The sequence below is a fragment of the Ammospiza caudacuta genome, chromosome 1 (assembly GCF_027887145.1).
Source record: "Ammospiza caudacuta isolate bAmmCau1 chromosome 1, bAmmCau1.pri, whole genome shotgun sequence".
NCBI classification, from domain to species: domain Eukaryota; kingdom Metazoa; phylum Chordata; class Aves; order Passeriformes; family Passerellidae; genus Ammospiza; species Ammospiza caudacuta.
The window spans coordinates 37,009,688-37,153,866 of NC_080593.1; the positions used below are offsets into that span (position 1 = coordinate 37,009,688).

The 144,179-nt window shown below is 39.7% G+C and overlaps 1 protein-coding gene across 3 annotated transcripts; it reads right to left on the minus strand.

The window, feature by feature from the left end:
* Positions 1 to 47,556: 47,556 nt before the first annotated feature.
* SATB1 (SATB homeobox 1) lies at positions 47,557 to 120,530 on the minus strand. Of its 3 annotated transcripts, none has more exons than XM_058805945.1 (12): positions 120,451 to 120,530; positions 117,375 to 117,610; positions 113,419 to 113,595; positions 112,498 to 112,624; positions 111,647 to 111,770; positions 93,793 to 93,904; positions 91,018 to 91,472; positions 82,396 to 82,608; positions 74,002 to 74,157; positions 52,323 to 52,526; positions 51,735 to 51,830; positions 47,557 to 49,242 (listed from the first exon to the last, which is right to left on the minus strand). In XM_058805945.1, exons 2-12 carry the CDS (start codon positions 117,583 to 117,585, stop codon positions 48,757 to 48,759), a joined length of 2,361 nt encoding a protein of 786 aa, XP_058661928.1. In that variant the 5' UTR covers positions 117,586 to 117,610; positions 120,451 to 120,530; the 3' UTR covers positions 47,557 to 48,756. The 3 variants fall into 3 exon arrangements, with proteins under 3 accessions (XP_058661928.1, XP_058661923.1, XP_058661934.1); XM_058805940.1 differs by lacking the exon at positions 120,451 to 120,530 and adding an exon at positions 120,125 to 120,187; XM_058805951.1 differs by lacking the exons at positions 51,735 to 51,830; positions 120,451 to 120,530 and adding an exon at positions 120,125 to 120,187.
* Between the last annotated feature and the right edge of the window lie 23,649 nt (positions 120,531 to 144,179).

The following is a 144,179-nucleotide window of genomic DNA, read 5'->3' on the forward strand; positions in this document are numbered from 1 at the left end:
AAGCATCAGTTAGTGTGAATTTATGTCATGTCAATGGGTTTGTTTCAGTTGGCAACTAGAGAGCATAAGACCCAGAATTTACTCATAAGAGTATGATCAGCTTGGATAATACAATAAATATCTATAAGGAAAAAGCATGTTATTTGAATAACATTTAGAAAGTATTCAGGTGAGTAGCTCCTCTAATAAATGGAAGACACGATCTTCATATTTAAATCATGCATATTATTTTATTGTTCAATCTACTATTAATGCCATCTGTGAGTATCTCTTAAACCTGCTTTTCTTCCTTGTATACACTGATCATTGAATAAAAACCAGAAGATAATACAGCACAATATCACCTAATAATCTAACCCCCATCCCTGAAAGGAAATTGTCAAATCTCCTATTTGGTACTTGGCTATTTATGTTAATATGTTACCTGAACTCTAAGTAGATTTGTGTGTCTATTGCACTGAAGACATGACAAAGATTTATAAAGCTTCATCACAATAGGTAGAACTCTCTGAGAATATTGACAGTGACTAATGCTGCCTATGTGTCCACAGCAGCACTCTATACCTTACCCATTTTCTACAGAGAACAATCATATTACTACCGATTAGTTCTTTCTGTCCATAAATGAAAACCCCCCTTGCCTATTGATTCACTTAGTTCAGTCATTTATGATACACTTAAGTAGATATATTCTACTTAAAAAAGGTTGGGATATTTTCTTCTGGTCAAAGATGGGGTTGGAGAATTGAGTTTGTAATACTGAGACATTTCACATCTCTAATAAAAACTGCATAGTGTTTAGTGGCTTATGGAAAGTGTTTTGGGGTTTTGATCTCTGAGTAGCTCAGCACATGTAGATCTGGCCAGAAGAAAAACAAAGGAACACATCTTCTTTTATTCTACTGCACACTCTCTGCCAAAAATATGTAATTTATTGTGGCAGATCCTTGGTGTGGATGAACAGATAAGGAGAAGGAAAAGAAGGATGTAGGAGCATGAACGCAAAGGGAGAAAGAATGGTAGGAGAGAAAATACATGAGGAAAAAAAGAAATCTGACACATGGTGAGAAGAAGAAAAAAATTCAGAAGATACCTTTTTAGTGGATAGTGGTGTATGTAGGCTTCTTTAAAGCCTGTGGTGTGCCATCTAAAAATATTAAATATCTCACAGTCTGCATGAGTCACAGGAATTATTTTTCTTACCTAGACATTGTTTACACAATTACGGTTCCTACAGATTTCTGAGAACTACAGTGGGATTTTCTAATATGTGGGATTTTCTAATAATTTTCTAATAAAATTCTGGGTCTATTTTCTAAGGAATAACTGAGAACTTCACTGAGTACATGTAGTGGGGCAGCAGAGTAGTTTAGAGGAAGAATATGATTTCATTTTACAGAGTGCCTAGCATGATATAGCTGATGAGCAATTGCCAATTGCTACCTTCTTGCTCATTCTGGCTCAGTGTGGAACCCAGATGAGTACTTGTTAAGTGGTCAAAACAACAACAAATGATAGTTTTCAATCATCAGGAAAACTCTATAAATAAGTGAAGTTTGGAGGCCCTTCCACAGCTAAAAGATAGCCAGCAGCTATGTTGTGACCTTTCAAATCATTTCTCTTGGGATGTCTGATGGGCCTAACACACGTCCCAGGGGAATAAAATCTCTCTACCAACCTTTGTCTACTTCTACTTAAGAGAGAAAGCTGGACTTGAAACAATGTCAGAAGTAAAGGTCAGTGCTTTATTTACATGAGCTTTGTATGCTAGAATTCTACCCTCTGTTTTCTCTTCCCTTCCCCAGAGATCTCTGCTTAAGTCATTCCATTCCTTAAACTACTTCTTAGTGACAATTCTTCTTCATCCACAAGCCAAGGCTAAAGTAATTCTTGTCTTTTAAGACATATTTGGGCAGTAATAGGCTAAATAATGACACATTTTGTCCCAGAATCTGTGTGCTTCTCCTCTGCTCTATGAGGTTTTCCTAGTTTACACTAGATACCACAGAATAAAATATGTATTTGCTGCTAGGAACAGGAGCAAAATCAACATCTGAGAGAAAGAACAGTTGAGTTTTTAATTTTTCAGGGAAGAGTTGCAAACAGTTCTGTCTTTCTAAGTATTGTGAAATCCCCAGTAGAAAAGGTGTGTATTACAAGAACATCTAATAGACTTGAAAAACTCAGTATTCCTTCTGGAACAGCCTCTATTTTCAACCATATCTGCTTTTTTTCTCTCTAGTTGGTAGACAGGGGAACTTATTTAACAAAGATGGGGTTTCATCCAGTGACTCCTTATATCAGTGAGGATCTGATATCACTGCCTTCAATGGGAGCTATGTGTAGCTCCTGAATTGCTATCATTTTCCAACTAGTGAAGACACTTGAGCATCTGGTGCTGTTCTAGCAAGCTTCTTACACAGCTTTGGTGAGAATTTTGAAGCTGACATAGAAAAAAATTTCCAGGGCGCACAAGCTCTTTGTATCTTCTCTTCATTTTAGAAACACTCCTGACATGCTTGTGATACTGTTTGAATATGAAAAAAATAGTAGAGAAAGCTAAACTGAGCATTGTAAAACATTCTGGGTGAGCGTTTGCTTGAGTTTAAAAATGAACTTGCTTCTCTGTGCTTATACAATTTTTTAGCACTTTGGAAGAACTGAGATATGTGATTGCTCTTGGAATGAGGCATTCAATCCCCCTCCACCAGACTCTAGAGGCGATACGGGTCTGCGTTGTGAAGACACAGCTATGCTGAAGGCAATACTGGCACGGGCCTCCCAGGGCTTTTTCTTCCTGAATTTTGGCAGACAGCTTCTCTGTCCCCTGCTGTAATGACTAATTTCTTTCTTGTGGGCAGGGGAATATGGGTGACAATCTAGCCATGTAGCTGAATGATGCCTTAAGTAAGGTTGGGTTGCCCAGGAAAAATATACTCAACTTATACGAGTCTAATCCTATTTGTCTGTACTTTCCCTTTGGAAATAGTTCTCACTTTTTTTTTTTTCTATAAAATAATATATTTACTTTTCCATTAAAAAAATATTTTTACTTTTTCTTGTTAAGCCATTGATGTAAAACAGGAAAAAAATGCCATGTGATTTGTGTGGAAACACACACAACCAGAATTTGAACATCCAGTCTCAAATATTCACAGTAAATACCTGTGCTCTCACTGTACAGTAAAAGCCTCCTCTTATTCTGCAATATGAGAGTCACATTTAGAAAAAAGCAGTCTGCTCACGTATGTGCCATTAGTAGAAAGACTGGCAAATAAATTATCTACTGTGAATTACGCACTAATACAAGTGCCTATGTGATGTGTGCCAGTGTGAATTCATTTACACATGTCGAGGCATATGTATGCATATGAACATAAGAGTATCTCCTTCCTCTTTACCTCTTTTTCATATTGGTACGGCAAGCGTAACAACTGCCATGTTACTTCTCAGACAGCAAGTCCCATCTTCTGTGGCAGGCCTGGGTATACTTGCTTTTTTCCTCTCTTTTTAATCATTCCAGTGAAGAGGCTCTCTCCTTGATATCCACTTCCAAAACTCCCACTCACTGACTTCAGAACAAACCCAGCCTTGCTTGTACGTGTGCGCGTGTTGAACAAGCCCTCATAAAGTGCCTATCACATCATTATTTTGTTTAAACATTTTTATTTCTCCAGAGAATTTAAAATACACAAACATGTGATTCCATGAGGAAATGATCCAAAAGAGATTATAAATACAGCTATAAATGTCAAAGTTCTCAAAACATTTCACTGGCTCTATCTTCAGAAGAGACTGTTTACAGAGAAAACCCACGTCAGTGTGTTTTATTATCGTTATTGTGTGTTAAATGTTACAAATGCAATCTGTTTGCCTTACACGTAAACCACAGTCTCCAAATATCTTTAAGGATCACTTCTAATAGTCGTACTTAGAGGCAGGAGTATAATTTAGTAGGATATTAAGCAATCACTCCACTGGAGGAAAGGTTTTTGGGTTTCATACAACTCTCATCAGAGGCACCTATTTTCACATCCCCAGAAATGAGTATTTTGCGGTGGATCACCACTCTGGGTTCCATGATTGTGAGGTATTGGAACACAGAAAGCTCAAAATACAAACCTTTCAAAATTTGAGTTCTTGCAGGTTTGGAACCAAGCCATTTTCGTTTATTAAGAAGAACCATCAAAGACTCCTTTTTTTTTTTTTATGTAATTTTAAATTTATTGCTGTATCTCTCTTCAAAGTGATGCCTAAGAGACCCTTTCTACAAAAAGTTCACACTCCTTTCCTTTTTCAATAGTAGTGGCTATCTCCAAGAATGAATGAGCCTAACTTAAGAATGAAGCAAACAAGCACCCATCTCTTGTAAAATACAATATGACTAAATTTGACAGCATAAGTTTAAAATCCACAGCATGGAATGAATTCTAATAGAGAGGAGTGGAGCAGCACATATCTGAAATTTGCCACAGATAGTTAACTTGTTAGGAAATATGTTAAGACTGAAAGATCTTTTTCTTTGGTCTACTTGAATGTTGATCACAGCTGTTGGCTGCAATTATGGAAAACAAAGTAATATTTAAATTTCAAAATTTCTTTTTAAAGGCTGCATAGGAATGTTGGACGTAATTTCCCCATAGTCACAGGAACCTCTGGGAGACATTTTGTCTGGGGAGTGGTCACAGAACGCCCATTTTGTGTATCACAGCCTGCAACGTCTTTTCCTGCATTCTCTACACTTATTTAAAGGCAACATCCACAAAAATGTAATGTGTCACAAAGGGGGATCAGGAGAGGACAGGGATATCACCAGTACACTAGTCAGCTGTGAGTGCATTTCTTAAAAGATGTACTTCTGGAAAAAGCTATTTCTTACTACCTGTAAAGAAAATTCCTCCCAATTCCACAACAATCTTACATAGGGAAAAAAATTCCTTCCAGACTGCAGACCAAATTCAAATTCCAAGTTATGTAAATAGTAAATTATGTAAATACAGGCTTCTATGTCCTTTGTCTTCTTAGTGTTGTTGTCCTTCACCTTTCTTTTAACAAGAAGCAGAAAGGAATTGAAGCACACAGTATTTCAAAATGCTTAATTCCAATACTGTCTCGAATGAGACTGGTGCCATCTGACCCTTTAATTCCATCAATAGCAAAGAGTAAAGTTTTGCTCTTAAGAATTCATCCTGAGGATGCCCTAAACTATAAGGGGCTCAGAGAAGAATAAACAGAATATGAGAAAAATCTGACCTCAGCCCCCTCTGAATCTGGGGTTCTACAGGAACAGTGCATAAAAGGGAAAAAATCTGACAGTTTAACAGGGCCAGATAATTTGCCCTTTATTTTTAGTGGCAAAATTTATTTATTGGCTGTGGCTCACTGGCTCTATAGTCCAGGATTAGAGGTTTATCTTCTGAAAGTGGAATGTTTAATTCTAGTTTTGATTTTACCCCAAAACAAAGTCTCTGTAATTCTGGTTTTATGATTTATTGGCTGCAGTTTTCCTGAGATGAAAGTAGGAGTTCAGCAATCTGTTCTTGGAAATCCAGCATTTTGCAAGGATTCTCTGTCAGCAAACATGTGATAAGAAAAGACATTTTCTTGAGTTTCAGGCCAGTGGCTTATTCACAAGATATTTTCCTCTTTGAAAACAGGTCTTCGCTCTTACTGTGTTGCTCTATTGATCAAGCTGTTTTGAGAGAGAGTGAGAGCTCAGAAAAGGAAGTTTCTTTTTTACCACATTAAATCCAGTGAATTTTCCTGAGCCAGACATGATTATGCCGCAAATGGAAAGGGTTTTACCCTAAGTATCTTGTAAGCTTTTCTGGATGCTCCTGCAACACACAGGGAAAGGAATCAGCTAAGCTACCAGAGACTAACAACTTTGCAGAACAACTCCCTGTGGCAGAGGGAATGAACACATTGCCTCCTGACACATCTTTACCCACATCAATGAATATTTTGTGTCTGTACTGGAAAGGGAAGTAGGGAAAATGCTTGGATCTTGCCAAGCCTGAAGTGCAGAGTGTATGTGAAATACACAACCTTCAGAGCAATCCCAGTGCTGTCGCAGCCTGTGCTGCATGCATACATAGGCACATTTATTCCCACAGCACTCAACAGTAAGTGCCTACCCTTCAGTGGGGCAAGAAGGAGCCTGGAAAGTTTTGCCTTTCTCCATTTTTCCAAAGGAAATGACTATGTAAAGGATTTTCAAATCCTTGAGGCCATCCATAGAAAATAGATCAAAATACAGAATTTTTCTTTAGAAATGTTGTGCACAGCAAGGGTGAAAGAACATGGATCTGTCCTCAGCTTCTTTTGGAATTCCACAAATTCTTCTGGGCTGTCTGGAGCTGAGAACTTTCAATAGATCTTTTCATTGTTCTGGTTTAAGGAATTATTTGATAGCTAGCTTGTGAGTGAAATCATAGTTGTGATTGATGGCCTCCAACAGAGGTGCATGACATTCTAGTTACAAAAAAACAACGAACATTCAAAGAGTGACATTGCAAACTAAATCTAATTTCCCACTGTACTGTTTAGTAACTCTGATATATAGTACTAGCAAAAATTTACCTTGTAATAGAGGAAATTCAGAAGATTTTGATGCTTACAGAAGCCAGAGGCCCATTATCAAAACCTACTTGGTCTTCAAAATTATAATAGAAGTATATCAAGAATGGGATGCTTTTATGAGACAGACTGGTCATTTTGCCCTCTGGTCTGGAAACACTAAACCACTTTCCACACTGGACCACAATAAAAATTCCAGAGAAATGCTGAAAGAAAGGAGTGGAGGGATAATCTTTTCTTTCATTCACAATCCCTGGAATAACTAAGACTAAAACTAATTTTTCTCCATTCAAAATTAGGTGTTCCATTTTCCCACACCACATTTCATCAACCAAAGATTTTTAGAAAAAATTTGTTTCTCCAGATGCCCAGGATGGAAGAAATAGGACACAATTAAATGCTCTTGATTATGTGTTGTTCTGCTTCAGTTTGCAATCCTGAACAGATTATTCCATTTGCTGTACTTCAACTTTCACTCTTGTGAAAATTGGAAAGAAGAGTTGTTTACAACACTCATTTCCCTACCTTCCATTCATGTCTAAAACAGTGACAAAAACATAATGGATCACTTTGCTCATTGAATAAACAACCCACAAATGCAACTTTATAAGGTACATTCCCAGGAAACAGATCTATAAACCTGGTAAAATGCACCAAGACCCCATCAGGGATGTTTGAACTAAATCTTAATTTGTCATTCATGAACACTTCACATGCCCCTCTAAATGAGTTATGCACTGCATCATCGCCGGGAAATATAACAGACTGTGCATTGGAGATACCAAAAAGGGCTTGTGGGAGTGTTTTATTGAGCATTGCACAGGTGTTAACAATAGAGTGGGTAACACAGATCAAAGGATTGTGCAGAACCCACTTGGTAAGTTATAAACTGCTCTTCATCTGTCTTGTCTGGTAATCAATTGCATGTCCCCTCTGGCTCCTCTGTCCACCCTGTGGTGACACCTTAGTGGAATAGAGGTGAGTAGTAGTGAAATCACTGCTAACTTCATGCTACAGTCCCAGACAGTTTTCATGACAACTTAGAGCAAGTTTCAGGCTGATATAAATTGTCATGGTAGCAGGTCTGGTAAAAAAACTCAGAGTCTTCTCTAAACCAAACTAAATGTCTCACTTTTATCAGGCCTTCTGCATGGTGGAGGTGGCATGGTGCCAGAAGACAGCCCAAATGGACAACATCTCAACATGATGGTGAGACTGTATACTCAAGTATCTGAAGGACTTCTCAGTAATGCAAACCAGCTTAGATAGAGCAGTAAGGAGGAAGTCCCTCAGTTCAGGATTGCTTCCAAGCCTCCAGAGAACACACTGCAAAAAAGCTGGACAGCAGTACGTTAGTTTTCAAACATGGACATTTCTTTGTAACACGTACTGATCAATGCAAGGATGGAGATTTGAGGTTACTAGGTTATTGACATGACACCATAGTTCGCTAACAACTGTACATCCACCTTCTCAATCTTCCCTCCCTCTTTTTCTGTCCATGCTGCAGCTGTATTATCTATCCTGGTTATCAAATGACCATGTGAAAGACCAAAAGACTGAGGTCATAGTGTCTAGCCCACTAAGTTGTGTTAGAACTCTAATTTAATCTGCTCTGTTTTTTCTTTTTTTATTTTCTTTTTCTTTTTTTTTTTTTTCATTTTGTAGGCTCTGTCACCCATTTTCTGTATGCTTGAGAACATTGCTTCAGATCAGTAGTCATGGTGGCAAGTGCTGGGCAGTGGGCTGAAACAATTTTATCTTGATGTGTTAAATTAAAAGTGTACTACAAATGGCAGTGACAAGGTTTCAGTATTGGCAGTCTTTCTGAAAAAAAGGATGCTAAAATTGTCTGCCCACTGGGCCCAGAAGTTGTCACTGTACTGACTGTGCTACAGAGGCACTTGTGTTTTTTGAGACCCAAGAAACAGATGGAGGCAGAAACACTGATTTTCATGTCTACATTCTGTTAACATCTTCTCAGCTTAAAGTTCGCTTCACGTCCTTGAGCCTTCCAAATAGCACAGTAATGAATATGGAAGAAAAGTGCATGTTTTTGACTCAGCATCAACAGAGTACAACTCAGTACTCTGTGAAAAGAAGAGTACAGTGAGAGAGCCCTCCTCCTGAAGGTTATTATTTCTGTCTGCAGAGCAGAGTCACATAGCAGGCACGTCATCTAGCATGCTAGGCTTTGTGCTGACAAACATTAGGGGCAATTCTTACTCTGAAGACCTTACAAACAACTTGGAAATTTTTTCTTGTTTAATAAATGAGCAACAGAGGCAAGCAATAATTGGGTAACTGCATCCTATTCCAGTGCCCAGCCACTGGAATTGTCTCTTTCTCATAGCTCCCACTGGTAGAAAATATTGCTTGGTTGCTGACTTAAAGTATCCGAGCAGGGAAGCAAGGTGCTTCAACCAGGAAAGTGCAACCTAACCAACTAACACACAAGGCAAGAAAATGAACACACTGTATCCAGGAACTTGCATTTTGAAGTTTTGAAAGTGGATTTTTTTTCTCAGTCTATTAATTTGTTCTTCCAATCAGGCAGTTCCACAAAGGCGCAGCTCCCCAGGCACAGACCCTGCTAGCAAACCTGCATCTGCAGAAGGTCCCTCCTTATGCTATATGCAAATCCTTCTGGAAGCTGGGAATCATTTGACTTATGAGGTTCCTGTCTCCTATACCCAAGCCATTCATCTAATTTACATGTATTCAGCTGCTTGTTTGTTTGCTTAGCATGCTAAGTATCAGTTTTTAGAGAGATTCACCGTCTATGTATGCTCTTTACAGGATGTGCTCATGTGTTACACAAAGGCTATTTTGCTCTTTACCTCCTGCTGACTCCCTGGAGAGGAATGTGAGGTCTCCTATGCACCATGTGAAGACTTATTTCCATGCATTTGTGATATCGTGTGCTTCTTTTCCATCCTTGCTGTTGGGGTCGCCCTCTTCTTGTATGGTTTTCTTTTACTTATTTTTTTGGCAAATGAGATGTTGACATTGTTCTGTATTCCTTCTGTTCACCAAAGAATACACATTATAAGCAGTACATACACCATAAGGATGAGCAGGTCAGAGAATTGTCTTTCACATTGCTAGGAGTCACTGAAAGAACAGCTTCAAAAATCCTTCCAGGGAAAACTGGTCTCCAGCCACAGCCGTGGTAAAATCTTTGATGACATAAAGTTTAAAACTCAAGTTAATTCAAATAGAAAGTTGCCCTTAAAAAAAGTACCCACCAACAAGGGGGAAATTAAAGAAAAGAGAGTTTCCTCTTTTTTCCCCCCTAAAGAATATAATTTAAATTTTCAAACATGGTGTTTGAAGAACATCTATTTGTATTCAGTACCTTGAAAAAGACGACTAGACTTTCAGAGATGATGACTCAACTTTGCACTGATGATAACGGGGTTTGGATCAGGCCCTCTGTTTGTAGATGCCTTGTAGGTAAACAGAAACTTTAACATCTATTGCTTGTAATCCTCTCATACACGTAGAGAACAAAATTCACCATGTGAAGTAAAGAAGGAATAAAATAAACATACAGGTCATGCTTGCCAACAAAAGCAAACAGCAGGCCCTCCAAAGCAGCCTAAAAACCTGCCTGTGAACAGTTCTGGAGTCTCAGTGCTGTTTTAACATAACAAACCCCTTCTGGGACTACCATGGTAATTGCTGCAAGAAAAATCATTTTCATCTGGTAGCTAACTATGCTGTATTTCAAACCAGTGCCTCGATTATCCTTAAATACCTTTGACCCCAGGGAAATTTAAATTTAACCTTTCGTAACATTGCATTTGCCAGTTCCAAATTACCCTTGCCATTATTTTTAGTTATATGTTTGATAGACTGTGTGACCTCATGTAGATAAGATATAATTGAGACTGGTCAAAAGTAAATGATTGTTTCACAAGCTGTTCTGGAAACTGATCAACGTGTCAATGTCATGTCTTGCAGAGCTGATTGACCAAATGAAAAAAAAGAAGAAGAACAAGGAAGATTTAAATCTGTCTGCTTTAGTAGGACTTCATTCCAGCCTGTACTCCATACTTCTCCCTATTTACAGCTGCAGATAACATCTGGCTGACTAGAGAGGTACAAAAGTCTTTCTCTTGTGGAAAACTTACTCCATATATTGAACCACAGCATATTCAGAAAGAAACTATCTATTCACACTCCCTTGAGATCCAGAGGAGAGAAACGGATGGTTCACATGGGATCTCTCTAGCTACTGAGCAGCATCTCTGCTGTAATGTTGTCCACAGGGCAAATGCTATTTTTCATGATAATAGTAAAGTATAAACACCAGGCTAAGTTCAGTAGCACTCATACTGAGGGCGGTGAGAACTGGGAGAAAAAGGCCTATAGCTTATGAAAGCTTGGAGAAAAAGGTAAGAGTTGTGTAAAAAGATTCTGGAATTAGTATGAATCTCCATTTGCCCTTCAGCTGTCCTCCCTTTTCTATTAAAGCTTTGGGGGAAAAATGACAATAGTTCATCTATTTTATTAACATCTTTTCTTCCCAGGAGAATTAGATGGGTGCAGACAGCAAGGATAGAGGGGATTATTTTAGGATAGTACCTAGGGTATTAATTATATACCTGGGGTATAATTAGGGTACAGCTTAGAATCCTGGGACAATTATAAGAAATGAAAACCAAGGCTGAATGTTTGAAAAAAATCTTTCTCTCTGTACTAATCTATAGAATTGTTGCCCAAGAGAAATTTTTATTATTTTGCATAAATAAAAAAGTGATGGGCAATAAATTGGGAAATATATACCTTATAAATGTCTTAACTTTCAAAACAGGCTTCTCGTTTTAAATTCCAGATGAACCACATCTCTTGGTATCCTCTGATTTTCTCTTGAGTCTTGTTTAAATCAGAAACATAAGATAATGGATTGAGGTTTAAGAGTTGTTCATGTGCCTGAAATCCAGAATAATTTACTTTTCCATGCATCCTTTCTGCAATCATCCCTTAAAACTATTCAGGAGCTTGTGGGCTCTGATCTGCCCCTGGGTGTGAGCAGGTGAAGCACGGACAAAACCATTATGTGAAATGTCCTTTTAAAGGCCATGGGGCTTTGTTCTGTGCCACTGGAACTGACTAAAACTGGATAATTTGTGTACTTTTTCCTCTGGGGGTACCTGGTAGTGCACACCGCTTCCTTTTAACTGAGTTTCTTGAGGACAGAGAAAAACAAAGATTGAAAATCACAGCTGGTATTTTGAACTGCAGGAGTGTGTCCCTCTTTTTCTCTCCTTCTTTGCAGGAAGATAATTGCTGTCATCTTTCTAGGAGAAAGTGCCCTTACAATTGACTCTTGGGAGTTTTATAACATGTCTTAAAATGGTTTGTTTATTATTTTGGGTTTTCCTGTTGTTACTCCTCTCTCTCCACTGATTTGTTTTAGAGAAACTAAGTGTACTATACATAAACAGCTAGAGCAAAAACTACTTGTTTTTTTATTCCATATTTTTACATAGGTTTTTAATGACTTTCAATCAGACACAATCTGTAGTCATAATAAAACAGTGGATGTTTATTATTATTGCTATTACATTATTATCATTATTATTATAGTCTATGCTATTATTATTGAATTGTAAACTTGAACTCTGTGGTGCATTTTTACAATTTTCTGTGATTTGCAAGTGTTTGGGGGGCTCATTTACATAAAACAAAGAACTGATGGAGTTTTCATGCTTCCTACAGTGAATTTTACTTTGTAGATTTCTTTTACAAGACTAATGTCACTCGTATTTGATTACCTTAGTAATTTGCTTTGCCTCTAGTTGGTCACAATTTTAATTTAAGGAAAGGATTCAGTGTCTCAGAGACACTGGCAGATCCTGCCAGTGAATCCCACTGCCTGTGGGAAGTGCTGATTGATATTCAGAGCTTTAACACTTCCCATTTTGCGGAAGGAGGAGCTTCATCACAGACATTCTAGCTCTTTGGGCCCTATTTTTCACTTTTTTACATCCCAACCACGTGTCTCGTGCCGTGCCACAGCTACAGCACTGAATTCCTCATCAGAGAGCTCTCTGAAATCAGGATAATACTTCCGCAGCCTCAGCAGTTACTGTGTCCTCCAGGAGGTAAAAAAAATCACTTGGGGGGGATTGACAGGACCTGCATCCTCCTTGTTCTATGCTGTTTAACTTGGAGCAACAAAAGCCCCCAACTTTTCTTGAAGAGAGGGCATTTGTTTAGGGTTCTACATCTTGCTGTGCTCTCAGACAAGCACTGGTTAGTGAATAGGCAGGTTTCAAACCCGTCTGGGCAACTATGCTGGTTACTGCATGAAGGACAGCAATCGTTTCTGCTGTGGTCCCATGTCAGGGGTGGCTCTGAAGGGTTTCCAGGCACACTCACACATCTGTAGGGGACAGCAAGTCACAAGGCACACAGGTAGGACCCATAGCTGTGCAAAGGCAAAGCTCTTCTACGTGTGAACCACATGGCCCTGTTCTTTTATTTCTGGGTGACAGATAGCCCTGTTTAGAGGTAGGCATTCGGTCAAGGGGGTGTTTGAATGCCTGAGATGGTTTGACCTGTGATTTTGCCCCCATCTCAATGAAGGTTGTCATTCCTAATTTGTCCTCACTTCCTTTAAATACCAGCTCCTTCTCTCTGTGTCCTTTTCAATGGGGTGAAGTGTATGTGCTTCAATCATGTTCAATCAACCAGCCATTGCTTCACCTAAAACCTTGCTGCTGATCTGAGCAGAGAGTGCAGAATGCAGTGCACAGACTCTGCTTTTTCCTCCAGCACCACAGAGAGACACGTTAGAAATGTCTCCTTCATGCTCACGTTTTCAGCAACTTCTTCCAGCCAGCTAAAGACATAATCTCATGTCTCCTTTTGGATGTGGCTGACATGAATCATGGTGAATTTCTGATAATCTCATTGTTTTTTTCCCTCAAGAAAGAAATTGATGTGTTTTATCTGCTTTTGGCAAAAACAAGCAAACAAACAAACAGCTACAGTGGAAAGGTGGGGCCCAAGGCCGCAGCACAGCAGCAGTTTCTGGCAAAGATCTTCAGAAAAAGCCACAAGGTCCCAGGGGTGGGAGAGCTCTTTCACTGTTTCGTGGAGACTTGAAAAGGAAAGGAAAATGGGTTTATTCTCCAGACAGGTTATTTCTATTAAAGCTCACAGCGGAGGCAAGAGGGGACGCTGTGAAAAGTTTGGACACCTTCACTCCCCCTGAGGCTCCTAGAGGAGTCTCATCACCACAGCCTGATGCCACATCCTGGAAGCCTCGGGGAGCAGGGAAGCAAAGGAAGCCCTGAAGTTCAGCTAGAGTGAGTTAAAGCAGCACTGTGAAGAGTCATTTCAGCGTGACAAAGGCCTGGTGGACGATGTGCTGGCAGCGCAGGGCTCCCAGAGAGTTGTGTGGCAGACCTGGCAGTGAGAGTAACAGGTAGCAAGGAAGGTGAGCAAGAGTAGTGGAGGAGAGCATTGGGACTGGGAGTGGTGGTGCTAGACTTTGGCTAGGGTGGTGCAGCCTGACGCCCAGAGAGGCAATAGCTGTGGAAATGCTGCACCTCCATGAGGGTAATGGCTGGAGGAGGAAAGAAGTAACTTGTCACCAATGCTGTCACTCATGCTTGCTGAGGGAAGGCTTGGACTGTGGTCAGCATGCTCTGGAGGCTGGTAGTTAGCCATTACTAATATGTTCTTTTTTTTTTATTCTTCTTTTTTTTTTTCTTTCTCCCTTTTTCAATATATACTCTGCCATTTAAATTCCATGCACTTAACTCATGGCATGTGAGGGGGAAATAAAGAGTGTCCCATGTGCACCCAAAGCCATGGGTTTTCTGAGATTTCTGAACTTGGAGTTTATGCCAGGGTTTAAACATTGCAGGAAGGATTCCCTAGAGGCCCCTCACGACTGCCAAAAAAGCATCCTGGCAGATGGGTTGCAACTCCATGACTTGATGCAAGGTGTGGGAGGAGAAGCCTGCATGGCTTGTCACAGCCCCAGAGCCTCCCAGCACTCACCCTGCCCTTCAGCAGCAGCCCCTGAGCTGCTGGCCAAGCTGCATGCCCTGTCACAGCCCCAGAGCCTCCCAGCACTCACCCTGCCCTTCAGCAGCAGCCCCTGAGCTGCTGGCCCACCCTGCCCGGCAAGGGAGGCGCTCCCAGAGAAACTCTCCTGGCAGGTGGCTATTGATCCCACCAAGTGTGGCTGTAAACAATCCCTTACTGCATGGTCTGTAAGCAGGATGAAGTTGAGATTTATTGAAGTTCCCCTCCTCAAGAGCCAAGGGTATTTATCTGAATTCAGCGGGTCCCCATTTGCCTGGCGACAGGACTGTGCAGATGCTCAATCACTGCCTTTCTTATTTTTGCATCAGCAGACACTTTTCTTCTTGAAGACTAGAAGGGTAAAGCCCTCTGAAACAAAAACCTATGTCAGAGGTTAAAAAAGCCCAAAACACTAATTAAAATAAATAACTAGGGACACAGTGAGACTGTCTGCCCACAAGGCAGGTTCTTGCAAGCTGTATTTTTCAACATTCCGGAAAATAACCACTGAAAATTTTGCTTTCTTTTTTAGCAAGCGTCTACTTGCAAAGTCCTTTCAGTAGCATGAGAGTTTCTCTTAAACATTTAACACATCGCTGTTTGCAAAAAGGCACTGAATATTTTCTTAGCATGTTCTAAATTATTTGAAGGTTTTGGCTAAAATAACAAATTAGTGCTCACCTTAGCCAAACCCACAAATATTTGTACAATTAAACAGCAAGCTTTGTAGTCAGGGCAGGAAAAGCATTCCCTTGTATTTTGTGGCGCCAAGCAGATTTTTTTTGTCCCACTAGATTAAGTTAGATTAACCAATCAGATAAAATGAGCAACACCAAAATGTATTAAACAATAAATTAAAGCCTACTTTTTTAGGAATGCCTAATTCATTAGCTTTGACATTTGGAAAGCCTGAAGTGCTGTGATGGAGATAAGGTCTTATCTGGGAATTATACCTATCAGGTTTAGAGGATTAGAGAGGGCAACTCGACTATGATGGTGGGTCAAAACCAAGTGAACAGAAAGCAAACAAGGTGGCATGCTACCTTCAACATTTCTGGGAGAAATGTGGCCTTTTTAGGTATTATGTAAGGTATTGTTATGTAAGTGACCTGCTGTCAGTCTTCCTGCCTCCTGTCCATCGTAGGCAGCTGGGAAGAAGGTAGAGGTGAGAATAAAACTGTGTGAAAAAAGAAAGGGGTGAGATGAACTATTTCCTTGACCCAGAGCAGACTCAAAAAATGCTCCGAAGTTGAGGGCACTGTGCCAGCAGAAAGACTTCAGGAGAAAATTGATGTGCCAAGAAGTGCCTGGTTGGGAGACAGTTTTCTGTGTGAGGAAGTGTCCTGTGTGAGGAGCCTCTGCTGCAGGTACAGGGCAGGCTGTGTGCAGATCCTGCCTACCCAGGCCTGCAGGACACCCCTTTGGCAAAGACCCTTCTGGCTGGAGTAGCACAGTGGTGGGATTTAGGCAGTGTGTCACTGCCCACATAATTTACTATTTCCTGTGATGACTGAGAGGTAGTAAAGGGGGTCACTGACCATCCGAAATGAATGTGCTATTTTATGTAGGATGCATCATCTTTTTATTGATAGGTATAACTCGTTCAGTCTCTCTGTAATTCACTAGGGACAAGTGAAGGCCAAATACTTCAAAAGTAGTTTTAAAGAGATGTACATAGCTGATGGGAAGGGCATAACCCCTCCCCTCCAACACCATTCCTCCCTTAAAAGAAACACTTCTGTTTTGTGGAAAGTGTTGACATACTAGAAACTATTCCATTGATTTAATACAGAATTTCAGCCTTTCTGTTTCCAGGGATATTTTCATAAAGACATGGTCTTTATTGCTTGAGAGATCATCTGCTCCTGCTGCTTATTCATCACTTGCAGCCATATAACACACAGTCCTCTGTGACATCATAATCATCTCCAGAGCAACTAATTATGATGCCACAATCACAGGAGTGACTTCAAGTGAGGAATAAGCAGCAGGAGCAAATGAACTTGCTAAGTAACAAATAGTCTGTTTTCAGGCAAATGTCCCTAGTAATAAAATAGGATGAGGGGGGGAACCTACAGAAAACATGACACATGGCCAGAAAGGTTCATAAATACACCATTTAGCAAAGTTTTTCACAAACGCCTCTGATGTCACATGCTGTAACTAGCTTCTCTGGGCCAAAATCTGAAAAACTGGAATAACTCCAAGGATTTGAGTTACTAGTACTGGTAAACAAACAAAATGCACCAGATTACTTCAGATTTGCCCCAGTGCAACTGGACCTACTACAGAAATAGAATTAAAGTGACATGGCAAGAGGCTTTTACATTCAGATCAGACAAAAGGAATTGATAATTCTGAAGTAACAGTGTCATTAAACTGATTTAGTTGGAATTTGGCTTTGTAGAGTCAATGATTATGCATACACAAGCATGAAGGGGAAATCATTCTTTCACCTGTGCTAAAAAGCTACCACAGGCTTGAATGACGGCCCTGCAACCCTAGCAGGAAAATAGCAAGGCAAACCTCAGTTTTTCTGGTAAATCTGCTTGGTTTCAAATAAAGTGGGAAAAAAAGATACTTTGGAATCTAAAGAGTGGGTGAAGAAGTAGTGCAGTTACTGCTGTTTCTTGGTTGTTTTTTTTTTTTTTTTTTTTTTTTTTTGGTTGTTTTTTTTTTTTTTTTAATTTACAGGAAGTATACTCTATATTGAACAACACCAGATGTCCTAGGAGTGAATGCAGGGTCATAATTCATTCTCAAGGCTCTGCGGCTGTTCATAAACTGCTCAGGCGCTGTCTGACATCAGCAGAGTCCTGCAAGTGAATTACGGCCCCCTATCCACACTGGGGCCATACATTACTGCATGCAACGGGCAGCCAAGACACTGTTGGCTCATGTCACCAACTGGTTTGCAGGCTGACGGGTAGGGAAAGAAAATATTTTATTCATCAGAAGTATATTTCCTAAACACATTTTGTTGGGACACGTTCTGAAACAAAGGTTGGTGTTGCAGCATTGGCTGCATTGACTTGAGGACTTGCTGTTAGAGTAGAAGGAACTTTGAGGACCATGTGAAACCTCCAGGAGAACATGATGTCTGAATTTCATTCATTTCTGCCTGTGCAACGCCATGAGAATAGGAAAAGACATTAGTGCCTACAAAATGGTCTGGGGAACAGGTGTTGCAGCTGATGGCAGGTTAAAATAGACCTGGAGGCTCCAAGAAATAGCCATTTCCCAACTACTAGAGAATAGCCCAGATGGTTGATATTCTGATATCAGTGAATCTTTAATACTATCTCATAAAGATTTAAAATGCAGTTCAATTTCAGCACAATTATAAGCCCACATCTTACAGTCATACCAAAAACTCCCTTAATACAATATGGCTGTTTGCACTAAAAGCAACTTAAGCCAAGGATCACTAGCAAATAATTTGTTTTAAACTAAGTTCCTCTAAAAAAGTCTTTCTCAGATGTAGTCTCTTCATTCTCAGCATTTTTCTTTTGGGATTTAAGTAACCCACGATCCCTTCTCATTTTACTATATACCTAAAATGGTACACAGTGCAAGAAAATTTGGCCAGAATTCTTTGCTTAAAAGGAATATTTTTGTTATTTTAGAATTCTTAATAACTAGAGAAAACCTCCCCCACCACCCCAAAAAAGTCTTTAATACCTATCCTGTCCCTAAGTCTCATTGCCACATCTCCCATAATTATCAACCCCCAGAGGCTGATTTTGAAGCCATCTATCTGTAACAGACACAGCTGAAAGGAGTGGGAGAGCAGTGACTCAGCACTACAGACTTTAGTTCAATTTGCTTTCTCTTTATTTCCACATCACCATTAAGAATTTAGCCAGAAAGGTTAAAATGAGGAACATGGCATGAATCAGGGCAAAGTGAAGACTGTAAAGAAATTAATGATTTTTTGTTGCTGTTGTTTCCTCATTTTGCTGGGGTTTTTATTTTGCTACCCATTGAGGAAGGACTGGGCTAGAAAAGTCTACCTTTTAGGTCAATCTATTAATATAGGCCAGGTAGTTGCTGGGAATAAATAAGGGAAATCCTGTGACAGCTTTTATCAACACATTGGAGAGTTATATTTTAACTACTTCTTTGTTTTCAGCACAAAGGAGCTGGTTGTTAGGCATCAAATTTGGAAGAGGAAAGAAATAGTTATGCTAATGTCATTCATGGTCAGATGATACAAAGTCAAAAGAAGTTGCAAATCTGAGTGAAGATAGAAAAATTACAATAGGCTATAGAGAGGCTAGAATCGTTGGCAAAAACAGCATAAAGGGATTCAGTGTGGGGAAAAACAGTAGCTCAGATAGAACAATAGAGGCAAGTGATCCAGAACACTGAAATTCAATGCAAAGCCAAAATATGGAAAGCAATTGCTCTGTAAAAAAGGAAATGTTGTTACTGGGCAGTAATTAGATATGGGTTTGAATTGCAAATAAATCAGCCAAACGAATAAACAATGAAAAAAGGACAAGGGCAAGATCAGGCTGTAGATGTCAAAGTGCAACATGAGCAGAGACAGTGGCTCTTAAAAACTGAGTTGGGTCTTCCTTTCTGAATGTCACACTAGCAAAGTAAAAAAAAAAAAAAAAAACAAAACAAAACAAAACAAAACCAAAAAACCAAACCCAGTAAGTCATTAACTTCTTTCATTCTTTTGTGAGGGACTTCAGATTTGTTTTATCTGTTGTCCTCCAACGCCTCATAATCAATGAGGGACTATTCACTCTGATTTGAAAAATGCTCTTGCCCAAAATAAGTCAAATAGAGCCAAATTCGTTCAACCAACCCAAGGCCTGGCTGTCCCCATCCTTGTGCAAGAGTTGAGTGTACTTCCAGGTAGCTATTAAATATGTTATTAAATAGCCTCTCTGCTGATATCCCCATATCAAACCATTACTGTGGGTTTTTTTCTGACTTGAAGAAATACACTAGTCTCAAACCAGTCATCTGCATGTTAAGCTGTATTTAGAACAAATCATTTTAAAGCAAAACAACAACAGAAACAACAAAAGAGCCGTGCTGATTTTTTTCTAGATTTTTAACAAAATGTTTGATGTTGTAGAGATTTCCAAACAATTAATGCAAAATTGGGGATTGTTTTTCCCATGATTTATTTACCATCTATAGAGAACTCAGCTGTGGTGATGCTGCTGCTATTGCTACTTTTCCCTCTGCATTTAGAGTTGAAAACTGGTAAGCTCTTTGTTGGGGCACATTTCCATGAATTAAAGTGTGCTGGAACTGCAAGGTTCAAGCTGCAGCAGTGTGGAACAGTTGTTTGAACAAACAAATGCAGCAGAGGTTGGCTTGGGGGCTTTTTGATTCTTTCTCTCCCTGACACATTGCGGAGCCTTGGGAAGGCCTGAAGAGTCATGCTTTGAACTGTGACTTGCTTTTGTGGTAAGGGAGGTAGCACTTTACCACGCCAGAACAGGCAGATCTGTGTATCCAAGGGCTGCTCCTTGTGGCCGCTGCTCTCCCTGTCTGCTCAGCACTCCCCCACTTGCAGTTAAAGAGCTCATCCTCAGAGCTTGTTTCCTCTCGTAAGGCTTCGAGCTCTGCTCCAGGAAACTGAAGCAGTGAACTCGTGACATGATCCATTTGTGTCTAAAAAATGCAAAACAAACAAAGCAAGGAAAGTAGCCAATTTTATTGGAGAACTATGGGCTTGCTGTAAAAAAAGGCGCTTTTCCACAGAAGAAAAAAATGACCAGGTTGCAAGAGATGCAAGGAATAACTTCCAGGATGCCCTGAATTCTGTGTAGCTTGATAGAAAGAGAGTTGGGCCAGGAATGATGCATTTAAAATGAGAGCTTTAGTAGTGGGGAATATTTTCACATTACATCTTTGCTGAACTACTGTAATTTTGCCCCAGTACATCTGTCTCAGTGATGGAGGGAGAGAGGAAGGAAGGAAGTGTCGGAAGGAAGTGTCGGAAGTGTCGGAAGTGTCGGAAGGAAGGAAGTGTCGGAAGGAAGGAAGGAAGTGTCGGAAGGAAGTGTCGGAAGGAAGTGTCGGAAGGAAGTGTCGGAAGGAAGTGTCGGAAGGAAGGAAGGAAGGAAGGAAGGAAGGAAGGAAGGAAGGAAGGAAGGAAGTGTCGGAAGGAAGTGTCGGAAGGAAGGAAGGAAGGAAGGAAGGAAGGAAGGAAGGAAGGAAGGAAGGAAGTGTCGGAAGGAAGGAAGTGTCGGAAGGAAGTGTCGGAAGGAAGTGTCGGAAGGAAGTGTCGGAAGGAAGGAAGGAAGTGTCGGAAGGAAGGAAGGAAGGAAGGAAGGAAGTGTCGGAAGGAAGGAAGTGTCGGAAGGAAGTGTCGGAAGGAAGTGTCGGAAGGAAGGAAGGAAGGAAGGAAGGAAGGAAGGAAGGAAGGAAGGAAGGAAGTGTCGGAAGGAAGGAAGGAAGGAAGTGTCGGAAGGAAGGAAGGAAGGAAGGAAGTGTCGGAAGGAAGGAAGTGTCGGAAGGAAGGAAGGAAGGAAGGAAGGAAGGAAGGAAGGAAGGAAGGAAGTGTCGGAAGGAAGTGTCGGAAGGAAGGAAGGAAGGAAGTGTCGGAAGGAAGGAAGGAAGGAAGGAAGGAAGGAAGGAAGGAAGGAAGTGTCGGAAGGAAGGAAGTGTCGGAAGGAAGGAAGGAAGGAAGGAAGGAAGGAAGGAAGGAAGGAAGGAAGGAAGGAAGTGTCGGAAGTGTCGGAAGGAAGGAAGTGTCGGAAGGAAGGAAGGAAGTGTCAGAAGGAAGTGTCGGAAGGAAGTGTCGGAAGGAAGTGTCGGAAGTGTCGGAAGTGTCGGAAGTGTCGGAAGTGTCGGAAGGAAGGAAGGAAGGAAGGAAGGAAGGAAGGAAGGAAGGAAGGAAGGAAGTGTCGGAAGGAAGGAAGTGTTGGAAGGAAGTGTCGGAAGGAAGGAAGGAAGTGTCGGAAGGAAGGAAGTGTCGGAAGGAAGTGTCGGGAGGAAGGAAGTGTCGGAAGGAAGGAAGGAAGTGTCAGAAGGAAGTGTCGGAAGGAAGTGTCGGGAGGAAGGAAGTGTCGGAAGGAAGGAAGTGTCGGAAGGAAGGAAGTGTCGGAAGGAAGTGTCGGAAGGAAGTATCGGAAGGAAGGAAGTGTCGGAAGGAAGTGTCGGAAGGAAGGAAGGAAGGAAGGAAGGAAGGAAGGAAGGAAGGAAGGAAGGAAGGAAGTGTCGGAAGGAAGTGTCGGAAGGAAGTGTCGGAAGGAAGTGTCGGAAGGAAGGAAGGAAGGAAGGAAGGAAGGAAGGAAGGAAGGAAGTGTCGGAAGGAAGTGTCGGAAGGAAGGAAGGAAGTGTCGGAAGGAAGGAAGTGTCGGAAGGAAGGAAGTGTCGGAAGGAAGTGTCGGAAGGAAGTGTCGGAAGGAAGTGTCGGAAGGAAGGAAGGAAGGAAGGAAGGAAGGAAGGAAGGAAGGAAGGAAGGAAGGAAGGAAGGAAGGAAGGAAGGAAGGAAAAGGGTGGTCCATGGCAACCATTGCTGACTCTTCAACCTCACCTCCAGCAGGTTTTCTTGGGCCACTTAAAACAGAAAATCTTTGTCCTGGCTTAATAGACCTCTTTGATTCCTGGTTTCCTTGCAAAATTATTTGTATGGAGCTGCAAATGTTGAGCTGTTTTCACTGGGCTTTCCTTTGAAAAGGCAAGCCTCAAAAGGCAGGTGTAGCCACTGGGCACCAGCTGCTGTGTGCTTGCTCCAGCCAGAGTCAGGCCTTCCCTGGCCACATGCTGGATAAGCACCTAAATCACCAGATTTAGTCCACCATACACTTCACTGGTCCCCCAAGGAGAACCATTTGATTAGTTGGTTTCTCTCTAAATAATAGAGGGAAGCAGTGCAGAGATTTGTGACAGAACTCAGGGAGAAGGAGGATATTTTGTTTGTCTGTGCTTTCCTCAGCTAGAAAACCATTTTCATTTTTTTCAACCACTGCTTCTAAGAATCCTATTTCCCTTGTCTCTTGTTTTAATACCGTAGGGCTGCTTTTAATGGTGACAATGTAGCCAGAGTTAGATCTAATAACAGTGTTCATATAGAGACTCCTAGATGCAGCATCACATAAATAAACTAGACTGGGTATTCCACAAAATTGTAAAAATGAAATAAGGAAGGTGTGAAGTTAGAGGGGTGATTTATATGTGGAAAACTAGTGCCAAGAATATTGTTATGGGCCTGGCTCCTAGAGGCAAGATTTGTTAGCAGAATCTGTCTCTAAATATTTATGTTCAGCTAAATAATTGCTAAATAATTCCAGTTCTCAGCTGGAAATTCAGGATCAGGCCTAGCTCGAATGGGTGGCTGAGTAGGGTGGTATATTGGTGTTTTATACAGCAGTACTCTTACTCTGTGACCCTTGTAACTTTCAGGATATAATTAATCTTTTATAAAGCGCTCTTCATGGCCTGTCATTGGAACACTTCTTTTAGAAGTATTTCTTTAAAATAAATGAAGCACTTAAAAGCAATATATTTGGTATTATTTGTTTGGGAATTAGTGAAGAAAGTTGTGCTTTTCTGCTCTGCTTGTGTACTCTGCTTTGCATGAACTCTATTTTTGTCAGTTAACAACTTTGTGTGTGAGAGCGAGATTATGCTATTACTGTCATTATTTAGGCTTCCACAGCTTAGGGACAAGATTTTTTTTAATGTTCTTTTTACCATGTTGGCTAATACTTACTGCGCTCAAGATTAATGGTGGGCTCCCTGTAAGGAGTTTTTTATGGAGAGACTCTAGAAGAAATTACCTCTTATGAACATACAGGGAAGAGAGAGCCTCATCACTCAATGCAGCTGGGAGACAGACATCTACAGTACAATATTCTTCTATTTTTCTCATCTCAGAGCAGTGTTATAGTGATGTGGCAAAGGGGACTATTTTGAGTTTATGATCATGAAACAAAGAAACATTTTAAAGGGACCTTGTCAAGATTGGGAATTTTGATAGTGGTACAGGTCCTCGGGTGGACTGGCTTTTGGTTACCTCTGTCCTCTCTCCTAGACCATCCCTTCATGCCCACAAGACCCATTTGGTAAATCTGTTGAAGTAATTCAATGTTGGTGTTTATAAAATACCCTGATCAGAGCAAGAGGAAGAAGAATTGCTTCTGGGCTGTTAGCACAGGACTGCCATGACCTGGGCAGGAGCAGTGGACATTGCAGGCTCTCCTAAACTTGTGATTTGTGATCTGAGAGCTGGGGATACCAAATTGGGTGCTCTTGATGTCCATGGATCAATGGTTTACTGCTTTCAAAAAATGAGCCCTTATCCTCAGAAATGGTAAAATGGTGTTGATATCCCTTGTTGATCAGATGCTAGAAAGTAGGTACAGTTTTCCAAATAGCAACTGGGAGATTTGTCCAGGCTTTCACATGCTTTGATCTGTAACTCCCTGACACTACCACATTTCTGGACAAGCCTAGCATGAGTTGTCAGAGTATAATCAAAATCTTTCCTTGTCTTCCTATCTCTAAAATCCCTTTTCTAAAATTCTGAAACTCCCTCCCCACAAGGAGGGGGAAAAAGTTCTGTGATATGAGCAAAAGACTGGGGGAAAAATGCACCCTAAAAATTTAAGACTCTTAATCTTCTGGACTCTAAGACATTATTGGATTTATGGAAGATGCATATCACTTGCATGTACGAAGCATCACCTATCTTCTGAACCTGATATATTTTGAATATTTATGCAGAAACAGCTCCTTTATGCATTTTCAAATGCTCCTGATCTAGTTTAATCAATTAAAACAACATTAAATGCATTTGAATATCTCAGCTCTTTCTCTTATCAATATAATTCTCAAATGTTTTCTTTTCAGAGCCCAAGGTGATGAAAAATAGATTCATTTACTCTATTACTTCTTATAATTGTGGCTCCAAGAATTTTTCCCCCTAATTTTGAAGCCACAAGAAGACTTTATGTGGCTCTAAAACTGCTGTTGGTTTTCATACCACAATACTCAAGGGCATATCTCTCCTTCAGGCTGCTATTGTTTGCAATCTGGAGATAAAGGCACACTTGATAAAACTCTTTTAATGATGTTAATATTAATACTTTGGTGGAATACTTTATCCTCTAGTAATAGCTTTAAAGAGTTTGTTGAGATTTTGTCATCTCATACATTTTAATAGAAAATTAGGTTTGTGATTAACAAGAAAAATATATCTACCTGTTACTTTATTTTACTTACAGTGTCATATAACTGCTGCCAGTGGAATAATGTATACCTTGCACCATATGTAGCTCAGCACTTGTGGTGAATACTTGATGCTTCAGACAGCAAGCAAGGTGCAAACTAGCTCTGAGCATTACCATAGGCCATGCTGCTCACTGTCTGTCCCTTGGGAATCCCTGCATGGACAAAAGGGCAGGCTGTGAAGCTGCCTTTTCTGATGGAGGGAAAGCTCCCAGTTTCATAGGGAACACAGCTGCCCCCCTTCTCCCTTTGCAGGGGGAAGGTCATTCTGTGATCTGTGAGCCAGCAGCTCTTCTACGCTCTGGAGCTGAGCCAGGGACTTGTAGCTTGTCCCTCTCCGCTCCTTTGGGAGGTTTTTATGCTTGAGGATGTAGGAACAGTGGCCTGAGAGCACTGAATTGCTGGGCAGTGGTGAGGAGGAAAGAGGAGTCCCCATCAGCAGGGAGCTTTGTCAGCTGGAAACACTACCAGGAACAGTGCTGGTGATTGCTGTTGCTGAAGTTGTGCAGTGCCACCCTTGGAAGAAAACTCAGGTTAGCCCCAGGGTAGGGAGATCTTGCACTGGCTTCATCTTCTGAAGACCTTAGAGTGCAGTGCATGGAGCAGAGAGTGGCATCTGGATCACTGCAGTCTGGGGCTGCTCAGTGCTTAGGGCAGGCCTTTACTGCTGCATTCTCTGTACTGAGAGCCATGAGGTGCACTTTGCTGCTCCTTTGGCTCCCATTTCTAACCTGCTTTAGGTGTATTTGTCATGCATCTCCTGAGCCTCAGCCAAATGAGCCATCCTCTGGGCTTCAGGTCAGGCAGACACAGTAGGTAGTCAGGTAGACACCAGGCTTTGGAGGTAGAATACTGATCCCATTAGCTATTGAATCTGCATCCAGTTCTCCAGCAAGGATACAAGCAGACTGAAGTGAAGGCTTCAATAAAGGCACCTAAGTCCCTACATGAGAAGTCCTCCTATGGGTTATAGCATTGCTCACTATTGGGGTCCTTAAAAAAGATGGAAGCAGTCCTGCTGAAGGGAAATCTTTTCTGGTCAATGTTTTCCAGTGCTACTGCTACCCAACAGGAGGGAGGCAGAATTTGCTGAACAGGCCAGATTTACTCACGTGCAGGAGAGTAGGGGATCCACCCCTGGGCCCCTGGGCAGTGCTGCTCTGCCCAGCACGGGGCTGCAGCAAAGCCACGTGAGAGAGATCACTATCCTTGCACAGGTCAATTGCTTTGCTTGCTATTGCATTCCCAGCTGCATAATTTATTGTGGCTGCCACGTGAGGGATGGTGAAGACAGCCAGAATGAAGTGCTGTGCCAGTAACAGCCTTGGTAAATTAAGTAGTGATGGGCCTGAGCAGTAAGATTTTGATATGGATCTGAATTTTGAGCAGCTCGAGTTCAAGGGAGCTGGGATCCTGGTTTTGGGCTCTGTCCCATTTAGAATTACAGCAAATGAACCCATCACCATTTTGAACCCAATGTTTCACACTGTGATAGTGGCTGTGGGAGCACTTGATCAGCTGCTGTCAGTCAGAGCAATAAATTGGCCAGCTTTGTTTCAGCTGATGAAATGCTACAGAAAAAAGTGCAGACTTTAAATGTCCTCTGGTCTTTTTTTTCCTCAGGCCAAAAAACAGAAGATATTTGCAATAATATAAATAAGAATGAATTCCCCAGATTCCCTTGTCTTTCAAGCTGGTAAAACAATAATCTTCTCTTCTTGCAATGCTCATCAGAGCTCGATTCTTTGTGTCACAGCCAAGTATAGCAAAGCCACTGCAAATCACAGAAAATAAACATTCTCTTCTTGCTTGTCAATTGAGGTTATCTTAACCTGATTTTGGCTGAATGACACTTTGCAGGGCCTCATTACGTGGCTCAACTATTTCTTCACCTGAAGGAACTTGCTTACTCCAGAAAAAATTTCTCAGAAAGGAAGAATTTTTCATCCCTTACATATGGAAGGATTTAATCTTGATACTAGACAGCATGCAGGATTCATGCTTCATAATGAGTTTCCACTGTGAATCAGGATGAGACTTTAAACCTGTTAGGGGTGGTGTAATGTGGTGATGGAAGATAATCTTGCTTGGAATTCCCTAGAAAGTCTTAATGACTGTTGGGCAAACCAACAGGATTGACTGTGCTGAAAGTTCAGCCAGCTCAGTCTGCACCAGTCTGGGTTTGGGCTGTTTTGCATGTATTTGTTCATCTCCCAGGTACATTGTCCAGTGTGTAACTTTTGGGGAATGCTTAAGTGATATGTTTAGCCTGGGAATAAAGCTTCAATGCAAAATTCAGTGAATGTTAGTTACCTTGCAGGAGCTGCAGAAAAAGTCTGTCAGGGAATGTAGCGTGACAGGAACGCTTCAACTTGCATTAAGAAAATTCAATATCGGCCACATAATAGCCTTCTTCTATTTACTGAGAAGCTGGACTATTATTTGCACTAAGCTTGTCAATCTCAAATATTAACAATGTCCTTGACCTGTGTTAGAAGTCCTACAGTTATGAACATGAGTAGTACTAATACAGAACTAGAAAAAAAGAGTGATTTATTGCTGAATGCCCAGTATTCGTGACAGTAACTGTTTCCTTTCTCCTTCTGCTGCCACAGGACTAATGAACAGTATTTTCTAGACATCTAGGGAAATTATGTATCAATTCATTCATTGTTTGATTTTGCTGTTTTACATGTAATTGTTATTCCCAGGGTTTCACTCTTCTTTTGAAATTTTTTCTTTCTTTTCAATTTTCTTCCATCATCATTTCTCTTCCAGATAGTTCACATTGCCCAGTGTAACCTTGCTATCAAAGATAATGGACTTTCTGAAAGACTCCTTAAGTCCCTTCTTCTGTGAGTAATCCTAATTGCCTAAACAGCCCATATGGCTTCAATGAGATTACTTGTTTAACTAATAGTTTCTCTCTCTTGCCTTACTGTCTCTTTCAATCCATCTGGTAATCCAAGGTTATAACTGGTCACAAATACTAGGTTAATTTGCTTTTGCATCTCAAAAAGAAAAACAAACATTGCACAAATGGTTATTCCTTGCTCTCCTTGTAAGGCTGTCATGCTTTGACTTCAAAAAATCAATGAAAATTCTAATTCTAATGAAAAGCTCTCGCAAAATTTGGAAACATTTTCATCTTCTTGGCTCTTCTGACTAGTATCTCTAAACTCCAGTTTTTCTATTACAAGTCTACTGGACTTACCTCATGCATATGCATGACAGTAAGTCTGACAGTATCAGGCTACAAATATGATTTAGTAAACATTGTTATTCTGAGGAGAGCATTTCTGTTTTGACAATACCATCATGTATTGTGGTCCTTCACTGTCCTACAGTGCCTTTTAAGCAGTCCCCTTTTTCTAGTCTCAGGAGAACTTTTCAAGTGTGATGAGGTGATAATCTGTAATAGGATTTCTGCCTACAGAGTACTCACAGGGTTTTGAAGCTAAGAACTTTAACTAAAGGTATTAAGCATTCTTGAAGGAAGCATGCCCAAAGAAAGAGTAATCTCAATTCTGATGTACAACAATAGATCACCAACTTAAAGGCTAACTGATGAGTGCAGATGTTCAGAGATCATGGCTAATTACATCACAAGCTGGCAACCACTGGATTCTAAGTACCATATGTTGTTTCTCAAAAATAAGTGATGCTTCTCCTATCCAAGAGGCTGCCACCACTGTCAAGAAGCTAATAAAAGAGTTTGGGGTCTCAGTGGATCTGCATTGGAGCCAATGATGTGACTTTGCAGATGCCACTTTGCAGATGCAGTCCAATGTTTGTGTGTCCAAGGCCTAGACAGCGCTCCAGGCACAAGTGTGAGAGTTGCCGTCTGCTCCTCTTGAGAACAATCTTGCTTGCTAGCATTAGATGGGAAATTTGATGGTAACATGCTGAAACTTTATTACAGCAAATATTTTACCAATGTGCTGCTTGTTCTGTGAATCATATCAAACCTTGGAAGAGTTTTATCTGTTTGTTCCCTAATACACAAATGTTCATGTAAGTCTTCCTCCCGCAGCAGCAGGGAATGGATCTGCTCTGCTGGGCTCTGAACTCTTAGCTGTGCCTGTCTGCAGGCAGGAGCTGCTTCTCTGTGTGGTCTAAAAGAGCTGTACCTGTCCCTCCGCATGACCATGGCTCATGTGGCAGCTAAGGCCAAAATCCTGTCCACTCCAGGGGAGGGGTGTCCCCAGGTACAAGGGTGGATTGTCTCGGCCATGGATTTGGGCAGGCTGGGCCGGTGGAGAGTCTGAGCTGGAGCTCAGAGCTGGCAGGACAGTGTAGGTATGTCCATGTTTACTGAGTTTTCTTTTCCTTCAGGGAATCTTGGAATGAACTCCTAGAGACCTATGCAAACAGAGGCTTGTGGGTATTAGCTGTGAAGGAAAGAAAACATTCCACAGTACTTTTACGTTAAATTTTTCAAGTAGCCCAGTTGTAATGCTCTGTATTCTGAGAGAATATCCATACAAGGAAAACTGCACATTTAGCATAAAACAGTGATAATTTTTGCTGTTGGTTGGATGTTCTGCTTATCCATACTCACCTATTTTGCCTCTTATATCAAAAGCTGATCGGAGAAATTAACACCTAGGAACTGTAGTGAAAAATACACGGAGAAAAAGGAGGAGTGAATGCTGACGTCTCTGGAGTTTCAGTTCCTAAATACAAGACCTCATATTCTGTTTCATTACAGTAAATGGCAACTTGACCAGCAACTTGGGGAATACAGCCATTATGAAAGACAATGTTGAGCATCCATTTTTAAAAATTCATTTTGTGTAGGTTTTATGGTACATTACTTTATCTGGATTTCAAGTGTGTCATCTGTCCTATAAAAGGAAACACTTTCTTTGAAATAGATCTACATGGAGAATAAAATTAGGGGGTTTGGCCAACACCAGATATTGTAGCAGTAATTATAATTAAGGTAGGAGAAGTTCTAAAAGGGCGACACAGAAAATCGCCATAATAAATACAGTTATGAAACAACATGGAATTTAGTGCTTAAAAAGGAAACACTTTATAAATTAGGACAGTGGTTTCTAGCACATAGCACCTTACATAGTGATTGATATCAAAGAAATCTTCATTTGGAGTGAGAGATGCCTCATCATGTGTGCTGGAGCACTTGCTACACTTGCACCTTTCTGAAATTGCCTATAACCATGACACTTACTATCCTGCTGTTTACTCACATTTAAGATTAAGAAATTATTCATTGTTTAATACAGCATGTAATGCCTCCCCTAGAAAACACCTCCTCTGTGCAAACATACCATGTATTTATTATGAATGAAACTCATTAATAAGTAGTGCAATCAATATTTGAGCTCCTGCAAATATCAAATGCTGGGGTTGCCTTTTGGCTGCTATTCGTCTTAATGTCAGGATTTGGAGAACAGGTTGTACTTCAGCAGAGGTATCAATTTCCATAAGTCAGAATCAGAAGTCGTGTCACCTGTTTCGCCATTTATCTACTAAATCATTCATCTGTCTCCAACACATGTGAACACCCGCTGCAGTCACTACTAATGGCTGCAGTACTTGCTCACTTTTGCAGTTTTCCCCACCATGCCAAAGGAATGTTTATGCCGGAGTCAGGAAGATCTTTTTTATCTTAGTTCCCATTCAACCACTTTCTACTCAAATATTTTACCTCATTCTTAACCAGACTCTCCTTGCCTTACATACTTTATCACATGGAAGGCACTTCAGTCTAGTCTAACTCCAAAAAGCTTCGAAAAGTTGAAGATGTAAGTAGAACTGATCAAAATTTTCATCATAAACCTCTGTGTATTCTTCTGTTGGCTGTTTTTCTTGCTTTACTTTTCTATTATGAACTCAGTTCACGGGGAGGGGCTTATACATCCCGACAAATTCAGACCTGATGAAAAGCAGGGCTTTAATGTGAGAGGTGGGTGAAATGAGTGTGACTAAATGACTAAATCTGTAGGAACTGAGAAATGATCCCACTAGCTCAGCTATCTGCAAGGTGTAAGATTTAGCAGAAGTAGAGGAGGACTGCCTTTAGACCAGCTCAAGCCCCCTCTGAGTGTGGCTGGAGGTCTCATAGAGAAGCAGCTCTGGGGGTCCTCAGACTGTACCTGGTGTTTGAGGGTCACTGCAGAGATTTTGGTGCTGGACACATGTCCTGGACTGTAGGACAAGCAGCTCCTCTGTGGGCAGCCCCCTGCCTTCCCCATCCTCTGTCCCTGCCTCACCCTGCAGAGGGACTGGCTCATTGCCCTGCTCTGCCACTGCCCCCTGCAAGAGCCCACTCCAATGGAATCGCCACAAAGACCTCGAGTGCTGCCTCCAAAGGCATTTGCTGCACTCTTTTTTCCCCCAGTGTAGCCTTTCATGAAGAAATACTCGTCTAAATAAATAAGCTGTACACTTTGCAGAATGTTTCCCAAGTATAGCTCTCTTTATTATGGTCAGGACAAAAATGACTGAATTCATTGCAAAATTAATTCAGCTGTTCTTCGTGCATTTCTTGTGACAGGCCTTTGGATTTTGAGTGATGTCCTTTTGGGACACTAGAAGATTCCTTTTTGTAATATCTTCTTAATTTTTTTAAGCTCAGCTCTCTTTTCTTGAGCATGAAATTACACATAGTCATTCTTTTTTTGTTCTTTACCCTTACACAAATTCTTTTAAAATGCCTATTCTACATGTCTTTTTTTCTGAGACAAGAAAACCCACTGCAGCAACCTTATTCTGCATAAAGCAGGGCTGAAGTCATCCTAGTATTTGATAGGGCTGATCTGTTCAGTATATTTATTTTATTCAGTTTATGAGCAATATATTACCTGACCTATTCACATACAGACATCTAGGCTCAGGCTTCATAGCCTCACTACAAGTAAATATATAATACAGTAAAAACTGAGAATGTAGCAAAATCAAGAGTGTAAGCTGAGTTCATAATGTCTAGCTGAACTCACTGGTTCCATAAAGACAGATATGCCAAACCATCACAGCAATATACATGCAATTTAATTCTGTTACACAGATATTTTGAATTGTCATTGTGATACCTTCTAAATTGAAACTTTACTTTTATTATGGGGCTGTTAAGCAGCAAAATACCTGTGTTTGTATAGCAAATACAGGTACAGATTTCCTGCCTCATTTTCTACTGTAGATTTAAAAACCTTCCCTCCTCCTTACTTTTCAAAATTTTTTCTTTCTTTAGGTATGTAAGAACCACATTTGCACAGCAGTCCAATACAGCCAGTGTAAATCAGTGTCATTCCCAAACAAGCAGAGCTACACTGATTTACACCAGCTGAGGCACCAGCTGAAGATGGTCGTAAATTTTGTGGTGGTTTTTGACTTCGGACTTCCTCCTTTTTCAAGGATATGTGTGATGAGTGCTACTCCTTTTCAGAAGCTGTGTGGGTTTGTGTTATGTGCTACTCCTAAAGGTGTTTTTAACTGTCCTTGATTGTTCTTCTACTAAGTCAGCAGTTAAGCATAGCTCTGAAGAGACAGTTTCCTTACTGTGACTCTGGTTTTCCATGCTCCCCTTTTTCTGACTATTGACATCCTTAATGCATGACATTTTAATCGAATGAATACTACTTCAAGCGGTACATAACTGAACTTAAATTTTAAGGAACAATATTCTCCTCTCCAAAACATCACTGAAAGCTTATACACAGGAAAAAAAAGAGAACAGTTATCTGCTGAACTGTATCAGCGTCCTCTGATATAGCCATCTTTAAAGCACTCCTTTGGGTAATAGTACTAATTAAATCCTGCAATGCTTATTCAGTCTTCTGTCCATAAAAACTCCCACTGATGGGATCTGAGAGTCCTCTGAAAAGCAGGGCTAACTTTATTTACGTGTATAGATATGGATTCAAATGCCTAACATTGCACAGTCTGTTGGAAAATGTTGGCCTCCATGCTCAAGGAACACAGGATAAGAGACTTTAGAGATGGAATGGCAATTAGAGTTTTTCTCAGCCTCCCACCAATATAAAGATGCACAGAAAGCTACAGTGTATTTCTTTCCTTCAAGGAAAAAAAAAGGAATCATTGAAAAGATTGAAAAGAAAGTCAATACACTGCTTACACTGAGTTTATGGGACATGAGTTCAAGGTAATGCACAATTACAAGAACTATTTGAACTATTAGTACATACTCATTTGTTACAAAACATTTGTAACTGTTCTGTGAGAAAAGCTTTACACAAAGCCATCAATTCCAAAGAGTACTTTGTTAAGAAAATGTTTTGATGAAACAAAACCACATAAAAAATTAACTATACAGTAATGTGAGCTGGTCCTATAATTCCTTAAAATTTTGTCATGGTTGAATGGCACATGACATAATGATGACTTCTCCACTAGATGAGTTGGATGTCAGATATTCTGTGGAGATTTCTGAGGTGTAAGCAGTATAGATCTTTTCCTCCCTGAATTAGATCTTATTGGGAAGGGTTTTGTGATCCACCTGGATCTTTCCAGGTTTTGGGGGTGAGTCCTATATTCTACATTGCTATCCACATGCCGGGCCATTGTGAATGTAAACATCTCTGAAATGTCTTGGGAATTATATTTGCCCTTGCCAGACCTAAGCACATCTGGTTTTTAAAAGTCTAATGGAAAATCAGTGGTACTGTCTCCTAAGACAGATTTTCAAAGCTGCCTGTTTACATTTCCATGATTTGGGTTTCTAAGTCCTGAATGTTAAGCATCTAAATCCCTTTGGCTTTGCAAAGCCAAGAGGACTGAAGAGAAATGGGGATGGTGTCTGTATAGCACTTGGAAGAATATCAGGTAGTTTATTTTTGCCTGTTCATCCAGCTGCTCAGCCATTTCCCATCCTAATAAGTCTAAGTAGGCAACCTTCTGTTTCCCTAAGGAGTCTAGATTGCCTGTAGCTACGTGGATTGGTCTCTAATAGATAAAATATCTTCTATGCACAGGAGGTCAGGCTGGTTCATTGACATTTGCTCGGGGAGGGGAATTTTCCACCTCTGTCCATCTCCTCAGCTGTTTTGCAAATCATTTCTTTCCCTTCTGCAAAGGCTGTGGGTCCCCTGTGCCAGACCTCAGACCCCCACCACTCACAGTGGTGTCCCTCCTCTCCGTGGGTGTGTGGAGCTGTCCTGCTCTGGGATGCAGGAACTCTGCACTTGGGCATGGGATTGGGGTCATGCAGCTCAGGCATTGCCCTGGAAAGCTGCTTGGCATGCAGTGTGCCTGCTCTGCTTGGCAGCCTGGTGTTTTGTGGTTAATCAGCACGTGCTGGAGCACAGGCAGCACAGTTTAGAGTGGAATTGACCCCCAAATCTCCCTTTCTGGAAAAAAGCAAGGGTCAGATTTAAGTAAATCTCACGACTGAGGCAGCTCTCTTCAGTCTTCCTCCTGCCTCTGGGTGGCCCCTAGCATGGCAAAGGCCAGCTTCACAAAAGGAAAGGTAAGACCAGGTGGGGATGCCCCTGCCACACAGCCCCTATGGCCATGTCACCCCTGGGCACAGCTCCTCTGGGATAGCCAGGCTGGCAAGGCCTCAGGATCAACCACACTCACCCCTTGGCTTGCCACAGCTCCTCCTGTGGGGACAGACAGTGATCATCTGATGTCAGCTATATCAGTTTGATGCTAATATTTCCAGGAATTGATGCTTTTACAAATCAGTCATGAAGTACAATTTTAAACTGATTTTAACAACCAGAGCACACTGCCATGAGGAAATGACAGCAAATTTTTTGACATCAATATTTAAATGAATAGGAAAGAGAAAGATACTGTACCTGCTGCTGAGTATTGTGTTTTAAAGAAAATGAGGTATTTTGCATTTTCTCTTTTCTATTTTTTCTTTCCTTAGAGGTAGAAGATCAATTTTTCTGGCTGGACACAACACAGGAGAGAAACTCTCAGGCCTGTAATTCCCTTGAACAGGCAGTGAGCTTGCAAAGCAATTATGGGCTTCTGTGCATTAGGATAAATAACCTCGCTGAACTACAGTGTTGTTACATACAGATCCAAAGTATATCCTACAGCAATTTCTGCTGTGCTTTGGTCTAGCTTGAACCTGCTAAAGTCTAACTCAATATATGACTTTCTCATCAGCTTAGCAACAAGTAGACATATTTACAAAATTTCCAAACAACTAAAGCACTTCTTGCTCTTCCTCACTCCTAAGGCACAGGGAAGCTCAGTGGTGATGTTTTTTCCTGAAAGGGTGGTCCAAGGAGGTGCTGTTTTAATATGATATGTTCTGCTGAGCACACAGAAGGAGCTGGACTTGTGTGTCTGGGAATGATGGGAGACCAGCCATAGCAAAGCAAGAGTATATGAAAGAATTCCTTTTCCTGGTGAGATTTTGAAGGAATTTCAGGATAACAAAACCTGTCTGTATTTCTGGGAAGATGCCTTGATTGCGTGTGATTGACTAAAAGTCTGCTTGGATCTTGGTGATAGGTGGGTTCCCAGATGTCATATCCTTTACCTGAGCATCTATTATGACATTGCTTTTGTTCCCTGACACAAAAATAGATGTGTTATTATCCTCTGTCAGGCTTTTGGAGAATCTCAGTGGTAGAAGTAAGAGAAAGGATGACTTACTGTGTTTCAGTAGTCTTCATGGGCTCCTGGCCTCTAGAGAGTAAGAAAAAGGAAACAGAAGCGTTAAAGAAAGTAGAAATAGGGAACAACAGAGTTCTCCTTTGTGAGCAGCTTTTTTCCCAGGATGAGTCTCCAGCTGGGGCTGCTGAGGTGTGTGGGAATCCTGCTGCCACACCAAGGTGCTTCATCTGAGCCCTTATCCACTTACCATCATTAAAGAAACCACAATCTTTTAAATGAGACACGACTTTGCCATTACTTTCTGGTTATGTTCCAAATGAGCAATCATATTTCACACAGGTTGCACACTCTTCAGGGAGAGTTTCTGATCTATACTTAGGATACTCACTATTAATAATGGGGACCTTTGCTGCGATAGGTGACAGCTCATTAACATTCTTCCCAGGACCTTCTATGCTTAGATGTTATGTAGATAATGCTGTCTTCTGGTACAAGTGCTCAGAAATAAAACTCTATCATAATCGGCAAATTAGCTGCAGAATAATAAGCTTCATTACAGCTAGCCAGCCACTCCAGCCTTCTGCTTTTATCAATGAATTAAAAGCTCTTCATCTGCAGTTATTACTGTAACATGACACGGCAGCAATGCTGAACACTGAGAAGGCGATTTTGCTGCGATAAGCATGGTCCCCCACAGACTGTGGTTCCATAGCTTGCTTCCCTAGCCATGGGTTTGTTCTCCATAATCAAAGATTTCATTTAAAAATAAGAGTGCATTACATCCAGCACGCCTGTAAAGGCAGCTTTTAAAATAGTCCTCCAGTGTAGGACAGCGTCAGGATGTCAGTCTGAGTCTGCAGGCAGACAGGAAATTATTAAGCCTAATTCAGTCGCTGCAATTCTCCATGTATTTTGTGCAGGGAACGATAGCAAAGTGCTCAGGTCTCTGCACAAAGAGTAACCATAGTGGTTAATGTTTAGAAAATCTCTAATTTTTCTCCGAACTTCTGGATTTCCCAGTTGCTCTTCATGGAATGTGGGGTCTTCACTATTGCTGGTGTTGTTTTTGGAGTTATTTGTATTTGTTCTAGGAAAGGATTGTAAGTTTCAATCCTTCTCCTTTCTGAGATTTACAGATTTTCATGTCAAAACTTTCTGGGATAAGTTTGCCATGGTGTTTGCTAGAATCATACATCTTGAAAAAGTTTTTAAAAAAATAATTTAAAAATAGCTGTCAGCTCAAATTTTGATTAGGAATCCCTTTTGATTTCAGTATAAGAAGACTTACATCTGCCAGGTACCTAACTACAACTTTGCTAATTTTGAAAGGAATTTTCTTCTTCTCCAGCTTTTGCAATAGCCAAAACCTGTCTTTTCTGGGTGGGAAGTCCCTTGAATGGTAGTCACCAGACACAAAGACATGTGGGAGTACTGGCAGAGTAGAAGTCTTGCGTGCTTGATATCAAGCCTGAGAAACCCTATTTGAAGCAAAAAGTCTGCAGAAATTTCTACTACATTTGTCCTATTTTTTCCTGCATTTTTCCTGCTAATGCAATAGAAGGAATAAGACATTCCAGCTCTTAAGGCTGGAAACTGCTGTGAGGAATGGTAAGAGAAGGTAAGCCTAGAAGAAGACAGGAGAGATGTTATGTAAAGGCTGGAATACAGTCACCCTCTTCCCACTGAAATATTTTGCAGGTGTAAAAAAAAATAAATTGCTAAGCAGTGTAACAATACATTAAGGAAGTGGGCATGCAACATCTTTTTCTGAGGAGCAATTTCACTTAAAAACCTCATTCTCCATACTATCTCCAATAAATCTAATAACAATTTTTTTTTCTGTTAATTTTCTCCCCCTTTTCCCTTAAATCCTTCTGAAAGTGTTTTTGCATGGTACAGTATCTGGGACACTGGAAGCAGCCTGTATTGGTTGAGTACAACTTAGTACTCCCTGCTGGCACAAATCAAGGGTTAACACAAAGGTGCAAATGAATGTAGATGCTCTTTAGGCTGTGTTGCAGTTCCAGTTTCAGAAAAGTTATGTGTACTCAAACATCATGAATTTAAAACTGTGAAAAAGCCATCCCTCCAATATCTAGAAAGTCCTCCTTCTTTTTGGGGAGTTTCTAGCCCTTAAGCTTCTTTCTGCAAGGATAATCATATGCATTGAGTACACCCTATGGAGTCAAGAACTTGGAATATTTTTACAAAGACCCTAAATCATTTTTAAAATTAAAAACCTAGAAAAAAAACTCAGCCCACGTATCAGTGGCTTTTGAATGCTTTAGATATGACCACACAGTTCACTATCTGGAAAATAATTGCTGCTTTTTATTTTTTTTAAACTGAGAGTTGTATTTCTAAAAGAATGCTTTTGCTGAATTTTATTTTGTCTGTGTGAGAAAAACATCATCTTCAATGAAAATCTTCAGGTGCCATGCAAGAATGCTCAGAGAAAATAATTTTTTTGAGTTAGTATGACTTTCTGTGCATGTATTTTGAAATACTAGTACAAAATCAAATACGATTTTAAATTTCTCTCATACTTGCCATGAGAAAACAGATTTTTCTAATAAAGCAATCATTTTTCCACTGGCTTTGTATTTGGGTTTTTTTTGTTTTCTTTTCAGAAGAAAACATATGGGGTTTTGTCGTGGTTTGTTTCGTTTTAATCAGATTTAATAATGATTAATACTTGACATGACTTTTACTGGGTCTTTATTGGCACGTGCCACAGTTAGCAGATATATTAGGCATTGGCTCCAGAAATAACCAATCCAATCCAGGTAACATTAGCCTTTGCAGGTGCTGATGGAAGACCGGACAGGAAACGCTTTGCTCCTCAGACAGCTCGGCTGCTCATTGCCAAGGAGCTGCTGCAGAGGGGGCCTGGCACTGCCAAGTAGCCAAACTTCTCCTCGGCTGAATCAGAAACGCTGCAGAAATGCCAGCATTTGTGGGCTCCCAGGTTTTTGGTGGCCGTCCTGGTCACCGATACCCCTGCTGGGTGAGAGCCAGCTGTTTTCATGTGGGCCATGGCAATGGTTTTCCAAGAGCTGGTCCATCCAAGAGGCAGGTGATGTGTACTGAATTAACTCCTTCAAGGAATTTTTATTCAACTCCGTAGGAGCTGAGTGTTGGTTTGATTTCTGCTGCATGTTTGTCTCTGTGTAAAGATGAGGCAGGACTATTTCTGCGCCAGGGAGAGGCCCATCATTGCAGGAGACAAGAGAACAAACATTCTCACAGTATAATCAATCTTATAGACCAGATGGATACAGTAATTAGAGCAAAAACAATTTTGCCAAGAATATTAACATTTCAACAGTTTATCAGAAAGGGGGTGTTGACACCGGTCAATAATTTTCTGATTATTGCAAAAACATCTTAAGTTGTTGACTATTTTGTGCAAAATAGGACAGACTAATTTTGGCCTCCTGACCTTGTTTACAGCGATGGGAGGTAGCATTGCCACCAAAATCTTTTTTTAAAACAAACAAACAAATAAACATGTGTTTTCCCGTGGTTTGAAGGTATTGTAGGCCATAAAGATGTATAGGGTTTCCAAAGACCATATTTATTTATATTTTACTCTGTCTCATGATACTTGGGTGCATGTTGCAAAAAATTAAACAACTGTTGTCAACAGTTAGCACAAGTCAAGCCTACCCATTCCTCCCCCTCTTCCCATACGTGGATGAGATAAACATCATGTGTATGGACCCAAAAGAAAGAACAATAATAAAAAAGAACTTAAAAGAATCCAAGTCCATCGAACTTTAAAACACTTCCTTCACTGGGGAAGAAATAGCTTCTATTTGTTTCTTTTTTTCTGTCTGAGTATGAAACTAGCAAGTCTGTGCAAGACATGAGAGGAAATACTGGAATAACATTAGTATAGATGAGGGGTAAGACATTTTACTGATATTAGTGTGTATTTCTGTTTTCTGTCTTTTATTTCTTTTTTTTTTCTATCCTTTTTTTATTGTTTCTCCTACTTTTTCACTATCAAGGAAATCCTTCCCTCTCACATGTTTTCTGCCCTGTGCTGTTCCTCACATGCTGTTCTCTTGGGGCACTTTCAGTGGTGGGCCATGGACACCCTGCTACACAGACGCAGCAAACTCATTGCTCTGTGCTGAAGCTGCCTCTCATCTGCCTGCTGGAAGGGACACCTCTTGTGGGGCATCAAGGTGCCTTGATGTAACAGCTGATTACACAGCTGGATAGAAGATTACAAAAACATCAGCACAAATCCTCAGAAACAATTTCCTGACCCTACAGCCAGCCCTGTAACTCACTTTGAGGTACTGTGAAAGGACTGGGTATGTGGATATGAATTCATTTTGTCTCTTGCTTTCCCTTAATAAATCACATGAACCAGGCTCTGGAAGAACCCAGGAAGAAGAAATCAGCAGAAGGAGGGAATTTCCTCGATGTCAGGAATGCCCTCCTGCCTACCCTGCCAGACGCCAGTGCTGAAGGAGTGGATAAAAGACCACATGTCCAGGCAGAAAGCTGCAGTTATAGCTGCTTGACTTGCATGTGGCACATAACTTCTTACTATCAGCAGTAACACTTTGCAGCTATAGCTTTATATCCCTCAGCTCTGGCAGTACAGATGGTTTGATACTGATGACCAGTGTTTACAGCAAAACCAAGGAGATGTGGGGTAGTATGGCCTTAAATTAACCATTTTTATCCCCAATCTCAGTGCTCTGTTACTATAAGGACAGGAATAGCTTTCCTGTTTTGCCTTGTGCCTCTCACTAATTTTCTGGCTGGGTACAAGGTAGAAAAATATCGCAGGTACCCTGATCTGCATCATGATCATGGCATTTCACCTCCTTTGTTACAGCAACAGTGAATGAAGCTTTTATACTATGATGCCTAGAAAACAAGGTAGTTTTCCCCTTGCCCCAGCAAAATAGCCAGAGACCATCAGGAGAGCAGCTCAGCAGCTGCAGTAGAAAAGGGGCAGCTGCTACTCAGAGCTCTTGCAGCTGCTCCGTGTTAGACCCTGTGGGTTAAAAGTCTGGACTTGAAAGTCCTTGTGAAAAGAATTGTCCCATCTACTGGCTGGCTGGCAGAGGTTGTGATCAACAGCTGACATATTGATTAAAGAGGAGAGACAACGGGTAAGCAGATAAACTTTTATTTCCAAAAATAATAGCAAGTGAAATTGAAGCTAAATCACTGGAAATATGCCCCTTTGAATCTTTAAAGGTCAGGAGTGTGGCTCAAAGGTCAAGTAATCAAGGAAGTGGGAGGGTAATAAATGCCCTTAAGGGCCTGAAACAGCCTGAGTTTTGGCCTTCAAGGTTTGTGCAAAGCATCTCCCAAAAGGAGGTGGAAAGGAGGAGGGCAATGTGAAGCCAAGCCCTAGGGCAGGCGGTGGCAGATGCTGCACGCTGGAGCAGCGCTCCGTGGGACATGATGCCAGCCCAAGGGTCTGCCTGCACAGAAATGATACGTTGGATTAGGCGTTTCACTCTGGCTTCAGGAATGAGCTGCATCAAATGTGAAATGCAATCACATTGCTTTGATCTGCCTTCACACTGCGCTCTTTCTGTCCAACAGCGTTTGCAAGCGGTGTCAGGCTCATGGGCTGCGTGGTGCCCTGGGGAAGCGCCCCCAGCAGTGGCCATCCCATCACCCAGACTGTGTTCCAGAAAACCCAGTGAGAACTGGAGGAGGAGTCCTGGAATCAAACCAGTACATTCCTGTGATTCTTCTCCTGGCCATCCTGTAGCGCATCCTTATGTCACCATCATATTTTCTGAAAAATCCCTTCGCCAGGATTTCTTCTCCTGGGAAGCTGAGAAGCCTCAGAGAAAAATGAAAACAATAATTATCTGAGCCACTTCTCCTGTGTTTTGCTGCTTTCAAATGTGGTTTGGACATTGTTTACCAGCTGGTCATTTGATTGGTTTCATGTGAATTGTTTTGACCTAATGACCAGTCATGGTCCAGCTGTGTTGAGACTCTAGAGAGTCACGAGATTTTCACTAGTATCTTGATGAGCCTTCTGTGAGTATCCTTTCACTATTCTTTAGTATAGTTTTAGTATGGCATAATAATATAATATAATATAATATAATATAATATAATATAATATAATATAATATAATATAATATAATATAATATAATATAATATAATATAATATAATATAATATAATATAATATAATCTTTAGCCTTCTAAGAACATGGAGTCATATTCATCATTTCCTCCGCACGACAGGGGACCCTGAAAACTCCACATCCTTAAAAAGCTTGGGAGTGATGGCCTATCAGGCCTATGTAAATACATAAATTTTTGTTTTTCTTTTTTAATCCTGTATGAACCTTTCCGCAGGGCTTTTGAGGAAGAGAAAGGAACAGGTCAGCTAAACCTGAATAGAAGTGGGTTGTGCAGAGCGAAGACTGAAAGAATGGTGGTAAAAAGTGATAAAAAATGGCCCAGTTTTGTAGGCAAATGGAGTCAAAGGACTCCTACTTTACTCCTGCTGCAGCTGGAACACAGTTGTGAACAGCAATTCTATTGGTACCATGGCAATGACCAAAATTATTTGGGTATAAATTTTCATTGCTGGCATGCGTGGGAGGGAATGTTTTGTAAATATGAGGCAACCTACTCCTCAATGAAATTATTCAAATCAGTTTTTAAAAAATCTGGTTATGAAGAATATAGGGAATAAAGTACACAAACTGCAGCTAGCATACCTGACCAAGAAGATAGGAAATTTCAGCCCACTCCAATTTGTCACACTTGTGGTTATGGAGGACTCAAAGCAACTGGCTGCATGCTCAACACTGTCCATATGGATGCCATCACTGTGTTGCCAGCTGTCCAGTAAAAGAGTGGAAAACAGTCCCTGGCCTCTCCAAAAGAAGGTCAGATCAACCCTTTGTTTTCACAATTTCTTTGCATTTTTTAAAAGCCATTTGTACTTTTTTGGTATGAAGGGGCATGTATAGCAGTGAGTTCGGCAGTTGGACGTGCAGAAAAATGCTCCCTTTTACTGATTTTTAATCCTGCTAGTTGATGATTTCAAACATCCCCTCTAGCTATGTTACAAGAAATTTCGAATTTTCTTTCTGCATTCACCTTCCATGCATCACTTATGGTTGTGCAGCAAGCTGGGTTGCCTTTTTACAAGCCTCTTCTATTCAATCTTTCCTCTGAAACAACTCAGTGCTCAATCTTTCCCCATTTTCACAGGATATCCAATATCTGAACCACAAAGTGGTCCTCACTTATTTTTTCTTTTGGCTAACTTGGATTTCCTTTAATTTAAACTAGTCTTATAGTTCTCCAGCCATCTCTAGGCATGATTGCCCCCAATAAGATTTTATCTAGATATTTCTTCTCACTCCCTTTTCATAATTTTCTCTCTCCTTTACTCTTCTTCCAGCTGATATTAAATCCTTATTAGGCTGGGGATATAGCATTTTTTCTACTAAGGCAAGCCAACAACAACACCTCAACTTATTTAACCACGCAAGCTGCTATGCTGATAATGATAAAGAATCACTTCTCTTTCCCTTGTGAAAAGACAGCCCAGTTTACCTTTCCCTGCCCTGGTTTGCTGTAAGGTAAGTTTTTTTAAAATTGCTTTTCCCAGGTGAAAATGTTGACTGCAGGTAAAACGCCATGGTTGATGATGGGAGAGTGAAGATGAGTGAAGCTGTTTTTGGGCATGCCACATTCAGGGGAACCCCCGGAGATGGGGCACACATGAGGGACAAATAACTGAGGCAGTGCTGCTCATTTTCAGGACAGGGTCCTGCTTTAGTGTAGATGTGGAATGGTAACAAGGTTTGTACTGCAAAGAATGTTTATTTTGTAATGCAAATAACAAAACAGGGTGCCCTTTGTTTCAAATTCTGTTCTAGCAGAAGATCTTCTGCAAATATAGTAGGATTTTACATGAACTGATGTTTTGAGACAACTACAGCAGTAAGAAATCTCTCTCTGAAACCTCTCGGGGCATTTGACTTGCTCTAAATTTCTGACCTGTGTGTGCTTTATACATCTCTGTACCCACAAAAGTAATGTTTTTTCTATTTTCTTGCTCTATGATGAACATCTGAGCTATACAACACATTTGCTGTGGCACATCTTGTCTGAGGAGAAGGAGCACTGTGGGACACAGCTCCAAAAAGTAGGTTTGAGGCTGCAAGCACACTGTTTGTGTTTGGATGTGATCCTGGAAGAAAATGAGAGGGTTTACAGCCTAGATGTTACTTTAGCACATTTCTAGGTAAGCAAGTAACCTAGAAAGAGAGTCCCAGCTGCAACTGCCATGCTAACATGTCAGCAGCTGGCAAAAAGAATCCTGCATATCTTGCGCACAGGGATGGTACCAGAGGACAAACTAGGGGACCTCTTTAGCCATGGACAGCTGAGAAGATTTTGTATTAAACTAGATATTGCCTGACAGAGTAAGTCCCTCAATTGGAGAAAATTGTGCATTTTCCATGGAGTTTTGATAGCACTCTGTAGTATTTTGAGTTTTGCCACAGCATGCCTTGCAAAAAAGCTCGATCGCCCATGCAGGGGTAGCTATTGTGACCTGATTCTTTCATCTTTCTCTGGCATCTTCCTTCTTTCTCCCCTGTGGAATGCACACCTCCTTGCCCCCTCTGCTCCAGAAGTAACCTGTCTCCTGGCAGTTTGCTCCGGGTGTCACTGTCTTCCCAATGCCAGTGGCTTTTTCAAGCAGCTCTGCAGGGCTCACGGCATGAATGGTGACGACAAAGGGTAGGTGACATCAGACACATGCAGTCCTTGCTGCCTCATATTAAACTGTGGCACATATACCTGAGTAATGGCCTATAACCAGGAGAGATGACATTTGGCCAAGATGACCTGGATCAGGAAGAGTGCCTGGGTCAGGCCAAAATGAAACAATGCAGATTGAGATAGTGGGAGGGCTGCCAGGAGCAGAGCGGCAGGAAGGCTCCCGTATGAACCTGAAAGCAAACAAACTCACTGCCAAGTAGCACTACTCCTGCTCCAAGGAGGATCACTTATTGCAGTTTGAATTATTAGCTCATTTGTTGTAGTAAAAGAGTGTGTGGACACAAGGCACTGTGAGGAGACCAACCTAAATTACCTCTGTGTGCAAAAAAAGGCCTGGGAGTATATTTATATCCCTGCTTTGCTGTGGGACTGTTATTCAAAGCACAATATAAATCATTATGTAAAAATCAAAATACCTTTGGTCTCCGCAATGTACCTGACTTCAAAGCACAAGTTCAATAAGTTAAGCAGAATTGGTAATACTTGATGTTCTAGCACAGCCTCTACAATATCTCATTTATACTGCTCTTAACATATGGAGCATTCGCTTTGGCAAATGAACTTAGTAATATTTGGTGCTTTCCCAGCACACAGTCAAAGCATTGACTTTGTAAATCATTGCAACAAATCACCAGTTTGGAGGAACTTTTTGCTTTCTTCATTTGCTGAACCTTCCCAACTAAAAGAAACAAGTGAGTGTAATAATTTATACATGGACAGTTTTTCCTGGGTCATCTTACCAATTTAGGTAGTTATACAAAACACGAATCTAAACCCCTGCATTGTAGGTAGTGAGTATTTATAATTATAAGCAACTCGTGGATGTGACTGGGGCTTGAGACTATCCCCAGGCCATGGACCTCTTGGAATCTGGGGCCTATTTGGGTTTTTTTCAGGGTGGAAAAACACACACTGGGGATTCTAGAATATACATGTAAATCTTGTCAGTTAAATACAGAATAACGGGAATCATCAGAGAGTAAAAATGCTCCACTTCTTATGGTAAACACCATAACATAAAACATGGTATATACTTAACTTCAGTTTTATAGCAAAAACTAAGTTCTGCCATCCCCTCCCAGTACTCAATTCACTCTTTTTTAGGCATTTGGCTTTCTTTGCAGCTTAAAATCTATTCCTAGTAATATTCCTTCCCCGTTCTTCCCTAAGTATACATGTAGTATATAATACTACATATTATATATATATGTATATATGAGTATATAATAGTCATTTCATACATTTAGAGAAGTTCTACTCAGTGAGTTTTACTAACAACTTCCCAACTAATAGTGGTTTTATGTCTCAATTTTTGTGCTTCATTACAGAATTCCAGTCTGATATCTTAATCTTTGCTGAAGTGGAAAAGTGTGTTTGTTCATTTGGGGTCTTTTTTGTTTGGTTTTTGGGGTTTTTTTTGGTATGTTTCCACCAGGTGGTAAAAAAAAAGAACTTAAGGAACAGAAAAGGACATAAGGTAATGTTCTAGGCAGACTAACTGGTCCATGAGTCAAGGTGGCATATGCTTGCTGTAGCTGAATACCTAACAGTTCAAATCTCTTGCATTCACAGAAAGCTGGAATCCTTAATGCCCATATCACCTTTGAAAACACTGCCAAAGATTTAACAAAAATGCTTTTGGTCACATAGGCCAAGTTAAAAGACTGTACTTGCAGCCCACCCACTGGGACACAAAAAGGCAATGATTTGAACTCCTGTGCAGGTAATGTGTGACTACAGAGGCTGAACCATTTGGAAGATAACCTCAGCTACAGTAGGAGAAAGAACAACGAAGATAATGGAAAAGAAACAGCTATAATAACCATCTGCAAGCACACACGGCCTCTACTTCAGCACCCATAAAACTTAAAATGATAAAAGAAAAGGAAATTGCTTGCAAAACAGCAAAGACTAAACATCTCTTCTTACACTTTTGTAGGGTTGCCCTCTTTCAGGTATTTGGAGTGCTGTGTGTACTGGCGTTTATTGTGGAAACAAGTACATTCAAGTCTTTTCTTCACTCCCCCTTCTGCCTTGTATCTGCACACATTGTTAGGGACAGAGTGTACCCAAGGGTGCCAGCAGCATTGTCCTGCCCACCAAATCAGCTTGCAGTGCCTGAGCCATGTACCCTGCCCCTCAGCTGTGTACAGGGGTCAGTCCTAGCTCCATCTGCATGACTGTGCACAGCAACAATGCCATTGAAATAAGGGAAGAAATCCAATCACGATCACAGTCACTTCCCCAGACTAGGCTTATTTTTGCCTTTTAGTGACCAGCATAGCTTTGGGCTATCGATAGTTTTATAGCTACTACAAGTCCCTTAAGCGAGAGCATAGTTTTACTGCCTTTTTATTGGAATGCAATGCCAAATCACATAGATGTGTCCCTCCTAAGGCTTATTTCCCTTCCAGAGTGGTACTAAGGCTTTTTCTTTCAACTGGACTGGATCCCAAACCCAAAGCATGGTGTAGCCCCAGACAGTCCTGGAAGAAGCCAAGAGGTGCCACAGCTGAGAGCCGCTCAATGGACCCACAAAGGACATTGAGACCAAGGACAGCCTGCAGCAGTTTTAAATTTCCCTATGAACTTAATAGAACTAAACAAAGACTTTTGCTAAAAGCCAATAGTCCCTTTGAAATTCATGTTGAGTTTTGTAAACTTTTAGTCATTTCAGGAAGACTGAGCTGAATCCCCATCCCGAGTCCCACTGCATGTAAGTTATTTCTCTCCTAGGAGAACAGTGTGTGCTTCATAACTTGTAGCTGCAGACTGGTCTCTAGCCTAGACATGAGCCTTGCATAAATTCAGAGGTCACCAATTGTTATGGCTTTATCAAGAACCTTATTAGTGATCATTAAAAATAATCTTGCTTAGAAGGAGACTGCTATGGGCAAAGCCCATCTTTCCTATTTATTTTATGACTATTAATGTTTTTTTTAATGTTTATACATTAGTGCAAGGAACAGTGTTAGCATAATTCTAGTGTAAAATAAAACCAGCTGTATCCATTATAAGTGCATTACTGCCAGGAACTGTAAATATGTTTATGCCTGATAGCCTTCTGACTCAATAATATCCTGCTATCTCTGTTGGGCAGGCAAGTTTTTAAACCAAGAAAAGACAGGTTATGATTTTCATAACCAAACTGTGTTTCTTTTTGAAGTATGTTATCTAAATTCAAATTTTAAGAAGGTCATTAAAAAAATCTGCCTGTGATTTTAAAGGAGAACAAAGTGGTGGCAAGAAGGTATGATGTGCACTAAGAACAAGTTATTCCTCCCAGATATACACATACACAGACAAACCCTGCCATATCATACCATACAAACAATTTTAATTGTGTAGTTACAGTCAATAACCACTCCTAGTCAGAACATTTCTGCATAAAGAAAATTGTGATACACTTATAAAAACAGCCAGCTGTAACAAAATAACTGGTGTTTTCATAGCAATAAACTCATAAAAAAGAAATACACCTTTATACAGAAAATTTATACAGCTGTAGCTTTAAAATTGATTGTAAACCAAAGGAAGACACATTGCAAACATCAATTATTTTCACATTAATTGCATAATTTTCTAAGGTGATCTATTAGTTTTATTTACCTAAGCTTATTTGCATGATAGTAAAAATTGCATACAACAATAAGAGTGAAGCTTATAGTATGAATTGCTTGGATAACATAGAGCACTTTTTATAGGCAACTGTGTAAAGCACATTTTCTCTATTTAAAACTTTTAAGACACTTTGTTTTACTGCCCATCAAAATACATTTATAAATAGAAAAAAAAATCAGTATGGTAACAAGAGAAGCAATATTACATTTAACGGAAACTTCCAAAAAAATTAATTACAACATGATGCTGCAGGATCTACAAATAAATAATGAGGACTAAATCGTGTTTCACATTTTCTTTTTCATTTTCTCTAAAACCATGTAACAATGAGAATGGAAAAAAAAATACAGTGACCTTTATTTCCAAAAGAAAACAAATCTGAATTACGGCAGTGCCATATAATACAAGGCATTTGTTGGCATATGTTATCTTTAAACTGCATTCCACAGTCTATAGTTCTTTTGTAACATACAATAGAACAAGAGTAACAAACTCTTTTTATTTTATTTTTTTAAATAAATGTGATTTTTCAAAGATCAAGTGTGGAGTGCTACAGTAATAATTAAAAAACAAGAACAAAACAGAAACGAAAAAACAGTAAATCACAAAAGTTGTAATGCTTGTCTGAAGGCTCCAGAATCAAAATCACTGGTATCATGCTTATTGGGTACACTCACAGTGTATCCAGTGAACACAAATTAATATCAAACAATCCTCAACGCTTCATCTGTTGCTGCGAAGCAGTTTGTAAAATAGAGTAAAACATCTAGTGCAGTCTGCATTATCCTTTTTTTCAACTTTTGTGCAAGTTTTGGAAGATTCATTGGCCAAACAATGAATAATAAGGGTTTTTGACACAACGCAAGATGGAATTTTCATTTCATTAGTAAATACCAGCGGCACTGTTGAAAGAAAATAATACTTTTAGATCAGTCTTTCAATTCAGCATTAATCTCTGTGTTCCCTTCTACTGATAACTCTTCTTCTAGTTTAACTGAAAAAAGCGTGTTTGCATTTTTGTCTTGGATGCTGTCTTCTAAATCCTTGAGCAGCTCTTCTTCCTTGTATTCTGCAACATCCACCTCCAAACCAGAATTGTCCTTCAGCTTCCCATGGTGCTTGAGATAATATCGCTGGTTCTGAAAGAACTTGATAATGGTGTACTTGGGCAGGTCAAGCTGAGCGGAGAGAGTCTGGATTGCTTCTTCATCTGGATACAGGCCTACATCTTGTATGAAACTCTGTAGGATCCCTAGGGCCTCCACAGAAATCTTTGTTCGCGGTCGGGGTTTCTGACGATTTTCATCCTCAGATTCAGCTGGTGATGCTACTGTCGGTTGCCTTGGGGGTAGTCTGGGACCTGGCTGTTGTTGCTGTTGCTGCTGCTGTTGTTGCTGTTGCTGCTGCTGCTGCTGCTGCAAGACAAAGAACAGCATTTTTTTGTACATGTATTCTTGCTCCTATTTTGTTCCAGAGAAAATCCTGAGGAGGGAGCGGGGGGAAGAAATTGCAGAGCTACAAACAAAGGCTTAGTAAGTTTAAAAAAAAGGAAGGGAAAAAAAGAAAGAACAAAAAGAACACCGTAGTTTTGCCAGACCGAAAGCACTGATGATACAACATCGGTGCGGTTTAGCTGACAAATTTTAATGAACATGCTCCATGAGTCAAGTGCAGACAAGACAAAATGCTAAATGACATAGTACAGGATTAACTTGACCAGCTTAGCCAGAACTGTAGCAAGGGCAAAGTGAGAAAAGTGCCAGATGAGGGCAAACGTGCCGGAGCTCTGCCAGCAACGGCAGCTGCTGCCCAAAAACAAGGGCTGCAACTCTCTAGCAATAGCTAGACAAACGGGCTGGGTAGTCAGGGGGAAGGAGAGCGTTTTATCTCTTTGAGTACAGAAATATCTCACTGCTGATCTGACCTCAGCATGCACTGAAGTCTCGTCAAACTTGCAAACATTACAACAGAAAATGCTGGCTGGAAGTGCCTAACGTGGCGCTGACAAACCCAGCCTCGGCAAGGACAAAGGGATCTGGAGGTAGGAAATCTGTGTTTCCCCTTCTGGATCTGACCTCTCCTGCCTGCAGTCTCTGAGCTGGCCTGCACTGCCTGTATCCCAACAAATAAACAGGGAATAGACCTATTTACCTGCCTCTGTGTTTGTGCTGGGGATTATTTAGTTAATATTTATAAAGCACTAAGATGCAAAGCTCTAAATAAGTTGCACTATTATTATTAGACGGGAACATGCTGCATTCCAAAAACTCAGGCAATGAAAATGAGCCAATATGCACATCAGAAGAATAAGATAAAGCAAATCATGATGTAAATAATTAACAAGAGCTTAAAATGAAGTTTTGCAAGCATGGATTCAGAAACATTCTTAAAAGGTGAGGCACTGAGCCCTGGGGATAGAAATGTTTTTCTCATCTACCACCAGAGTACAGTACACTATAAGATCATGTTTAAAATCAAAAGCAATTTTATCAGCTACTGTTTGTGTTGACAATTCTTTTGCTGCACAGCACAGGAAGCACTGGTTAGTAAGATATTTTGGATCAGCGAATTTCTTGTCATATGATACAAACTACCAGTTATTATTAAAAAACAACCACAGCAAAACAAGCAGTAGCTATCACTGCATTTTATTTCCCTTTGAGAGTCTCCCTTCAACAAGTTTTGTCTTTTGGTAGTGGCTTCCAGGCTTCTAAGTAGCAGTTCTTTGAGACCCTAAGAAGCACAAAATGCTGTACAAATGGTATAAATACTGGAGGGATTATAATTCTGTCCACTTCATAGGGGCTCTTGTGGTTGTGGAGACTTTGCACATACATCCACAACGGGTTTAGAAGCCACTGCTTTAAGTGATCTTCATATTTTAAGATCTGACATGAATGCCCTGGAATTGGGGCTCCTTCCTCATCCCTGCTCAGGTCTTTGCATGTTTTATGGTCTGTGAGCAGTCCCATTCAAGGCTCCTGTCCTGAAGAGATTCAAGACTACTCCCAGTATATTAAATTCTTATAAGACTGGAGGCTTTGTATATACAGTTTGAAAACTTGTGTCTGAGCTACATATTTATGCATATACAACAATTACCATGTAGAACAGCAGAGACAAAGCTCAGGCCCAATCTCCCAATCCTTACTCTTACAAGTCATATTAAGAGATTACAATGCAACTGCTTATGTGAATAATATTTATGAGATCAAACACACAACTTTTATCAACAAGGCAAGAAAATCTAACTAAGTGGCATAGTGGTTGAATGTTTATATTGTGCATAAGCTTCTCCTTTTATCCCCTTAAGAAGCAATTTTATTAAAAACAATGTATATTTTCAAACAAGTGCTGTTTTATTACTTAATATAGATCTTTCTCTCTCTTTTTGCTAAATCAAACAGCAAGTTTCCAGGCTTTCACAATTATTTTAGTACTTGATATCCTAAGGGATTGTCTTATTCAGTTTGCTTTATCTTTAATATACACTCGTGTTGTTTCTGGCTGCGAGATAACTCTATCCTTCCTAGCTTTGTAAATATTTTTCTGTGTAGGTAATACAAGTGATACACAGGGTCTCAGCTGAGGCTGGAAAAGCGTGGGGTAATATCTGCCCTTTAAGAAGGAGCAGTTACAAGGTTGACCTCAGGCCTTGTGTGAGAAGTGATTAAAGAGTCCCCAGCTCAGAGAGGCAGCAGTCCCCACTGACAACCTGGGCTACACAGCCGAGCACAACAGCCAGCTCCGCTCCCGGCTGGCAGCACCTGTGCCAGCAAAAAAGGGTGTGTGCAGCTCCAGCTCGGGCTGCCCTGAAGCAGAGGGCAGCAGCTCTTCCAAGCCTCATGGTGTGGGTCTTGCATCCCCTCCTCTCTCTCCCTGACATGGTGCCCTTGTGCCAGCTCACCTGCGGAGCAGCACCCAGCCAAGGTCCAGCGGTCAACAGGCCTGGTAGGAAAGCGCCTCTATGCTCTCCTTTCCCAAGGGTGGTGGGAGAGGGGCTCTGAAGGAAAAACAAACAAATATTGACTCACCCCAGTCTCAACTGGGGTTAAAGTGGGATGAGAAATCCCCTTCCCTTCACTCCTAACCAGGAGGAGCTGCCACTGCTGAGGGTTCTTGCTTGGTTTTCGATCAGCAGCACAACAAGGTCCTCCCGGTCTGCTGGAAGGAAGGCCCTTGACCGGTGCTGCCTTTCGGCCCTGGTGCCTGTCCAGGCAGGCACAGCCAGCACGGGGCCGAGCTCGCCCTGCCCGCACACAGCTGCCTGTGCACTGCCACCACACACGTTAGCAAACACCAGCGAACCGCAACAACAGCTCTGGGTGGTCGCACGGTCTCCTTTGAACCGTGCTGGTGGATGGCAGCGCACTCTTATCTTGCACCGGGAGACCTGTGCTCAGCCTGACCAGGAGGGAAGAAACACTAATTTCCTTTGCTCCGTTTAAAGCTTTATTTACTTAGCGCTCTGTGGGATTGGCCAAGGTAAACTAACCTGAATCTGTTCTGCTGGCACATGGATAATGTGGGAAGGCCTGTCACCATGGTGATGAACTGCATTGCTTTCTTGTTCATAAATGGCATCGCGTTCAGGCTGAGGAAGACTGAGGAACCTTCGGATCATGGAGAGATTCTCCCAGAGGGTCCTGTTTTCTGGTGATGGATCTTCTTTCCAACGTAACAGCTCACAGAGCCACCCCTTGAAGACAAAACCAGCAAAACATTAGGTATTTTTTCATCACATTGCAAGGGGCAAAATGAGGGTGAAATGCGTACTTTAGAGGTGCTGCATTCTCTCATCCTCTCACCTGATCAAAAGGGCTTTCACTGCACAGGCTGGGCTTAAAGCAAACACCAATGCACTGAGAGGCTGCCCAGCCATTTCACAGACCCTTACCAACCATAGGCATTTTGGAAAGCATCTTCCCCTTGGTCTCACACCACAGTGCTGCTATTTGTTTGCTTGACTGGAGGGCTGCCTAACGTAAACCACAGCAGTAGAGGAACTCCCTATCATCTCTTCAAAAGACATCTATGACTAGATGCAGTCAAGCGATAATTTCTTAATTTTTGCTACAAGAAGAGGTTTCTCTGCAGGTGAATTTATTTCAAGTGATACAGAACTGTTTCCAGATTGTCCTCATAGACCCAGAAAAAAATCAGTCTCTCAGTTTTACGTACAGGATTACTAGCGGTTGGGCGGAAGGAAGATGAGCTCTAGCTTCTGATACTCCCTTTATACATTTCCCCATCAAGGACAGAAAGGTGCCTATGAGTCTTTGGGGTACATAATATGAAGTCAGCTACATAATCCCCTGCAAGAACTGAAGCAGTTGCTAGTTTGCTTCTGAAAGAGACACAGGAGTTATCACAAAAATTTAATGTTTCTTTACATCTTCTTAAAATTTAATTGAGGATTTTTTTCTCAACTGTGCACTGGTAGTTCTAAAAGAGGAATGCAAACCCTCTAGCTAGGACAGTGTACATCAGCAGAAATTTTCTAGTATATTAAAATTTAGGAACAAAATATTACATGTATAAAACATGCATATTTCCTTTATTTTAGCTTCAAGGATCTGTTTTCAAAAATAGGTCCATGCAGCTTTATTTCTTAATGGTGTAGGAAAGATAATGTGACATTTTATTGAAACAACAAATAATATAAATGTACAGAAGCTTTTAGGTCCTTTTTATACATACCAGTAGTGGATTAATGGTTTATCCAGAATGGTTTACAAACACATACAATAGACTCATAGATATGATATAGATATGTATTTTCTTGAAGATACTCATATCTTTAGCTAATAGTTAATAAATGCAGTGTAAAAATATTCCCACAACAGGAAGACTCAAAGTAAACAAATAATGTTAATGCATTCATATTGTATATGAAAATATTTAGTGAGGTGTGTATAAAAATTGGAAGTATATTTGCTTGGATATAAGGGAAAAACTGAACAAATGACACAGAAGAAAATGCCCCCAAGAAACTATCAAAATGACAAATGTTATAGAGATGGTGGTAGCAGAGCTGAAAAAGCAAAAATTTAAATGGGGCCAAAATCTGCCAGGTGCTCATGAGGTGTGCGAGGGAAGGAGCAGAGACAGGGGAGAGTAGAGGCAGCAAAGGGCTCCCTTACACCCTAGGGATGCAGCACACCCCATTCCTTGACTAAGTGGGGATGCTGGGTATTGCCCCAGGGTTTAGCAAGACGACTGGGAAATGTGGCCAAATGCCTTCACACAGAGCACAGACACTCAGCCTGTCCTGGCTGGAATTGTATGGCATGTTTTCAAAACAGTAGCAAGGGTCTCTGGAATCTCACTGGAATGTATTAGCAGGGCGAGCTCTCCCTGCCCCTAACAAAAACAGCATGTTGCTCATGGCTCTCTGCTCACCTTGCATCCACGGGGATACTGAGTGCTGGGTTATGCTCAGCAGCAGTATTCCTTTATTGCAGTAAGTTAAAAGTGGTGCACTCAGAAAGCAGAGGCAGCTTCTTGGGGACGGAGGAGAGATCACGATGAAGATAAACCAATCTTGATCTTTTAACAGAAGAGCAGTTACAAAATTCTAAATTAAGGAACCCCAAAGCCACAAAACATCCCATGCCAAAGAGTAAACACTGTCCTTTGGTTGTCTGGAATCTGCGCTGCTTTACACTGAAACTGTTGGCTTTCTCTCTAAAGTGGTGAAACAAAGAGCAGAGCTGTCTATCATGACAGTCTGGTGGAATTAAAAAAAAAAAGACAACTCATCTCCATCTATGACACCTCTCCAAGGCATACACACAGGCTAGAAAAGAAGTCCACCATGCATTTAGAAGATGCAGATGTTTTGTCTGCTGACCACAGGAATCACAGCGTTTGTTTTTCTTAAAAATGAAGTAGAAACCCTTTATAATTAAAAAATATCCAGTAGAAAAAATAATTCCTAGGTAATAACATTTTCTGTTGATGAAACAGATTTCACAACAGTTTTTGATAACTAATGAAAACCTTCTGTCCTTACTGTCTTTTCTGTTTCTGTATTTACTAGGTCAGACCTTATTTTTATTAACTACTGATAGCTAACATTGTATTTCCAACAGTTTTCTCTCAATTTTTGCACTGAAATAATACTTCTAATGCCTTATCTAAAATTACTTGATGAATTGTAACCTGAAACATGTCTCTGCTAGCCTTTCAGGGATTTTGAGATAATGAAGACAGATACTTCTGACAGGGTACACAGAAAAGATTACTGTTCTACCAAAATGTCTCTATTCCACTTGGCACATTTTTAAAGAAGTAGACGCACTCTGATGAAACATTTGATGGAAAACATGGAAACAAACAACTGAATTCTTTTACAATTGCAAGGATAGAAAAAAATTTTTGGTCTTTATGGTTTATTTCTGCACATATTTATGAAAGCTGATCTCACCAATGTTCTCAGATGAGATAGTGGATGGACAGCAAGAGAGGCTATAGGGGCTGAGTTTGTTAAGAGAGTATGAACTTTATCCCAATATGCTTCCTTTTGGTTCAAGACAATAATTAAAGATAGAAGTATTTAATTTAGTTTCCAGTTCAGTCTTCTGTACATGAAATAAAGGTCATTCATAAAAGTCACCTACATGAGAAAGTACGAAATGTTTTTTACAAAATTTTGGAAAAAAAATAATCCAGACTTTTCTAATGGTTAATTTAAGTTCTGTAAAATTTATAAGTTTTGTTTCCATTTGATCTAAAAAAGGTATGAAGTGCTGCAGATAATGCAGCTGAACTTAAAAGTGAATGTAACAGGGCTGGTTTTTCTCCTTTAATACTTTTTTAAGTCTAGAGCAATTTCTGCCTACTTTCCTTTTTTTCTTGTCTTTATAGTTTTACAGGAAGTGGAAATGACCACAAAATAATAAGGAAATATTTATAAATCAGATTAGATCACAACCAGTTTATACAGCATATAGAGTACATTGTTAAGAAAACAGCATTAAAATAATGAAGTTGATGCATTTATGCAGAAAGGCAAACCCCCCAAAAACTCTGCAATGACATTGGGAACAACCTTGATTTTAAAACAGTAAATTTGCCAGGCAACATTACACTGAATATAAAGAGAGTACAAAGCAAAATATAAACATTAGCCACATGTAAATATGTTTGGAGAACTTTCAGGATGTTACTACTTTTCAAACTGACAAAGTTTAATTTGACACCTTCTGTTCTAAAACCTTTGTTTCTATTCAAAATCACGCCTTTAGCTGCTATCAATCACTATGCTCTCCCTATTACTTAAAATACTGGCATGGGCCCTGGATAAGCTGAAAATGCCATGCAGATGAATTCTGAGATAATATGTTCAAACCTGTTATATACAACACAAATCCTGTAAAGTTATGTATTGTAAACCTACATTTATTGGGAACTAAAAGTCTTAAATCCATCTGCTACAAAGAAAATACTGTTATGCACTTTCAAGTAACCAAGTACCATCTGCAAAGGTCTTGCTACAGTAAGCAAGAAAATGGTGAAAAAAAAAAAGATGCTAAACCTAAGATATTTAAAATAAATAAGAGTCTTCTGTCTGGTTTTCTGATAGGGATTTAGTAAAGAAACACAAGACATTAGAGGGAAAAAAACCTGTGAAAGCCGAACTGCCAAACTTGCAGGAAAAGCGCAAAGAGGATAACTGCCAAAACTTAGGTTCTGCAATACCCATGAGCATGCTTATTTTAAAGAAACCATCTACACATTTTATCCATATATCCAAATTCTATTCTTTTCAGTTAGACCTCTGCTGTGCTTAAATAAAATCTGCTCTTTCACACAGAGTTTCTAATAAAATATTCTTCCATTCTTTATTATTGAAAGGAAAAAGAAATCTATACCTAAGGTGTAAATATCTAGCCTAATTACATCAACTAAGGATAGCATTGCAATAATGAAGAATGTTCTTTGGCCAAAGCCTTCCAGATCAGCAACAAACAGGTCTAGTCTGAAAAGGGAAGACTACAAGGTGAAGCAATTGAACTTGTTTGGTTAATTTGTTACATTGATAATAATTTGCCAAATGATGAATATTTCTTACAGAATAACAATGACTTAAGCATTTCTTAGAAAGGGTTTAGCTTAAATCTAGTAAGGGAAAACATTTTAGAGGATAAATGCTAAGACATGATCAGGTTTTTTTGGTTATAGTATATTTAAGATTATTTTGTATCATTCTCTGGGGCATATAGTATAATAAAAATATATGGTGCTAAAATAAATCAATCTAAATAGGGAGGTATTTGATACCAACATTTTAGCAGAAAGTGTGAATTGCATTTCAGCATCTACCGTGAACAAAGACTAAATACATAATCCATTAAACAGTACTTCTAACTAAAAAAAAATATTGAGTATTGTAGACTAAACTAAAGTAGGCATTTTGAATGAGCACATTTTCAGCAACTAACTAGAAAGCTAGCAATTTATCATTCAACAAATAATTTTCTACTTTTAAAAGAATCTGTAAGTGTTACTTATGCTAATGAAGACTGTTTTTAATCTGCCCACAAACATGCTAATAGAGGGCAATTTTTATTATTTACAATGCTGAAGGCACTCCAGTTTATAGAACGCAGATATGAAATTACACTTGGTAAAATGGGCTCTTAATTGTCTGAGCAATCCAAATCCTTCACCTCTAACAGGAAAGCTTACAGACAAAACAAAGGAAAAGAACTCAGGGACTAAACTTTAAATATTGACTTTTTCCCCTTCAAAAGCCATCCAACTTGCTTTACAATCTCATTATTGTTCCAAACGGCTGCACTCATCTTAGATACTTCTATTTCTTTACTCAACAGACTCCACATGTACAAGGGAAGAAAAAGGGTCAACACAACCACTACCATATATGCATATAGTATCAGTCTTTAGTATTAAACTTGTAAGCTGCACATTGCACAGAAAGGTTGCTTTTGGAAAAGTCATAATACTTTGAGTGAGATACATAATGGTAGCAAAGGAGTACTGAAAGCATTTTAAATTATTTACTAGGTTAAAAGGGTGAAATGGTACTTTAAATACATCAAATTTCATCATCTGGGCCATTTTTTGGTGGCAAAGTGGTATTGATCTTTCCAAATGCTTAAAATTAACTATTTCCAGAAGGTCATTATTTGATTAAAGGCATTAAAGTTGAGGGCAAGAAATGATGCACTTTGTCTTCTTTCCCATTCAAATAATAGTGTAATTTAATCAGAACTATCCCTTCATGTCCTGTAATAAAAATGTTTGTCTTAAGATATTGTTCTTTACCTAACATATTAACCTTTAAATGTTATGAAGTTCTTAAGAATAATCTCTGCTTAGAGAAGATTCTTCCATAATGCAATGAAAGGATCTCCAGCATTTAAATTGATAAGGCCAAATTTCCCCTACACATTGATTGGAAAATGCATTAAACCCTTCAATTGAGATTTCTCACAGTGTTGAACAGAATCAAAAATTCAGGGAGTTCTGAATCAGTAAACTCATGCATATGGCATTGAGAAGCAAAAATAAGCAAATGTCAATTCAGCACAAACAAATATGACCAATAAATAACAATGGACACTGCTTATTTTCTCTGTGAAATGCTGTTTGTGCTATATTTACATTATCTGAAAAAACAAAACAGGGAACACCCACTGCAGGGTAAGAACAGAACATTTAATTCAAAATTCATTTTCATGCTAAGATCCCTTAAATCTGACTTCTTTCTGTATGAAATACCTGTGGGTTCAGACGTGGGAACAAGCCTACATGACAAGAGCAGTCTTTTTTACCCTTAGATGTTATTCCGGAATTTCCTGCTGCAGGAAAATTTGTTCTGACTGCAGGTTTATCTTTCCTAAAATACATAAAGTGCCCCAGCTACCTCCTATGCAAAGCTGAATAGACTTAAGTGCTTCACAGAAGAACTGAAGTCTATTAAAAGAAAAGCCACTGGGTATTTTTATAAAGAGTGGGAAAACTAATAACCTATCAGAGTTAGCAATTTTTGATACTGACCAAAACATTTGTTAGAGTTCATTTTAACTAACTTTTCAGGAAATTTTAAGCACTGATTTCCTTCTGTGAGGCATATAGTTTTGACTAATTTTAAAAACGGCAGTGAATATTCAATACTTTGGGATTTTCCTATTTTTCTAACAAAATTGTGCATCTTGAACTTAGGAAGCAAAAGTTTATTTTCAGCTGGTTACAGAAGATGAGCAGAGATACCAGAATATGAATTCTCTTCTTGGTATGTGGCCTAAAGTGATAATAAACGTACCCAGAACAATGGTTGCACCAGTATTTTATTTACACTAATCAGCCTTAAATTCCAGGCTTTGCCTTTGAGCATTGTCCTAAATCAGAGAAAGTTTGAAACCTGAATCTGTCCTTTATCTCCAGATATTCCTGGTTCATCTATTTTACTGGCTTTCATTACTAGAATGTTGAAAAGGGAAGCCAGATGTGGATTTTAAGTAAATCTCTATCTGCCATCATCATAGATGAGATTTGAAACTGAAAACCCCACAACCTCATACAGCTTTTCAGAAGAAAGGTAAACTTCACTGGCAGAAAAAAACTTCCTTTGAAAAATACTGAGACAGATTATGCCATTCCTTAACTTTCTTATCCAGCCTATTATTCAGCTACACCATCTGTCTGCATGGTACCTCCACCTTTTGTCTGTGTGGTTAAAAACAAATGACCAAATACCTAGCAGTGGTACAAAAATTTTCAGTGAAGTTTTAGGGGAAAAGGTTTCCTAGTGTCTCTTCATCCCTCTGCCTTTTCCTCTCCCTAGCTGCAGCATTTCAAAGTTAAATACATATTTCTATTCTTGTAAACATCCAAACAAATAAATAGGAAAGGAAAACTTGCTAAAGCAACCTCTAAAAATCAATGACAAGCATCCAACAAGTACAGAAGCAAAATGACGCGGAGAGCTGTTGCACTGCTCCCACAGCCTTGTCTGTCTTACCACATCTCTGTTTCTACACAGAGCCATGGTGAGTGGCCAAAGGCCAGTGCTCGCAAAAAACTACCTAGATTAAGGTCTGAGGCTGTATCAAAACTGGCCCGTGCGTCCCCTGTGCATGAGCACTGCAGACACCACCAGTTCATGGACAGAAAAAACCTGACCTGTAACTCTAAATCTGACTGAAAACATAAGTATCGTTACTTTTTAGTTGAGTACTGAGGAAATTCAATAATCTAAATGAAGAGCTTCTCCCAAGCTTGGCTTCTTTGCTCTCAGCTTCCTTCACCTTTTCTTTCTCCTGTTCAAAAGTATCTTTTTTACAGCATTGCCTTCAATTACCTAGCAATGATAGATATGTACAAGCCCTCATCAAAACCACAATGTATATAACTTTGAAAATCTTATATAAAATGCAACTACATTCATATGCAAAAAGAGAAAAAAGTAATAGATGCAAATATAATGGGCGCAGCTTTACTCTGCCTTTCTGTCCTCCAGATCCTTCCTCTTTCACACACACCTGAGTCAATTGGAATTGTAACTGTGAGAGAACATCTGACAAAAATGGACTTAACAATAATAAAAATAACACAGAAAGAAAAAACACCTGCTAATTATTAAATAAGCCAGTCTTAGTCTGGTACATTGCTTTTTATAGTACAGTCATATAAAATGGGTCAATGGGTTTCACAGAGGGTGACTGATAGTATTTATCAGCCCTTTATCTTTTATTTAAGCAGAAAGAAGTACTGATCTCACTGCAATATCAATGTGTCCCCTGAAAGTAAATACAACCCTAAATTCAACCACGACCCTTAACAGCCCACATTTATTTTTTCTTAAACATGCAATCAATTTTGTATGGCAGCTACATCTACAGTTTAGTTAGAAAAGAGTCTTTAATAGAAAGCGCCTGGCAATTTAAAAAATCTTTTTTACTACTATCAATTTACAGTGAACAGCAAATGTTTATTATTACATTGCTTAAAGAGATTTAACATTTGCTTTGGGTGAAAAGACCTCCAGTAAAAGAGCCATTGGGACAAGTGTCACTTTTGTAATTACTTATATGTTAACCCATCATGTTGTTATATATATATATTTTTAAAAATATTATAATTTCCCAGATGGAGCAATTTAATTTCATGGCTTCTTGTCACATGTTTTTTTCTTTCCAGAATTCATTTTGGATCAGGGGAAGATCTACCACACATTGAGGAATCACAGGCTCACAGATATTTGGACTTCATTGTAAATGCAGTTCAGCTGACAAGATATTCCAACAAGTGACATCATTCCAAAACATACACAGCTCAAATCCATTCTCAGACATCCCTTAAAATTTTCACAGCCTAACTAAAAGCTTTCATATAGACTTGAATTAGACATTTAAATATCCTGAGAAAATGTCTCATCTCTTGCAGTTAAGCTGGATTCTGTGGCTCTCAGTTTCACAGTGAAGAACACTTAATGCCTCGATAAAGCCAAGGGTGAGGGGAGTCTTAAGAAAATTGAAAAGAAACTTTTCTCTGACTTTCCTCCAGATTTTGTTAACCACAGAAACAGTCAGAAAATTAATAATGTTCATTATCTCAAAGCAGTTAAAAAAAAAATCTTTAAAATCTACACCTGTGAGAGTTCGATGCCTCCCAGCAAATGAGACAGGAGCAGCCAGAAGCACGTATCTCGCCCATGGAAAAAAAAAGGCAGTGAAATCCTCAGAAAGCTAAAATACCCTTACTCGGAGCACAATTGCTTGCGGCAGAAACTTAAAATAATAGGAAAGCTGGATCAAAAGGGAAGCTGGAGAGATCAGGTTTCTCTCTCCTGGGTGGGAACCAACACAAGAGTGCTTCCAGGTAGTTTGCTGTCAGGATGAGGTCAAGAACAGCCACGAGGGAAAAGTTCCTAGAAAGAGCAGCTCTTAGTGTTACAATTTTTCTAACTGGCCAAGAAGAGTGCCAGCCCAGCTGAGTCCCAGTCCCAGCTGCGTTTCCAGACAGCAGTTTCAGCAGTACCTTGTGCCCTTAAGTCAGAGACTGCAGGGAGCAGCACGTGTCTTCCTGCCCTGAGCCCTCCCATCCTGTTCCTCAGGTGAAAAAGATCAATCCTTTTAGGCTCTCTCTTTATATAAAATAAGAGTAGCAAATGATTTACTGGAAGTGAAGCAAACTGGCTCCCTCAAAGCAAAAAATATAAAGAAACTAATTCAACCCTGTCATAGTTCTTTGGGGTTTTTTTAATATGTGGTCTTACATAAAGAGTGGAAACTTCCTTTATCAGTAGAGCTTTCTCTTGCATGCTATAGGTACTAAAGATGCTAAGCAGCAGACTCAGCAAAATAACCAGTCACGTGAATAAACTCAAAGATGTTAACTGATATGTGTGCTATTCTTGATAAGTTGGGGTCCAAAACTTCAGGGAATTCTGCTAAGGACTTCTCAGTCCAAATATCTTTGCTTTACACAGATTCTGAAAACTATATTTACATGCTTCTAAAATTCCATCCTGAAGTAAGGGAACATAACACTGCATAGGAATAAAAATGAGATGCCCCCCGAATAACAATGTGCTTTCAGATAGAATCTGGCAGATTTGAAATTAGATAAATATTTGCAAATTGGAAATTTCCCCACTTAGCTAGCTGCACGCCTGCTCTAGCCTATTCAATAGATGCCAACAGTTTGGGCTAACACATAACCAAAAAATCTGAAGTTTGACTTAGAGGTTAAATTTGAAGAAAATAAAAAAAAATTGATGCAATGAGAAATTATTAGGAACAGCAAAATAAAAATTGATCTGGAACAAAATATCATCTCCTTTCTCACCTTGCACCTAGAAATCCTGCAACATTCTTTCAGGTGTAATGTGTTTTGAATTGCACAGTTTAGGGGAGAAAACACCCATCTGTTATTTCTTACTCCTGCCTTTGCCCAGCAGCCCTTCACCTGATTTGTAATTGGTCACTCCTGTAAGAAATTACTTCTCAGACTCTTACTGTATATTTGTGCTTGCACAAGATGCCTTTATTTGTTGCAGTTACATATTTAGCAGCTCGGTTTTTCAGCAGGAATTCTACCCTGTCATTTCCTGTTTAGTTACGGGTTGAGCTCGCTTTTGTTTTCCGTGCTGTTTACTTGGTACCCTGCTTCCCCCACAGCCGGGAACCACGGGCTGCTCGCTGACTCCTCAGCCTCCTCCTCGCCTCTGCCACCACAGCTTTGTTTGCTTTTATGCCCCTTGTTAACTCTCATACAGCTCACTCAAACTTTCCCCCTTTTTGTTAATAGTTAAAACACTGATATACTCAATCTTCAAAAACCTCATGAATCAGTGATCTGCTCACAGAAGGCACAAGAGAAATCAAGAGTATGGTTCTTTTCCTGGCTAAATCTGTGTCACCATGCAGAGAATGGGAACAATGCTTCATCCTAAAAGCCAGCAGTGCTGGTGACCAGTCCAGCAAAGGCCAAAGGCATGGAGTGCCCACACTGTGCCCCACACACAAAGGAATATGTGTACAAAATCATGGTATGTGGGAGGATGTGCCTAGGGTGAGATTCCAGCAGGCAGGGGACAGGGGTAGGACAGGATAAAGAGGCAGATGGAGCAAGAGCAGGTGGTGAGGGTGTTTAAGGGACAGGAAGGGGTGGGAAAAGTCCAAGGAGAACTAAGAGAAGAGCCATACTGAGAGGAATAAGAGAAGATGATGAGATAAAATCAAAACAGAAGGTGAGGGTATAGAATGCAGGAAGAGAGATTAAGAAAATCCATCCTGCCAGAAACAGCACCTCTTGTCAGGCAGACAGCAGGTGCTGCCTGGGGAAGAGCTGATTCACACATCTGGAGTGTAGGAACCAGAACACCTCTACCTAAGAGAGAAAAACTAAAAATAAAAGACTCAGAGGAGGTGGCAGAGGGTGCCATACTTTCTTCTTTTGGCAATCCAGTGCTTTCCAACTGCATGATATTTTTTGAACAGCTTTCTAGAGAAATGAGTGCTGTATTTCCAGATCTTTGCAAGAATCTTGACAGTTCATTTCAACATTGCCTCGTCCAATATGAGCCCTTCCTGTCCTCCTCTTCATCTTACTTCAGACTTATTTTTCTGATATCTGCACCCACAGCACTTCCAGGGATTTGGCTGCTCCTCCAGAATAAGATTTTCACTCTTTTTGGGGCCTGCATGGATCCTGGGGGAGTCACTAATGGAGATGGCACTGCCATGCAGTGAGGGACACTGATGGCACACCTGCACAGACCAACTCAGCTCTGGGAAACCAGTAATGCAGTCAGAAATGCAGCCAGCAGCTGCTGCCCAACTGGTATGAGCATGAGCCCTGCAGCAGCCAGGGGGGCCATCTACATAGCCAAATCTTCTGCTACAAACTGCATCTTTCAAAACCTGTCCTGTTCACTTTCTTGTGACTGACTTCAAACACTGAGTCGTAGCTCCCTGGCTTTTGTACTCTCAATATTGCCACTGCATCAGAAATCACTGCCAATGGATAAAACCTCTTAGTAAAGCTATTTTTTTTTTTTTTTACCTCCCCTGGGAGCCTTATTACAGATTAGATTTGATGAATTTCTATCCCATGTACTGCTCCACTCCTCCCGCCTGACAATACCTGGAACAGCTTTCGGAGAATCTGCTTAGTTCCATTCTGCACACTTACATTTTTTTTTCCTTGCTGCAAAATTTGTTTTAGAGTCTTATAATTAAAACTTTCTATCAAAATAGCATAGATTTTTTTCTCTGTGTAGGAAAACTAGCCAACTGTGATCTACTACAGAGTAGATAGTTTAAAAAACACTACCTTACCAAGTACTGATGGCTGTTTAATTAGGGAAGGCTGAACAATTTACCTGAAAAAATGAATTTGTGAAAAAAAGCAAAACAATTTACAGAAATTTCTAGTCTGCTAAAAAGTGTTTTCATAAGATAATATTTAATTTTTCATTATCTGTTTTCAAAAGAAATATGGGAATATTTTAATAAAAATACTGATTAATTTTCCATTTCCAAAAATTTCTAAAGACTTTGGGGATTCTTTTTTAAAAAGAATCTTTTCCCCAAAGGAAGAGGTACAGGGAAGGGTTAGCAAGGAGACAAAATCCATGTTGAAAAACTTTGGCAGAAAATTTTATTTCTTCTAAATTTAGGTAGCAATGAAGACTACATTTTTTGGTTAGAAGCTCTTCTTAAAGTGAGGTGTTTGCTGACATGTTATTTTCAAAACCAGCACAGTAGGATGACTTCTTTAATAAATGGGCATAAACCCCAGAGATCAGAAAGTCTCAGAGTGAGTGACAAACCCCTGTGTGGTATCTGATTTCTTTGCCAAAACAGGGAAGGTTTTTAATAAAGGTCAAAGAGAAATAATCTCCAAAGACAGCAGTGTCTCTTTCCCCTGTATGTTTACTCTTTTATTTCACCCCTTTACAGCTAAAGGCAGACCTTAACACACACACGCACACACAAAAGGAAACAACAACCAAAGAGAAGGGGAAAAAAAAAACCAGCCTGAAATTTTAGTTACACCACATGTGGTTTTCATTTGTGAAAAATGAACAAGCTGTTTGTGGTTAAACTGTCTAATCTGCTGTTATCAATCTAGCACTGCATTCAAGATTTACAGGATACATCAGCTTCTGTGCCACATTAGCTGTAAAAGGGAGAGGGGGTGGGAGGAAAAAGGAGGAGGAGAGAGTTTATCCTGAGGAATAATATTTCCAATGCAGCCACACTCACACTACATCTGGTTGTGCTGGTAGCGGCAGTTAAATTGAAATATTTCACAGCGTGTGTCAGAAACATGCAGAATGGTAATTATGACAGATCTGATTAAGCCTGAGTGCCACTAGCTCCCTGGCCAGCTCCGGTTGTGCAGGTGTGACCTTGTGCGTGCCTGCGTGTGTAAATAAAATTAATTACAAGCGAGAGGGCGAAGGCTTCGGTGACATCACAAAGCGGAGAAACTCCCAAGGGGGAGACCTAATGGAATATTTTCCCTCAGTCTAATAATACAGTTCATATTGACTTGAGGTAATTAGTGGGATCATTAAAGCAGTTTTCCCGGCGTATTTGGCTGCCTGATCAGATTAGTGAAAATGTTCTTCAGAACAAGCCCTGTGTGGTCTGCCAGAGAAGGAGGAAATAAAAAGCAACAAAGCATATTTTGGAATGATAAGCAGCGCTGGACTTTTTTCACAGCATTTTGCAGGGCCAGTCCTGGGAGCCTGGGTGCCTGACTCTCCTGACCAGTTCAATCCTTCATCCCAGGTGCATATGCTCCTGCTGCACGTCACCCGAGACTTTCAAATTTTTGTTCTGCTATACTTCAAAACTATGCCATCCCTATCCCTCAGTGCTTAAAAAAATCAGATAAAAGGCTTGAAGGATCACAAGCCCTAGAAGAAATACATGAAAATAACTGGGGGAAGGAAGAAGAATAAATATGTGATCAGATCCTCCCCACCTCTCCCCAGAAGTCTAACAGAAGCCTGAAGGACTGGTTTGAGGATCATTAATGTTTTCATTTCCTAACAAGCTTACCCCAGCAGAAGAAAAAGGGGGAAAAAAAGCAAGAAGTTTAACTATGATATAAAGTCTTGCACAGTAACAGAACACAGAGCCCTAATCAAGAAATGGACCATTTGTTTAAAAACAGCCTATTGAGCATGCTCTACCTTGCAAATGGAATATGCCAAGCTCTGTCACAGATGGCAAGCTTTGACAGTTCCCATCCGTAGCGTCGATACTCGACAGTTCAGCACAAGATCAGTGACATTCTGTCTCATTAGAGCCACGCTAATTATCACAGCTAGTTTCAGGGGAAACCATGTGTTGCAATGGTCAATTTGAAGGAGTCTGTGCATCAACAAACTGGTAATAAGGATCAGACACCTTATTATATGACAGCATGCTGCCTATGATCTGATTTACTGAATCAGAGGTACTGAGGCAACACTGAAGCCTGATGGGTTATGGAATCGCGTGTACACAATGAGTAGCTGAAATATGCTTTAAAAATAAAAGGGAGCTATATAGAAACAATACAAATAAAAAATTTAAAATGGTGAAGTTATAATACAGAGTTTTTTCATTTGACATTCAGACATGCAGAGATGTTAGAGATCTTGTCAGCCAGTTTTATCTTTAATCAAATCATATAAGATAAATAATTCAAAATGAAAACTGTAAAATTATGGATTATGCTAAATTATAATTCATTCCATACTCTGATTTTTCAGTTTCAATAACATGTACCAAACATTCCTTATGTTGTGCCGTCTTGATGCTTTAACATAATTTTATATTTTGTAAAGAGCTTTCTCTTCTTGGCTCTCTTTTTCCATTTGTACATTTAATGACTTTAACTTGTACTTCTCTTAGCTTCTCTCACTCATTTATGCTCTTTCCACCAGACAAAATCCATCCAACCAAAACCCCCCACTCTGCTGTTCCTGGACACCTGCGGGCCGCATCCTGCCAGGCACTCAGCGGTCCCAGCGCCTCCCAGGGACGCGCCACAGGCTGCGGCCGTGAGAGCGTTAAGCATTAACTCCCAAGCAAAGCAGAGCAGGGCAGGTGTGCACTGTATCCCTCCAGGGAAGCTCTCCTCAGGGCTCAAATATACTCCATCTCCTGAAGCCCCTACCAGTCCTTTAAACGGCAGCATTTGAACAGCTCCTGCTGCCACCCGTCTGGCTGGGAACCTCCAGCCTCAGCTGATATGACCCCTCGTGTAAAGCAGGCTCAGGAAGTACTCTTTTTCATCAGTGTGTCAACAAATCTAGCCTTTGCCTAACGTGTTGAAAGGGATACCTGGCTCCAAGGTGACGTGGGCAATTACATGCTGATGTGAACCACCTTGAAGATTTTAAGGTGGTTTCTCTTCAGTGCATCTTTGTTGATTCATGAAGCTGCCGTCTATTCTTTATTAGGGGGAACCCAAGGCTCACTGAAGTCTAGCCACTCCACCAAAGCCATACCAAAAAAGTGGGATATAGTCAGGATCAATGCCAGCCTTTTCTTGGGTCTCCCACGGTCAAGAGATATGAGAGTCAGCTAAACTCAATTTTTCTACTCCCCTTCTGAGAAGTATTTTTTTAAAAAAAGCTATGGAAATTTCCTGAGATCTTAACCTTTATTTCTGAGAGGAGATATTGTAAGAGGGACTAGGACATGGGGCAGAGGAAGGACATGGAACATTAATTTTTTTCCCCTACCAGAAACCTGAAGATCCTTTTTCCTCTGACCTGGGCAAGACAGAACACACTATGACTCTGTAACTCGGTATTTTGTGAAAGAAACAAATCAGCTCTATCTGCCAAGTTTCACAGTTTCACTGAATGACATGCCGCTTTATGGGGCAATTCTCGATCGCATGCAAAAGCCCATCTTGCTTTCTCAGTTCACACTCTTCCTCTTGCATCCCTGCCGACACCCGATCCCACCCGACTCCTGCTGCTCATGGCACCTCTTCAACTGCCAGAGCAATCACCCCCAGGCAACGAGGGGGGAGGAAAACAACATTAAAAAATTATAAAAAATAGATGTTGTTGTGTGTTTTTGCAGCTAATGTTTTCTAACTACTGTATCTCGCCTTTGCACCGGGGTGAGGGGTTTATTTCCAGGTGGACCTGTGAAACAACAGACCTCAGAGTACATTGTGTTTCCACCTCGCGTCTCCCTGTGCAGCATCCCCCCCTGCTCCACAGAGAATCCATTGTACACTGAGGTTGGGGGGGAGGGAGGGTGGGGGGGAAGGAGGTTTTTAAGCCAAGATTTAAACCCAGGAAGTGACTCAGCTGCTCTGAGGGAGACAAAGGCAGGAGAGAACTTGACTGAGAGCAGGGTGATGGGCAAAGGACTGAGCCCCCTCCTGCCCTGCAGGTTGCACCCCTCAGGGCAGCCTGAAGTGCAGTGCCCTGAGGAAACAGCTTTGGAAATAAATTTCAAGATCCCCTCCTAAAGCCACATTGTTATCAGAGGGTTACTCTTGGTGATAAAAAGGTTTCTTTTCCTCCAGCTGGAAAATAGTTGAATAGATTGTTCTATATCTGCGGTAATGGCATGTTACATCTCTGTGCCAGATCCACAATACCGTGCTTGTTCAGTGTGGGAAGCTGTTTAAAAATGACTTTCCTATTAGAGTATATAGCTTAGTCTCTAGATGGAAAAAGCCAGATCAAAGATATAGCATTTATAAAACTGCTGGTTAAAAAGATAAAAGTGAGATAACAGACATCAATTTTTCACTATAAATCTCTAGGTTTACTACAACATTAAAATTTCCAGTAAAAGCAGGGTTTTATATACCTGAACTCTAATGGCCTATTCTGAAAATATTTATGTCAGGAAAAGCATGGTATTTGCATGCCAAAAGCATTTTTAGTGCCAATGTTTAGCATTCCCTTCCCATTTAACTCCTTCCCATCTACTCATGAGTGCTAGATGCTCTGCCTAGTGCCTACCCATAGGATCTCCTATGCAGCCTCCTGGAAGAGAACACTCCTGGTGCATAAAAAGGCAAAAAGTCAACCCCTTCTAATTAAATAGCCACTGTATAAAATACTTGCTGGATGGCTCAGGATGGAGTCTCTAGCATGTTCTGAAAACCATGATTTTACCTCCACACTTTGTATGTGAAACTGCTACTAACCAAAGCAAAAGACAGGGACGGAAGAACAGGAAACTGGGCAACACAACACAACAGCTCAGAAGTAACAGGTCAGAACTACATCATTAAATGAGGTTTATAAAGGTATGGTGGTACTCTATTAGAATTATTTTCAAATCTAAGCATGATTCTGTGAGAACCAAGAGTCTCACCCTCCACATACAGGTATTTTCATTTGGTGAGAAGGGAGGGCATTCAGCACCTCTGGGGCCATAACGAGCCAGGATTGCAGGATTGACTGCAAAAGAGTATTGATTTCACCCATTTATTTCACTAGAAATTAAACTTCTTTAGGTAAAAAAAGCAGGCTAGTGGCCTGAAACTGTAGTGCATGGGACTCTCAGAGGTATGGAGCTTGATATTACTGCAGTTTTTGCAAACTGTAATTTCCTAAATTTAAGAAAACTTTAGCAATTTAACCTAATTTTCAGCAAAGTATTGCTTTCTTCCCTGCTTCATACTAGCATATGCAAGCCACAGCTTTGCAGGATAAGCCATGACATAAATCTAACTTCTCAAAACATAGCAAACATACAGAAACGCTACAAGTCTCTACCTGCCTTATCTCTCAGGGCTCTTAAGTATGGGGGTTTTGTTTGCTTGTTTATCTGTTTTTATGGAATAAAATTAGATTTCAGCATCTGTCACCATCAAGACAAACTCATCCCTGGATCCCACATGAGAACATCGTAACCACTGCAGAGTTACTGAACCATGATACCTTAATGATCATTATACAAATCAACTGGTTTTTTTCTTTTTTTTTTTTTTTTTAATAACAAAATTAAGAATGTGCTTCCTTAAGTAGTTTAATCAGACTTTCAGGCTACAAATTTAATAAAAACCCAATATGATGAAATTGTAAAACTAATGTATGCCACAAAATTTTACGTGTGGATTCTTTTAATTTAGAGTTATTCAGGTGTGCTGATTAAATTTTAGCAAATAATACTGTTGGTATTGCCACTCTGCCATTAAGAATCAACAACCTGCAAGAAGAGACAAAACACTTGGTAAACCTCTGTCTTCCTTTTGTGTGCATTTTTGCAAAGCTTTCTTTTCAACATAATCTAACAAAAAACCCATGCAGGCCTATTAGAAAGACAACCTACAATAAAACCACAAGATTTTAAACAGGGGCATTACGTGCTTTGCCAATTAAAGTTCTAAAACCCTCCAAAGATACGATGTATTCCAGGAATTTGAATTGTAATATCTTCCTTAGCTCCTCAGTATAATCATATTAACTTTTGAAGTATGTATTTTGAATTTAACAGATTTTTAAATTATTCTGTAGATAATATATCAATCCTTAAAAACATAGAAACTTCAAAAATATACTGAATGTATGCATTCCTGTATGGGAAAAGCATTCAACAATGGAAGGAATGTCCTAGCTGTGTCCCCCAAATCCATATACCAGATAGGCCCTTTCCTTTGGGAACACTAACAAGTTTCCAGCAAAGTGCACCATGAAACTTCAAGCAGACAAATCATCTCCCACCTGAGTCAGAAAATGAACTCTCTTAAAAGCACAGCAACCTCTGCCTGATCCCAGGACCTCTGCCACAGCAGGCCCCAGCACGCAGCTGCTTTGTTGAGCATCAGGTCCACATGCGGTTGGTCCTCTACAACTCAGGAGGATTTAAAAATAAAACTGTTAATCAACACATTATTTTCTAAGGTGCTTCCTCCAGACTTTTCATTGTAATGAAGTGATTATCCCAGGATTTCCAGTTCCACTCTTGCCAAAGGCACTAACACAATGCAAGGGAAGATGCTCTTTTTTACCTTGGTGCTACCCAAATAGAAACTCCTGTAGCGCATCATTTAGTAGCAATTCTGTACAAAGTGCTCTAGTCAGCAGAACATTATCTGCAGTCTCCTGGCTCAGGCAAGCCCAGCCACCTTGCAGATGCTGGCTCCTTAGACATCCAATCTAATGCTGCCCCAAATCAGTTTATTAGGGAAAAAAAAGGCAAGGCCTTCTAGGCCTTTGTCCCCTCACAGAGCTGGTTTAGGTCACATATGGTTTTACATCACAACTCCAGACTGCACTCCAAAATTAATTAAGTCCTTATATCCAAAATAAGATAAAATCAATAATGTTCAATTTTAGCAGTTTTTAAAAACAAAAATGTTAATCAACACATCATTTTCTAATATGAGTCCTTCAGACTTTTCACTACAACTTGGGTTATCTCAGGATTTCCAGTTCTGAGTATGGAACCAATATCTCCAAACTGAAAAAAATATCACAAAGAGATCTCTCTCAAGAGAGGTTCTCTTAGAGAATATGTTTGAACAAGCCTCTTTTTTGCGCAAGGGAGACTTTTTTGCCCCAAGAAATGTTTACTTGTACCACTGAAGAGCTCCAATGAAGAATCTTTTACAGTACATGCACCTCCTTTAGTATAGGTGGCAGTGCTACATATTGAAAGATTATTAATTGGGTTACTAACAGTCAGCTAGTTCGAGAAGACCCAGCACATCCTAATCTACCTTGGAGGCTACTTCTGCAAAGCAGCTTTCCAGTACAAATGACACTTTATTTAACTACAGACCTGAAAGCATGCTAGACACATAAATTAACATTGCTGAAATTGGTGGGAAAAATAACCCCTGGGAACACAGGTATAATCACCAGAGTAAAATGGAAAAGAACTATGTGTTTGATGTTGTTTTCTGTACTTAGTAGCAAGGTTTGTACAAGAATCTAGATTTTATATCAATGCTCAACTAACCCTGCAATCCTCTGGAGGCTTTCAGGCTTAATTTTGATTGCCTGTCCCTCTGAAAGTCAGCACTGAAAGAGCTGATCCACCTAGAAATTTTAAGGCTTTGCACTTAAATAAATGCACTATTGCACAAATCAGATTAGAACAAAATTATGTGGGCTGATAGACTGGCTTCATACCTTAGCTTTACAGAAGAATGCAGTGGAAAGGGGAAGGTGCAGAAAACGGACAGTTCTCTAACCCCAAGTTTTGACATGTAAATAAAGACATCTGAGGAGCACACAGGTTGGAAGCTGCTGTAACATTCTATCATAATTAGAAACATTTCAAGAGCTCTGTAATTTCCAATCAAAATTACAGTAATTTCCGATATACAAGCCATGATTCATGACAGAATTTTTACATTCCATGGGAGATTATAGTGGCCTGATGTATGACACACTGAGTACAGCACTAACATAAACAATTCAGTTTAATGTTTAAACAGCACTTGGTGTTTAGAATCCCACAATAAAAGAAACATATTATTGTTGAAATTATCACTTTGACAGTGATTGAAGGGTAGGCAGGCATGTGGCCTATAAAGCTATAATTTTTACAGTCCACAGCTTGAGTTTAATCATTTTGATACAACATTTCCAAAATATCCCTTTAAATGCTCCTTACACCATATAACTTAAGAGACAGCATCCTTTCTGTACTATGAACTCCAAAATGTGAACAGCACAGAAGTCAAAAGTTAAAGCCTTGTTAAAAAGAAAACCAGCACTAAAATGCTGATTGCCCAAGAAACATCAGTCTAACTGAGCTTCACTAGCTTTCCCTGGAAGATGCTGAATTTTTCTATGAAGTAATTTTAGAAAAATAAAGAAGTAGTGATAGTGTATTTAACACTTAATCTAATATGAAAATTCAACACTTGATTTCTTTCAACCATTTCTTTCAAGCATATGCCTTTCTCATTTTTCTATATGTTTTTCCTTTACTTCTTGAATACATTCTCACTTAAATCAATGCATTTGTGTACTCCAGTGATCTTTCTCAGAAGACATGTCATTTATGATAATCACAGCCAACAAGTGCCCACTGATTTCCCTCTTGCCACTAAACTTGACAGAAAATCTTCAGTTAAAGAAAAAAGAATAGGAAACCACAAAACAAAGGCTTAAAACTGAATATGCAATATATATGTATGCACGCAAGCAGGTAACCAAGCAGACATTGTGTTCGACAAAACTATACTTTTTTTCTCAGCTATAACTTGTATAACTGAAATTTTTTGGGGTCCTTTTTTTGTTGGTTTTCTCTTTTTTTGACAGTCCACCTCTCATGCCAGTCTCACCAGTGGGTCTGACTAAATTATTTTTTGCAAAAAACCAGCACCCCAGCGTTCCTCATTGCAGCACATGCAATTGCAAAACAACAAAGCCTCAAGATGAATTTGGCAGCAATACCCAGATCTTGACTGCAGCTTTTGCCACATCCACACCAGCTCAGAACTGATGAACCTGATCCCTTCTGAGCCACACCAAGATCCACGGGCACACAGGGAAGGTGTCTGGCTGGTGGGCAAAAGGGAGTGAGACATCTCAGGAAGCTGCTTCTCTACCCAGAGGTTAGCTCAGACTCAGCAAGGAGCTCTGAGTTGCTGTACTGAGCTGATACACTGACCCAGCTACCCATTTAAACTCACATAGAAACTGATCTGGGGGAATAACTGCACAGGAAATGGAGCTCTTTGAGCCCTGGGAATTTTACCTGGCTTTTGGTTGCCGCAACCTTCGCAAACAGTGCTTGGGACACCTTAGCTCTCTTCATTTCCTGCTGAATCTCATCATAAATGGAAGCATTAATGTTCATGGAATTGTTTTCTGGTTTTCCATTCCTCTCTGTAGCAATAGTAGCAGTTTTGACCTAGAAAATATGAGACATTTTTCATTATGAAAAAGTTATTTCCTCTCTTTCCCTCCCTAAGTAGTTCCCCTTTGCATTTTATTCCTTCTATCCAATCTTTCTCTGATATTCCTTCAGCATTTTGCAGAATAAACATTATAAGTTACCTATAGTTCCAGCAACTGGGAAACAGGAAAATTCTGTGCATTGTAACAGGTGCATCTGAAATTCAAGTTACCATTAACAGACCATTGCAAATTTCAATGTCATAAATTAGGTGGAAACCTGTCAAACAGTCTTATAGAGACTTGTGAACCCTTACATGATTTCTTTGCCCCACACAAATTAAGTAAAAATTGTAAGTGCAACATAAAAGAATCTCTAATGAAATAGAAATCTGACAGATATATCTTGATTCCTGTCTTATGCCCAGTACACTCAAATGCATGATAATGTTGAAAAGTTGTGTCTTAAGATTGAATTTTTAAAAATTTGTCTTATCAGTTTGATTCTTAAGCTGTTTTTAAGAGACAATTTAGAATAATGCATACTTTAACCACTCCTTCATGAAACCAAGATAGGACTTTCTTAAAGCTACTGATTCTAGTTGTATTTCGCTTACATACACCAAATATTTACTCTTCTTGCAATCCAGATTAAGTAAACACCAAACATGTAAACAAGACAGAGTGATTACAGTACCACCTTTATGCTGCATCTGCAGCATTAAGAAAAACAACAAAAAAATACATCAGTAGCGACATGATGTGCAGGAGACTATCCTTTCCTTCATCCTCTGGAAATGATGGAAGTGATGTTTCAACACCAAGCATCATCCCACCAAGGTTAGACTGCAGTTTCTGCAATATCAGTTGAGAGGTACAAAAAATCAGCAGGTACTCAGCTTATCCTACAATATTCTCAGTAGTTTAGGATAACGTCTGTCTTTAGCAGTTACTCTTGCAAGGCTTGCTCAAGATTAGTGGACCTAATGAGCCACTAATCCTAAAGTGGATCAGAGGAAAGGAAAACTGGATTTCTGCCGAGAACCCACAAGGTGATGATGCAAACAAAATCAAACCTTAAGATTTCAATTCAAACATACTGACTCATACAGAGGTTACTGAGAGCTGAATTAATTTGGTTATTCTGAAGTTACACAGCTAGTTGAAGACAGCCATTCAGCCTAATTCAAGGTCTAATGGACAGAGCCTGGCACTTCCAGAAGGTGATTCAGCCTACTCTTAAGTACATGTCTGAACCCACACTTTCACTCTCAGTTTGATCCAGTGCAAGTCAGCTTCTTCCTGTGCTCTGAAGTCCCTTGAGGTTCAAAAGGAAATCATGACAACATGATAATTCATCTTCTAATCTCACACTCTATGAGCATTCATATGTCACAAGTCTCACAATATGGGAGTCAAAGGGTTTGGATGAGAGATGTACTTAGGCAAATCAGCAGTCCATTTTTTCCTAGAAATGCCATCCTCAGTTTGTGTTAGCTATCTTCCATAGTGCTTTTAATATAAAATAATCTAGTCCAGAAACTGGGAGTGCATGCCACTTTTGCTGAACATGATTCGTCCATCAGGCTTTTCAGGAACTGTGCTAACACATGCCCATTAACTACAAGGGGCAAAACTTCAGAAGAACAAGTTGTCCACAAACATTTCCTTGTCCCCATTCTGGCAGGCATTAGCACAAGGGTTCTAAGTAAAAATGGAAATGGAGAAAAATACCAGAAGGTGGCATAGAGTTATTAATATGATTTTTTTTTCATCTGAAAACAATTAGTACTTTGCAGCCATGGCCTTTTCTGTAATGTGATATTTTACCAGCCACATTGCACAAGAGGGTGGCCAAGCCTGGAACAAAGGTTGCTCAGAAACATTTGAGGCACCTGGCAGCAGGGAGGGAGGATCAGCACCATGAAACTCTCTCCTTCCCACTGCAGAGCAGGAAAAGGTAAGCCTCACACCGGACAAATCAGTACAGGGTTGCAAGAGCAGGTGCATCTCCTGAAGATCATACAGTGAAATAATTTAAAAATACAAAATCAGTGGCAATTTTATAACTTTTAAATAAGAAGGATGTGCCAGAAGATAACTGACAAGTGGTGGGGATGTTAAACATACAACCGTAGACAGACTTATCTCTGTGCATCAGCCTAAGCTAAATTAGGGAATGAAAAAGTGATGGCTTTGTCAAGACACCTTCTTGAACCTTGGGCTTAAATTTTAGGAAACAAATTTCAGTCCTTCCCCCCAAAATAATTTAAACTTGTAACTAATCTTTAAAAGACCCAAGGGGAAGATGAGAAGATGAAGGTATTCAGCTAGCATACACTAGTTTTTGGGAAGGAAACACTTTGCTCTTGTGATCTTGATCAAAATGTGTCTCTTTGGTAAGCACACTGCCTTTTTGATTGCTCCTGAGCTTCAAAGGACAGCTTCATGTTGTAGCAGTACTTCACAGAACACTTAACTGAGCTGTGAACACACAGATCATCAAAAGCCATCACACACCCATGCTGTAGACATAATTTAAACTATGCTACTTGGTCCACACTTCTCAGTGTCCAGTTTAATATGGATATGCATTTAACCCAGGGAATTACTGAAAATCCTCATTTTGGTTCGCAAATCACATCTATCTTTATAGAGGTACAATAAATTCAACAGCATCTAATATGTCATTAAGTTAAAACAAACTCCTATTGCCTTCTGTTGATATTTAATCAGGGAACACTAACTGAATTCAGAAAACACTAATAACTGCATCAAAAAGCAGTATTAGCCCAAAGATCTTCAGGGGAATAAAGTCTTAAAGTTATAAAATGATGGTTTGGGGATTACCAAGAGTTGTGGTTCTCAGTCATATCCTCTCCCTTTCCAATTCACTTCATTGGCCAAGTATAAAAATTCTTTTCCTGTGTCTTAATAATTTCTCTTCAAAGATAGGTGAAGACTCTGGCTGGTCTAGATTGACTATTGGTCTGCTCTGGTCTGATGAATTCCATGCAATAATGTCAATTAACCTCTTGGAGAATATCCATACATATAACTGTTTCATAATTTATACATAAGCAGCATCTAGGCTGTTGTGTTGAATTTAGAATTGAGTTCAAGACAGAGGCTGTTTGAAGCTGGGTTGAAAAAACACCCTCCTCCTCAAAAAAACCCAACAGAAAACAAAAAAGCTCTCAATGGTGCAGCTCCAGGACTTGAGAGAGGAGGTGGAAAAAGTATTCATTTTGGAGAGAAAAACAAAACAAAATATAATCTCTCATCTCATCCACACTTAAGCACAACCTCCCACCCCACCCACACCTACGTTTTCTGTTTAGGAAAGAAACCATAGATAAGCTAATTCTTTTTTTTTTTTTGACAGTAACCAAATATTGGAAATACTAACTGAAGAGGGGAGCATTATTTTACAAATGTAACACACTGAGAATCAGGAATTCATTTGGCCATCTTCCTATCACCAATCAATCTAGTCTTCTAAGAATACTTGAAAAAAAATAACATATCCATCTCCTCCTGGCCTACCCAGATATATCTTCTCATCAAATAAGACTGATTACAGCAGCAAGAAGTTCTGGATTAATTCAGTTTTCCAAAAAAAGGGTAAGTTGTCATAGAAGGAATAACCAGCATGAAGAGGTTTTCACAAACATGGAAGCTCATTCCTTCCCCATTGAAACTGAAACAAAAAAATCTTATATAACACATTCTCATAACTACTGTTTTAGCTTGGGAACAAAAATCTTCTTTAATCCTGGTTTAGTTTTTAATATTACATTGTACATTAAAATTCATAAAGTAGTTCATTCCAGGCAAAACAAACTACTTTTCAGTTCTGCTCTGCAAATAGCAGAGGAGGTACAATAAATGCTGTTGCTTTCAGAACAGCTTTTATCAGGACAAGGTTTACTACTCCATTATTACAGTGGCGCCTGGAAGTGCAGTAATAGTTAAGTGTCAGGGTTTCCATTAACTCTCTTCCATGGTGGTTTTTGTGGGGGTGGGAGGAGAGGACTGCATTTATTATTTTGTTCATTTTACTTTCATTAAAATGCAACTTGGCACAAAGATTTTCAACCTAAATCTAAAATTTTGCCAACTTGAAAATAAAAATTTTGCTGGTGGTGATGCATGGCACATGCATATGGGACTAGGACTTCACCATAAAGTTTCAAGGAAGCTGGTATTGTCCCGAACTCCTTGCAATGGAGATTCAATGTTCCTCAAACATCATCAAAGCAGCGCTCTCCTAGATATCATTCTTTCAAGAGTAACATCCTATCTCTGAGACCCAACCCATGATACTGCTTTAACTTGCAGGTACTGTAATTTATCTGCAGTCAGAAAGGCCAGGATTGTATTTAAGAGTTGAAGGTTTTGGTCAATGAGTACCTAGAACCATGACTCATGCAAGATTTTGGCTACTTCTTAAAACATTGCCTTGTTAAAATAATATTCTGCTCTTGACATTACACGTACTCTATTTTTACAAAGGATGATGATGGGCCCCAAGGGTTAAAACAAATTTTCTTTGGGGAATATGGGTGGCATAAAGGTTTCTTCCTTGGCTCAGCTGAAATGGAGATTACTTATCTTGAGAAAGAAGTGTTTGTGACTGCAGGATGGCTAAAAACCTTTAAGCAGAATATTTTGGAAAAGCAAATCTGTAACTTGGCCACCTGTCTCTATCCTTCCCACAAACTGTACAGAGGAGGGGGAGTCATCTTCCCTTCACATCCCAAACTGTCCTGATGAGACATAAAGACCATCCCTAGCACCTCATCATCCTCTAAAGTGTCCCCAGATTCTCTCATTTCCATATAACATGCAGTAGACCCATTCTCTCAACTTGACCTAGGAATATCCCAGAAGGGCCTTTGTGGGGTGATCTGCAAGATGAAGGTGTTGAAGAGTGCAGGGAAATTATTAAAAGAAATAGAACGTGAAAGGACCTTTTCCTTTCCTTCTAGATTGCAGAGGTTAAATGTCTCCATGCAGTACCTACCTGATGGAGATGCTAATACTTATAAATTCCAGTGCCCCAGGAAACAGCCTGACAGACAGGCTTCTGCCCCAGGGGTGGCAACTCGAACAATGTCCAAGGGAAAAATCCTTGTGCACGCCGTCTCCTTGTGCTCAGTCCACCAGTGTGGAAGATAGTAGCAGACTTTTACAACTTGACCAGCTTAGAGGGCTATACACGCATCCCAAAAGCTCATGCATTAGAGGCTAATGATTTCAATTAAAAAAAAAAAAGTAAGATTTTGCATTTTGTTTAAGTCAGAGAGAAAGGGAGAAGTAACGGGGACAAAGAGCTTCTTAAAGGATTTCAAAAAATAATTGGAACCAATCCAGATACATTAGCTCAAGTAGCAACTAGTAAGAATGCTGCAAAAATGAGATAAATTCAACACTGTTCCTTCTAACTCAGGCACCAAGGTTTATGCTTGGTGAGTTCCTACTATCCAATCAGACCTCCAAGGTCACACTTTCTGTTTTTGCATACAACAGAATGGAAAATTTACACAGAACAAGCTCAGCTGCTAAATGGTTAAGTCTGCTCTACTGTCTGGCCACCAGTTGGCAACACAAAAATGCAAAATAGATCCTTTTCAGGATGTTTATTTTCACATCCTTCCGAAACTGATAACTTGCAATTGCAAAATAAACCTTCATGTGTGGCATATTAGCTCCCATTTTTCATGGTTTCATAGTTTAATTGTTTCAAACATTACACTGGTCTAAAGATTTAATATTAAATATGTTGGCTCTTGTGTAAATTCTGTTGTCAGGATAAACGGTCTGTTTTCTCTTTCAATGGTTATCCGAGAAGCTCACAGTCAAGCTGGAAAAATATTATGCTGTATTCCTGCAAAGTGATCTTTAAATAATTGCTTATAATAAATTTAGTAGTAAGGATGATAGTAGTTTTATTTCCTTAGTAGCAAATATTTAATAAACTGTGGACATTTTGCGGGAGGTATCACAGTAGCAGTTTGCATTGAAAATTTTGCAGTATCCTGACTGTAATTTATTTTTGCTGTGATTTGTAAAGTTATACTTGCCAGTGTTACAACTAGGACAATTTCGCTATTATTTCAAGCACCAAGTATTGTAGTTATCTTACCAACACAGATATTTCAATTTTCAAACTTAAGACTGAACACTTAGCAGCAGGTGAACAGTGCTTCAGATGTTTATAGTAGGGAATTCTGGAAACAAGGTCACAAAGAATCACAACTCAGAGGTTTCTACATTCTCAATCTATTCACTAGAGAAAATGTGTGTATTTTGCTGAATGACAGAGAACAGCACAACAACTGGAAAAATAAGTGCTTTGTTCTGTAGACCTCAAGTATTAGTCTATAATGTTTCCTTTTAAACTTGCTTTCCTTTTGAAAAGGATTAAAACAAAAACGTGTGCTGTTTCCACTTTGAACTGTCGCAATTAGGTTAACTATACTCCTTACTCACACTAAAAAAATGAAATGTAATTATGAACAAGAGCACAGTAGAGACAGATAGATTTAGCCCCCCTTTCCCATCAAATTTGGACTTACAGTATGTTTTGTCAGTTAAGAAAACCCCTAAGTCTCACTTTCTTTCTGGCTGCAAGGGATTTATACAGTTTAAAGTGTGAATTAAAACCAGTACAAGGACTACCTCTGACTTGACATCCTTCAGGAAGGTCCTGTAATTAACTCTGTTCTTTAGCTGTGAAATTGCCCAAGACCACTTGAGACAGAGTGAGACATTACCTTGGCAGAAAGAGATAAGTTAAGAAGAGGGTTAGCCTTGGCTCTGAATTACCTGGGCTGTGGGAGCAGGTACAGATATTAAAACAAACTCAAATGTTATTTTAAACACAGTTATCTCTATTTAACTATTTCCCACAAAAGCATCCCTATGTAAATAGATTCTTGTCCTTTATCTTGAAGAATATCTATAGTGGATTTTACAGACTAAACTCAGTTATGATAACAAAACTATACCATTAGTACAGCCTGTTTTTTCTGGTAAAAAATTCTTCTCTTGTGAAAAGTGCTGCAGCAGGTCAAGGTGATCTTCTGTCCTCCCTCCTACAATTTTGTTATTCGTTACTTTAGTGTGGTTCTTAGTATGGATTAGCTGAAGGTAACTTAGAAAAATTATCTCAAGAGGAATTTATAGCATTCTGAATGGGTATAGGACATAGTCACAGTCACAAGCCTATGACTAGATAACAAAAACCTGCTGTTTTTTCTCAAAAAAATCACCCATCGCAAAATTCCCACAATCCAAAGCTTTGCTTTGCTTAGCAAAAGTGGACTGTGTATACGGCATGATTACCACATATCTGCAGATCAGTTTGGATTTTCCTTGCATAAGTACAACCTTGAGCCAGAGCAATGCAGAGTATTTCTGAAAATATACAGGTTTTGGAGTGAACCATGTTTCTTTGTGGAAATTCTGTGCATTCCTACTGCTCACATGCATTTCTCATGTACCTTAAAACAAGCATCAGAATTTCCTTGATCAGCACAAGGACTGCACCATTGAATCTCTTGATCCCACTGTATCAAACTTTGTAATTTTTGAAGAATTAAATCAAATGAATTTTAGAAAAATCAATAGGAGTTTCATTTTAGCAGATACTACATGAAGCTTTAATGAGCATATCCAAATAATTCAGAGCAATGGATATAGCAAGCTGTTATTTTAAGCAGTTGTCAGTAGCTCAAGATGGTAAAAGCACGCCCAGCATTATGGGACAGGATCTTCATTCCCCTATCACTTTAGTTTTACCTGTTTGCTTTCTGGAAAAATAGTTTTTAAGGCACTAGAAGGTGCTCACACTTCTGCTTTTATTCCCTCTCAGTTTAATGGTCCAAATCCCTCAAAATCCCTATCTGAAGCTAAAACATTAAGAACCTAAGAATTGTAAGATGACAGCTATAAGCTATCATCATCCATGCCCAGTAAAGCTTGTACCTCAATAAAATGAGCAAAAAATTCTGTAGGAACCATAATGGATAGAATTTATCTTAAAATTAGAAAATAGGTAGTAATAAAGTGCTACTATCACCCATTATATTTCTTAAATTTAATTTGCAATATGCCCTGCAAGTAATGATTCTACTAATGTTTAAAAAGTGCGACAGCAAAAGGTTTCTTCTTTCTCAGAAAGGTCTCACCCAGGAGGACAGTGAGAGAGCACAAGAAGCAAACCCCAGAGGCAGAGAGAGTAGTTTACTTGTGGAGGCCGGCTGGGCGGTGTGCTGATGAGAGGCGCCGGGCCCATGGCGGACGCTGCGTTCAAGCTCCTTTCCCTTTCGTCCTGGTAAATTCGATCTCGTTCTGCTTCCGGCAGCTGCAAGAAGTTCTGCATAGCCCGAAGGTTTACCAGCAAGGACTGAGAGGCAGTCTTGGGATCCTCTTCTTTTCGGAGGATTTCTGAGAGCAAGCCCTGTAGGGAAGGAAGAAAATATAGGCTCGAGAGTTAGCCTAGGCGAGTGTCTGTAAAACCATGCTCTGCAAAGCCATTGCTTATCAGTCCTTGTTCTTCTTACCACTGGGCTGGCAATGAGAACAGCAAATGCACAGTTCGCTCCACATAGAATTATATTAATGGCATTTCAGGTAGCAGAGAAGACAGTCTCAATTGTACCCTTAATTTTATAAAGCACCTGTTTTAAATACAACATAAACTGAATCTTCCTAATAGGTCTTCCTCCTTTTACTGGCTTAACTTTTCATGGTATTTTTTACAGTCCACAGATAATCACGAGACATTAAGGATAAGTGAGATACACTGGAGGGTTCTCAGGCTTCACAGGCAAAATGCATACCCAACCTTAAAAAAAGGATTTCACATTTCTAGCAACTTAAATAGATCTTTGAAAGGATGTGATATTTCACAACTAATCTGAGACTATAAAGTTGCAATGTTTCTAAAATACTGCTTCACTGACTCAGGGCCATGTTTTTTATAAGTCAGTATTTCTTTCTAAGAGTTGCATATTGGAGTTTAACAAGTGAGGAAACTCATTGGATGCCCTCATGTTCCACCTTCTTCTTGCACCTTCCTCTCTCTTCATCAGGACAACCCTAATCCTCAAACAGTCCATTGCCTGGGATATTTATATTTAATGTCAACAGGTATTTGACATCTCCTCTCCCTGCCAGATTCTCCTTTTAAATATGTCATGCATTCAAAATGCTCTGCTGTCTTGGAGTAACAGGATGGTGATAAGAAAGGTAACTTTTGGAAAAGCAGATGTGAACTACTATTCAAAATAAATATTGTTGCCATACTGGGAAAGAGAGAGGGTTGGCATGGGAGGCTCTTTCTTATAGTGCAACAAGGGAACACACACGTGAATTTCAAGGAATAAGATAACACAACGTTTATTTTCCTAACAAACTTTTGTAAGTTATTCAGGATAATTGAGGGGTAAATAGAGAGACGGAAGCAAACAATAAAAAGCCAAAACTAAGATAGGTAATACTGACTGAATATATATATTCCTAAGGGGGTACAAGAGAATGATATGGCCAAGGGAATCTTTTTGGGAAGTCTGATGCCTGCAGCACCTGTGGAAGTTGTCGCGTCTCTCAAAGGTCTTATCCTATCAGGCAAAAGACGCTTAGGGAGGTGCTGCTGCAAAGCCACTGCTCTCAAGCAGCTGTGTCTAGGCAGGACCAGGGCCCACCCAGTGTGGGTGTGAGCTCTGCACTTCCCTGCTGGGCGATGAGGACAGAGGTACCAACCACCACACCTCAGCCAGGGTGGTCCTCATGGCCCTGTCTGTGCCTGCATGTGTAACGGGGAAATGGGATGGAAAAAACCCAACAATCTTTCCAGCATTAAGCATGAAAAATATTTCAGAGGAGGAGGATAGAAAAAAATGCTCTCAGGGGATTCTTTCTTACCACTTTTCATGATCCCTCCTGTTTTCTGGTATCCAGGCAGAAATTTCCCGGAAGGTAAATAAACAAGTTACTGAAAAAGTGGCATTTGGGTCATATTTTCATTTTTTTTCTTAATGATTAGTCTAATAATAAATTTACTTATTAGCAAAAACAGCAAATAAATTAGTGTCTATTGTTTTTTCTACTTTTAAGTATTTAAATCCACAGTTAACAGTGTTTGTTAGTGGTAGGGTTACACAATCCACCTCTAGAGGAGGTACAAAATGATTTTGTTCTACTGGAGACACGGAAAAGCTGTCTGCAGAGCACAGGACATAGAGAACATAATAGAAAATCTTATGTTGGAAGGGACCTTTAAGATCATTGTGTCCATCCATTAACCGTGCACTGCCAAGCCCACCACTAAACCATGTCCCCAAGTACCACATTTATGTGTCTTTCAGATATCTCCAGGGATGGTTATTCCACCACTTCCCTATCTGCCTGTTCCAGTGCTGGACAACATTTTTGGAGAAGAAATTCTTCCTGATATCCAATCTAAACATCCCCTGACATAACCTGAGAACATTCTCTCTCACCCTGTTGTTACTTGGCAGAAGAGACCAAAGCCCACATCATTCATCTCCATATAGGTAGTTGTAAACAGTGATTTCTGACTGTTTCTGTGCTGGAGACACCTGTCCATGAATAAATGAGCAAGAAAATGAAAAACGAAAACTCAAGTGGAAAATGAAACTCAAGTGGACTGATCATTGTCAGGAGACAAGATTCCTTACAAAAAGCCACCCCACTGTCAGCTACAGGAAATGTCCTTAAAAAATAATTTAGCCCATAATAGAAAATATTTGCTTGAATAAGCCTTAGCCACATAGTGGGCAGCTAAATAAGTTAGAAAAGGCTGGTGTTCTTGTATAACTTTTCCCTCTTCAATGAAATAAGTAAACAAAGAAAATGGTGTTGATATTTTCTTTTTTTTTTTTTAAACATTTTAGCATTTCCACTGCTGTGGGACACCTCTTGGTGATCAGAAATGCCACTAAGTATTCATTCTCCTCTCTTTCCCAATCACTGTCATGACTCTTTGACCTGGGAGCAGAGCAGAGCAGAGAATAGCAATGCAGGGAGAGGAGGGGAGATGACAGAGCACAGAGAAAGAAGGCAGGAGGAGTTTGCTTCTAGGCTCTAAACCTAAAGGTCAGAATATGTGAGGAAAATCCATGAAAATGAAGATGCAGCACCAGGTGCAGGCAGACTTAGAACACATTTTGCCTGCTTCACATATTATTTCATTGCTACTACTTCAATTTTTGAGCACAAAACTTTAGCTAAAAGTTGTTAGACAGGGTGTACAATGGAAAAAATCCTAGAAAGAAAACATTGGCTCTCACATTCTGGCCTGTGCTGATGTGGACAGATTAACTGTCCATTTTACCAGGCTTAAACTGGTTTTCCAAGATACTAGTCTTGGTGTGATCTCCTGATACTGTACCTCAAATTGCATAAAAACTAAGCTTGTTTTGCAAAGAGATTATAAATACTGTTGGGCTCAGAGCCCTCATCAATGTTCCTCCCTTCTTTCCCTTTGCAATGGAAATGTATTTTTTTAAATATTCCCAGGTTCCATTGGAAAAAAAAAGAAGCAAGTTTACATGTCATCACAAGTATAATTCATTACTAATGGCAGAAAAATGTTCAATAAATATTATCAAGGCTTTCAAAAGCTCATTACAAATTCTTTAAAAATGGAGATAAATTAAAGTGTCTGCCAATATGAACAAAAACACTGCCTGTCTGGCCCTCAGTTTGTCTCCTCCTTGAACATAATCACTGATTCAAATAGATTTTTATCAGTGTGATAGAACTTCAAAGCTTCCAGAAGAAACATGCAAGTTGCCCAAACCTTCCCAAAACACGCAGAACATCCCTGAACACTATCCCTCTTGGTTGCAGGGCCCTCCTATCCCATGTCCAGGTGGAAGATTATTCCCAAACTCCACTCCCAAGCCTGGACCCTAGCCAAGTAAGTTATAAGCAGACACATTCATCTATGTCGCTTAGTAGCAAGAGGAGAGCTGTCATGATAGCGTAATAGCACCTTTTTACCTTTTATTCAATAGTGATATGGATAGTGTACTTTTTCTTAAATTACACTATGAAGAATTATATGAATACAGTGGCAATTTCTGTTATACTTAAGCAGGCAAATTTCTCTCTACCACATAATTTACAGAACTCAAATTCAATAAAACATTACATGATGGTCCATTACTGTTATCAATTTTGAATAATCCATCTTCATTTTTCATTTTACTGGAAAATAAAGTGTGCCAAAGACAAAGTGGAAGGAAAAAAAAGAGTAGTGCCTGAGAAGGTGGCTTGTGTAAACTTAGGTTTTGTTTTACAATTACACAGAGCCACTTAGTGCATCCAAGCATTCTCCTTCAAAATAGCATTTGCCCAGAATTAGCATGAGCACAGTCCTAAATACACAGAAGTTTTCACGTATGAGAAAAGGCATTATACATGAATGAAAGGCAGTACATGCTGGCAGCTAATATTTTAAACAAGCATGAGGCTCAAGTAGAAAGAAGGGAGAGAGAAAACTGGGAAACACTGAGAAATATTCAAAAACCTTCCAATCAAACACCATCACTTGTGGCAAAAGTTCAGACAGAGAAAAGCAGCAAAAAGCACTCTTCCTTCTTTCATAAAGACAGAGCCATGAGGTCACCTCTGTGTAACAGCACTCAAGTCCCTGCAGCAAACCTTACAGCTGAAAGTGTACACAGAGAGAGGCAGCCCCCAGTTCCAGTTCCAGCCACAACCATGACTAACATAACTCCTTGGTCGCACAGTCCGCGCTCGTCACCTTGCCATGCACCAGGCTAAGCTGCGCCTTCCAGTCAAATGTCAGACTGTGGGAACTCAAGCCTTTCGCTTCCTGACTCATGCTAACATCTAGAAACACACAACACAAATGGGAGAGGAGTTTATTTATTTGTTTAGGGCTCTGAGGGCAGTTCAGCCCAACAAATGTTGATGTTGCACTCCAGCTTTAAGAACAAAACAGAGAAGAGTTTAAACTCCCACTTTAACTTAATATTTGAAACAGCAGGCAGAGCTTCTCTGCTGACAGGGGCCTGTGGCACCACACTTTAGGGGGCTACCCCAATGCCTCTTTCACTGTCACCCTGGGTGCTCGGGGCTACCCAAGGCAGCAAACTGATCAACAACTGATCATTTTCTAGCCTGCAAAGCACAAGAAAATAGGGAACTTGCTCTTTCAGGACAGTAGAGGTATCTGCACAGTGCACTGACATCAGCTAAAACAAAATATTATATTTATTATAATATTATGGCAACTGAAACATAAGCATCTCAATTTACCAAAATTATCCTGGCAGACTGGAGACCTTTGGACACCTTGCTTGAGGTGAAACTCAGATCTGCCAGCACAAGTACTAACTCAACAAAGTTTTCCACGGTGAGCTGAAAGGAGGTGCTAACAGGATTCAACCTGTTTCTTTGCATCCAGTGAGTTGGAATCACAACTGCTGAAGGACAAGCAAAACCTCAGATCCTACTGCATGTACTCTGAAGACTTCCTAGACAGACTATAGAGAAATTCCATCTGCCGAAACTACGTCTGCTCCCTGCAACAGTTCTCCTATTGTGCCTGTATAGATGTGAAAGTTTCATTCAAGTTATAGGCATCTGGACCTCGATTAAAGTTTACAAAGCACATTCCTGAGAATTCAGTTTTGAAATTTGGAACTTAAGGGTGGGGGAAATTATTCAAGAACACATTAAAGTCGCATTCTTCCTTAAGACTCGCCTCTAAGGTGTACCTAAGGGTTTTTTTTCTCAGCTTTATAGATAATTAGTAATAGTAAAAAAAAATACTCTCTAGTTCTCAGAAATATCTTTACCAAACTCTTGGATTGTGGAAAGATAGGAAATATTTCTAGTTGACATTTTTGTAGCCAAATTAAAAAATCTTGAAAATTAGGATCAAGTGTTGAATTACCACACTACACTGGGAGAAACTTCCAACACAAAAACCACCACAAAATTCTGTATTCATATTGTAGAGCATAAGTCTGAAAAATAAAAGCATCTTCAGCCAATTTCAAACTCCATTTTATTGCCTAAACATTAAGCTAAATAACTCTTAATTTATAGATTGCTTCCTTCCTTAACTTTTACACTGAAAGCAAATCTCTCCCCTCATCTGAGACTGTATCTTGACACCAGGGTTTTCTTGCACAGAACTCCGAACCAATTTCAGCGAGTCCTTACGCCTTTAGAAACTGATGGCATGATATGGTCCCTGGACACAGCTCAAATATGCTTGACAGTTTCAAAAATGTCACTGGTAAGCCTGAGTTAGCTTTCTATCTCAGAAAACAGAGCATGAATTTAAACAAGCATTTTCACTTTTCTAGCAAAAAACCCCCAAAACTTAGGATATTACATCACTGTAAGAAAATAACTCCTCAACTGCATCAGTTGTTAAAGTACTATTCTAATTTTAGCTCAATGTGATGTATCCTTCAATAAGCTGTGAGGAATTCAGAAATACAGCAAACAGAGCAAATTTTTAAATTTTTCATGTAAAAATTGCTGGTACCAGTGTTTATCATTGGATATTACCTGTCACTATGGGTAAAATTAACAATTTCCAGGTTTGTAAAGTTCAAATGCACCCGTAACAAACTCTTCTGTACTTCAGTGGGGCTTTGCTTCATATGAAAAGTATGCTGAGATATTTCTTGGCAGAACTGAGATTGACACTCTTTAGGGTCCTAGTATTCTTCCTTTTTGCTCCGTATGTTTGCCACAAAACATAACAAATATTGCAAAATCTTTCCTAGGTAACTGTGAATACTAACTTGATTAGCAAAAACAATTTGTAGGATGTAGGAATACTACTCTGTGTTCTTTCACATAGATTTGATTGAAAATTGCCAAAATATATAGGTGTTATTCATATCACTTTAGGAGAATTGTTTTCAATGTTCATTTTGGGGTTTCCTCCCAGTTCTGGGTCACTCTCAACACATTTTACCAAGCTGGTACACCACAAAGTCTGGAGAAGAACTGAACTTAAACAAATATTTAATAACATTTGTAGTAAGAAAAATACATAGCAATACATATTTTAATATATATTTGGTGTAATAATACTAATATTAAAGTAAAGAATCAGTATTTGCACTAGAAATCTTTTTCTACAGTTGCATTCATCACATTGAAAGAGCATTTTCTCCTACTCTGTCATATAAATTCAATGTCCAGTCAGAACCAATCATCCTTGTATTTCAGGTAACAAGTACTGCTTATGGACAAAGGAAATGCCAAAAGCTGTATGCAAAACTAGATGACAAAAACTGACCACTTCAGAGGGGGGAAAGCTTAAATAAATGTGGTTTTAGGCAAACATTAGAAAGAAGTAAATATAAAATAAACTTTATTTTCTGAATTACTTGCTTGGCTTTTTTGTCCAGGTAAGATGGCAGCTGCAAACCACGGTAACATGAAGCTACTACTATTGCTTTAATACCTCAGAGTATTAATAATTAAATTTTTAAACACTGTATGAAACAAGAGTCACTTATTTGTAAATATAACAACTAACACTGCCTGGACCTAACTTAATGTAAATAATCCTTGCATGAGTTCATGTAAGCAATTTTGGTATGAAAGGCCCAGATCTTGAAAACCTCCTCTGCTGTAAAGAGGAAAGACACACACACACACAGAGCCCTACAGAGAATTCACACAATGACTGTACTTTCTTTTAGCTAAAGGAGGATGTAAAATATTGTAAGGCAATAGTAATTTGGAACAATTATAAATGACATGCTGATTCAAACCTGCACAAGAGCATATGAAACAGAATTTTTATTCTCTAAGCTATGTAGGGAGAAACAAAAACGCTTCAAGAGAAGCTCAAATGATAATATTTTTTGTTATACTATAATCTACATGGGCAAATTGTTCCCTAAGTATGTGTTTTCATTTAAAAATTGGGAACCCAAAGCAAGTTTACCTATGTCTTTTCTAAATATTTCCCATTTTTCAATGTCCTATTAAAAATATTTTATTTTGTGTTATAACATATTTTTAAAATTTTGACATCTTATTATTTGCATCCAATATACTGACATTTCTTCTATAATTTCTGCTTGATTAAATTCCATGCAACATGGCATTAAGTTAAATTCATAGAGCAGAATAAATTATAACAGGGTTAGCTTCTAAAACAGGTGTAAAAAATAACACATTTTAGTGTTACTTATCAGCTTTGCTAGGGCTGGCTTTTTCTGCATTGAAGAGCTGAAGTATATGTTCTGACGTGGACACCGGCAAGCTCAGCAACTACTGCTTTTGCAACAAACTACAAAAATACGTGAAGAGAGTAGATGATCTAGAGATAAAGCTTTTAATTTTTAATCTCTTCAGAAGCCTGAAAAGATGTTATTAGGACTTTCACAGGGAAATAATAGAAATAAATGCAAGTATAGATAAAAGACCATCTCCAGTACACCTGTGAAAGAAGCCAGGTTGTTCAGTGCATGCAGGTGGTCAGAGCGGGTACAACTCTACAACACAAAAGGCAATCTGTTGGTGACTTTGTGAACGGCTCTGCACAGAGCTGTTCATTTCCTTTACTGGGAAATTCAGCTATTCATAAACCATCACAACTGGAGAGGAACCATGCTTCCTGTAAGAACAGTGCATATTTCCACAAACCAGTCCCTGAGGATTTCAGTACTTGGTCAACATGGACAGTAATCCTGCAAGAAAGCATGGTTCCTTCAGAGGAGCTAAGAGACAAGGTAGAAATGACCAGGCAGACTTAGAAGATGGCAATTACTAATTAGAGAAAGAAAGAAGAGACTCTTAGACTTTAAAAAAAATGACAAAAACGACGACTGACCTGAGTTCGGTTAAAAGCCACGCGTGCAAATACTGCCTGTGAGATTCCTGCTCGTTTCAATTCATCACGGACCCACTGGTAGATTTCGGAAGACACCTCTGTGTTCGTTGAGACCTGCTGCTCCAACGGCTTGTTCATGGATCTACTGACAGGAGGAGGGTGGTTCAAGTACTGTTGGTTTAAGGACTGCTGGGCTAGAAGTCTGTTCACTGCATACTGCTGGTTCAGCAACTGGGCCATTACCAGCTGCTGATTTACCAGCTGAGGGCTAATGGGAGTAGATACAAGTCCAGGGTGCAGGTTTGGAAGCGGGGTCCGAACTGATGGTTGACTACCATGAGAAAGCTGAACAGGAGATGGAGGCTGTTCGGCTGTGTTCCCTGGGACTGGCTGCTGACCGAAGTTGACATGGTTGGCACCTTGCTGGGATAGTTCAGAAAGACTATCCATCTCAACTACAGCAGAAAAGAAACATTGAAAAGGCCAACATCAGACTGAAAATCACAACCTTGACTGTCCTCACAAGACATGCTAATAAAAATAAACAAATGTAAAATGGTGCAACGCAACCCAACCATGAGCAGGGCTGCTGCATTCCACTGTGACAGACACAGGGGACTTCAGACAAAGCAGTAAACAACTAGAGATGGGGCAAAGACGAGACAAAAACCCACTCTGTGCTGGAGATGATGCAGGTGAAACAGCAAGTGCATCTGTGCAGAGGGTAAGGAGGGCTTTTGCGGGAAAACATGTCCCAGCCAGAGAGACAGAAGCTCCTGGTGACTGGTTTTGCTCCTCCCATGAAGTCCCTGCCATGACATCTGCAGTTCCCAGCCACTGGAAATCTGTAATAAGTAGGGTGAGGTGCAGACCTCCCTATGCTCTGCTAATTTCTAGATGCTGCATCAATTGTATGGGACTGCTAGGAACTAGTATAATTTATGTAAATTACACAGATGGGCTGCTTTATCTTGCAACCATGTATGCATGGTTTTTTTCAGTGACTTGCAACATGGTTGAATTTTTTCTTATATTAACTCATCTGTCTTTGACACACCCTCCTTTTTAAATAACAGCACAGTTTTTTAAACTACAAGAGTTCTTCCAGTTCCCCTCTTGTGCACGATTAAACAATATCAAGTAACTCAAGGTTGATATGAAGGAGTCTCCTTTTTATCAGCATTTGTAACTTTTTTTATTCTAGGGCTTTAGCAGCTCTGGTCTGGAAATAGCCTTAAGCAAATAAGCTTTTTCTAAAAACCAAAAGTCCAGTATTTTCACAAAAGTGTTGTAGCAATTTTTTTTCTTATCCTAGTAAGACTTTTTTTTTTTTCAAGGCAGTGTCTGAGCTTGTCACAGTAGTTATGATCTTCACTAACAGTCATCAGTGCAAGGCCACCCCTTCCTCCACAAGTATCAGATATGAATGAAGAAATCAGCACTTGGATTCCCACCTGCATCCCCCTCTTCCTCCCCTGTCTTGTTGCAGGCAGAAATTTGATAAATAAAAAACAAGCCAGTTGTTCTGCAGAGATTTCTGGGGTCCATAGCCGGGATCAATACCCAAGCAGCAGATCTGCTACCCCTCACACAGCTGGCTTTGGGGGCAATGCTGCTGCCTCTTCTGCCAGTATCATTTTACACAAGAATACACAAACACACATTTTCTATTCTCTGGCTTCACTGACTCCAAGTGAATGGAAGATGAATCTGTCTTGGCAGAGCGTATAAATAAAAGTTTGCAGGGGTTGCCCCATATATGAGCACTGCTGCAAAGGACGTGGGAGAGGCTGCTGTGGAAAGGTCATTCTGCCCATATGGCCCCTCTGCTGCCACACACATGGACCACCTGAAACCAAGTGAAGTCTTCCCACTAAATTTGGTGGTCTCAGAAGAAGGGTTCCATGTTGCACAGGAGGTACAAAGCAGATTAAGGAAAGAAACTGCCTTTTTTCACTCAGGGAAAGTAGAGATCAACCCAAGTGGGCCATTCACTCGGAACAGTAATTCAAGCAATTATCACAAAAGTGATGCATTGTCTTCATTACAGCCTTAAGCTATAAAAAGCAAGGAACCCGTTTGGGTAGATGAATGATTTTGCCTCAAATACTGAAAGTTAAGTCAAGCTCAAAATTCAATCCAAATTGAGGTTCTATTTCTCCATTCTGTTGAAATCTATGTAGAAATTTTCTGACATATTGTTCAGAATTATGTGAACAGGTTTAAGAGAAATAAAAGGTATCACAGAATTGACAGATTTTTTTTTTCCAATAATTTACTTGTGCTTGCAACAAGCAAACAATTGTCACAACCACTACTTGTTAAAAGTAATTGAAATTAGGGTCCCAAGGTTAGAGAAAGATATGAATTTATAAAATTACAGCATTCTTGCTGGAAGGTAGTGATAACTGTAGAAGCCTGTTTCTTTAAATATACATTAGCCAGCACGAAAAAAAAAATACATACATTAAAAAATCAGTTCGTCACAGTTCCAGGAACAGGTTTTCTAAACAATTATTCTGGGTGGTAGAAGATCTCTAGATTTACAGAATGACAGCTTTACATCTCTGGCAACCCAAGTCAGCTTGGCTGTTTCAATAGCAAATATTTATTTAAATGAATTCTTTCACTATATATGTACTTTCTACATCTACTCATCAAAAGCATCCTAAACTTATCGTGAAGGGAACTGGCTTCTTATATGACTGTGACAGACCTCAATGTGACACATAATGGTATGTAACCACCATCAAGGCAATTTTTTTTTTTGCTTACCCATCATATCTTTTGCCTTCTTGAAATGTTTATACCACCTTCCAAATTCCTGACATTTTGCTGCTGAGACATTTGCATAGTAAGTGCTGTTCACAATGGAAGAAATCATACTCTGTGTGAAAAGGGGAGAAGAAAAAAAAAATCTGTAATACAGAGCAGTACAAGTCAAAGCACAAATTATTTCAATTGTTGAGCCAATATATTTTTAAAGTTTGAGAACCATGTTGCATTTAAAATCCTATCATCTGAAGCCTTTTAAAAAACTCATTAATTGAGCATGAAAACTAACCAAGGTATATTGTAAATGGGAGCAAAAATAGCAGATGTACTAAGGGAAGAACAAAGTTATCGACCAAGAAACATCATGCAATTGGATGGGCTCTAGACACAAGATGCTAATCTTGAAAGTGAATTTTGTTCATCCTATTTCTGCTTTTAAATTTGATTGACCCTTCACACACCCACACAGACATACAATTCCTACATTGCCTTTACAAATGCAAGCAGTGACCCAAGTTACCCATGTCCAGTTCCTCTGTGCCACTTATCACAGAGTCGACACCAAAAAAATCACAGGATAAAACTTTATCCGAATGACCTATGAATACGATAAAATATGGGATTTATAGTAGAATAAAATATGTATCTAACAACCCAAGATGAACCCTTGTTTTTCCTAAAACAGGGTATTTTAAGGGATTTGCAAAAACAGGCTTATGAAAAGCTTATTGTCATGTCTAATTCTGTAACTGAGTATTAGCTGTAAAATAGACCAAAGGAAGATCAAGATGATTTTTTCTCAAAGGTTCTCGAGATATCAGATAGCTACAGTGAGAAATTTACCTTCTGCTCAGTTTTGACCAATTTTAAAATAGTGGAATTTACAATGCATAAAACTTTCAGTTCCAGTACATTCTTTTACAAATCAGTTAAGACTAAGCCTTGCAAAACGAGATAATGTTCCAACTTGAAAATTATACTCAGTATATGATGTATGAACAACAAAATTAGCAAATATACTTTCAACAGACTGAACTTTGCCACCCTTTCAATTTCTGTGTGGAAAGTAGTTACTTTTGGCTTAACTACAAGAATTGTCCAGCGTATCAAAACAGCAATGACAGTCAAGAAGACAAAGCTTTGATTATTACATTTTTTCACTACTTAGCATGTAACATTTAGACATATTTGTGCTGTCTGAAGAATGATTTAGAGCATCAACCCTTTGTTACACCAACTACAATAGCCACTGGAAGGAAGAGCCTGGAGTAGAAATGCAAAAAATGTTAACTTTAGTTCTTCTTTTAAAAGCCTAATTCAATTTCTGACTAAAAGTACCTTCCTTACTGATCTCAGTGAAGTTCATTATAACCATTTTCTAAGGCACTGCTCAGTAGCAAGCTGTTCGTGGAGGCTCAGAACTCCTAGAGTGAGGCAGCATTATTTATGCCAAATGTGGATATCCCCTACTCACCAGGCACATATTTTAATGTTTCTCCGAATCACCAAAATTCTTGCCATTTCTTGATACTAATCTGTTATTTCTGAAACTAGCTAGAAGTCTCTTGTCAATGGTATAAAAGAAGAGTGAAATTTTAATAATCTAGCCTGAAGGACCAGAACCAAGCTCAGCTGATCCCAATTGCAGTTTCCAGTATAAGAGCAGTATACTTAAGGTTTAATATGTAAAAAATTATCTTTTAAGCTCCTTTATAGATTGAACCATCTTAAACATGGGCACATGATATATAAGGTGTGATTCTAAAAGTCCTGTGGATCTGAGCTGGCAAATTATATGACTGCGCAGACTACTGCATAAACTGCAGATCTCTATGTGCAAAATTGGGAACTGCACCTGTCAGAGGCTATCATCCCACACCAGCTCACGTGTATTTTGCTGATGTCATTTACACTTCAAGGTGGGTTTCTCTTATTTTACTTTGCCCCTTTCAGATTTGTTCTCCTGCCCAACTAACTTAAAGTATGAAAATAGGTATATTAATTTTAGTAAATTACCTATTATTGAAGATGTTTGTCTAAGATTTCCTAGTGCTCCCTCCCATGTAATTTTACAAAAACAATACACAAATGATATGGCAGTTTGCAACACATCCCCTGCTTCTTCAGGAATAAATTTAATGCAGTTACTTTACAACCAAATAGGGGACTGGTCTGTTTAAGGAACACTGCTGGGAGTTTTAGTTTCTCTGACACAATGTGAATTTCAAGTTTTGATGGCTAACACTGTGATGGCACTCCTGCTCTTCAAAGTGGATTAAAAAAAAAAAACGACAGACATTATAAACACATTTAAAAATGAAAATTATCCTGCATTTTCTTTGAGAACACTTCATGCAAACATTCAAGTGATATTACCTACGCTAAGAATCCTCATCAGGAGGAATCAATGATTTATTTACTAATTCACTGAAGGCAAAATTTTACAAGCCAGATAAAATATTATTACCTTGTTAACTCAGAAAATATCTTGACAACACTGAATTTCATTGTTTCTATTCTTTATTTATTGTCATTAAACGTGCAGTCACATCAGTGCAGAGAGATGCACTTGGCTATAGAAATTTCCTGCTGCTATAGAATTCTTGTACATTTTAATACCAATCTACATATATAACTCTCTGGTATGCTTATGGCCTAAAACTTAAGATTAACCCCATGAGCTAGTGGTCTTCAGAGATTCACTATCTAGACTGAAGGCATATTGATGCTTTTCATATTATGTGGGTTGTTACCAACGAGGAGTTCCCCATGTCTCAAATTATCAATAATCAAAATCAAAATTATTGTATTTGAAGCACATCATATCCTGGTACTACTGCACATATCCTCCTTATCTGTGAGGCACAGAGGCAGATGCCCTCCCCATACAAGGATGACGAATATAAATATATCATACGAATATTCAAATGCATCACATGCATCATTCATAATCAGATTTCTTTTTCATATGTTACAAAGAAAATTGAGAGAATGCAAAAACTGGTCACATACACGCAATCTTATCTCCTTGTAGTTTATCCACAAAAGTAAGTTGTGAGCCTTCAAGATCTCAAATTTCCCTCTTTTCCCTCTCCCATATCTCCCTCCCCCCAACCACATCACTTGCAGTCATGTTCTGAGAATCGGGAGATCTCATCTGAAATGGTGCCACCTTCACAGAAATCCCACTATTCTGGAATGATACCATCTGCTGCAGCCCAAGTGCTCTTTTTTTAGCCAAATAAGTTAATTATAATTAGGCATCCAACAACTGTGTGAAGGTAGGGGTAGAATTTGTTCTGAGGTTCAGCTGAGGTTCACCCAGCGTAGATTGAACCAAATCCCATTTTCTCTGGAAGATTAAATACCAGAGATTAAATACCAGACACCATCTTTTTCTCAAAGAAGTTGGGGAACTCCCTGGGGAAATATCATAAATCTCAAGCAGGAATCGTTTCATATGCCCATCAAACGAAACCCAATAAAATGGTAGCATCAGACACCTTTTGTTTTGTGCCAGAATCTAACGCAAGGTGCATCCTGCAAGATACGGGAAGGACCCGAGCCTTTCATGCCGGCTCATTGCTGCAGCCACTGCTGCAGGTGCTTCAAGGGAGGCATTTCTGAGTCATTGCCTCTAACACTGCTCTTCAACCAGGTGAAGTGTTGCTCGATCGTCACTAAAAGTATACTGTTGTCCTTTTTGCAAAACAACAAAAACAATGTTAATCAGGTTAATTCAATCATCTAAACCAAAACTGTTCATGCTTTTCTGCCAAATCAACCAACCACAGCAAAATCTGTTATCAGTGATTGCTCAGCTTCCAGTCAAAAAAGCTTTAACCCCCACAGTCCCAAAACTTCCACTAAATAACCTTAAAATTATTTTTATATGGGCAGAATAAGGTTGTTTTCATGCCTCATGAAGGGGTACTTGGGCTGCAGTATTTACACAGAGCAAATACGTGCTAACAGACTTAGGAGAGAGTAACAGACACAGCAGCTTCCTAGAACAACTCGGCTGAATTAGATATCAGGGATCCCTTTGCAATTTAAACATTTTTCTCAAAAGAAGCACTGTAACCAAAACTTATTTAGGCCTTCCAGGTTGTTTAACTAGGAAAAAAAAACCTGAGCTTTTTAGCAACTCATTCATTGGTGTTTAAAGCTTCAAGCCTGCTCAGTGGAAGGGGCAAGGGCTGCAACAACTTATTTACACAATTATCTAAATACGATTAAACAGCTGATGGACAAATATTAAACTGGAAAATGTATAGTCATTTCAGCTTAATGTAATCCCCTTTCTGTAAACACCCAAGATGATTTTTTTTCAACCAGAACAGTCCTGACATCTCATAAGCCTAAGGGTGAATAGCAAGAGATTGTTTTTGATAGTTATAAATATTCAAAAGACATGCAGACCATCTGCTTTCATAATACAGGTAAAGCAAGACTGAAATGGTGACTGCTGTATAAAAATGGTTCTTTTAACAAAGTCTTCCTCTCCTCGAAAACTATAAAGACAGATGTCAAAAACTGTTTACACAGGGTAATCAGGAGCGTGCAAAATGTAATATTCCTTTTACACACAGTGCTTGCTAAAGAGATTTTTTTTTTCTTTTTCTTCCCATCTGTGTGTTGCAACACATTTCTACAAGTTAAAAACATTTTTTCAAACAGAGATCTCATGAATACCCAAAAACATGCTATCTGGTTTCTGAATGCTAATTAATTTCAACTAAGGAATCTGATTTTTTTTTTTTCTGTAGAAAGGAATGCATGCTTTTGAAATGGAGTATTTCAACAATGACAGACACTGAAAACAGAACACCCCACAAGTTTAATTTTGCACTAGTTTGACACTGGCTATTTTCACAACTGTTTTTCAAACCCGCATCTGCTAAATCTGGCTATAAGACAGGCAGCAACTATTCTCTCACTTCTCAAATGAGATTATATTTACGTTTTACTATTTATCAAGTTTTTCAGTATAAAGCCTTGTAACAACATAATGGTTTTGTAAAGTGGTAAGTAGAAGATACCTCATCTTACAAGCAGAGTATGAACAGTGCTGCCCATAAACCCTACAGTCAATTTTCAGAGCTGAAACACTAATCTTGACAGTACCCTTTTAATGTATTATATTAATGGTACAGAGGCGTTAAGCACCTTTTTTATAATTCTCAATAAAATGAACATTTACTGAACAATCTGTCAAACCACTGGCTCCATTTTTTAAAGCCAAACTTTTAAGACTTTATTCTATTTTGTGTCCCATAAATCCTCTGCTTTACATCCCTAGACACCAGCAGGGAGGCATGTTCCAATGCTGTAAACTTAACATGCTTTTTTTTAAAAAAAGTAAAAGAGAAAAGCTATGAGCTTTTGTCCCTAGACTTAGCTTGAATAGTGATAAAGTTGCAGAACAGAACTTAAAGATTTGGGGGCAGATGGAGGGGGGGATCTTTTCATAAAGGACAGAGGAACTTTGTTTCCTCTATTCTAGCCACTATCAGTTTGCGTGGCTTTTGTTTGCGTGGAAATAGCAAGCATCAGTTCTAACAGAAGCTGAACTCTTACGAGTGCTTATTTCTCAGGAGGCTCCACGTTAACCTTTTTTCAAATGAGAAGGGAACATTCAAGCCCCAACCAGATAGCACGAGATTATTCCCAAATCAAAAGATTTTAGCCTGCCTAAGCCTATGCCAGCCCACGTACTGCAAAGACCCAACCAGGGCAAAATGTCGTTCCTAGTGTTCTGGTATGGCAGAGAAATATCATCTGCCATTCTGAATAAAAGCAGACCAAATATATCCAGCCACTAGCTGTTTTTTGGGCAAGAAGTCCTGACATGGACAGTTTAACTGTGTACAAAGAATTATGTTAAATTCCTCGGTCCATTATATTGAACTATAGCAAATAATGCAATGGAACTTGTTGTCATGTGCCCTATAAACATGCAGGATCAGAGAAAAACCCACAGATGGACAGAGAAGAAAAAATCTTTTGTTTGTGCCTTTGGCATTGCACTTGGATGGCTATCTGACCTCCATACTGTTGCCAGGGTCAGGAGAATAAGGATCTGCATGGCAAATGTTAGCCATATAAGTTAAAATTGAATAAAAGGCAGATTTATAGTGATGGCATCAGCTTTTCTTCCAATACATTAGTATGCCTTTCCTCCTTTCTCCTATCCTTGAAAAACTGAAATTATCTCCTCCTCCTTTTCTGTCTTATGTTGTCTTTAAGTATTTTAAATGTATGTATTAATGTAAACATAGAGCTACATTGGTGTAATGAGGGAAGATATAAAACTAAAAGAACCCAAATTATATATACATATATACACATATATTTATATATGGATAGAAATATACCCACACATGAGAAGATTTTGAAAATCAGAAATGAGGATTCAGCATCTGAAGGAACTGATCCTTGCACTATTTTTAACATTCTGTAATGTAAATTCCCAGTTGCTGCATGACAGAGCAGCATTCTCCCAATGTTTTCTGAGCATCTCCCACTGATGGATATAAATAAAGCTCAAATAAAAAGCTGCTTCCCAAGATACTACTCTTATATCTACAAAGGTTAAAAGCTTAAAAGAGAGAAAGATAGGTAGGTGGGAAATGTTAATTCAGATTTGAAGAACTTCATAACTGCGTTACAAGCTTCATGGCACAGTGCCTTAGACTAAAAAAAAAAAAAAAAAGAAAGAAAAATGAAGTCACAACCTCAACCTATAAAATATAAGGAGACATAACACATTTTTGTCTTCATTGTCAGATGTCCAACACAAATCTTTTTAAGAATCCCGATTTTACTGCACACGATTTATAAATGGCAGATACTTAGTAGTAAAAGTCCTGGCTAAACCCTTCCTAAAAACAACTTGGATAAAATACAGAATGCAAAATAACCAGTATTTAATAAGTTAATTCTTGATTTACTTCACAGAATGAAAATGAAATTGAGGGGTGAGTTATTACACCCTAAGATTTTGATTATGCAAGTGCCTTTGCCAGCAAAGCTCTGAAATTTGAGAGTTCCATGAGTAAGAAATGTGCTATCCATTTCAGCCAGGAATCATTTAAAAAAGCTGTTATGAAATGAAGAGATTGCTTTATACTTCTCTTTCAGCTTGAGCTGGGGATGCATGTTTTCAGGAGCCCTCCCCACTGGTACCCACCACAACACTATCTTGGGGTACAGACAGAATTTCTGCTGGATGAAGACAAACTCAGAAGCCATGCTCCAACCCGGGCTGGACTTTAAGTCCAGGCAAACCACGGTAAGATACATCCCTCCTTACCAGTTCTGTGTGGTAACAGCCTCAGCCTCTCTCCAGAAGGCTGCTGTTCCTACACTAGGCTATGTACCACATGAAGCCTGGGCACCTGCAGTCACCTCTTCTTGGGATGCAATGAATGGATACAAGGGGAAACTAGAAACCAAGAGAACAATCTGAATAATCTAAGACACAAACCAGAATTTCTTGTATGAGAATAAAGAGGTAGGTGGGTCTTGGATATCTCACAGACTGGTTTGGTGAAAATACGAGACACCTTCAGCATTCCTCTCTGGTGGATTGCTTTTCTTTCCAACCACTCTGTTCCAGCCAGGTCAGAGCACTTCTGCCTTGTTTCCTATCTGGGATGCTGTCCTAATGAACATGCTTTCAAATACTAACCTAATGCAAATGCTTTGTGTGATACAAGACATTTTAGACCTATTAATGCATTAAAGTCAGCTTTGTGTACACTAAAATTTTCTACAAACCTGCAGTATATACATACTCCTGATAGAGATGTTGATAATTGCATTATCTTCACCCAGCCACAATGGAAGTTTTCATTTTAGTTTTTGCCTAATATTACCCACCATGTTAAGGAAGATTGCCTTTCTGGGAAATAGGACATGATTTTCAGCAAGTCTCTTCTCAGATTCCACTGTTCTGCTAAGCAAAGCATCAGATGTCTGGCATGAAGTTGAGCCCTAAGGCACAATGTCCAGACAAGAAGTCATCAGACTCAGTAGCACTAACAGTTGTCTTGTTGAATTTCTTTTGGTGTTAAGGATAAGCCTTTCCTTTAATCTCTTTTCCATTTTCTACATAAGTTTCTGCAGATTTTTAAAATTAAGAGGCCATTTTGAGCATCCATTTTGGGATCTACATAAAATGAGACTCTAAAACTTCATCCAGCAATTTCCAAATTCAGCCAAGTTACCAGTGGCTAAGCTAGAGAAATCGTCAAGTATTTATCTGAAGACTTCTTGTGCTGGATCTTTCATCATATCCATTGTAATCTCTTTCTGTAACCTCTAAATGTACCTTTCATGTATCTTTTTTCTTTCTTTTTTTTAAATGTATGACTAGCTTTTTGAACTTCATTGATTTCTGCTCCTACTGAGAGCATTTCCCATGCCTCTGATTGCTTGCTTAAATACCCCTCTAGTGCCAAACGTAACAACCCTTATCTATCCTTTGTTTAAATGGTTGTCTCAATTTTAGTGTTTCATGTCACATGCCTCTTTATGAACTACATGTACATCTGATTGTTCTTAATCATATAGACCCAAATTCTATGAGGAATGTGCTGCTAAAAGCACGCAAACTCACTTCTTTCTGTACTGAGAAAAACAAAAAAATTTGTCAGGAGAAAAGTAATTTATAGAATGAAATTTGCTATGGATTCTTAACTTTTGCTACGTAAAATTGTAAAGGTGACATTGTAAGCAGCTGTGTTAGCCGAGGTATTAGTTTTGCCTCTGTGTTGCTATCTTTCACTAGCAAGAGTTTGTGAAAAGTGTAAACGCTCTGAAGAATTCATAAAAAGATCCAAGATTCAATGAAGGTTTCTCAAAAGAGAAATGTTCCAGCTAGCTTTCCACGAGGAATATGTATGTGCACTTTAGGGTTCTATTTACTAAATTTTTCTTGAATAGTCATTGCATTAACATTAAAATATATAAATTAAAAATAAAAAAAACAATTAGCGGAATTAGACTTAGCACACAAAGACCCTCCTTACAAGTAATGCAGATTAAGGAATACACATTTAGGAGCTCAGGGATGTGCGAGCTGGCACATATATCTTGGTGGAATTTTATTGTGATATATAGATAAATACACACACAACCCTTAAAATTCTAAGGAAGTCCCAAAATACTGATTCAAATACAAACACTCTAGGTAAACTTAACTTCTGACTGAAATCTTCTCTCTGGCTCTAGAAAGGCCATTGATACCAATGTCCTCTGCATGTGTCTCAGTTTTTCAACATCACAAAAGCCATCCTTCTCCCTGACATTTACTGTATATTATCAAATCCCTTGGAACAGAGGCACAGCCAGGCATACTTTTCCCTCTTCTGGTGCAAGCTTATAGAGGAACAGCAGTTCTCAGTGTAGGAAATCTTAGTACTTAAAAAAACAAAATAAAAATAAGTGAGACAAGTGTATATGAGGAGAACATTTCACCTTTTTCTACCTCTGGGGAACAGAACTTCCCCTTTTGAGCAGTTTAGTGCATGGCTTCAAGTGAGCCACATCTGAGGCTGCTACTGTCCTGAAAAACCTGTCCTCTGATCACTGCTGCAAGGCACCAGTGGAATCTGATACCATTTGTGCTGCTCTTAAGGAAGTGTCCAAGCAAAGAGAGACAAAGCTCACCCTTGCCTTAGGGTTCTCCTACCATGGTTCTTGGATATAAAAAGGAAGAACTTAATCACCAATTAAAAAAGAAGAAAAGTGGTGATGGTGGGGAAGCAAGCTTTCAGAGTTTTGCTCAGTCTGAGAAACTCATCTCTTTTCTTCTAAGTTATGATCATAGTGAAGGCACGCAATGAGTCCGGTCTGACAAGGTGAGAGTTGCATGTCTCTGAGCACTGCCTCCCAACAAGTGAGTCCTGCTTGCTTTTGCTCCTGCCAGGTAAAAATTATTACCAATGCAAGTAATTTTTCCCTGGCTCATCCTTATGCCTACACCCCTGCGTCCCCTAACACAGATGTACCTCAGCTTCAAATCTGCTGACAGTGACGCTACAGCACCTACAGAATTTGCTCAGCTTTTGGGTAGGTTTTATAACCACGCTGATCCCTGTGCCTCCCACCACTGCTAGTAATAACTGAACCAGTCAGAGAAGGTCTCTGCAAACCAGTCACAGCAGTGATTAAGATGTAGACATACGTATCTCCTCGCCCTTTAAATAGAAGGCTTAATTGGCGATGTGGATCGCAGCTTTCTAATGGACAGAAATTAAACTCCATTTAATTCCTGAGCAGACACTTCCAATGTACAAGGTTTACCACACATTTGGAGTGGGGAGGGAGGGGGGAAGGAAGGAGCCGCATGCACAACTCTCTCTACCTCTGACAATCACCGAGGAAAAGCAACATGAGGACCAGAATGGCATAAGTGTGGCAGGTGTGAATTGACCTGCACTGGCAAAGCTGCGAGCTGGGAAACTTGCAAATCACATGATTGTGCAATACTTGGCTCCAGTCAGTGCTATCGTGTTCTTTATTAAAAAAAAATCTTAAAGACATGTACATCAAGTTAAGGGATTAACTGTCAAATGACATTACTGAAAATAGAGACAATATATTTCTTTATTGTTAATGAAATTCAGTTAAAAGTGAAGGAAGTGATAAAGAATGTACTGTTTTGTAATGTATTTTACATAAGAACCTAATATAGAAAGGGAAGTGCAATTAAATCTTAATGTGGACTTTTTTATTTTTAGTTTATCATCTGGTTTACATTTTGAGCCCCTTTGCAGCAGTAAATTATGCTGGCATTTCTTAGGGAATAACTACCATGTTAATTTAGTTTAATAAAATAACTGACAGAAAAGGGGGAAAAGAAGCAAGAAAAGACAGTATCCCCCCCACCCCTTATCTTTAGCTAAGTATTCAAATGCTTTCTATATGAATTGTCCGTGGTCCAACTCCAGTACCATGTAATAATACAATACATTACAACACAGTACAATACAATCTTGGGTTTCTGTAGCGCCCTTCATGCAAGCATCCCAGGGTGCTTTACAATCATTATGAGTTAAAATTAAAACTGAAGTACATACAATTCCTAATAGAATCATTTTAAAAATGCTAAACAGAACAAATAACTTTTAAGTCTAGATTTAAAAGTCCCAACAGCCAAGCTTTCCTTACTTCAATTGGCAATGAGTTCCAAAGCTAGGGAGCAAAGCGACTAAAGGCTCTCTCATGTTATGTTAAAGGATCTCTCATGTTGTTTATACTTGTGCAGTACTCCATAGCCAAAAATTTGCCAATAATAAGAAAAAAAAATATTTATTTGCAATCTTGTTTTAAAGAACACTGGAGAAGTGCTTTGTTAACTCTTTAATAAAATTATGGAAAAAAGAAATGAATCAGGGTTAGCACTTGGCTGTGACTGTGTTAAGAGGTATGCAAGAAACATGAACGAATGCCAATGAATACAAAATTCTAAAGAAGTGCATTACTTGACTGCCTCTTAACCCACTAAATGTACCCAGAAGGAAAAAAAACCCAAAAAACCCCATGGTTATGTGTATGTGTGTATTTACAAAAAGAAGAACATCACTACAAATATTTAAAATGCAAGTTATTCTATATACCATTCTCAGGAACACTGAGTGAAAACAGAAGTCAAGTAGGGCTCAGTTCTACAACGCATGCATGCTTTAGGAGAAAAATGTATCAGAAGAAAATGATCTGTGTTCCTTTTTCACCCTGTAACTTCTCTAAAACTTGAAGTCCATGTGATGCAGATAATCATTCACATGACACAGTTCTCAAAATTGCCAAGATACAATCAAAAATGGTTGGTACTCAAAGTACAAACAGAGTCCCAAAAAAGCATTAATTTTGTACTTTTAACAAGAGAGCCTGGTGGAGGACAGGTGCTTATAACTCCTGACTTTAGGAGTGTAAAAACAAAATTTAAAAATCAAACAACAACAAAAAAAAACCCTCAACACTAGCACCATTCCTCTCTTGGACTCCTCCACTTTGCAGAAGAAGAAGATCACATTACAGCACAGATACTAAGGGACATGCTGACATCTTATAGACACCACTGAAGTCAGACACTGCATTTGTTTGAAGAACAAAACATATTTTCGCCCTCCTCTCACAATAGTTTCAGGCCTCGTAACTGTTTTCTAAAGTGACTTTACATCCTTGTTATACTTAGTTCTAACAAAGAGACAGAAAAAAACTATATATTTTCACCTTTAATAGGGTGCTACACAGATAAAACAGTTGCAGATAGACTGGTATAGCTTTAACACTGAGAGTGTTTAGGTGCATCTAAAGAACATAAATCAATGATCAAAGGATCAATCGCGATTGAAAGGTTGAATATCCTCACACAGCTTTACCCAAATACCTACTACATACATCTTGCTCATCCCATCAGCAATAGGCTCTGCAGTGCCCTTTCTATCTGGATGACTAAAAATTCTAGGCACAAATTTTAATAGTTAATTGAAAATGTTTTAAAAATCCAGATACCATGTCAGCTTGAAGAGACATCACAGTGAATGCTCTTGAGCAACTGGAGGGGTGTGTTGAAAAGCCCTGCCTGCCAAAAGCTGAGCCCAGGCCCTCAAGGATTTACTTCCCCAAAATAATTAATGGCATCTTTAAAATCTAAAGTACAGTAACTTCTAAAGCAGAAAAAAGAGCTGCATTCCTTATTCAGGTTATTAATTATTGGGGGAAGGGAGGAAGACAGAAGAGGCTTACAAGCAACAAAGAAATCCAAGGACTTGATCTCAGGTCTAGGCAGGTAAAATTGAAAGGGGAGGGGGCAAAAAACACCTTTGGTTTGGTAAAGCAGGAATCAAAAACTGCTCATAAAAAGTATATATTTTGGCAACTCTTAATAGCTTATTCCTTGATTATCTATAGGTACAGAAATTTTAATTTTAGCAAACACAACTTTTCTTGTTAGGATTTTGGAAGGGTAGATCAGAACAGCGGTGGAAATGTGAGAGGATTTCTATTGAGCTGCCTATTTGCTATGATGGCCAAGTGCCTTCACATCAGGTGAACTGAGAAACACTGATGTTCCAAGAAAGCTTTCTGTCTGTTGTCTCTGCCAGATCATATGAAGTCTGAACAAAACAGCATGCAAATTCAGGGCAGGGTATCTGAACAGAAAGGAAAGCATATGATCTATACCATGCCCATGTCAGGTGAAGAGAATCATTCACTACAGGATGGAAGCTTGTTAAAAATGCAGTCAGGATAGTTATATTTGTCACAAGTGCAAAGCTATGCAGACTTGGGTATCGTACCAGCACTTGTACTCTGTATGCATACGTTTCATGCAATGCAAGCATACATCCCTCTGACTGAAATAACGCTATTCCCTCATCAGCAAGAGCAAAATTATGTAAATGATATTACAGGCGGGGGAAGGGGGGAACACACAAATATCTTCCAAAAAATTTTAAATAGTCCGTAAATTACTATGTCCCCAAGTATCACAGCCTCTGGATATATTTTTTTTTTAAATACCGCATGTCCCCTACAAAATATCAAACAAAAAGCCATTGAGATTTGAGATTGTACTCTATATCAGGCCTGGAATTTCTCATCTATAATGTACTGACTCCTGGTTGTCCTGAGAGTCAGACTAGATACAAACAGTCTCAAAAGATGAGCAAAAGGGAGGGGGAAAAAATCCCCAACCAAATACCTTCACATTTCAGGATACTATGGGGTAAGAAAAATAATACCTTGCTTCAGAAGCGCTTTTGCAGGGCTTTGTTAGTGCCTGTTTGTGAATACTAACAACAATCATTTAGAATATCTTTTTGTAGAAAAAAAATCAGACAAGATAATACCAGTAGAAAAGTCAATGTCATTTGATCACTGCCATATTTTTAAAGCAGTGCCCAGATACTAATGAATCTCTACAATCTCATCATTTGGTAGGTGACTCATTATCATCTTTTCATGGAAAAGGTTACAGAAACTGAAGATAAGGGATACATCTAAATGTTCAAAACACACGGTGAGTTTGTTCTAGAATTATCAAAAGGATTTCCTGTCCTTTTCTTAGACCAATACCTCACGTTGCTCTCCTCTTCCTCATAAAAGTTGATCGAACTATCTATCATACTTATATATAAATACACAGACAATCAGAGAAAGATGTAGTAATTCAATATGAGCAAAAGAGGAAAAAACCCTCATTAATATCTGAATAAATACAGAATAAATATATAATTCAATAATATTTCACAGTTATTAACTGTGGTAGTAAGAAGAAAGTTCTGCACTAAAAAATAAAACAGAGCAAAACAGTGAAAGTGATGTATGAAAATGCTAAGACTAAGGCAAGACATTGAAGGACAAACATTAAGTAAGTAAATGCAACAGAACTGCCTGCCTGATCACTTTAGAGCAGCTCCCAGAAGGCCAAAGTAGAGTAGAGCTTCTGTGCAAGGGTTTGGAAATAAGAATTGATGGTAGAACAATTTCTTTACAACCCTTTGGAGACTGAAGAGCCAAAACAGGAGGGAAATGAGATCTAGGCCACTCGCGAGATAGACCAATTTAATGGAATGCACAAGACGGCCCAAAATTGAGCCCTAGATTAAATTCCAAGTTACCTTCCCCATCAAAAGAGGTCTGGAGAGGAAACAGAAATGAAGCAAGCTGTGTGTATCAAATGCAAAAAGTCTTTCAGTCGGCATCTGCACATGCTGCCAGTCTATACCAATAAAATCTGCAAACCTGATGTAAAGCATGAAAACATGCACTTTAGTGCATAATTCAGAACAGGCTTGGGTTTTCCGTGCAAAATTTGAAATGTCCTTTTACCTTGACTGCTCAATACCCAAAATTTGAGGCTAAATGTCTGAACGGCTCTTTGCAATTCCACAGCAATTCAGAGGCACGCGCTTGCTCCTGGCCGTTCTAAGCGCTCCAAGTCATGTTGACAGGGATTCCCTGTGATGTGGGCTCATACACTGAGCAATAAAACTGACCTTCAGGGGTGGCCACACAGCCACAGAGAGAGAATTACAGCAGCTTCAAAAACGACCATGTATTCAACTCTCCCAATGAGTGCAAGAGTCACAGTGGTATTTTATCAAGAAAGGCATGAAGAGTTCATACCTTTACACCTCAAGGTTTTAGTGGGACAAGAAAATAAATGGCTAAAAAATAAAATAAACCAAACTCTCTAGCAAATAATATTGTTAAGTTTTCAAGACTCTATAATTGAAACGGACTGGTTCTCAAAGTTTTGTTCATGTATTTTCAAGTTAGTAAGTATGTCTGCACTACAAAATAGTTGGCTTGGTTTTAGTTCTTTTCAGTATATAGAATGCCAGTATTCTGAACAAATATGAGCAATTTTTTAAATAGACAAAATTCAAGATTGCTTCAGAAAATACAGTAAACTCTAAGTGAAAATGGGGCTTCAGAGATGCTATGCATTGAGCACAGCGGCTTAATTACTTTAAAGCAAGTCCTTCCATACCTACACAAAACAGAGTATTGCTAATGACAGTGACAGAAAACGATAACTACTCTCGTTTCCACTTTGAGTCATTTTTCTGTGGTTAATAAATTATATCCATAACAGTGTTAATAAGTTATGGTACGGTGTCACTGCATTAGTTTGCATTTATGATGAAGCACTTCATATGGCATTACCTATACCCATGGAAGAACAGAACAGGAGAGAGCCCTTCTCTGCCCTGAGAAGGATTTCTTATGCTGGCACTTTGATGGATCCCCTAAATAAACACTGTCTCCTGACCTCTGCCTTGCTCTTACTTCTCACCTCTGCTGCAGGAGCACGCCATGGCAGGGCAATTCAAAAACTTTAATACCTTGAATAAAACACTGGCACTCTTACATCAGTGCCCTTTCCATAGGAATGATATACAAGGAGTTAGAGGTAAGGCAAAAACGGGAAGTATTCAGATCAATTTACTCATGTGAAAAGGACACTGTCAGATCAATTCACCTTCCCTCAAGCTCCCAGAGGAAAACAGGAATACTAGACTGACTGATGGGCTCTTGATCAACTACTGTAAAAGCTTGTTTTTCCTAAAGTTAAGAATAAATAAATGTGCTTTAAGCTTAATATGATTTGATTTTTAAAGAAAAAAGAAAAGCAGAAGCTATTTAAATTCTTGCAACCCAACTATGGCAGCACTGGTGAAGATAGAGATGACAACAGTAATAAGCACACTTTTAGCAACTGGAAGAAGCTCATGGCTTTAAGTATATTCTTTTACAAATAAAGAAATACAAACCAGTAAACAAACTGTCCCAAATCAGAGTTCTGTAGTGTGGAGTTTTAGTCATCTTAAGCATTAACTTGAAGAGCTGCTATTAAGAAAGATGGGTTTTTTTGTCCATTAAAGTTATTACATAAAAATTCAGTATAGTTTGAAAGAAATTTTTTTAGAAGAATGTAATTATTGATTTGTCTCCTGTACAAGGATACTTTCTATAGTAAAGTATTCCTTTTAAAAGCTTTTTCCTGCTTTATATATACTTATATACAGAAACTCCTTTGTGAAACACAATGTTCAAATAGAAATGAGATATTCCACCTCAATAGAAATTATTTGCTTTCTATCAGAATCTAGTAAAAAGTAGCACTATTAGATTAAAATGGAGAAAAATCCCAAGTTATCTGCAGCCTCCATAAGCCAGCAGTGCAAAAGCTCGCATGCTTTTACAGTAGGTACATACAAGATAAATTCATAGACATATTACTGGAATGGCTTGCAACCAGTGAAGATAATTTTGATTATTTCCACTTCAAAACTTCCTATATTGGAGTCACATCACTGAAAACAATCTAACCGTAGGGGGAAAAAAAAGTGATGGGAAACAAGTCTGCTAATCTCTTCATGAAACCCAGACAGAGGAGGAGAGTAGTCTCCTGTAGATTAACTGAAGTCTTTCAGAGACAAAGACTCCAGTATTCTAAGCAAGAGAAATAAAATCGCCATAAAAATACCTTCACTTAATTTTTCTTTCTCCCTCCCTGCCACAACTAGCATAATTTATTTGTATACTGAATTTGTCTCCACGGTGCCACAATGAAATACATTTTAAAATTTAAAAGGCAAAAAAAATACCATGTTCCCACCACAGCATCATTGGACACCATACTGCATAGAAAAATGAGTTGTGCCTTTGCAGTAATTTGACAAGAGAAGAACAAAAAGAATGGCAAAAATAGAACAATACGACTAACGTTTGAAGAATGCATTGGTTCAATATTTAGCAACGCATAAATTGAGGTCTCATTTTTGTTTAGGTATATTTTGATTATAACTAATAAATGACTGATATTCCTTTGGTTCTTTGCAACAACAACATATCACCCAAAGAGCTTTATTCTTTATTCCATTCTCATATAGCATGCCAAAGACTGTCTCAGTTTATGAATTAGCATTTAAAACTACTGTAGGTTATCTAACAAGCATTCAGATTCAATAGTACTTTTGACAGCAGTAAGTAAAGAGCCTTTTAACAACTTGAACACATGTGCTTGAAAAAAGTAGTTGCATCAAAGCAGTTCAAAGACTGCAGACAAAAACCAGTTAAAATCCAGTTTGCTGTGAGATGATTTTAGTGTGGTGTAAACAACCTTTCACGACTTCCCATGGGAAATGTTGTAAGACTATGTTCAAAATGAATCAGGCATATTTATAAAGATCATGAAGTGGTCAAATGCATTTGCATTTTTGGCAGATCCACTCCACGGGTACTACTTGCTACAGTCTGTAGAAATCTCAAATCTCACATCAGCCTTGCCTATAGTGCTTTATTATTTATTACATGTTATGCTAAGTACCTGCGAAAGGGGACATTCCTTGGCCAATGAACTCTGGTTCATATCCTTCAGTAAGTCCTTCAGAGCATTTCTTACTGTTGTGTGAGACCATTGTTCAGGAGGCAAGTCTTCTAGTTTAGGGCAACTATTTGAAACACAGATTAGAAAAGGGATTATTACAAGATTGCATCCTGCTGCAGAACATTCCTTTAAGACAGACAGATTTCATTTTGCGCATCAAGCAGATGCATCTGGAGATTGCTCTCGGTCTCCTGATTGTTCCGATTAGTTAATTACTTTATACAACACATCTGCTGTATTGATGCATGAATTATACATCAGCTGCATGTGGCGACTATTTTTTCATGTTACTTCTACCTTCCTGCTCTGATGCGCTTGGTAAAACAATTTAAGGTGTAATGCTTTCTCACGACTGATCATGAAAAGCATTAATATATTAACCATTTTTGCTTTTTTGTTGCCGTGAAATTTAAGAGCCTAGACAGCAACAATAAGTGAGAGCAAGTCATTCTTTTACAAAATGCACACAGATGGTACTGTTCATGATATGCAAAAATATTTTTCTCTTAAGTAAACTTTATGTAAAATGCCTTCTTGTAATGCATCATTTAATTGACTAAAATGCAATATAGTTTTAATGAGATATCCAAAGAAAATCTATGTATCAGAGCTATAAAAGTTTTCTGCAATAGTATACTGTAAGGCAAAGAAGAATTAGAGTAACTAAAAAGGAATTTAGGCAAGCCTTTGTACTTTGAGCACAAAGCACAGTGGGAATTAAATACAAGCAATATTAACAGTTAAGAGCAGACAAGTAACAGTTCACATCCCAGAACTGGTATATGACTTACCTGTGTAACTGGATTTTCAGTGTGACCACATGATACACATCTTGCAGCATGTCTGCTACTGTAGCATCAGGGGCATCTGTCACATAGGAGAGTGGAACTGGATTCCACTTCCCAACCTGGATAAGCCCTGCAGGATTGTAATTTTTGGAGAGGAGGGGGAGGGGGCAAGAAGGGCAGGAAAAATTGAAAGAAAGTGATTTACCTAATTCCTAGGGGCAAAAGAAATATCTGATTTTAACAAGATCACTACCTTTGTTTCTAACCTCTTAAATTTGGCAAAACAAAAGAACAACCCCCTCTAAAAACCCCCCACCCACACACCATCAAGGATAGGCCTTATCTATATTATGAAATAATACAAATGCATTGCAGTAGAGATTTTTAAAATATGTATAGAAGTATATTTTCCTAAGCTCCCATGAATTCAGTAGGACATGATATAATAGTTAGCATTCCTCTCAACAAATTAGTAAGAATTTTGCAATGCAAGAATTGAGCACAAAAAAATTACTTTGCAGTCTATAAAACCATCAGGAACAAAATAAAAGAAACAGAGCTGGATATTCAGTCATAAATGCAAGTTGACTCTCAACAGTCCATCTGCTCAAATATGCTTTACACTTCCTTGTGGATCCTCAGTGGAGCAGATTATTAAGGTCAATAAGCATACTAATGATTCAGTTGAAGTCTTTTTTCTTCTTAAAAAAAAAAAAGAAAAAAAGGAATTTACCTTCACATTCCCCATGAACAAAATGTGCACTAACTAAATAAAAACACATCAAGGAAAAAAAATACAGACACAGAATCTGTAAGAAGTTTAAGAAGTAAAACCTGCATTGCATTCCTGAAAGAAATCCTGCCCCTCCCCCAAGACCCCACAAACAAACACAATTCATTGTACAATTTCATAATCTTATTTACCTTTTGCTTGGGCAGCAGAGCTGTGAGAATATCCAAGAGATAGCAATGCCATTTCAATCAGCTGGTTGAAAAGCATATCCTTCCTCACCAATACAAATTCTGCATGCTCCTCCTTAGAATCATACTCAATGGCATTTTCATAATGTTCCACTACACAGAAAACTGGAAGCATACTTCCTATTAAAAAAAAATAAATTTAATGTATTAAACTTGAGTTATAGTAGAGTAGGTGGGTCTATACAGAGTTATGTAAATAAAACCTGTACGAACAGGCAGAGGAGGCATCAAGAATCATCACAAATATTTGATCAACATATTCCCCGAGTCCTTTCCCCTCACCCTCCCCAAAAAACAGAAAGTTCTACAAAACATATATCTCCCTGAAAGGCAGAAATGCAAAATTATCTCCCTTGATCAGATGCAGATTTAAAGAATTACCTTCTGTAGAAACAACAAGGTTGACTGAAGAGAAGTTGCTTCTCTCTGTCCTGCCTGATTTGTTGTGAGTAGCAGGCAGCATGAGAACCTAAATACATACTGCAGATGTCTTCACTGTAAGCCATTTTAGTACCAGCCACATAATTTTGTTTGTTAACATTAAAACTTTCTTAGTCCTGCCAAAAATATTTAATTGGTTTCAACATCAACAACAAATCACCTTGTGTGTTATTCATTCACTCTGAAAAGAGTACACAAGGAAACAAGGCAAAAGTTAACACTAATTCGTGCTTCATTCACTGAGTGCAATTGAGCACTACTTTCTCTTGCATCTTTAAGGAACAAATCATGACTTCAATGCCACTTTAAGAAGTGTACCTGCAGTTCAGGCTTATTTTTGTTTTTCTTGTTGTTGTCTCCTGCACTTTACATCCCACAACGCTATTTTGGCATGCCTGAAAGTTAATAACTAGTTTCCAGTTTTGTAGTGTCATATGGCAAACCCTTCCATACACTGCACAGAATATTAAGCAAGTAACCTTTTTTCTTTCCTTTTGCCTTTTCCTTTTTTCTTTTTATTTATTTTATTTTATTTTCCTCCCTTTTGATGAGAGAGAGAGAAGTAACAAACAACCCAAGCTGGTTTAGGGACAAAGTCTCTCCCAGCAATCAGATTCCTGGACTTTATGAAAATCCCTCCCAGCCTCCCAGATGGACATTGATGACACAATGACCTGTGGTTTTAAGCTCCAATCCTGTTCCACTGTCTCCAGCAGCACAGGTTAGGATCTCTTAATGACAGAAAGGAGAAGGGTTAAAAGGAGATGTACAGAACTGTCTTATGGCAGCCTGCCAGAGGGGTATCATCTTTAGCATAAATGATGACAAGGGTTATTTTAACAGGGCACCCAGGAACTCCAATTAGTCCTACAATGTTAATGCCTCTATAACCACTGCCCTCTAGACTTACAGAAACCTCCTAACCCGCTAAGGTGCACCAGACATGGTGTAGTCTAAAAGGAAGCTTTACTCTTGACAATAGAGTAAGACCACATCTGCTGATTTGTGCTCTAACATATAGTAAGAAATCACGATAAAAAAGATACCCCTGAAGCACGTATATTTAAACTACATCTGTTCACCAGAGAGCCAATCTCTGGCAAACAAACCCCTTCAGGCTTGCAAGGAAAAGCTCACAAACTCACTCCAGTTTGCCCAATAGGCTCAGCATGAAAGACTGAAACACAAGAGCAAAAGCTTGCCAATATTTATGTAGCGCAGGAAGGAGATTTTTTTTTTTCTTTTTAATTTTTTTTTTTTTTTTGTAATCTGAGTGAGACTGGCCAGGAAGGGAGAGAAGACCAAAGCAAAATCAGTACATGCAAAGTGATGTTTATTTCACTGGTTTTAAATAAGCTGTGGACACACACGATTCATCTGCAAAAAGGTGGTGGTTTGTTTTTTGGGCTTTTTCTCCCTTTTAGGCTCTCACAATTGATGTTTTACCTACTACCATCTGACTCAGAGTAAGGGCTCAAAATTCTTAAGTAGTTTCATCAGTAATTCCTGAAGATAAAGTGTAAGCAAAGCTTCATTCTAACAAACAGTGCAGACACATCCTAAACCAGCTACAGCATATTTATTTTTCCCCTTATCAGCTCCTACAAATTAAGCTATGATCAGACACAACACACAGGTACTTTGCTGCTTATCAGCACCTTTTTTTGCCGGGTACATGGTTTCTTCAGTTGCAGCATTTTGGGAAATGAGGTACTTTAAACAACACAGGAGAGCCTCCTGGCCAAATTTTGAGGCACAGCATAGATTAAAAGAGGTGGATCCCGGTAGTGCGACACAGGTATCATCTGACTACAAATCAAGCCACTAAATCTTTTAGCAAAACTGTCACTAGTGTCCTTCTGTTAATGTGAAAAATGTTATACAGGAGAGCACAATCTCAGCTGGCTGATCACTCCTGCTAGTACTTGGCAAGACCTCCAAGTGCAGCAACTTCATAACCTTCTAGTATTAAAGGGGAGAGCATTGGTCAGTGCTCCCTGCTAAAAATACAGCATGATTTAAACCTGAAGGCAGTGTTAGAGCTTTTGCTGAAGGTTTACGAGTCTGTGTAAACAGCACGTCTGCCATAAGGAGCACTGAAGTCTGTAGAATCCTTGTCTAAAACTGTCCTGGCATTAAAGTTTGCTGTGCAAATATCACATAATACCAGAGACAGCTGAAATCTCCTATTTAGGAATTTATGGAACTTATATGTTTGCAGGCGTCAGAAAGTCCTTTTTATACAGCTCCACTGCTTCACTGTACAATGTTAATGCACTCTGCTTGAAAAGCCGTAATAAATTATATTTTTAATGCTCTTACCCTGGCTTTCTTAAGATGCATACATTCTTGGCAAACAATCAATAAATAGGGTAATCATGAGCAGAGGCCAAAGAATTTGCTGAAGTGCTGTTTTTCCATTTTTAATAGATAAAGATCTAACAATACGGACTGCTGTGTCTGTTCATTTCAGGATCAATATATTCTTTGTTTTCGCCAAACCGAGGAAAAAATAAATGATTGTACGATAAATGTTATGCATCAGACACAATGAAATTCCTCTGCCTTCTAAACTTTGTGCGTTTAATAGTCTTGGTTGCATTTTGCACTTTGCTTAGCAAATACAAGAAAAATCTGGATTATAAACATAACTGATTATACTAGGAAAAGTAGAGGCTGTTTTAAGATACCAAATTACATGCAGCATATTTCGATTTAAATTAGCAAGCCTGCAGGACATGGTCAAAAAGACTTACAAATTTTGATAAGTAAAATTTGCATATTATTGTCCATTAAAAGTATTTTCAATGCAAACAAAAGCCATCCATATACAAACATCAATGATTCTAAATGTGCCTTTTCCTTGTGTAAATGTCTAATTACAGCAAACCAGCCACTGAAAAATATGACACCCAAGTTGTTCATTGTTCAATAATGAATTGTACTTAAGAAAATAAACTGCGAAGATTGACATCATAAATGACTTTTCCAATGTGATACCTAAAGATTTACACTCTCTCCTTTAAACCAACTTGCAACTGCTATGGAAATACTGCTGCCCTTCCAATCATAGGACCATCATTAGGAGGAAAGGCGAAGAATTTTTTTGGGGGGTTCAGTATTTACTCTTACATATTTTTGCGTTTCTTAGCCCAGCGCTTATTCAAAGAATTAACGCACCAAATTACTTATATTTCAATGTAAGAATTTCCTTTAATTACAGTAGCTAGCCTTTACCTTAACAAAAATCAGACTCCACCCTGAAAAGCAAGATGCTCCACCCAAGAATGAACCTTACATTTCCCAAAAGTGATTTATATCAGAATTGGGAATATATAGTGTTTTAGAATGGAGATTTTAATCCTGAAATATAAATGAAGTCAAGTCTGCAAAAATATGTTTCCCCCCCAAATATTATAAATCATATTTCTCTAATGCAGAATTATCAAAAGCGTTACCTTTTCTAATATTAGTTTTCATCAGGTGTCCAGAGTGTTTTAAAGGCACTCCTTGCATTTTAGTTCCTGTACTTCCAAGTCTTCCTCTTCCTAATGGGCTCCCATTCTGTTCCAAGCGCGCAATTTTGGCTGGTGGACCCTTCGGATCGCTTACATTGTTAGACATTTCTGAATGTTCTTTCCCCTGAGTTGCCTCGTTCAAATGATCCATACTCAGTCCCGCCTCTAAAGATCACCTGCCATGATTAAAAAAAAAAATATATATGTTGTACACGTGTGCGCATATGTATACGTACACAGCCTGCACATGTACAGAGACAGATATATATGTATCACAAGCTCATAAAGAAGAATACATAACTGTTTTAACTAGAAATAAATGCCTTTTTTAAAAGAAAAAACTTATTCTTCAAAAATTACCTCATACCCCAGTTTACAGAGAGATTGTGCCATAATCTAGTGGAATGGTTTTTTAAAAGCCAACCAGAGTACTTCTTAAAAAAAAAATTAAAAAATCTTTGGAGATATTCTACTAAAACTGAGAGAGTCTAAAACCCATATAAGTGATGATGATTATCAAGGTGTGTGCTCCAAGACAGGTAGTGTTACAAATCTCACAGAAAGGTTTGTTATTATTCGCGGATGTTTTTGTTGTGGAGGGAGAGAGAAAGATTCTAATGAAAAAATTCTTGATCTATTTGGTTATAAAATGGACAAGCCAAAATAGAGAGATTGTTAAAACTTAAGTTGAAGAAGCAACAGATTTATTAGAGATGTAGACTATTGTCCATTTACAATTCCTCTCCCCCTTAAAAATAGAAGTTAGAAAAGAATTTGACATTTAACTTCAGAAAGCAGTGGCGGGAGAGGATTGCTTTTGAGTTTCCTAACCAATATTATACAGAGTTTATCAACTTTTGCAAGGTTCAAAACATGCAATTTCTCAGATATTAAGCTTCAAGTGTTAAACAAAGTAGTTTATTCAATTAAGATAAATAACTGAGTAACTTCTCATCAAACATAAAGCTGTGGAAAAATCCTCCACAATTTCTACAGTACTTTTGATGCCCTTAAATATAAAAAAACCCCAAAACCTGAGTGATGCTGCTACAGCTATTTGAAACCAGAATTTCAATAGCAAATTAAGAAAAGGTATATATTGGCATGCTTGTATTCCCTTTTTTTAAACTTTTGAAACCTCTGTCCATGAATAACAATTACAGTCAAATCACTAAAAATCTCCCAAGCCTACAACATAACGGAGTAAGTTTTAAGGATTTTTGCCACTCATCAGTACCTGTTTTTCAACTATATTAAAAAAGCTTGCTGAGAGCAAAGGCATCTTTCTGGTTATGATTTCACTAATCAATACTGTTGTGATTGTTAGGTATTTTATCTACCTTTCCCTGACAGGGAAAGGTATAACTATACAGACAATTATGTTATATATATATAAAAATAATATAATCGCTAAGGACAGGTCAACAGACATTAATCTTTGAACCACTATTTACATTAGCAAGTACAAATAGTAATCCTGGGGAAGTCACATTTAGAAAGACTGGTGTGAATCGGATAATTGCTACTTTTCTTTCAGTTGCCTAATAATTCAATACATTTTCTGCAGATTTCATAGCCAAGTTATTAGAGCCCAAATATATTGGAATCTTTATATACATGCAGTTCTATGTCACTAGTATACATGCCAGTGATAATTTTCCAGACTATTTTTTTCTTGTTTGAACATCACGCTGTTTTTCCTGATACGGTGAAGAAAAAAGCAATGTATTAACTCGAACCTTTACAAGCAACCTCAAGAATGCAACCAAATAGATGAAGTTCAGACAATCATTATTTTTCCTTATGCTGTTAGGTGACAAGCTAAGGTTCACTATTCATCTTTATCCCATCTGTTTTAGGTCATGCGTCTCATTAACAGTAAACATGCCTATTTTAGCCACTTTTCAAAAAGAATTTTTTAAACTGTGCTAAGTGTAACCTAAGCAAAGAATTACAGACTCAAACTGTTAACATCTTCCGATGTTTCTAACAACACTAACAGACCATAGGGCTGCTATTCTGAGACTGGTCTATCTCAAGAAAAAGAGGATTAACAAAAAAAAAAAAAAAAAAAAAAGAAAAAAAGAAAAAAAAGGGGTGTTGGGGGGGAAGAGTAAAAGAAAACACACACAAAAAAAGCTTCGAACAAGAAATTCCTCATCACTTTTGGCAACTTCAGAAGTACTCTAAGGCAGGAAGGCTCTTTGCTACAAAAAGTATCTAGTCATCATGAGTCAGAATCGCACTACATCATGTACAGTGAATAAAAGTGATAGATCGCCACTTAGTTAATACACTGACTGCAACCAAAACACCAAATGGGTCATTTTCGCTTGGCCTGAGAATACCCACCCATCGGCATCCTTTCACCGCTTAGTCATCTTGTAAAAAGCTTTATGTTACAAAGCAAAATTACATGCACATAAAACACCTAATTTATTCATTTAAACTCCATGCCCAAGGCTAAAGTTCACTGAAACCTCAGTTTGGAATAGTGATGAGCAACAACCAGCATGGCCTGCCCAGGGAGAGGGTGGCAGGAAAGACCTATCATCTCCGCCGGTTCCAGGCCAGGAGTTTCCCCGGGTTTCGCATTTAGGCATCTTTCACAACTACAAGTTTTCATCACAGATCAGTGAGAGAAGAGCACAATTTCAAGGCACAGTTTCCCGGAGCCAGCGTACACGTACAGGCACACCGCGCAATTTCTGAATGAGAGTCGGTGCCGTATCTCCTTTTGTCGCGATGTAACGCTGCCGGTATTATATTATTTCTTTCTCTCCTCCTGAATCAGCCCCCTCCCCATGCCTTTCCCCTCCTCTTCCCTCCCTCCCCCATAAAAACCCATAATCACATTTGAGAGAGGCTCCGCACTTATCCGTTCCATATGGCTCTCACAATCCAGGCCAAGCTTTCCCTGTGACCTTTTAAAGAGACAAAGAAGCAAAGTACTTATCTAGAAACAGAAACACTGCAGTTTTCTGAGTGAAATTAGCAAAACCGACCCGAAACTCACCACTTCAAAACTTGACAGCATATAAATAACAAAAACAAAGGAGGTTTCCTTTGCAGCCCGAGCTCTTGAAGAGGAAGAAGTTCAAGACTGATGTTTTTAAGTCCCCCCCTTTCTGAAGGGGGGGGGGGGGGGGGGCAGCAGACCTGAGGACTACTTCCCCTAATATTCTCTTTTTTTTTTTTCTTTTTTTTCTTGTTGCTATTTTCCTCTAGGCGGGGAGGGGCAAAAACAGATAGCGAGAAACAGAGTAGCCATGAGCAAAAATGGCAATGGACAAAAAAAAAAAAAAATAGAGATTAAATATCTTTTGAGAGAGCCAGTTTTCGAGGTTTAGCAACGGAAGACAGAGCTGCAGATCAAATTGATCAGACAAGTGTAACGCTCAAAATGAGGAATTAATAATAATAATAATAATAATTTAAAATAAGTAGCAGGTTTAAATTAAGGTGGAGGGTGATTTAAGTCTAGCTATCCTTTCAAAAATAAAACCAATGCATAAAGGATCAAGTGAGAAAGGGGGTTATTAAAAAAAAAAAAGCAAAGAAAAAAAAAAGGCAGCTTTTCTATCCAGTGTGAAGAGCAGAAAGTCTACTTCTAGGTTGTCACTTACACTATTATTCTCCAATAGGCACCCAGAGGAGCAGCACACACAGAAGGAGCCCGCTCCCCTCCCCCTCCACAAAAATATACACCGTAACAGCCCCCAAACTTTCTGCGGAAACCTCAGCCCCAGAGATCGCTACTGGAGATAAAAAGAGGAAAAAAAAGTGGAGAGAAAATTGCAGGAAAAGGCACTAAAATGCCACTTTTAATCTCGCCTCTGCGGTCCGGGGAGGGGAAAAAAAAAAAAAAAAAAAAGGAAGAAAAAAAAAGGCAGAGAGGACCTGTCTCCTCTCATTTACCGGGGGCTGTTGTGCGAGTGACGGGGGGAGAGAGGGAGCGAGAGAGGAGGGGAGAGAAAAAGAACAGAGGGGAGGAAGGAAACACACAACAAGGCACACCACCACCACTACAAAAAAGTGACGAGGTTTCACTCCCTCCGAGTCCAACACCGGGAGAAATTATAATTAAAAAAAAACCCCGATCCTATTAGGAAAAAAAATTAAAAAAAAAAAAAAAAAAAAGGAAAAAAGAAAACCAACAACAAAAAACTGGTTCTGCTTCTGCAAAGAAAAAAAAAAAAAAGAAAATCTGGGAACTCCGTGAAGAGTTACTCGCAAGAAGGGGTAAAAAATATAAAATAGAAAGGTTGCAAAAAGCCAACAACAACAAAAACCAAGCCAGCAAAAAAAAAACCCAGTAACAATTGAAAAAGAATAATAATGGTAGGCTTTGTATTTTGTCTTTTTTCTTTTTTTTTTTTTTTTTTTTTTTTAATTCTCGTTTCCCCTGGCTGGCTGGGTATGGTTGTTATTTAGGCCGGTTTGGTGGTTGTTGCTGGATGTTACATGGATATGTGTGTGTGTATGTGTGTGTGTCCCCGGACGGAGCTGCCTCGCTCTGCTCTGCTCCCCCCCCTCCTCTCTCTCTCCCTCTCTGTTTCTGTCCCCATTAAATTATTAGTTGACTCATCACTACTCCTCCTCCTCCTGCTGCTGCCGCCGCCGTCCCCTGCTCACAGCCTCCTCTCCTCCTCTCCGCTACCGCTCGCTGCCGCTGCTGCCGCTGCTTCTTCTTCCTCCTCCTCATTTTAATACAAAATAACACCGAGGCCACCGGCTTTTTTTTTTTTTTTTTTTTTTTTTTTTTTTTTTTTTTTTTTTTCTTTTTCCTCCACAGCCGGAGACGGGAGGAGGACGCAGCCTCCCTGCTGCTGCCCGGAGCCCTTCCCCAGCGGCCCCGGATCATCCGACGCGTCCTGGGAGAGAGAGAGAAAGTGGCAGAGGAGGAGGAGGATGAGGAGGAGGTGGTGAAGGAGAGAGGCGTGGGGGAGGGGAGGCCGGGGAAGGGGGAGGGGGTCGGCAGAAGTGCGGTGGCAGAGGGGGACCGCAGCGAGGAGCGGGGAGGGGGCGCCGGGCCAGGCCGGGCCGGGCCGGGCCGGGGGGGAGGGCGCCGACGGCGGTAGGTGAGCGGGGGGGCCGGGGGAAGAGGGCGTGCGGCTTCCGGGCGCGCACGAATTTGCAGCTCGTTGGGTGCGGGTGAGGCGGCCCTGCCTGCGCCGCGCACAATGCCCGCTCCGCGCCGCCCCGCTCCGCGCCACAGCGCGCCCCCCCGGCAGATGGGGCCTGCGGCGGAGGGGGCGAGCCGGGGGGACGGGCATGGGGGCACAGCAGTAGTACCCGCAGCAGCAGCAGCAGCAGGAGGAGGAGGAGGAGGAGGAAGAGGGGCGGGGGTGAAGGCTGAACAATATCCTGCCGGCGCTGCCGGGTGAGCCGCGCTGTCGCAGCCTCCGCCCCTCGGCGCGGAGCCTGCGCGGGCCGCACCGGGCAGGTGCACAGCGGCGGCGGCGGCCCCCCAGGGCCGGCAGGTGGGGATGCGCCGCGGGGGCCGCCTCGGGGGGCCAGCGGCCCATGTGGGGGAAAGAAGTTTCTCCTTCCCTCCCCTCGCCTTCGATACCGACGGGGGTGAAAGAACAGCACCAGCCGCGGTTCTGAAAGGCGGCCGAGGCTGAGTGAAACCGGGCTCGTTCCGCGGAGCGCATCATCCACCGCGGCTCTGGTGGCTCCGCTGGGCGCCGCGGCCAGCCAGAGCGAGCTGCAGCACACCGTGCGTGAGAGCGATACACCGCTCCGGGCTCGGGACGGCCCCATGCCACATCCCCACGCCACAGAACTGCCCCTGTGTCGAGTCCGCAGCGCGGGACCGAAAGCCACCCCTGAAAGGTGAAAGCTAAAAGGTGGTAAAGTATTGACAAAATAAGTAACTGCGAGACAGACAGGGCTTGTTCCCATCATGCAGTTGGAAGAAAGTAACCCAACTAGACAAACTTGAAAGCAACAAGTTTGTACAAGCTGTGAGATAAGGGAAAAATTAAACTTCTTTATTGATAAAATGCATAGTGTTTGAATAGACTATGTCTAAAGGGAAAGTTGCATCATCGACCAAAGAAAACATTAATTGCTGCATAGACAGGCATATAACCAAAATGTTTAGGGCAGTAACTTTAAAACAACCGACAACAAAGCAACAACAAAACACAAACATGAGGCAGCAGCAAAAGTAGGTGAGTGAGAAGGCTAATACCAGTCCTGTAATACACAAAATAGTATGGCCTCTGAACACAGAAAAGGAAAATCATTAATTCTATAAAGAGAAAATTTTGCACTATGCATATACTACTTATTATTAAAAAAGAGGAATGCGTCAAGACAAGGTAAAGAATCACATTGATGTTTACTAAAATAAGCACAAACAGCATATAGGACATGCAGGAAAAAGAAAATTGTAATAGGGCGAAATGCATGAAATATTTATCATATTCTGCAATGCATAAAATAGATTATAATCTCAGAAGCAAAGAAATGCAAGGCTGGAAAATGAATACACTGTTACATAATACTATTATTCAAAGCAGAATAAGTGGAGGTGGCATATGTATGAAACATGAAAAGTTGTACCTATGCTGTATGTCTTGAAAAGGCTTACTAAGATCATTACCGAGACTGCTGAAAAGGAAAAATAAAAACCAAAACCCAAAACCAAAGAAACATGTTTCACAAAGAAAAACAAGGGAAAACGTAGATGACATCTTCCATAACATATGATCAAGGGGTAACTGTCTAGTGGGTTGTTTGTTTAGAAACCAATCTTTTTTTCAACAAGATAGAGTATCAATCAGTCCCTCTTAAAAAAAATACATATATATATGTATTTCCCAATACATTTGAATATTTGGAGGAAAACTGTATTAACTAGTTTAATTCAAACTTTGTGGGCACAATGGAAAATATCAATGTCCTATTTTTTCAACATTTTCAGAAAAGCCTGATAAGGTAAACTTAAACTTCAGCAATAAGCAGGACTGGCCACTAAAGAAGAAAATCATGAAGATTGTGAGAGTTTCAGCTGGCAGTATGCTGCCTGCAGCATGATGGAGGAAAAGGACACTGAAGGTAATTTAAGAGATGCACAGCTGATTAGAATAGAGCAAATATGATCTGGAACAAGATTTGGGACTAAAATACCACCTTATAAAAATGATTACCAGATATGACAATAACAAAACCAAATAACAACAACAAAAGATTACAATCTTCTAAAATAACTTTTGCTTTGGTGTTCACAAATCTTTCTGTTCCTGGTTAAAAAAAAAAAAAGACAAACCAAAACAACACAATGTTTGGATTAAAACAATGTGATTAATCTAAAAAGCAGAGATGGCAAATTAAAGGAGCAGGGAGATAACAATCTGATAATACAGGAGCACAGAAGGCCTAATAATGATATTATTACGCACATAACCAAACACTGACAAACAAATATTCTGTTAATTATATAATTGTGCATATGCTTCCTATGCTTGAGATAAATGATTATGGAAAAGACCTCTCTTCTTGAAATTGCATATATGCACTAAACCTTATAAACTCTCTACCACATGGATTAATCTAATTCCCATACACCACTTATGCCTGGTAAAGTATTTACTACAGACTTGGAAAGCTGAGCGTGAAACCCTTGCTTTGACTAGAAAGCACGAATTACTGAAGGCTGCTACGTCTTGACAGACAACAATCAGATATCTCTTATCAATACCGAACTACTTGGAAATAATTCAAGATACAGATATCTGATTTTCATTTGACCTATTCCAATTTGCACTTCACTGTGTCAACTTTGATATTAACATGTTCAGCTAGAATAAAGATATTTATAATAAAAACATATATAAAGAACAGAAGATGAATAGATATTGTCATGGATACATATGCAGGCAATCATTTAAACACGCGGCAATAGTAACATCACATTTTTCATAGCTTCTAGTCAACGTACAGCAGGCAAATATATGCTTAATAAAGGTTATTAATCCTTAATAAAGTGTTTGCACTGTTTTTATTATATATAAATGAATTTTGCCCAAGCATATTTTGAAATAAGACAAATATTCAAAAAGTTGGGCTGCGTATTTTCAACCCCCTGGTGAATTAACTCTCGAGCAGCAGTCTCAGTAGCTGCAAAGCAAAACAAATTCTCCAGTGTGGCATGCTGCCTCAGTGCCTCCTAAGGTCTCTGTTCCAATATTTTCTTGTTCAAAATAAATTAGGAAATATGGGCCCAGATCTTGAGGCTTGGCTGTTGTGCAATGCAAACAGAAATGACCTGGCAGCAGAGCAAAACCAGCATGGCTGTGTATTCTCTTTTATCAGATTTCTTTGGGGAGATCAGGCTGATTGGCTTTTACGCATATGTACTTCTGACAACGCTGCAGCCCTTTGGGCAACCTGTAAGCACCATCCCATGCTGGAGGTGCTGCAGAGCCGTGCAGCAGCGGCGGGAGAGCAGGACAATTCTCTTCAGCGGGAATTTGAATGCATTTCCCCCACTGCAAGGTGTGACGGGCGCACGTCTATGGGTAGTGGTACTGCTGGACAGCAGGGCAATGTCAGTACCATTCCGTGGCTTTCAGAATGTAAACATCTGTGGCCGGAAGGTGGGTGACGCCCCAGAGGCTTGTGCCTACTTGCCCCGTGGGTTAAACAGAGCTGTGGCTGAGGGGGAAGGATGCACCCCACACGCCTTTCCCACGTCTACCTGTGCAAACCTCAGCACATCACCGCTGCTGTGCCAACGCGGTCCCATAGCCCTACAAGATTTGCGCCTCGGACTAAAGTTGCTTTTTGGTCTCCTCAGACCCACTTCCCCTTTGCTTTGCCCTGAGCAACAATAGGTGCCTGACACCGCTCAAAAGCTTCAACCAACTTGGCTGCGGCAATCTCAATTTACATACGACCCAAGAATCCAATGCACACCAATGTGAATCACAGCATTCTGCGACATCCCCCACGCTGAACTCAAAAGTTACATACCAACCTAGATTTTTTTGACTGCAACCTGCCCCAGCCTGGATAGGATGCCTGTCAAAAAGCAAAAGTGCTATGAAATGAAATTCATAGCACTGAAAGGCATCGCACACAAGCTGTCGTCCCCTCTCACATTTTGCATGAGCAATTTCTGCTCGTTTGTGTTCTCTCACACACCATGTCCTGAAACAGTTACGTAAAATGAATATTTAACTTACGATAGTCAGCTGTATTGAACTGCACTTAATTGGTTATTAAGTGAAGTAAATTATCCTTACCATATTTGTCAGAGGTGAAAAACCTACATATATGGCTACATGTAGTGCATTCATTAGTTTACAGACCCCAAGGCTCCTGGGAAGTATCAGATATCTACACAGTGTCCCATGGTGCAGCATTTTTTAGCTGGATGTCTCAGCTAGCTTGCAGATATGTAAAATCATATACAAACAGACATCTCCCTATTGATTGCCTCTGTGACGAGGCTCGTTTACTCCTGCAAATATTATCAGCAATGTACTTCAATCACTGAATCTTTTTTTAAAATGGAGTTGAATAAGAATATGCAAAATGTGATTATGGATAAAAGAAGTTACTTTTTAGTCAAACTACTGCACCATTTTGTGCAAGTCATTTTGTAGCTGTATGTCTATTTTGACTAAGATGCTTGTGCTACTGAAGTAAATACATACTTCTGCAGATGTGGCCCCAACAGTTATTTCAGTTCACCCCTTGGTGAGTCACAGAGAGGCAAAATGCTGGAAGAAAATTATGGAGTAAAATCCAACTAATCTGTTTGGCATGATGTAGAGAAGGGTGAACAAGAGCACTAATGAGAATAGTGAGTCTTTCACCCCTGATTGCCACAAGAAATCTTAGCTGCTTAAAATTGTAATAAGAGAGGTGCCCACTTTCCCATGAAAGATCAGAGCAATCATCAATATTAGTGGTTAATCACATAAATCTTACTCTCTAAGTTCACAATCTCTTGCCTGCTATGTGGACAAACTGAGTTCACTTTTTGCTATCAATAGTAGGACATAAACTCCCACAAACACTACCTATACGTCATTTAATATAAGCCAGTATGTTTTATGACTGTGGACTTTAGAACCACTTCAAATAAAAAGCTTCAACTTTAAAAAAAGCATTTTGAAGACCATATTCTCTTCCATCCTTAACACGAGACTAGGACCTTGATGAGTCATGCTTGTAATTTCCATGTGGCAACTACAGCCAACTACTTCCACAAAAAAGAACAAATTAAAAAATGCAATAAAGCTTTATATAATAATATTTTATGCAATTAGGCAGCTTGAAGAAAGGAGGAAAGTTGGCATCTCAGGATCAGTCAAGTTTCCCATGTCATAAATGTATCTTCAGCAGGTCACTAATTTCACAGCTTTGTACCCAGAGGTATAATTTTTAGGTCTTTCATGTGAAGATGCTTAATGTAGGACACTGAGAGATGAAAAAAGAGTGGTTCCTGCTCCCTCATCATCACAGCACTAGATAACTCCTAGGCATGAGATGGGCATATAATTGTTACCTAAAAGAGTCAGTTGATAAGTGGTTATTTTAGGGATGTGTCTGAAGAGAAGCTCTATTAATTTAAGAGTATATAAATCATGATCCCTGGACACAGAAAGCCACAGTTCCTGTTATTTTTACTTGTTAAAAGGAAAGTTACAGCAAGTTATCTCCTAAGTGTTTTTCAATGTTGCTTGCAATTTTTTGACTGGTTCTGCTTTTTCTTTTCCATTTTGTGACTCATTTTCCCTCACTTCCAACCACTGTGCTTCTATCCCAGTTAGTATGCTTTTACAAATACAGAAATTTGATCCAACAATTCTAGGCAGGGATGAATTTCACACAGCCCAAGCAAAGCTGTGCATTATGGTAGAAAACATCTGAACTGTTGCACTTAGCTCTACAGAGGATGATTCAAATATTATTATGTAGACCTAGATGTTCGTGCTGTAGAGTTCAAACCACGGTGAGTTCTTACATAGGAATTCTTCACCAACAGAAGAATCATCTCTGTCACTGACCTGGTGATACAACTAAAAATCTAGTGACACAAACTGAAAACATGGAAGAGTTTAAGTCGAAGGAAATGGTTAGAACTGATTGATGAATTGAACTATGTCAAACTTTCATTATGAAACACAAAACCACATGAAATGTCCTGTTTCCAGTTTCATTAACTCAGAACTCTGCACATGTTCTGCTGCACTTTTTCTACGGTTCAAAACCTTGTAAGTAAAACTGTGCATCTAATTACGGCCAAACTTGTCAGGAGTCAATATTCACTGTACATGAAATACATGCAAAATGTGTGGTTTTTGTGTAAAACAAAATGAAAGTTGGTGGTTTTGGCCAAATTAGCATTTTCTTCTAGGGCTCCTTCCAATCTCAAACTCCGATGATTCCACAGTAACAAAGATGAAATGAATGAGTTTTTTAGTTCTTTTCAGGAGCAATTAGCTGTTAATATTCACTGCTCTTTTAAGGAACAAGATACCTGTTAATATTGCCAGGTGCTAACTAAAAAAGGTTTAGCATATGTAGTGTCACTAAGATAAAGGTCACTTATACATGTGTCAGAGTATGCTTAGTTTAATGCAAACAACATAAAGCAAAACCAAATAACTTCAAAAAGTTAAACATACTTGTTCTGATTTAGAAAAAAAAAAAAACAAAAACACAAAAAAAAACCCCAAAACCAAATACATGCACACAAAGAGAGAAATTAACAAACATATATTTAAGTATTTGATGTATATATTTTCTTAAAGCAACTATGTTTCAAGATTTCCTGCTAAGTGGCTACAGTGGAAAGAAACTGAGATGGAGAGCAGCAGCTGGAAACTCACTAGAATACAGTATTTTTTGGGCAAAATTTGGTTAATATTTATGATAGTAATTTATACTCATGAAAACGCATGAAGGAAATGCCGTTAACAGGTGTGTAAAAAGTTAGTTCTTGTGTTAAATACAAAAATATCTGAGGAAAGATGTCTTCTCTGTAATTTGCTTCTGGCAGGTTATACTACAAACTCCTTCCTGTATTAATTTTTCCTTCACAAATCTTGATAAAATGAGAAGTTTTGGAATATTCTGCTCATGAAAGATGCAGTACATTCTCTCAATTCATTTTTCCTTTATGGATATACAGATGGAAAACCTCTCTGCACCACATCTTCAAATGTGCCACTTCCAAAGTGGATGGGGCCAGGTGAAGAAATGCTCCAAATTATTACAGTTGTAGAAAAAGAACATCCAAATCAACTTACCCTCATATTTTTCCAACACCTTCAAATACACGAATCGCTCAATATGCTGCCACGAATGAACTACACAGAAACACATCTCACATCTAAGTTCATGCTTAAAACTCTTTTAAATACTTTTGTATAAAAGGAAAAAGAAAACATATTCAGATCTTCATTTACTTAATACCAAGTGGTCATTGCTATGGGCATATCAAAAGAGTTATTGTCATTTTTGCTTGATTTAGTTCCGTAAAATTTTTTCCATGACCAAAAGAAGTACTGTGCTCAGTCCATACTGAACTTTTTAATAAAAAGCAGTAAAGCAATCTACTTCATTGTCAAATGATTGAAATAAATTTAATTAATGCCTTTGGAGGGAACGCCTATATAAGTATCACAATCACAAGAATGTGCATATATGCATATATGAATACATATGCCCAGCCGCAGTCTACCCTGTTGCTTTAATGTCATAACACTATAGTCCATGAGCAGCTGAAGGCAAAAATGAACTCCTATAATTTAAAATATCGTGCTGACACAATTTTAAGGTCAAATTACATTGTGTAGTTTATTAGAAGATTAAATGCTTGCTTCATCACAGGACACTACAGCCCTAGAAAAGGCAGGCAGTATAGACATGCTCACAGACAAACAAATTAAAAATAGTAAGTTATAAACAGGGGAAAATAAGTTTATGCCACACCAACAAAACCAAAAAGAAAAAAAAAAAAAAAACCCAAAAAGCAAAAAACACAAAGATGCATGAAAAGCAGTATGCTATGTTAGATGTTTATCTATACATAAGAGACAGGTGTCACAAAAACAAAACAAAAAAATCACGAAGCTAAAGAGAAACTTTAACTCACCAGTTTCCATCTGTTATATCTGAATTCATGCATAATTGATTATCCATGACTGGTAAGTTCTTTTTTTTCACTAGCCTAACACAGTTTTCTAAACATTATGTGTTAAATCACCACCAAAGTAAAGGGTGTTTGAGAAACCGTAAGGGCAGAATAAAAATTTTTAATGAAAAATAACATGTCAGTTAATAATAGAGCTGACCTATGTTTAAGAGAGAAATTTTAATCATGTGCATATTAAATATTAATAACCTATTCTGTTATTGTTATAATAAGGTTAAGTAAGCTTCTCCATGCTTAAGGAAAGAGAAAAAGTAGGAATATGTAACAGTGAAAAAAAAGCGCTGAGAAGCAGAGACATAAGGAAAATGTGTCAACAATAAACAAGAGGAAATGAGAAAGAAGGAAAAGATGAAGGTGGAAACTAATCTCTATGTGTCATTATGACTGCCAGAGTACTGGCAAAGCAGCAGCATCCTTTTATTTCAATTTTAATCATTTCTGAATTTTAATACCCTGCTCCTTTTGTAATTCTCCTGGCATTCCCTATATGCATCCATCCCAGCCAAAACACCAGTGTAAATTAAATGGCACACAACCACACCACTGATGTAGTTCTCCCAGTAGAACCAATTGAGTGACCAAAAAGCAGAGAAGGTATGACTACTTTGTATCCCCACAGACTACTGGCCAATTAAGTGACTTAATGTTCTTCAATTCCTTTAATTTTGAAAAGAAGGGCAGTGGTTAGGTAACCCAGCAATATAGAGCCATTAAAAAAAAATAAAGCAAGCCAGTAGTAATACAATAATCAGTGACCATCAGGGCCTGGAAAGATGAGTTTGCTCTCACTGGCACTAAGGAGCATCACATGATTATTTAATTACAGTTCTAATTTTTGTCTCGTGGATGGCAACATATCAACAATTAATAGGGCAAATAGAGGAGACTGCATTTTTAAAGAGACAGAACCTATAAGAAATAGTGCTTGGTAATGCAATTTATCAGACAGTATAATGCTTCTTACGGCATATCTGTCATCCTGCCAAACACATAAAGAAATTCTACTGGTTCAATTCTCCTGCATGGTATCCATAAAATTCTTCTGGAATGCTTAGAAAACCATAACTACACCTATGAGTATCCTAATTGTCATTTTAAGCGGCAATGCAGAAGTCGGTTACTTGTAGGGCTTGCAGCCCAAATAAAGTAGTGGAATCACAAGTTTCAAATGCAAACATGCCATTAAATTGTCTTGAAAAGATTATAATGAAAGTCATCAGGAATGGCAAAAATTATTATGGTATTCAGTGAGTCAAGTGAAAAAAAAAAAGAAAAAGAAAGTCAATAAAATACAGTCAATGGGACAGAGATTGATTTTAACCGATTGACTTTACTGTGAGATTTTCTTACAAAGCATACCAAAACTAGGGGCTCAAAACCTATATCATACCGTTCCTGCACAGGACTGCTAGGTAAGAAATGAGAAACAAGACCTAAAAGAAGATGTATGATAGACATTATCGACTGCAAAGCTCTGCTTTAAAACAGCTGGATGCGGTTTCTTTTCCCTCATGCCTCATCCTGCAATGACAGCAGTGCGGAACCTGGGAACTGTGGGAAGTTCACTATGTCAAGGAGCACTTTCCACACTTAGGGAAATCTGGAAACTTATAAAAAAAAACCCTAATTTTATGCACCTTTTTGCAAATGCACTCACTTTTTCACAGCAATGGGTGGACCAAGCTATGATCCCCATAAATTCATATTATCCAGTGTATGTTTCAGACAATAGTCAATATACAATGTAGCAAAAGCAAGCTCCAAATTTCCTCTCAGCAATAAACTGTACCCGTGAAAAACCTACCATACTATGCTTAGAAGTTTTTTTAATCCTACTTCTCAATATAAAAATTAGACATGCTTTTTCATTTGATATTCTAAAATCTACCCTTTGAACAAGCAAAGAACACTGAGTTTGGGCCCTTGCGCCGAAAAAACCCTCTGCTAAACAGCAGTTCAAGTATTATTGCAAAAGTGTGACTAGAGAAGCAGTACTATTACAATAAATGCTCCATTCCTCCCCAGAATTGTGTCAAATTAAGTTGTTTTCATTGAAGTCATGAACATTCTGAATTGGAGATCTTAATCTATAATCTTAAAAAGAAAGCTGGCAAGCAAGAGCTTGTATGTAAAAGTAAATATCATTCTTTTTATGCACTGGTTACTATACAGATAACATGTCTCACAAAGACTGTAATTAAATGTCTAGTGCAGAAGTAACACTAAAAAGCATACAGTATTATTACATTACAATGAATCCTTAGAAGCTAAAACTGTCATTTTTAAGTTTTAAGATGCCTTTAATTATTCTTGAGACTTCTTACCTTTATCAAGAAAGCCCACCTATGATGAAAAGCACTAATGATTTAAAATCTTTCTAATACTGCTCTCCACAAAAATATTAATTTAATCTTTGATTGTAAGCATTTTAAAACTCAATCTGGAATTCCTCCCAACTTCATTTTTTGCCTTTGGTCCTTCTGAGACCCTGCGTGCATGCACGCTCTCTCTCACTGTCTTTTCCCTCCTCTCTTTTCTGTCTTTTATTTAATGTAAAAGAAGTAGGAATATAGGGTGTGTATGATGTTAGAACTTTCCTCCTTTTCATTGAAAATGTTTTTAATTACCTGGCTATTATGACCAGACACATATTCTAAGTGCAGTTACTGAAAAGGAAACACCTTTCTCATACCTTTGCATGTGGATTTGAGTTCAGAACAGCAATTCTTGGCACTTCTGCTAAAAATGTTTTCCACTCTAGGACTAATTTACAAATATAAAGAATTACTTAATCCTTCACTGTTCTATGAAACACATTTACTACTAATTTTATAGCTGGGTAAATAAATCAGGAGCATATTAAGGCTGCATTTATAAAAGGATAGTGTGCTGCAGCTTCCTTTTCCTTCACATGAAGTTATGTGCTGAGCATTTTCAAAATTCAGTATTACAGCATCGAAGATGACAAAAATGGCATGGACAGTTATTAACCCAAAATTACACTTTTTTTTTTTCAGAGCTAAAACCAGAACCAGGAGTCAAGACACCAGAAGAGATGATGAGACAGTCCTCCAAGCACAGGTGGTCTGAGTGTATCACCACTTCGTCTAGCAAGCAGCAAGTGCAACGACCCACAAATGATTGCTGCTGGCCAAATAAATCCTGTCAGAGCAGGATCCAGGGAAGACAAGATGCACTTGAGGTTTCAAGCACCTCCCTCATCTCCTCAGGTCATATCATGTCATAATGCGCCACGGGAAAGAGATAGAGCAGATAGTCCCTGGAAGTTATGTAAGGCCAGCGCAGCTGACAGACGTGGCCCATCCTGATGTTCTGCACCCAGGTGCAGCTGGGGTGACCGAGGCCCATGTGCAAGCCAGCAGGCTCCTCTGCCTCTCTCACCCGCAGCTCACAGCAGCAAAGCACGAGGTAGCGAGAGCTGACTTCTGTCAGCATACAGCTGTGCAGAGGTGTCACCAGCAGTGCCGTACAGCAGCTCAGAGACAGCAGCTAGCCTGCACTCCGGTGGAAACAAGTCTTACGCTCCCAGTCCCAGCAAATGCACAGTGTTTCACAGGGGAATCAAACTCCAAAGAGATTGCTGTGCGTTGGTGTTCTAAATAAATAGCTGAAAGGTGGACCTTGCCACAAATACCGAGTGTTAGTGTGTCCCTCAGCCCATCTGAACACCTAACACTGATCCTCTACAGGAACGGTAGAAACCGAGCTCTGCAGTGACACACCAGTGTGCATGGGAGCAAAGTCAGGCTCAGCAAGTTTAAAAGGAAATATTTAGAATTCAGACAGTGCCTGAGGTATGTTACTACACTCTACTACTGTACTCTACTATTACTATGCCATTCCTAGTACACAGCACCAGATAAAACAGATTAGGAGTAGGTTACAACTAGTACGGGGCACAAGAACCAGATCAGAACACATGTACAAGATCAGTGCTGGCAAGTCTCCTTAAAATTAATCTCTACTAAGACAAAGGTACTGAGAGCAATGCTGTGCAGAAACCATGAGAAAGCTGACATTTGCAAAGCAATAGAATGGATACCCATTATGTAATGAAGTGTTGGCGATAACTGTGGTAAACTTAGATGCCACAGGATGGCAAATATTCAAAACCACCAGCATTTTTGAAGGGAACATCATAGTGTATCCTCTTGGAAGTAACAGTTACAAGTTGTGGTCAGGGCTGTTGAGAGTTCATGATACCAGAGCCAAGGGAACTGACCAACAAGCCAACTTAGTGTTAAGTATAATACTTTGAGAATCTGAGGGAGGAATTAACCTCTCAGGTAAAAGTTATTAATGGAGTCCTTCAACAGAGAATTTAGAGAAGCTTTTTACAAACTGTGAGTTATTCTGACTGCAGTTATCTTCAGTTCAAATGCCGGCTACTTGGACTCATCACTCCCAGATTAAAGGTAACATCAACAGGGCTTTCTGAGACTGACTTTACAAAGTTACAAATCTCCGTATAGCAGGCAGTAAGAACTGTAAGTTACTCTTTAACCGTCAAACTGTTTTACTTCTTTCTTTTTTTTTCTTTTTTTTTCTTTTTTCTTTTTTTTTAGAATCAGTAGCAACTTTGTGACAACTAAAGTTTAAAAAATGCACTTGATTGCATAGTGACAGATTTGCAGAACATTTTTCATCACACACACATATGTGCTTTCAGTTATTAATAAAATGCTTCTGCCCTTAATCTGCCATTGCCTGAATATACAATTACAGTGTCTTGGATAGACAAATACTGTTAAGGAATTCTGTTTTCCCTGTTTGAGATGCAATTCAATTACATCAAGTAAAACTGAATACTATGTCTTTAAAACTGGCTTCAGCTTGCCACAGAAAGGAATACTGAATCACTTTTCTATTAAGTTCCTCTTAGAGTGGAATGATAACAAAACTTTCTTCTCTTCCTCACCCCCACCTTCCTTTTTTTGCTTGTTTTAAACAAGGAAGAGCCAGCTGCCCTGGGTAACACCACAGGTAGATATTAAAATGGAGACAGCCATTATTTAGTGGCGACAGGAATATAAATACAGGCACTAACCTATAAACTGGTGTTTACTTCAGGAAAGTAAGTCATATTTTTTCCTCTGATTGCTGTGCTGTCAGTTTAATGCAGCGTAAATAAACAGTAGGTGCATGATAGCTTTAAGTAGAAAGTATTCATTCCACAAGAGCAGCAGGTTACTGAAGCCTGATGCCTATAACGGCAAAAACAGAACTTCCATTTTACCTGGCTAAGAGACTTGTGGCTTTTCTATTAAATTAATTTGTCAGAATTCTATGAAAAATATTATGCACTCAAAGAACTTTACAAAAAACATTCATTTTTGCAGCCCTCAACTTGAACCATTTGAAAAAACAAAAGCCAATCACTCCTCTGTAATTTCATCATCCCATCGCTCTAAATGAAAGCTTTATATAATCAACCTAATATAACAGAAAATAAAATGATATATAGAATTGCCTATACTTTGAGTTATTTTGTTCTTATAAATATATTCCCTGACTGAAAGTAAAAAAATTCCCCTTTGGAAAAAGCAATGATGTCTGAGAAGATTGTATATACACTCTACATCTATTAACATAAATTATAAGAAAGTAAAATGTTCCAGATGTGTTTAAACTGTTGTAGAAGGAAAGTTTGTGGCTTCACTGGATATATATGAAATATATCTAGAGAGAGCAATGGCAGTTATATACAAGAAGGCAATAAAATGCTTCACTAGAGTCTATGTTAAAATACCATAGTTCCTAGAAATATGCCTAAAACATTTCAGAAGTCATATTTCCTCCAGTTTTAATTCAGAAATCTACTTTAATGTATTTTTCTATATATTATGACCTATTTTATTAATAAAGTAATCTTCTTAATTTTTTTCAAATACAGCTGGAAACCTAAGGAATTACTTCAAATTCCTCTGACAATACTTAGACTAAAAAAAATTAGATGACATTAAACAGGTAACGGTACTTTGAAAAATCAAGTAGTTGATACATTTAAAAGGTTCGGTGGGGTTTTTTGTTGGTCTTTTTTTTAAGTAGAACACCAGACTTCAACTGATTATCATCTAAATGGCAGTTGCACACATGTAAAGCCCTCTCTATCCCAAACCTGTAACGTGGGAGAAGCATTTTCTGTAGAGAAACCTCTCTGAAGAGGTTTTAGTGCTGCTGGGGTGGATGTGCCCACGTCCCCAGCCGGGCTGAGCGCGGTGGTTGGTGCCTGTGGGATGCTGGCAGGGCTGCAGCGGGGCTGGCGCTGCCTTGGGAAGCACGGCCACAGAGGGCAGGTGCGCTGACCCGCTGGGCCTGCGCTGCAAACCTAAGGGGTGCCCTGCTCCTGGGCGAGCTGGGGCTGGCGTGGCAGCCTCTCTCTGCTCTGACACTGCCAAAGCACCGTGTCCCACCAGTGACTTACAGATCGACTCTGCTTCACACTGCTTTCTCGGGAGCTCAGCAGCAGGTTAGGATTCACACAAGTCGCTAAAATAGCATGAGAGGGGAAACTGCGAGAGTTACTTTGCTATTTAAAGTATCAAGAACAAAGAATATAAAAAGGAAATGGCCAGTTTTTCAAAATTCATGCACAAAAAGCATTTCATTTAAATATTTTTTGTTCCAGTAAACTATTTTGCATACAAAGCACTTATTTATTACATATTTGAACTTGTGGGAAAAAGGGAAGGAATGCACTGATTCCTGAAATAACTCTACAGCCTTTTTGGAGGCTTTGCTCTTCTGTGCTCTTTTCTTCTCTCAACAGTTTTATTGCAGGGACAGAGGAATTCCTTGGAGTCAGTTGTTTCTTTTCCACTAGCTGTTCTGAAGAGTGGGCATACATAGCATACTAGCCAAGGATTTTAATTTCTCTTCTATTGCCTTGTTTGTGCACTATCTGTTCCGACGCATGCTTATATGTGAACACATTGCATTTTCTGCCTGCTCATTTTTTTACCTACTCTATGTTATTTCACATTTCCTCACAAAACTATTGCTTCAACTCGAAAAGCAAGGTAATACCAATAACAATCTCAAACGGAAAGTGAATTAGAAAATGAGTGTGTGTAGGTATAACCATATTTAAAAGCATACAGGAGTACAGGACTGGAAAGAGCATTCTCAAATTCTACAAATCATGCTGAAGAGTAATTAGAAGATAGAAATTGCAGAGAACATGCTATATTCATGTCTATACACTCTACGCTTACAGTTTCAAGTTGTTTTTGAATAGTGCGCCTGATTTGACACATTTCTATCTGGTGATTGTGTTAAATGCTTGAACAGATAGTGAAATATCCAAGCATTCCTTGTGCTAACTACAGCTGAAATTTTACACTTATTGTAACCTTTCCTAACAATGTGAGAAAAACAGAGTAAATATATTAAATTTGTTTCACAACAGATGCTTAGGTTGTTAATATTTAAGATGCCTATTCATGCTATTCCTGTCTGCACATTTGTCAAAAATGTAAGCTTGAATGCTAATGTTTGCCAGCAGACTACAGCAGACAAATATATGAATGCACTGTACCAAAATAATATAAAGTAGAAATAAGGGGCCGCTGCTAACTCCCACCCAAGTAGCACGGACCAGAATGAAAGAGCACCTCCTGATCACACGCCCTGGAGTCTCTGCATCTGAATTTGTGAATTATTTTCGCAGAAGCACTGCGCTCATTTGCACGGACTAAAACCAGCGAAGAGCTTTCCTCAGTTTAAACTTATTTCAGCTTAGGAGCTGGTGCAAAGTGTTTCAGAAAACTTAGAGTGTAGCGAAGTTTCTTCCGCAGTCAGAAAAAGCTGGAGACTGGCAGAGGGAAACTCCGGGTCGGGCAGGTGCCTGTCAGGAGCGCTCCCCCCGGCAGCCGGCGGACACGGCGACAAAGGGGCGAGGATTTAGCAAAACCTCGGGTGGCGGGTTCGGAGACGGAGCGGAAAAAGCAAAAGTAAATCCTGGAGCACAGAGACGAGCCCCTGGCACTGCTCCCCGTGACAGCGGCAGCGCCGGGTCGCGCCGCGGGCGGGCGGGGGGGCCGTGCCACCCACCGCCACGGGCGCGCCCCCGGCTGGGGCAGCCGCCGCCGCTCGGCCGCCCGCGCAAGCCCCGCGCCCCCCATCCCCCTGCCCGCGACCCCCGGCCCCGCCGCTTCGCCCCGCGCCGTCGGGGGCGCCGCCGCCCCGCGCCCGCCGCTGCCGGGAGGCGCGCGGCGCCGGGTAAGAACTTTGCCAAACTTTGGGGTTTTTTCCCTCTGCCCCCACCCCCACCTCCCCCCGCTCCCCCCGTGCCGGCGGCGGGCGAGGCGGCGGCGGGCGAGGGAGCGGAGCGGAGCGGAGCGGGGCCGGCGACCGGCAGCGGCGCGGCGGCAGGTGTGAGCCCGTGCCGGCCGGGAGGCTCCGGCAGCGGCAGCGCCGAGCGCAGCCACCCGCCCCGCGCCTCCCTCCCGCCCGCCCTCCCGGGCCGGCACGGCCGGGTAAATCGCCGCGGCGGGTGCCCCCGGCACGGCTCTGTCCCCCCCCGTCCCCCACGTCCCCGAGGAGAGACGCCGAAGGAGCGGGACCGACTCACTCATGGGAGCGCGGCGGGCGAGGCCGGCGACACCTCCGGCTTCCGAGGCGCCGGCGAAGTTAATTGCACTGAAGTTCAAGTTGTCTTTTCACCCATCAGGAGTGGGCGTTTAAAGGAAGGAGAGCGAGGAGGAGGAGGGGGAGGGGGGAGAGTCTCTCTCTCTCGCTCGCTCTCGCACACACACACACACAGACACACACACAGACACACACAGAGGCACACGCATGCACGCACGCACACACACACACGCACACGCACCCGCCCGCTCGGCTCCGCTCCCGAGCTGCCTCAGCAAGGAGGAGCCCGGACGGAAAACACCAGGGCAGCAAGGTACCGGCGTGGGGCAGCCCTGCCTCTGCCTGCGTGTGTCTGTGCGGGTGTGCCTGCGTGTGTGTGTGTATTTGTGAGTGTGTGTGTGTGTGTGTGTGCCCGCGTTCCCCCCGCCCGCTGCCTCCTCGCACGGCCCCTCCAGGCGGGGAGGTGCGCGCTGCCCCCGGGGAGGGGGCGGCGGTGCCGTCGGGGCAGCGCGGCCGCTGAGGCCGGTCCGACCGGGGCCGGGGTCTCCGAGCCCTCGCCGCCCGCTCTGCTCCGTGCCCGCTGCCTCCTGCCTGCGCGGCGGCGGTGGGAGGGGGGTAGAAGCGAGCGGCGGCTGGAGCGCAGCGGTGGCGTGTGTCTGTGTGTGTGTGTGCGCGGCGGCTCCTTTCCTCCGGCGGCTCCCGGCCCCGCGGGGCGGTGGAGCTGACTTGGTGGAAGTGCCGGGGCATGGTGGTGTGCGTGTGTCCATGCCTGCCGTGCCCCCCTTCCCCCAGACCCTCGGGTCGAAACCCTCCACCGTCCCCGCATTGCCTTCCCCGGCACCGCGCCCCCGCCCCCCTCTTCCCCCTTCTCTCCATCCTTCCCCCGCTCCTTTATTTCCACAGCTGTCCCCGCTCCCTCTGGCCGCCCCGCGCCGCTGCTCCCAGAGCGCCGGCGGCAGCCCCTTTCGGGCAGGCAGCGCTCCGCGGCCACCCGCGATTTGGGGTGGCCGAGGGAGAGCGGCTCCGCTACCGCGCTGGGTCTCCGCGGGCTGGGGATGCCCGGGCGCGGACAGCATCCCCCGGAGGCCTCTGGCTGCCGGCAGCTCCGCTGCCCCGTCGGGCCCGGATCGCTGTGGTCCTCCTGCCCGGTGTTTCACCTGGCACCACGTGCTCCTCCGTAACGCTGTTTGAGAATTGCCTTTATTCATGAAACTTCTCCTAGGGGAAGTACTTTTCTCTCTTTTTTCTGTTTTTAAGACCTTCTTTCCCCTCTTCGCTGATGCAGGATTTGGAAGTGGAGTTCCTGGAGAATGACCCTGGCAATGAACGCAGGTTTCCCTGAAAGCTGAGGCTGTTTCTTATTCCCTAGAGGGGAATAAGAGGGGACCCCGGATGTCAGCCCGACCTCCGTTTTTTATTTGTCTCGACTTTGAGGCAGATTTTCTCTTTCAGCTTTGGCAGCTGACAGGTACAATTCCCGTAGGCACCTTTGCATGAAACAAGACCAAGGCCAAGAAGTTGATTTGTCATTGCTTTTCCTAGTTAGCCAGCAGTATGTCCTTCTATTAATTGCTATTAGTAAGTTAACCTTGTAGCTCAGTTATTGAATAATCATTAATCCATGGAGGATACAGAAGCCCAAAGGTTAATAATAGGAATAGCAATTAATAATATTGACCTTGCCAGTGGGGAGAGTATTTTTGTCTCAGTTATTAAAAGGCACTACTATTTATACTAGGTACAGTGGTGCAAATTTGGACTCAATATGTTGAATACCAAATTACTTCAACAACACCAGAAATTAATTCACTCCTTTATCTCCATGTTATCAGTCCTCTGACTTTTTCTCAGTTTAAAACATATCATCCCCTACTCTCTCATTTTAAATAGAAATGCTAGGTCTTTAATCAATTCTGACATTTCCACTAGAAAATAACATTGAGCTCACTTACACAGATAAAAATTTATTTGCCTGCAGCTGATTTGTTGTAGTGCTTTGGACTCAGAGAGGACTTAGCTTTTTATGGTCTTTTGATACCATGGGGTAATAAATAGGAGATCAGTACAAAGGGAACATTCTCTCTTTTATAGGTCCAACTCTCCACTCCCTAGAGTTGCCTCCTTGCAGAGCTACTCTGACTGACTGACTGACTGACTAACTTACATCCTTCTATTGTCAAAGACCCATCTCCTTTATTCGTATCACATTTCTGACTGGCTGGTCAGTAAGCCCTAATAATAATCATGTTTCATGTCTCAGAAATCTAATAATCAAGTTAGTCATTGCTACAAATTGCAGCTAAGCTATTTGGGTTAGTCACGTTATCCCCACTTTAAAGGCAGGGAAACTGAAACAGGAAAATTAACACATTTGCCTGAGGCTACACATGGATTTGAGACCAGATCCAGAACTGGAACTGAGTTTAGATCAAGCTCCCTCTTAAAGATCCTCAAATGCACTATGGAAAATCCTTCCTTAAAATCGAAATGTAACATAAACCTTATTTTCTATCAACTTGGTATATTAGTCAAAATATACACCCTTTTTAAGCTCACATTTTGTTTTTAAAAGATAAGGTTTATTCAGGTTAAAAAAAAAAAACAACAACAAACTGTGGTTATACTTCTCAACTACATCAGGCAGTTTACTTTGGAAACAAATATTTTAATATCAGACTGTGAGTAGTAATGGGAATAGAATTGCTTGTTGTTAGGCTACTGTAAACAATATTAGCTGAATATTATGGTATTGTTACAAACCAACAAACTATGATGGGAAGTCCAGGATTAGTATAGATAAGGCTCTCTTGCTTACCTAGTGTGCACTGGTTTTCACCATAATGCTCCTTCAGTGCTTTCAGTATCCAAATACCTAGTATGAGTCTAATCACTGAAAAACGTATGGGACAACCATATACTGTGTTTGAGAGTTATGATTTATATCATTAAGCAGTGAGTTTTACCAAGTTGTGTCATTCATGTCACTGGAGCAGGACATATATTGCCTGTCCTTTAGCTGTGGCATGTCATCAAAGCTATTTGGTATGACTGAGCACAGATGGCATGCCTAAAAACCAGGTATACAATGTAACTTTCCTATTACTGACACGTAGATATTTCCTCTTCCTCAATTTCCCCCCCTAGATGTTTGCTTGCCCAGCCTTCTACAGGAACTGTAGAAAGTCCTGTTCATCCTGCTCATCCCTGATGCCTGGAACTGTGGAGTTGAAACCCTATACAGAATAAGCGTTCACATTCTTTTTTAATTATTTTTTATTTATGCTGACAGCTCCTTTCTGAGCATTTTTAGAGTCCTGATTTGAGGGAAGTGGGTGCAGATCTCATTCAAATAGTCATTCTCCAATACCATTAGCATTACCTGCCAAAAATGAAAGTGGCATATGAATCACAATAAGCCACTCATTAATTTGTGGATTTAGAACCTGCCAAGGAACAACAGATACACACACGATTTCAAAGACCCATCAGTTTTAGGTACTTCCAGCAGTGCATAAAAGTACATTTATCCAAAGACCATCTTATTGATGGCACATTCTATAAGGCCTACAGACATAACTGATTCCAGGGAAAGATAATAATAACTGAAAATATTTCTGTTTCAGTCTTTCTTTTACAAGTGAGGTAGTGAAAGTGATGAATCTGCTAATCATAACCATGTCAGAGGCCTTTCCTGAGCTGCCCCTTACTGAAGTGCTACTGTGACATAATGATGTGTTGCTTTTCTGTGAGAAGAGCTTTAGAATCCACTGGGAAATATCACAGTTGCTTTCCAGTTCCTTTCAGACATGTAAATACCTTTATGTTTAGACATGAGTACAGAGGGGTGGAAAGTGAAGTTCAGCAAGGAGTAGAGTGGGGTTAAAAGCATCCACATGGATCCAGGAACCAAATACATACATTTGTGGACTTTTTTCTGTATCTGATATTACCTGGGGCTTGAAATGAAAATGTTCATTTTCAAGAAGAAATGCTTAAGGAACATGTGCCTACTTGAGAGTTATGTTGACCCATGGTTGACAGAGAAGGCCATCTTCTGCCTGAAATTGCAGATGAGCAACAGAACTCTCAGTAGTGCTCAGATACTTGTGTCGTTCCCAAGTTATATGTACATTATCGAGTATGGTTTATTTCCAGCATGTAGTGTGTGGATAATGCTATATCAGTGAAAACCACCACATGCCACCTATCATTCTTTATAATTGCTCGCTTTCATCATGGTTTGCTTAAGCTGAGCACATCAGAAACTGAAAATAACATTCGGGTATTTTTTCCTTCTTAACATACAAAAATTCCAGCCTACGTTTTGAAAACTATTTATATGCTATTATTTGTGAAACCTTGCAAAGAAACCTGCATATTGGCATGGAGTACACATGGATGTCTCAGCAGCTTGACGAAATGTTAAGACTTGGTTTGAACTGTGTTCCAACCAGTTATAAATGTTATCTGTTGTAGATGAAAATGGTAATCAAACAGATAGAACCATGCTGAAGTAGCCTTCTGTGCATATCTTAAATGCAAGTGGCCATTACCAGCTGTACCACAACCTTTTCTCATGTTTCATCTTGCAAGTGGCTCAGTGGAAGATAGTCAGATGTCTTTTTCTGAATATGTCTTTAGTGCATTTCTGCAGTCTGTTGGTTATTCTACTCTGTGTTGGTTAGACACCAATGTCTTGAGCTCAGGCCTATATCACCTTGCTACTTGAGTGTTTGTTCTGAAAATTTCTTTACTGAAGTGGGCATCATGTCAATAATAGCATATTCATCAGTCTATCTCCAGACTGGCTTAGGTTCTCTCCAATCATACAGTGAAGGCCCATGTTTCCAGGCCCTTATGCTACACTGTACCTCAGTCCATTCGGCCTCTCTCCAACATGGTACTGCTCCAACTGCTTTTTCCTCCACATCTCTGTTACAGGAGATCTTTGG

Bases quoted from the DNA above. Each gene is read 5' to 3' on its own strand.
- SATB1 (XM_058805945.1), bottom strand. From the start codon at position 117,585: ATGGATCATTTGAACGAGGCAACTCAGGGGAAAGAACATTCAGAAATG. The intron at 112,625-113,418 runs GTAAATAAGATT...ACAATCCTGCAG, and splicing joins CTCTGCTGCCCAAGCAAAAG to GGCTTATCCAGGTTGGGAAG. The intron at 93,905-111,646 runs GTACTTAGCATA...CTTTTCACACAG, and splicing joins AGGAATGTCCCCTTTCGCAG to AGTATGATTTCTTCCATTGT.